Source organism: Notechis scutatus, chromosome 2 (assembly GCF_049901735.1).
Source record: "Notechis scutatus isolate UNSWTSFEM ecotype Mainland chromosome 2, rNotScu1.2, whole genome shotgun sequence".
NCBI lineage: Eukaryota > Metazoa > Chordata > Lepidosauria > Squamata > Elapidae > Notechis > Notechis scutatus.
The window spans coordinates 101,773,912-101,878,712 of NC_142010.1; the positions used below are offsets into that span (position 1 = coordinate 101,773,912).

A 104,801-nucleotide genomic window follows, 5' to 3' on the forward strand; every position below is an offset into this window, starting at 1 on the left:
TAAGCAAATGCTGCGGTTGTTCAGCAAACTCATTGTTTGGAAAGGGTGTTTTTTGTCGGGAACTGGAAGTAAATATTGTAAATTGTGGTCAAATGTGTGAAATGTGGCCATAAATTTGGGGTGTTTGGTGAGCACCCAAAATGCAATCATTTGACATTGCTGGAGGGGGGCAACCATCAGAACTTCGAATCTGGGTTGTAAGTACCTTTTTTGAAGTCTGTTGTAACTTCAAACAGTTGCTAAGAGATAGGTTGTAAGTCAAGGATTGCCTGTACCTGACTATATCATTGTTCTAAAGATGGAATTATATATAATTTCCAGGAAGAAGAACACAGATGTACAGTTTCCTAGGAGCTGTTATCATATATAGAGCCAACTCCATATACTTTGGAGGAAAATAAGGATTAGTACCCAATGTTGAATTTATCCTACCAGGCAGCAATTTAATTTGAACAAATCAATACACACGGCCATAGGAAATATTTTAAAATACAAATATCTAGACTCCCATATAAAGTTTCTAATATGTCATTATAAAAAGAAAATAATAGTCCATGAAAAAAAATGATCCCAATTGCTTTTCTTTGCTCCTCTTTCTTCAGTGTTTCCAAGAACAGATGCTGATCAAAAATAGACAAAAAATTCTTCTGCATGTCTTGCAGATCTCAAGAATAGATTAAAGCAGCTGATGGTATCTATTAAAGTAGTCCTAACCATGTAGTTGTCTTGCTTTCTTCCTGTCTCACAAAAAGTTGGAATGAGAAACTGTAAACCAGCTACACCAGCTCACTTTTCTCATGTTATAAATGAAGAGGCACCAAATATCAGGCAGACCCAGTTTCTGTATTAAAAGGCCTTCTTCGGGACAAGATTGGTATATTTTAACTGAACTCTTTTTTTAATCATTGGGTATAACCAGAAGAGAAATAAATGCAAATATTATTTATTTCTATAGTTCCATTATACAGTTCATCAGTCCTTTTAATCTTTATATTATATAACATCACTGAAAACTCAACAAGTCTTAAGCATAAATTTTGCTTGTAAAGTATAAGACAATGCTGATAGAGTATATACAATCTCTATTACTAGTCCTTACCAATAATCTGTTCCAAGTCACTGTCAAATTATGTTGCCTGACTAGTGAGAGTGACTATTACTATTGATGATACATTTTCACCTCGTTTTGAACATGTGCAAAACATGTTTATTTCCCCATTTTCTACAGGGAAATGGGAGTGATAGAAATAATGTAGCTATTGCTACATTAAGCTACAAGTGACCACAGGGTCTCTATATAAGAAAAAGCAAAATAGAATCACCCATTTTGAAGAAAATAGTACAACTTAATGCACTTAGACTGATATACTGCTTCTCAGTGCTTTACAGCCCTCTGATAAGCAATTTACAGAGTCAGCATCTTGCCTAACAATCTGGGTCCTCATTTTACCGACCTCGGATGGATGGAAGGCTGAGTCAACCTTGAGCCTAGTGAGTTATGGTTGTTGCAGAATCCCCATGGTCACATGATCAAAAATTATGTAGTAACTGACTCAGATTTATGACGGTTGCATTGTCCCGGGTCATGTGACCACGTTTTAGTGACCTTCTGACAAGCAAAGTCAATGGGCAAGCCAGATGCATTTAACAACTATGTTACTAACTTAACAACTGCATGATTGACCTAACAACTGTGGCAAGAAAGCTTGTAAAATGGGGCAAAATTCACTTAACAACAGTAACAGTAACAGTGACACTTAACTTTCTGTCTTGCTTAGCAACAGAAATTTTGGCTCAATTGGGGTCGTAAGTTAAGGGCTACCTGTAAATGCCAAGGACTTGACACAAAATAAGTTGAATGAAAATGCAGACTAAAAATTCAGCACTGATATAGAGGATTGCAAGTTCTAATTAGTTATATTCTTAGAAACAAGATCATTTCCAAATAGCAAGGCTTAAAATATACAAAATGCTCTTTCTCTGGAGATATGCTTATGATGTGATTCATAAACTGTATGACGCATACAGCAAAAGAAAAGGGAGGGCATCGATGAAGAATGTCTTGAGGAAGCTATCAAGCAGTTGACCTAGTATTTGATTTTTAAAAAGGATAAAATAGTCTATAAACTTTTCTAGGTGACTGCTGTTATTTTTATATTTCTCTGAAAAATATCTGTAGTTAATATTTCAATAATCTGATTAGAAAAAACATTAATGAATTGTAAGGTTTATGGACAAGGTTAAGAAATACTATGGCTCTTTCATAGAATTGAAATATTTACATTTATTTTTTGTGTAATTTATTAAAGCTTACAAGTATAAAGATAAAAACAATATAAACTAAAAAATTACACAAGAATGAAAAGAATGATGGAAAGTACAGAAAATAAAATACAAAAAAGGAATGAAAAATGAATAAAAAAGAAATATATAAAGAAGCAATTTCCTCCATCACAGAGGTATGCTACAATTTCAGTTACTTATTACTTTCTCTGAATCTATAATAAAGTATCTCTTCTCATATCTCATCTCTTACCTATAAACAAATTCTTAAAGCCTTATCATATATTTCAACTTTATATTTCCTTCCATTCCTTTTAATATAGTAACATCACTTTCTCTGAAAATGCAACAAAATTTTCTGTCTCATAACTGTCTTTATTTATAAACAAACTTTTCCAGAAAAGCCTTGTCATTCAACCCTGCTTCATAAAAGTCAATTAAGGGTTACCAGAAACCACACGTGCCTTAATCTTGATAAAAGAAACTAACTGTGTATTTCTTCCCTTTGATTTTAACAATGTTGTTGTCGCGACCACTCGACATTACATCTGTATCCGCCTTTTGTGACACACATTGAGATTTTTCAGAGCTACCCAATCCTTTTCTCGTACCACATGCCAGACCACTACTTTGTACATTACTACTAGTGGGGCCACGAACCCTAGCTACTTGCTTTCTATAATCAGTTTCTATAGATGGACACTCTTATCGCCCAATGTCCTAAACCTTGATACCGAAAACACCTCATCAACACTCTTCCTCTACCATTAACTTTACCCTCTTCTCCCGTCTTTCCTCTTGCTGTTAATGCTCCCATCTTTTGTTTTCTGGGGCCTTTGAATATAGGACGAAATTCCCGTAATCCAACATCCAATTCTACAACCATTTTATACCATTCCCCCAGTTTCTGGGGAACCCCCTTGTAAAGACAAGCTTGCCTCAATGCCTTAGCTAAACCAGACCTAAACTCCCTAATCAATAATCTTTCAGGCCAGGTGCGCAACCTAGTTGCCAACTTTCAAAAATCTTACATATTCTACAGCAGGTCTGCCCTCCTGCCTTAATGACTTTAATGCTTCTTCATACTGATGAATCCTAGACCTATCTTCAAACTGAACCCTAAGTGCATCCAAAAATAATCCAACTTCAATCAATTCCTTCACCTGCACACTGTGCAATTCTGCCACCCAATCAGCAGTGTCCCGTTAAGACCGCCGTTATAGCGACTATGATAGACCACTGCGAAGGGTAGCAATTTGAATATAACTCCTGGTGGTTCACAACTTGGCTTAAAAATAATGCCAGACTGTCAGGGTTCCCATCAAATGACGTGTTTATAGGAGGTAGACCCCAAACCATGCATTGGGGCCAATACCCAGATGCCCCAGATGGACCCCAGGATGAGACTGTTTGCCTACTCCCCATCTGCCCCTCTCTACAGTCTACTTTGGAGCCTACTGGTTTATAAGTTTTTCTGCAAGTTCCCGATATTCCTACCACTTTTGCTAATGATTCATCTACCTCCACAGAAAATTCTCCCTCCAACCTCCTACTCAAATCCCTACTTTCTCTTGTACTTGAACTGAAAAGGGATGTGTCCTCAGTTCTAATTCCCTGCCCCAGTTTCCCAACCACTCGGGGGGGGGCGGGTAGAGTCTCGGATGCTCAGTTCACCATACTTGACACGAAGCAATTCCAAAGTACTAGCATTTAAGCTGCTGGTGGAAGTGCTCCACTCGTCTTCGTCAGCAATCCGATGTTCCCACCATTTGTCAAACATTCCGGTAGCCATCAGCACAAAAGTGGGAGGCTTCCCTTGCAAAGCCGTCCCCACAGTATCTTCCTTCAACTCCAATCCTGATTTCCGTTCCTTTCGGATTTTCGGCCGTACCACGCGTTGAGAATCCTCCTCACGCCTTGCATTATCTGAATGCACACTTTCAAGGGGGAAAACAGTATCGTACAATTGGGTTGAGGGTTGCTCAGGAAACGCTTCAGCTCCACCAACTGCAGCATCCGCCCCCCCCTCCGAAACATCTGTCAAACCCCCGTCAACACCGGTACCTTCAGCCATGATATCGTAAAGAGATAATGGAGGGAGAGCTGACTTTCCTCTTAACCACTCAGTAGATCAAATGCGTGGATCATAGAAAATACAAAATCCTTGTTGTTTTGATAAACAAAAAGTTTTAATTCCTTCGTCTGCAAGGATACCACGAAAACAGTCAAGCAAATAAAATTAAAGTCAGCTCTAAAACTGAGTTCAACTGAACCCTGTATTTATAGTAATTTCCCCCTTATTACCCACCATTATCCATTATTACCCCTTATTACCTAATCACATTCATCGTAGTTAATTCCTGTAGCCACATTAACATTGCGGTAACAAAAAGGTTCTCTCAATACACCCTGCATGTTTATTGTTCAGGATTGTTGCTGGTGAATTTGAATCGCCATCCTTCTCGATCAAGCCATCACCGGAGGTCCGTTGGACTTTTGTGTTGTGTGGTCGCGACAATTGTCTTCAATTCCGTAAAGTGGCATCCCAAAACTTGATTTATTTCAATTTTCTCTTTATTTCTTTTCAGAAAATCCTTCAAAAGTTTAACAAGTCTGTTTTGTAAATCCAAAATAAGAAAGTTATCCAAGTCACTCTTTTGGTTTGCTATTTATATATCCTTTAATTATTAAGACTTTAGCTAGTTTTATTTTTGTATCAGTGTAACATATTTTCCATATCTTTTTTATAATCTGTCATTTTAAAATCTACATTCAAAACAGCCTCAATTTCAGTGTCATCTTTCCTCCAGTTGAAGGATTTAAGTGAAAAAATTTCCATATTTAAAGTTTTCTCTCTATACTTTCTAAAAATAAATTATGATTTTGTTAAATACATATATATTTGATTAGATAAAAGTTCTAAGTATTAACAGGAGCCAAAAATTAGTTCTTTCTGCTCACTGAGCATAATCCCCAGAAGACAGCTAAAAGAAGAGAAGTATTTCAATAAATGAATTACCAGTAATGTCTACTTTTGGTTCACATAACATCACAAGATATAAGATTAATTTTGCCAAATGTCCACATATTTTATAGCCTCTAAAGAGATAAAACTGGTATTACAATTTAAAGAAAATAGTCATGTCTAAATCAGCAATGATGAATATTGATAATTACAGGGTTTATCCTAGTATCCTAGTATCAAGTTTCTTTCTTTTTTTTGCAATACATTTTTTGTTTCTTCTACAAACATATCGTTGTGTGAACAGTATGGTTACAGGGTATTTTACATTTCAAGCAAACATGACAATGATTTCATATTAAAACTGTTGACTTAAATCAATATTAATACAAATTGTCTATCCTGATTATTCCAAATTCCCATATGTTATTTTTATGTCAATTTCTATATTCTTAACATCACTTCTTTTATTATAAGTATATATTACTGGTCATATTAGCAATTTATACATCTTTAACAATTATCCTATAATAAAATATTAATTTCATATTTATTACAACTACCATATTAATTTTCATGTTTATTGCTGTTAACAATTGTATATTGTTAATAGTAATCTTATAATAGACTATTTCATGTTTATGCAATTAACAATTAAATATCTTAATAATAATACACACACTCATGTGGAATCCTTATCCTTTCCTTTTTCAACCATCATCTCTTACTCTCAATAAAGACTTGATTGATTGCTTCCTGGCTTCTCTCCCAGTTTCTATCATATTTTGACCTTTAATCATTTCTCCCTTCTCTATTATATTCCATTGTCTCTTTTTCCAATTGTCTAGTTTCACCCCAATTCTGTTAAAACATTCTCCCTGTAATTCCCTCTCCTGTTGCTTTTCCCTAATAATATTCTCCCCTTGATTTATTACCTATCATTATCATTTTATATTTTCTTTTCTTTTTATCCTCTCTTTTTGTTTGTTGTTCCATCTGTTCTATTTTTCTGGTTATTATTCCAGTTAACTCCCCCTCTTCCTGGGTTTCTTGTTTCCTTTCCGTTGTTGGCATCTCTATGTTCAACTCTTCTGCCATTCTTTGTATTTTATTCAAAATGTCTTCAAAGCTTTTACTCACAGTGTCCATTGTAGCTTGCAGTTCCAGTACAATTTCTTTGCATGTTCTGCTCATCTTTATTTGTATTTGTTCTGTTTCTTATTCAATTGTCCCACAATCTTGTAATCCAACCAGCAATATTTTTCAAACTATAAATCCAACATCCAAGAATCTTTTTATCTCAAAGTTAGTCAGTCTGTTTTAAATAATCCAAGGATGATATCTTCATAAAACTCTCCACCAATTAGATTTTATCTTGTTACTTTCTGGAATCTTTTGATATTAGAGTTCAAGTTTTCCATCTTAAATCAGGACTTTGGTAATTTTAGGGATTTGCAATATTTTCTTTTGACAACAGGTTGCGTTCTTGTATCAGTTTCCACTTTTCACCTTTTCCCCCCAAATTTCTTTCATCTTTTCAAATCTTTACCAATGTTCCAAAAAAGTTAAATATAAAAATATATTTATAAAATATATATTTTATAAATCGATTACAGCATTTTAAATAATGCCGATTCAAAGCCAAATCCTGTCCAATCACAGCATCCAATTTTCAATTATTCAATTAATTTTAATCTTCCTTTCCTTTCCCTTCAGTCTTTCAGTTTTTAGAGTTAATTTTTTTTGTATTACAAATTCTTCTCCAATATTAATACGCTGCCAGTTCAAAGATCTTTATGAGTCCTCTTTTCTGATTTACTTTTTTATCAGGGGAACATGTAGTAATTCAGAAGCATTCTCACTCTGTTCACAGGGACCGTCTCTTCGCTCCTGCACAGTCTTGGGTATTCAGACTATTCAGGTCTTCATGGCAGCCATTTTGATTGCCGCTACAGCTTGTCTTTGGATGAGGGGGCTTTCCATGCCAGGGTGGAGAGATGCAGCTCTCCTCTACCTTCCAGATGGTTCCCCTTTTTTCACCACCCCTCCAAGGTGGTTCTGGCCCTGATTGGGGCCCTCTGATAAGGAGAACTCAGAACAGGGCCACAATGGTTGCGGACCTCGCTCTGAAGGCGACAGAAGTTCAGCCGGATGTCCCGTATGAGGTTTCTTTTGTTCTAAAGAATTGGCATTAAACAGCAATAAGGGAGAAAACTTTGGCATATCAACTCTTTCGAAAAAGCTCTTTACCTTCTTTGAAACCAATGTTTTTGGAATCTTAAGTTTCAATACTTAATATTGGATACAAATAGATAGTAGGCCTGGTTAAGTAACTGTGATGTTTGTAGATATTCTGTGGTGGTTGCAGAGCCAGCTAGCACCTTTCTGAAGAATGTTTCAATATTTATTGAAGGTGTTGCTGCTGCTTGTTTCAACAGAGCATAAAATTTAGATTGATTTATTCTACTCTTTTGTTTTCCTTGGTTTGGACTCCTTTGCTTCCAGAGATAGCGCACTCATTGGCAGTTAGAAGCAGGAATGACAATAAGACAAAGAAAATCAGAGCAGGGTCCTTTTAAAAGAAACAGAACTGGAACAAGAACAGTTGTGTTTCCTCTTTTCTCTTTGTCTGAGACTCACGTTCAAAATATAGATTGAGAACTGGCACAATCATGGTCATGAATCATGTGCAGAAGGAGGTCACAGGCTTGGACTGAAGAAACAACCTTATACCAAAACATCAGACTGAGGAAATGACCTTATAATAAAACTAATTATTCAAAGAATAACAAAGTGAAGGGTTTATACAGTATTTTTTTCTTTTATACTCAACATCTAGAGGTGAATTTTTGAGTTTTAAGCTGAGGAAGGACTTCTCACTTTCTGAATTAATGCCTAATCAACTAGATTCACTGCCAAGTATGCACTTTACTCTATAAGAATTGTTAATATCATATTGTATTTGAGTCCTAGAAGCAGACAATTTGAAAAAGTCATCATAATCTCTTAGCAATTGTGGTAAACATAACTGATTTATTCTGTCCATTAGCACTTTTGAAATTGGTAACAAATCTCTTGTCTATGGAGCTTGTGGCCTGAATCCATAATACTGTAGTCATATCTGACTTATCCATAAAACATTTTGCTAATCGATCACTTGAATTCGTTTTGACTTGGGTTGCTTCCAGACAGACAGCACTTACCATTAACATTTTAAAAGTGCAGCTATTCCATTTTCCCTCCTTAACAGATAAGTTATAAAAAAATTAAGGATAGAAAAAGGAATAGAAGAAGCATGGATTTACCAATAAGGCAATATGCACCTACAGTTACCCATAACATTCTATTGACAAAGAGGGAAATTGCATCCCAAAATAATATTTTGCAAGTATTTTTGAATTAAAAATGTTGTTTTAATACTTCTTTTTGAATTGCTTGCATCTCTTTCTGATCTTGCAGCCTCAGGATTTTTATAGAGAAGAAATTGAACTGGAGAAATTCAACTTTCACTGATTCTTATCTGTCAGGCCTTTATAATAGAGAGAACTGATCAACTGGATTCAAGAAGTTAGTATTTCTTTGAAAGATGAAGCATCATCCACTCTGTCTTTTAAAAAGAGGCAGTTTTCACATTTATAAAGAAACTCTAATTAGACTTGTCAGGCAAGACATGAAATCATAGTTTGATCTTAGCTAGTTCTTATTAGATCGTTTAAATAAAGATACCTAGTTTGGAAGATTTAGGACTACACTAGATTAATATAAGAGATGGAATCATAAGCTTCATCTACAACAAGGATGAGTAATTAATTTTTCCAAGGGGCCACATGAAAAACTGTAACTATTGTGTATTGTCAAATCAATAGGGCTGTGAAATGGCGTAGGGACGCATATATATTCATAAATTAAAAAAAATAGGCACCTTCAAAATCAAAGCAATGCTGTTGTATTAAGTGCATGGCATATACTTATTTACATTTGACTTCTAATTTCCAATTGATCACATGTGGGCCAAACAGGGACAGTGAAAAGGTTGGACCTGGCTTGGGGGCTATTGAATGTTCAGATCTGCCCTACAAAGCCAAAACAGAGGACTGGATTTATACAATAGTTTCTTTTTATTTTTATTGCATCCAACTTACTTGTTAGACAGAATTTTATTGAGACCTATTTTATTTATATAGCAGCAGCCCCAACGAAATAGTGGGTCAAACAGCACAAAAAATAAAATAAAATAAAACTGTGACTAAGCACTGGAACCAATTGTAAATAAACAGAAAATATGTTTTACTATTCATAGCTCTGTCTCGATTAAAATTATTAAAATTAAAATTATTAAAATTAAATTAATATATAACATAATCCTGATAGATAGGGTATTTTAAAGGTAGTTTCCAAAAATTGCATTGGTATTTTTATTTTCATGTGTTTATAAATCAAGCTATATTTGCATTCATATATTACATACGTTCATTCATACATATGGATCCATCACACTATTCCATTCCACTGGTTGCAAAATGCAAAAAAGATCTAAGAAACACAGAACCAACAAACTAAAGAACTGAGATATAGAGAAGAAATATTGCCAACACAAGTTTATACTGACAACATTCATGTAACGGTATCTCTTCATACATTTCTATCCTTGCAAACATTTTTTCCTAACATATCCCCATTTTTATTCTTTAAACTTTTCAGCTTTCTCTTTGTGGGATTTCAGCAGTTTCACCTAACTACAACTTTCTTGGTCTTCTTCTTGATCCATTCATAGTCATTTCTTGTATTTGTTTTCCAGATGGATCCTCAATCATTGTATCATTACATTCAAACCATATCAATGTACTTCTTTCACACTGATCCATATTTAACACCTATTTGAACTTATTGCATCTTGTTAAATACACACCTTTAAATGCCCCATTCCTGCTGCATCCAACTTACTTGTTATGTTTCTCTTACATTCAATTATTTTCTTATCTGACAAAGTTGGTAGAAGCAACTTCTGTTCTTATATAGCCATCATTACTTCTTTTGCATTATTATTATTAGTTTAATTTTCAGGTCCATGCTCCTTGTTGCATCATACAAACTAAAGTTTGATATAAATTATTTGGTATTATCTGCATACAAAGGCACATAAACATTCATACCCCCAACTAACAACCATAAGCATTCTTTATGTATTTATCCATAAGAACATTAAATAACTAAAAGTAATCTTTGTCCTACTTCCTATTGAATTTTGAAACATTGCAAACCTTCAATTTATTCTCAAAATTTATTTCCATTATATGCCACCTTTATTATTTAGGAATTTTATAATCATGTACAATATTTCATAATTCAAACCTATTCACTTTATGATATATTTTCTCTAAATTGACAAATGTTCAATAACATTTCTTCCTTAGATTAATATCCTGATGAAAAGCAAAACCTATTCTATACAGGTTTGATGCATCAAATTTTGCTTATTCTAACTTCCTGCATCCTTGCAACATTTTAGGAATTGCTCTCTTTGATTACATTCACTACAATCACTTTTTTTTTCTTTGTACACATTATCTCATATTCGTGGTGTCCATAGCAATGGTCACTGGCTTCAAAACAGAAAGCACAATCATGATTAAAGCCCCAACTCTTTAACATATTTTGTATATGCATTGCATGGAGTAAAAAAGAGCGGGGCTTTGATCACCTAGTTTACATTTGCAATTAAAAATAATCATTTATTTTTTTACTTTTAATATTTTGAAAGACAAGGAAGAAATAAGAAAACAACATGGTGGGACTCATCTCCAGGGGGGATGAGTCTGCCTACCAAGATAAGGTGGGCCGGTTGATTTTGTGGTGTGGAGACAATAACTTGGTCCTCAACACCAATAAGACCAAGGAGCTTATAGTGGACTATAGAAGGAACAGATCAGACATCCAGCCCTTGCTTATCAATGGAGACCAAATGGAGTAAGTGGCCAGTTTTAAGTTTCTGGGTGTTATCATAAAAGAGGACCTGACCTGGGATGCTCACATTGCAGCACTGGTCAAAAGGGCCCAGCAGAGATTATACTACCTGAGACTTTTCAGAAAACAACAACTGAATGAAAAACTGCTGGTGACTTTCTACCACTGCACCATAGAGAGTATCTTAACTTACTGCACCTCTGTATGGTTTGCAAATTGCACAGTGGCAGATAGGAAAGCACTCCAGAGGGTTAACGTCATTGCCCATAAGATCATTGGTTGCCCTCTCCCCTCTTTGGAAGAGCTTTATAGCTCCCACTGCCTTAAGAAAGTTCAAAACATTCTCAAAGATCCATCTCATCCTGGGCACCCTTTTTTTGAACTATTACCATTCTGGCAGATAGTACAGAATAATAAAAACAAGGACAAATAGGCTGAAAAACAGCTTCTATCCCAGGGCAGTAGCTCTTTTGAATTCTACTGTATAGTGCAGTGTTGGTGCGGTGTTGGGGTTTTTTGGTTCAAAGTGTGGAGTGTGAAGGATGTGTGTGTTTATTTTCATGGTCATGATGTGCACTGAAGATGGTGTTTGATTTCATTGTACGAGGTGCAATGACAATAAAGTAAACTAAAAAAAAAGAACATCTCACCATTCAGTTATAATTCTCATATACCACTGTCAGAGTTACAGCTATTATTAACAAAGCCCACATCTTTCAAGATGTAATAAAATGGGATTCATCTCTTTGAAATTTGTGACTTTTTCAAGAAAAGCAATACTTTAGTACAGCAGCTGTCTAATGATAAACGATTTAAGAATTTCTGAGTATTTAATAAGTAGCTGAGAATAAAAATAGAGTAAATTCTTTTTTACTTCATTGAAAATATGTGACAATCCCAAATCTAGAATAGATTGTGCTTGTTCAAGTGACTATTCTGACTTCCTCAAAAACTTTCTTCCAGAAAAATGCAATTTTTTTTACTAGTCCATCATACATGATAAAAAATAATGGTCTCTCCAACATTTTGATGTGTAATTTGCAGTAGTCTAATTGGAATTGTGCCAATGATGTACCATCTTCCATTGCATCTCTTGTAAATGAGCTGACTGAAGTAATCTGATTTTCATAGTACCCCATATCTATTAAATTTCCTAAATCTGTATGCACTACTTTTTAAAAACCTACTTGGGGCAGGGGTGTGTGTGGGTGTGTGTATAAATTCCAATTCCAAAAATAATTTACACATTTTTGAGATTGTTCCTTTGAGTTGGTAAAGGTATTTATTAATTTTTCAAAAGTAAACACTGATCTGTCACCTCTTAATCCTTCTTATTCAAAGAGGATTTAAACTGGAGCAATGTTAGCCAATAAAGGTAGCAAGCTATTTGTAACTTAATCTCTTTATTACATATTGTCTTACTGTATTATTGTAAAGGTGATTAAGATGTCTCCTAGGCTTCAACTGCATTGACCTATCTTAATTACAGGTATAGGTTGTCCTCGATTTACAACAGTTTATTTAGTGACCATTCAAAATTGCAAGAGCACTGAAAAAATTGATTTATGACAATTTTCACATTTATGACCACTGCAGTAACCTGATGGTCATGTGATCAAAATTTAGATGCATTGCAACTGATTCATATTTATGATAGTTGCAGTGTCCTGGGGTCATGTGATCACCTTTTGTGAACTTCTGACAAGCAAAGTCAATGGGGAAGCCACATTCACTTAACAACTGTGTTACTAACTTAACTACTGTGATTCGCTTAACAATTATGGGAAGAAAGGTGATAAAATACAGCAAAATTCATTTAACAACTGTCGCACTTATCAACCAAAAATTTGGGCTCAGTTGTGGTTGTAAGTCAAGGACTACCTGTATACTCTTTTTTGGAATCTATTTATATTGCCTATTTTCATAAAAACATTTGCAAGAAAAAATTGCCTTGTGGATCCAGCTACCTCTTGTATGCTTTCCAGCTTTATTTTGCTGGATCTTCCTATATATACCAAATTGCCCTATCTAGATAACACTAATTCATATTTTTGATACACATTTTAGTCCTTTCATTTATAATTAATCCAACTTTCATTTCCCTAAATGTATTCACTAATTTCACTCCACAAACCCATCTTCATCCTGATCTATTGCATTCTCATATATCTCATAGTTTCACAATCATATAAGATATGTAATAAACCACAAGCACAACAAAGCAGTTTTGTATGAATTATGCTCGTTTTAACACCCTGAAATATGGCCTCTAAGATATAGGGTATCTTGCAAGCCAACATACTCTTGCCTATACAGTACCACCAATTACAAAGTGTATGCAGTTTACTGACAAACGGATATGCATACATGCATACAATATCCTACATCTTTAATACCAATATTTAATACTTTAATATTGGTACCAGTTATTGTTGTTTCTGTGAAAAACCTAAAGAATTTGATAATGCATACTTTGACATGCCTTATCTTCTCATATTGCTACATTGTTTTAAATATAGGGTTGTCATATCTGCATTGCATAAATTGGAATAAGCACTGGAGAGCAGCAAACCTTTTTTGTTCTGAATCTTTTCAGAACTGTAATTTCTAAAAATCAAATACTGAACGTACAGGGTTGAATTTAATTAATTCAATTAAATTAATTAAGCAAATGTGGGGCTCACTCCTACTTCACACTGTGAATACAAAGAGTAATGAGCTCAGCTCTCTGAATCTCACTCCATTTGTATAAGTTCCCTTGTCTGTGCATCAGATTTTCTGCCTATGTGACTCATAGGTGAACCTGAGTTGAGAACATTATAGACACCTGAGTGGAATTATTAAAAGTGGAGAATTCTAGCCTTAGAAACGTATTAGTAGAACTGAGTCAGCAAGGTGTGGTGCTGGAAGTAACCGAGAAAACAGTCATTGGGCAACTCACTAGGTTAGTAGTTGAAAAAGATGGTATTGCATGTCCATGCTTGCAATGCTCAAACTTGCTAACGTTAATAATATTTTAGAATCCATTCATGTGGTATAACTTGTCCTAGCAGCAGTTCTTCTAAAGTATCAAGCACAGGATTAATCTGCTACTGCCCTGGATTAGTAGAATTTTGGATGAACAATGAGTAGACGGAACATTTAAACAGGACAAATTTATTTATTTATTTATTTATTTATTTATTTGATTTGATTTGATTTGATTTGCCAATTGTTTACAAGATAATAAGTATAAGTGTATACATAGTTGTGAATACATGAAATGGGTACATATAAGAAAAATAAAAGAATAAGAGAAACAATAGGACAGGGACGGTAGGCACGTTGGTGCGCTTATGCACACCCCCTACAGACCTCTTAGGAAAGGGGTGAGGTCAATAGTAGACAGTCTAAGGTTAAAGTTTTTGGGGTTTGGGGAAGAAACTACAGAGTCGGGTAGAGTATTCCAGACATTGACCACTCTATTGCTGAAGTCGTATTTCCTGCAATCAAGTTTTAATTCTTTGATTTTTGTATGCGACCAATAACTTGCCATCTGCTAACAAAACAAATGACTCAATTCACGTATTTGGACAAATACAAATCAGATTAACAAAAGTTAAATATGAGGAAATATGCCTCCTACTAAAGTGTCATAGGGAAGCTCAGAGCCATTTTCCATTAGAGAGCTCCATTGCCCTCTACTCACTCTAAAATCAGCAGAACATTGTATTTGCATGGTATTTATTTATTGATGTCTTTTAGCTTTTGTATAGTTTTTATCTTTTTAAGATTGTAAGCCACCTGGGGTGGGTGGTCAATAAATAAAATTTACAAATAAATAAATAAAGTTGTTATCTTCTTTGCTTAATCCCTGTCCTGGCTCAACTGCCTAGGTTTTAAATCACTGCAATTATCTGATTTCCTGCCAACTAATCTGTGATCAAACATATTGAAATTTTACATAATTTGAGATTACCCATAGAAGTATCAGAGTAAAGGAATAAATACTATTTTAACACAATATAGCAAAGGACGATAGAAATCTGACTCCTGGGGTACCTCCAGTGGGTGAGGTGAACTTTGACCTATCAATTCTTCAGCTAACAGAAAATTATACAAGTATAAAACATGCTGCCTATGCTGTTGGTCCCTATCCTGCCAAGAATGTTATCAAATAGTGGAGTCTTCAGAACAGCCGTCAAGAACTGAAATAGACAAATCAGCACCCATAAGAACAGGGGCTCTCTTATGCTATTCACTATACAAAACCAGCAAAAACAGTCCCCAAAGCAAGCGATTATATTCAGGAAATTACAACTATATTATAGTAGTATTATATAGTATATATGATATAGTATTTAATATTGTATATTAAAATAATATAATATCCAGGATATTATTTTACATGTAAAATAAAAATTTCCCAAAGAGAGGACTGTCTTCTATAGCAGGGGTCCCCAACCGCCATGACGTGGCTGACTACCAGGCCATGGCCCATTCAGAATTGGCCTCAGAACTGGCGGGCAAGTGCACACACGCAGCTCCACTTGTGCGAGTGGCAGGCGCTTGCATGTGAAGGTCCATTTATGGAGTGGCAGGCACTTGTGCAACTCACACACAACCATTCCCTCTTCCTCCACCAGGCCACCAAACCAAAAAGGTTGCGGACTGCTGTTCTATAGGATTATTTTCAGAAGCAAGGAGGATTTAATACCATTGTTACAACATAGGCCAGTGCCGATTCCTCAACACCACCAGTTTTGAAATAGATGAATGTTGGATTCACAATGAATTCAAAATTAGAGCATGCTCCTAAAGCATAGTGGGTGATGCTAAGACATAACAATTTTCAGTATAATTTACTAATATACAGTTTAAAAAAAATAACAAAGATACGACATGTATAACTAATGTAAAGTGAACAATTCACAGGGCTGCTAATAATTATAATGAAGTTCATGCTGCTTTATTGTGAAGTAGCTGTTTTGAGTGAAAGGACTAACTTCATTTACTGGGGGAATCTATAGTATATTAGATCTTGTTGAACTACAGCACACCTTTAAACAGTTCTAGCCTTTATGGCCAGGGAGGGGCCACCAATTATCATATTATCTCTGTGTTGTGGTAACGACGATTGTATTTTAGACACAGAGAAGTTACTATAGTACTTGGATAATGTTGTTCATTTTATCTGCAATATCTCCAGATATTCCAATTGTTCAGACAATCAGGCACCAGAATGTATTGCACAACAGAGATTTGAAATAAGCAAATGAGCAAATCTCACAAACCAAAATAAGGAATAGCAATTCTCCCACATGGAAGAAGTTATTGTGCTATTCCTGTGAATCGAAAGGTGAAGTAAGAAGAAAAGAACTTGCTGAGGTATTCATTTAAAATAAAAATTTGCTTATGATGCTTCAACAAACCAGATAAATGAGACTGAAATTTAGTAGATGTATGTATATTACTATGAAAAATCAGCAGCATTACACAAAAGTGAATGTAGAGGGATATCATAAAAAGTCAAGGGGATAGATGTGATTGTGCACTTGGACTCTCATGGCTTTTTAAAAAAATACCTGTGATGTGTATGGCACATATTGAAATGCATCAAGGCTTCGAAGTGCATGGTCACAGCCACAGCTCTATTTTTTTCACCCTTACCCAGACATTTTAGAATACAATCACATGCATATTGATTCAAAAGTACATATGATTAATATGCTTAACAGTTATTAGGTTTATTCAGTGTACTAAGTCGTGGGTTGTTTAACCATGGCTTACTGGATAAGCTGAAAGTTACTAAGATTTCAAAATATGCTGAGCCAGATCTATACTTTTAACAACAGGATTCACAAAATGTGCTAAGCCAAAACGATCCAAACCATGATGGTATGATATGACATATGAATCGCTGACTCAAATCACTGCTTCAACAGAATCAGAATGATCTCCCAGGAGCAATTTACTGGGGTTTTAGTGGTTTTTAGCATATTGTGTAGGGATCAGCAAACATTTTTTGTAATGACAGATTCTGCCCCTTCTCCAACTCTGCTGGTGTAGCTGCCAGGTCTGCAAGCCAAAAGGTGTTAAAATTGTTTCCAATGTTGCTTTCTGTTATGCTATTTATTTTTGCTGATGTCCCCTGTAAACGGCTTTAAAAAGATACATAACTTGAGAAGTAAAACTTAACTGTTAATAATATCTGAGCTATCTCAAAACCCAATACATTTTTTATTTTTAATGGAAATATTAAAAATTTGTTGTTACAGAAATGGCTATTGTATATTAAGTATCTAAAAGTAAAATGTTGAGGCTGAATGTTATTATTTTTATTCTACTGTGCTGAAAAAAACTTGGATTTTATCTTCTTTTTTTCCTTAACAGATTTATCTTTCCCCTTTTCCCTTTCCCATTTCTTTATTATTTTTGTTTTTATTTGTATTTTATATTATTAACACACACACACACACACACACACACACCCAAAACATAAACTATCAAAAAATCAAGAGTAGGAAAGAAAAAAAGTGAAAAAGTAGAAAAGAATGAAAAAAAATTAAATGTAAAGAAAAAGAACATTTATAAAGAAATGACTTCCCTATTTCAGCATCAGTATAAATAATTTAAGTAACTTATTGCCTTCTCTTAAAATACAACAAAGGATTTCTTTTTCCTACATCCCATTTCTTATCTACAAACAAATCCTTATAACCTCATCATTTTAGTTCTGCTTAGCAAAAATCCATAAAAGGTTATCAGAGGTAACAATATATATTTTAATCTTGATCAAACAAAACAATTTTATATTCCTTTCTTTTACTTAAATCTTTAGTTCATTCAAATAATGTCCTAGAACTTGATTTCTTTTCATTTTTTCTTTTTCACATGTCACAAAACTTTACAGTTTAACAAGCATCTTTAGTAAATCTAGTATGGGGAAATTGTCTAGGTTACTCTCTTGGTTTGTTATCTGCATATCCCTTTTCATTATTAAAATATCAGCTGGTTCTTTTATATGTTCAGTGTAGTCTCTTTTTCCATATCATTCTTGAAGCCCATCATTTTAAAATCCATTTTCACATCAGTCCGTTTTGTATTAGTATCTCATTTAATTGCAATCTTCAGCTCCTTCCAACCCCTTCAACGTTCAACCTTCAAAGTCCCATTCTATCAGTAAAAAAAGGAATTCAAACGAAAAGCATTTTATCATGGAATGGATTTTTATAATTAATTCAATAAACTTATTTCAAATCCATTTGGTCTCTTAGCCTGTTTGTAATTTTCCAAGTTCTAACCATCCTTTTGCTGTTTATTTCAGCCCTTTTTAAGTCATTGTACTTCTATTTAAAGTCTATTTCACTAAGGATTGAAGGAAATTTAGACTTGTTGATGAAAGGTTCCTAATAGTTGAAAAGCAGTTAATAAGCAATTTCCGAAATTGACTGAAAAAGGAAGGATGTGTTCAGTCAAGGAGCTGAGGAATTATGACAGAATGACATCTCTGAAGATATAGAGAGACACTAGAGCAGTGATGGTGAACCTTTTAGGCACCGAAGTGTGTGCACGCATGTGCACAACGTGCATACCCAAAATGCAAGGTGCACCCATACATGCGTGACAGAGACCCGAAGATCAGCTGGCTGGCGAGAGGTGTGTGCAATGCACAGGAGCTGAGTTGGGGCAACGGTGCGCATGCTCAGAGAGGGCTCTGCGTGCCACCACTGCACCAGAGAGAAGCTTGCCTGCAAAATCTCTCTGGATCAAAGAGAGATTGTCAACCCACTTGTACTCTGGATGGTCACTCCTCATGAAACAGATGTTTTTACAGTTGCCAAAATTCCTGGGATTCCACATACAAATCATAATTGTGGCATAACCTAGTCAAGCCCTGCCATCCTAATTTCTTAATCACACTGGAAATTTACACACTTCTAAAACTCTGGTACCTGTAACCTTTAATTGGGCAAAGCAACACAATAGAACAAAACTTTTAAAACCAAGTCCTCAAATGAGTTAACTTATAGAATGCATCCAAAATCTGGGACCCTGTTGGAACTGAAATTTGGCAAATTTTATAAAACATTTTATGACATTAACACAAACATTTGTGTTAATATTTGACTTTGTTATATAATTCAATATGGGCTATTTTCAAGGCAGATACATCTCTGGATATATCCCCAGTTTTTCATTAGAAGTTGTTTTCATTATTGAAGGCATTGAAGCATCTGGTAAGGAAATATCTCTAAAATGATGATGTAGTGGAGCCTGGGTTGTCTAGCAATTAATCTACAAGGTATAGAGAGATTTCCTGTGCAACAAAGGTAAGGTTTCTTTTGGTGAGTTGGGGTAATATAGGGAGACAATGGGTTCATACAGTACACAAAGCTAAAATTAAGCAACCATATTATAGGTTGTTGTGTTCTGTGATGCCAGCCAATTGGAGTTCATTCAAATTGGTTTGTTTATGAACAAACAGGTATGTGCAATACCATACATACATACATCCCTCCCTCCCTCCCTCCCTCTCCCCTCCCCTCACACACACAGAGGAAACCTATTCATTATAAACCTATTTATTACACTGATCTGAAGCAACTGTAGCTCTTTCATATGAAAGAGATTCTAATTCCTAATTTAAAATACAGTGTTTTCTTAGATTTTTGTTTGTTTTGCTTTTTGAAGTTTTGGGATGGGGAGAATTAAACAAGAATTATAGAAGACTCAGTTTTGGCATTTTATATTATTTTTCTGCATCAGTCCTTCACCTGTTTCTAGAATCTATGTGTGCTTGAAATAGCCTTCTGATCTCAGTATGCATGAAGGGCATTTTTTAAGGAAAGAGGATTAAAGGAGTTAACATTAATGAGAGGCAACTCCTCCTTCAGCAAGCCATCAAATGATTGCTCTTGCATTCATTTCCTGACCCTTTTCCTCATTTCCTATTCTGCTATATACTACATTGGGAGAGGGGCAAATTGGGGTCTGCAGCTGTTTTACAAAATAGAATTAAGTCTTGCTTCCTGTCATCTCATATTAGTTAAAGAGTACTATATTCAACAAACCAAATTCTTTCTGTCATTTCTATAATACAAAAGAGAAAATCCATACGTATGTATTTCTCTCTGAATTCCTATATTACAAAAACAATGATATTTAAAAGGAGTTTTGTACATTGTAGATTCATCCAACTGAAGTGAATAAAATCAATTGACTTGTATTCTCCCTAGTACCAAGTCATAATTAGTAGATTATCTTGACAATATTGTCAATACAATTCAGTATTGTATTCTTATCTGACAATGAAACCTTGTTTGCAAACTCCTACTAGTTGCTAATGGTGTCAGCTCCTCATCTGTGTATGACTTCCTTTGTCTCCCATTGAGCTATTCACTTAAGAAACTATCACAGGACTCAACTATTTTAAACAATCCAACTTTCCCTTTTCAGAGAAGGTTGTTGAGGGTAGTAAGAGCTGCAGTTGCAGGGGGCTCTGAAGGAAATGGATTCTCTGGACTTTTTTCAGTCATGGTTCAGGCTGAACACAGTCATAGAACTAAATCTACATTGATTGCTCTTGTGAATGAACTAGGGCAGTATTTGTAAGACTGCAAAGGCCTCTCCACATGCACCAGCAACTGAAAGAAAAGGATCTTTCCATGTCCAATTTGTACATGTCATTTTAGGCCTCTCAGTCATATATCTCTTGCAGGATCCAATCTGGGTTGTCACCAGGACCGAAGGTTTAGTCTTCCAAGCTTCAGACTCTTACTGGAGCCCATCCTCAGGGAACTTCTCTCTCACCAGAATCTGTCTCTTCTCTAGAACAGTGTTCTTCCTGATAGTCAGGCTCTGACTTCGTTAGTTTTTTGCAGTGCCATTAAGACTTGGCTATTTTGGCGGTCCTTTGGACCCCAGGGAACCATTTTACTCTCTGCAGATGACAGTGGTCTTATGGTTGCTTGTTGTCATGTGGTAGGGTATTTATCATATGGTTATTAGCTTTTAGGTTTACACTGTTACAATGTTTAGTTGTAATATTATTGTTTGGAAATTTATAAGCTATTCAGATTCAGACATCATTGGAGAGGCATGCAAGTAAATTAACAATTAATAAAATATAACAACATCTACTTTCAATAAGTGAAAAACCAGTGTTATTTTCTCTGACAATTATGTCAGTTTTCTGATACTAACTACCATGTTTCTCACATAATAAGGCCGGGCCTTATTTTTTTTTGAGCCCCGAAAAAACGGCTAGGCCATCTTTTCGGGGGTGACTTAATTTCCCCCCTTTGCATCCTCGCCACCAGCCGCTCCTAACGGGTGATCATGGCGAAGCGTAGAGAGCTCCTTACTCCCACCTTTGCTGCAGACACCTTTGGCACCCGCCGCTGTTGTTTTCCCTTCTGCCCATTGCGCAGCCACATTTGGAGCTGCCGCTTCCGTGTTTGGAGTGCCGCCGCCGTTTGGAGCTCCAAACAGCGCCAGTGCTCCAAACGCGGAAGTAGCAGCTCCAAACATGACGGCGGTGCTCCAAACACAGCGGCAGCTCCAAATGTGGAAGCGGTAGCTACAAACATGACGGCAGGCGAACTTTTATTTTGGTCCGCGCGAAGTTCAGAGTGAGCAAGAGAGGGAGACTGCGATGCCTACCGGCCCTTCTTCTTTGGGCTCCCTGATGTGGGGTACACCCACTTCCTCCTGCAAATTACGCCTCGCAACTCTTCTCTCCCTTTCCTCTCGCTCCAAAAAGATCGTCATCGTTTCCCGCCGATTCGGGCTTCCAGCCACGTTGTGATCCACTAGTGAGGTTGCCATCTCGGATGGAGACATCGCAGTCTCCCTCTCTTGCTCGCTCTGAACTTCACACGGACCAAAATAAAAAGATCACCCACCGTCATGTTTGGAGCTGCCGCGTCCGCATTTGGAGCTGCCGCAATGTTTGGAGCACCGCCGTCATGTTTGGAGCTGCCACTTCCGCGTTTGGAGCACTGCCGCTGTTTGGAGCTCCAAACGGTGGCGGTACTCCAAACATGGAAGCGGCAGCTCCAAACGTGGCGGCGGAATGGGTAGAAGGGAAAACAACAGCGGCGGGTGCCAAAGGTCTTGGCTCTGCAGCAAAGCTGTTTGGTGGGAGTAGGGAGTTCTCCTTGCTTCGCCATGATCGCCCGTTAGGAGCGGCTGGTGGCGAGGAATTGCTGCCCGCAGGGAACTCCTAACGGCAAGTCCCCCCACCCTTCCCCTTTATTTTGCATGTTTTAAAATAGGCCTAAATTTGGGGGGAGGGGCTTAATTTGATTTTATGCCAAAAAAACATGCTGGGCCTTCCTATTGGTGGAGGCCGTATTGTTGGAGAAACACGGTAAATATGAAAATAGATGGGAGTGGCACACAAAATATTATTGGCCTATTCCCAGCTCTGAGTGTGTATGAATCATCAGGTAGATTTTTGTACTAGTTCCTGCTTGCCCTCATTCGTAGTTCACAGGATTTTCCCAGGCATCATTTTAAACTATTTCATCACCATATGACTCCATCTAAATGTAAGACAATAGAATCATTGGGAAATCCATTAATTAACATTTAGGTATTTTCCCCTTTAACCTTTTAATAAGATATCAGAAGATATCACCTGGAAAACAGAATATAAAATAATCTTATGGAATGGAGTTATCAAACCATTGCACTAATTCTCTATGCAAGACAAAATTGGTTCAAGACCTTCCAAATAGAAATGTACATAGAGAAATATCAAACAAACTGACATTTTTTTCAGAAAAGGCAGAGAGGGACATGAAATAAAAGTTATAATAAAATGAATAATAAAGAGATCATGAGAATACAGCATTTACCTTTAACAATTTATAGCAAAACCTTTGTCTATGTAGAGCATCTGAGGCTCTGAATAGATTAAGGCTAATGATTGTCAGAGTACTGGATTTTCTTCTGAAAGTTTACAATATGGAAATGGAAGAGTAAGAATTGAACTAGAAAAATGCAGCAGTGCAGAACAAGAAAAAGACAAGATATGGATGCATATTTTTATTTGATTGCTATAGCCCTCTCAAAAGATGTCATTGGGTGGTGAACATTATAAAACATAAAATAAATTTAAAGCAATTATAAAGTAAATATATATGACACTAAGTAAATACTATGGATGGTAATACACCCAGGAAACAAGTCCTTTAACACACTTGGCGCCCTAGAAAGACCCTAAAATAACTCATCCCCAAGCCTGGAAGGGCTTTGAAGATGATAACCAGCTCCTTGAATTGTACCTGGGAACACCCTGGCAATCAATACAGTTCACAAAAAAATAGGATGTTATGTATCGGATATCTGATACCCTTTACTACCTGTGTGCAGCTGCATTCTGTACCAATGGAGTCTTCTGGATGTTCTTCAGGAGCAGCCCAATGTGGAATGCACTGCAGCAGTCTGTTGCATATTGGACTTACAAAATAAATGTAATTTAAGAATGGCAGAACTCAAAGAGATGACAGCTAGCATCAAACTTGGGTATCATTTTTTTTAAAAAATAATCTGACAACACAATTCAGAAGTTGGAAGTATTCAGCAGAGTTATGTAAATAAAAACGGGAAAGGAAGACTCTAAGTTAATGATAAACATCCAGAAGCCAAAACTAATGCCAACCCCCACTCTTTCTGATTTTAAACTTAAGGCAGAAATTAAGGTGGGAAATAATTTTGTTTACTTGGGCTAAAGAACAGATAAAGTGAAGAGGGAACAAATTCTAGGAAGGGAAGCAGTGACAAACACAAACTTAGGATAAGCCTATATTTACAACAAGGTAGATCAGAATGGTAAAATTAATACCGGCACTCCAGTGGCAACACAGGACTGTTAAAGTTGGACACTGAAAACAGCTTTCATGGAGAGAAAGAAAATTGGATCCCTTCGAATGATGGGTTTGGGTGGGATGGGATGGAAGAGCGACTTGTTACCAAGATGAGGCCAAGGTCTCAGAGATATTTGTACATGGAACCGCCAGTAATCGAGCCAGACCGACTGGCCTCGAACTAATCTGATCGTTACTGAGCTGGAACATAGACACCGTTCATTCTATTGAGACTTACTCCAGTGTAAAAGTGATGTAGAGCAACTCTTTCGACCGACAGGAACGGAACTAACCGTTCTCATCCCGGACATTTGACCTCGCTTGCGGCCGACTCTGAAGGAACTTCCAGCGAACTCTTAACAGCGCCTGCTCTCAAGTAAGCGAGCGCGCAACGGGACCTTAGCCCTCAGGATCTTTTTTCAGCTCCCACCGCATCACCTGCGGCAACCCTTCGAAGGTCATCTATATTTGCTTGCAGCTTTATGATTGGATCAAGTCGACGTTCTCGGATGTGATGATTGCTTCAACGGGTTGCCACTTCTACCCTTTGGCTACTGGATTGGGTCAGGCGTGGTCACGCGCTACAAGTTGCCATGGTGACGTTTGGAGGTGGGCACGTAGGCGGGAAGGGATAGTTGCTTGCGTCTAATTGGCCGATCTTCCGAGATAAGAGTTCCCCGTGATTCGCCTTTATAATTCTTCGCGCCGCGCCCCCCTTCAACGAAGTTAGAGCGTGTCACGTGAGGGGAAAGGGTGCTTTACGCCGCCGGAGCGAAAACGAGCGCGGAGCTATGAAGTACTACGAGGTGAGGGGGTGCAATTGGCGTCCGAGGGCATCGCGTGGGCCGACGGGGGAGGGGGTCGTGCGGCAGCGGCGGTCACCGGTCAACGGTCGGAGAGGAGGAGAACAAGGTCCTCGCCCTCTGACCTAAGGCAGGTGGTGGGTACCACGCACGCGTGGGGATTCCGCTTTGTACAAAGCGCGAGAGGGAAAGTACGCATGTGTAGTATCTGGAGCAAGCATGCGCTGGGAGTTGGAGGGAACAAGGATGGGCTTTTCATCGACTTTGAAGTGTGGGGTAGCCTGTTCGGTTCCGTTGGCCTGTCCTCTGTGCTTCTGCAGGGAAGTGGTCCATTTCAAGCCCCCCCAGGCTGCTGCTGCTTTGTGAAGGAACGCTCCAAAAACCCTACACACTTTTTGTGTCCTTTTGGAGTATTTTAGCTCCGTTATCTCCCTCCTGTTCTCTTTTCTCTTTAAGTGCCATAACTTCATTGTTCCTTGTACTGATTGCGTGCAGCTCTTGTCTATTTCTTGTCGGCTACCTAGAACAGATCTGGGTCTGATTTTTGCTCGCTTCCAAAGATATTCTGAATTTTCCTTGGAGAAGAGAAATGCTCCAAATCGAAGGTTTTCAGACTTCTTCAGATGGTGGCACCTGTTTAACTAACAGAAAAATAAAGACCCTTGACTAAGAGGCAAAGCTTCATTTCACTGAAAGTTGGCTATGTCCAAGTGAATGGTTTTTTTTGTTTTGCCTCAGGCTGTCCTGGAACCCCATCAAGTTCTTGCAGATCAGTTTGAAAAACCCAAGTCTGTATTACTCTCAGATGGACATGGAAGCAGTGCCTTTCTGCATATATTCTTCGATGCCTTTCCATTTTCTAAAAACATAAAAGTTATCAAGATATTTCAGGAGGGTAATGTTCAATGAGTGGTAGTAGTGAAGTGTCAAATTGAATAGCCATTGTTCAGTCATGTCCAACTCTTCACAACACCATAGCATGACAGGCCATTCTGCCCGGCAACTGTTTCCAGGAATTTTCTGAAATTCACATTAGTTGCATCAATTACATTATCCATCTCATCCTCTGCCATCGCCTTCTCCTTTTGTCTTCAATCTTTCCCAACATATCCATCTTTAGAAATCTTAATTTTAAAATAATTTACAATTATTTTGTGTGTGTATGTTTCTATTCATATACTTCCAGTATATCTGGTTTTTTTTAAATCTCCAAATCTCTCTGCTGTTTCTTTAACAGACTTCTTGTCTTTTCTGTTGCTTTTGCCATGATTCTAATTACTCAAGAGAACCTAAAAGTCATTAGGCAAGGCAGCTTTAATATGTTAATATTTTGGCTTGCTCAGTTAAACTGGTATTGCAAACCTTACTATTAGTTCATCTATGTACAAAGTTAATTATGTGTTACATTGCTTTATGTTGAACATTAAACATAATACTTTTTTGAGTATATCATTGAACTGGAACCATAACATTTCCTGAAGATTTCCAGAATTTCTCATAGTTTTGATTACTTTATGCAGGAAAGTCTTAATTTTAAGCTTTTATAACTTTTGATGTCTTCTTTCATATGACTAGTCACTGAGCGGAAATACAGATATTTAGGATAGTGGATGTCAATTGACTGGATTCCTTAAAGGTAAAAATAATATGGAAGAGAAGGGCATTTTATTTAGTAATAGAAATTAGTGTCACCTTCTATGTTCAGGCAAGATGTTTAGGCTGGTTTAATGAATTTATTTTCTGGGTTTGCACAATATAGTACTTTGAATCACAAGGCAAACAAATGGCCTGTGTTTACAAAACACCATAGTAAACCACCAAAAAACCCCCAAACTAACAAAATTTAAAACAAGCTTAGCATGGTGTACAATTGTTGTACAATTGTACATAATGTACATAATGTACAATTGTACATTAATAATGGATTTAAGCAATACCGTATAGAGTTTGAGAGGATAAAGGAGCGAGGGAGAGAAAGTAAGTACATAAATTATCCTGTCTTTAAGACAAGCAACTGTGTTATATTTGTTATAAGCCTATGTGACCTAATTCCTAATAATTATAGGTGAGGGAATAGAATGTTACAGCATAGCTATTGATTGCTACATTTTTAGTTCAGGATTGTTCTTTTATCTTGAAAATTGATGCACCATACGTACTTGAACATGTTACAGAACCCTCATATTTTTTTGCAGAAAGCTTTCAGGACCGAAAAAGAAACATATACATCTTAAAAACATATCCAGTACTTTTGTATTACCGGTAGTAAGATTATTATTTCCTGGGTGCCACAGGACCCTTATAGGAACTTTAAATTAACACAAATTACTTTCTTCAATCTAGATTAATTTTTCCTCAGAGCAGATACTATTTTTTCTGGTAGTTTTTGCTAAACAAACTCTCAATTCTCCATTTACTGAACACCTGCTAATTTATGGAAATAGAATAGGGAAGCCTTCCAAAAGGCTTTTGTATTTCATTGAGGGTTCTTCTCTTATTTGATATAATGGACTTAGGTTCTTGTGCTACTGATTACTAGGTATGTAATACTGTAACTGATGTCCTTGTTGGATCTTTATAATCCACTTTATATCCCAACTGAATATATCCCATTGTGTATCCCCTAGTGTCCTCTCTGTGTTGTATAGTACTACAAAAGACAGATATATGTAGAAATTAAATAATACTTACCGTATTTGCCGGCGTATAAGAGCGACTTTTTTACCCCGAAAAACATGCCTCCAAGTGGGGGTGGTCTTATGCGCGGTATATACTGTCGGCTTTCGGATGCTTGTTGGGCCGCAGCGCGCCTCACCGGCTTCGGATCCCCTGCGTCGCTTCCGCTTCATCCCGCTCGCCTCGCTCGCCCGAGGCTGCGCCTTCCCCTGCTCTTCCACGGCCCCTGGCCTCCGCCCTGCCGCTGCAGCCCAGGGGATTTCTGGAGCGTTTCTGGTGGTGGTGGGGTCGTCTTATACGCCGGGTCGTCTTATCGCCGGCAAATACGATTATCTAAGAAAATATTGGTATAAACTGCAAAGTAAGTCTGAATGATAACAATTACATTCAGTGGTTCCTTATATTGTTTTAATACTATGACCAATAGTCACAGTTCCTGTCTAGGAGGCTTCTGCCCTGGACACAGTTGCATGATTTAAAATTTGTTTAGGTATTTGGAATGTTTTTAAAGAACAAAAGATTCTTGTGTGGATTGCTTCAATAATTTTCTTTTTCCAAGAACACTTTATAACTTTTAAATGTTGTTTGCAATACAACTTTTGCACATTTGCCTTACAATCTGGAGATGATCTGAACAGCTCAGTATACTTTTCCAGCCTTGAGGTCAGATCAGCCTTTGCACCTGTCTTGTAAATGGATATATGCTTAGCAGTGCAATGGTACTAAGATTGGCTCTTTGCATTGCTTACTTAGCTCGGCAGTTTTTCAAATGGCCTTGTCTGAATACTGAGCAATTGAGTGTTTAAAATCTCTTCCACAATACCTTGAGCTGGTAGAAAATAATAACTTTTCCCAGAATCAATTGGCAATATTGCTTATTTGCTGACAGTTTGTAGTTTTTTCTTTCATTAATTTCCTGATTTTAACCTTCATTATTAATAGCAAAGATATGCCCAAATCAGGCTCTTACAGCCACATGCTCTCCAAACAGCCATGTGGGACCTTTAATGACATACAAATCTGGAGGGTATTTAGTTGGGGAAGACTGTCTTGGAGAATATAATTTCTCCAGTCATAGCCATTTGCTTAGAAGAAAAAGATCAATGAATAGGCCACCGTGATTTAAATCAGTAGTAAAAATGTATTATAATATATTATAATAGTAATATGTATTATTATGCATTCATAATCATGTTTATACTTACATCTGTTATCGAATACTTGTTTGACAAATTAAATAAATAAAAAGGCTTGATTTAAATCAACTTGATTTAAATCGTAATTTTTAAAGTCCTCTCTGTCCTGCAGTGGCTCCTCTGATCCACTGTTGACTCACAGACAGACCCATTCACTTTAGTGGGATGGCTGGTGATGCGGCAGTAACACAACAAGGTGAGGGACGTGGCGGGCAGCAGGTGAGTAATGCCTGCTAACAGGTGCTGCCATGATGGATCTGAAATGACAGGTGCTCTTTAATATTATATTTATAAGTTGCTTAGAAGGCTTCACTTTCATTTTTACTGCTTGCCCTTCCTCATTCTTAGAGTCAGAATATATAGTCTCGTGCTACATAACTAAGCTCCATTTCATGCTTAAAAAACTAAATTATTAATGTATCTTAAATAGAAAACTATCTTTAGATAGATTTTTACTCCAAAATAATTTTAAAATAAATTTAATTAAAAAAAATGAAAAAAGCCCAATTTAAATTAAAAAACAAGTTTAAATAAAAAATCTTTTAAAATAAATTTTTATACACCCTGTCATAATTTAAACATTTGGAGGCCACCAAATTGCCTATCCTTGTTTATATAGCATTTAATTGTTATGAAAATGCATACAAATCTTGCAAAAATCTTAACATTTTATTGTACTCATGTGATCATGACAATTTAGAGTGAAGCTATGCAAATGGTAAAAGGATTGCACAAAAATGAAAGATGTTTCTCAATACTTTATTTTACTCTGAAGTTAATGGATAAGGAGTTAATTTCAGCTGGAAGCTGAAGACAAAACATGTTGTAAGCAACTTTTTTGGGTCTTACACTCCTTTTAATAAGAATACTGTATGCATGGTCCAGCATAACTGTAGGCATATGCAGCCATTCTCTTAAGTTAGAGGCTGCACTGATAACGACAATGATAAGAAACTGATAAAAACTTTTAAAAAAGAAAAAAAGTGTTAAAAATAAATGAAAAAATAAGAATATATTTATAGATATAGAAATACATATATAGATATGACTTCCCCTTTACCAAAAGTATATTTTTTTAAAGTAATCACCTTATATTAAGCAAATTATCTCTTCTTCCCATATCCCATCTCTTACAAACAAATCCTTAAAAACCTCATCATTTCAATCAGAATCAGCAAAAGTCCACTTTGGTTATTAAAGATAATAACATATCTTTTTTAACCTTTATCATATAAACCATTTTTATATTTCTTTCTTTTACTTGTAACAATCTTTATCTTCAAAGCTTTAACTAGCCTATTTGTAAATTCAGTATAGAAAATATATCCACCCTCTTAATGTGTTATTTGTATATTCCTTTTGGTTGTTAAGACATCAGCTGTTTTTTTTTATGTCCAGTGTAGCATTTCCCTCCCATACATTTTGACTGTTATTCTAAAATCCACTTTTAGATCAGCCTCAGCCTTGTATATTTGCTCCATTCTGTAATTGAAAGTCAAATTTAAGTGTTCTTCTCCCTTAATTATAATCTTCAGTTATTTCTAGTTCCCACTAATGTCCAATCGTTAAAGTCTTATAATTTTTTAAAAATAATTCAAAACAAAAACAATTTCCCACAAGAAGGATTTTTATAATTAATTCCAAAATCTTATTTCAGATCCATCTAGACCCTGCGTATGTCCAAAATCAAAGTTCTAATCAGCCTTTTTAGGTTTATTTAAAAAAATCAAGTCCTTAAATTTGTATTTAAAACTTCTTTTGCTAATGATTGAAGGAAACTCATCCTGTATTTTTAAATTTGTTGATTCACAGTTCCCAATGGCTGAAAAGCAGTTGACAAGCAATTTCCAAAAGTGATTAGAAAGATATGGGAGTCCTATAGCAATTCTATTTCAGGATATATTGGCCCTAACTAGATACCTAACATCCCACTATTTCTATCTTTTCATTGCAAGTTCATTTAAACCTATGTTTTCTTCCCCTTACTATTGCCTAATGTGTTTCTTCTTATAACTACTACTAAGGGGTCTTAATTAAAGATAAATATGATAGCTTTGATTAAGGTTCAGTTTGGATAGTTTTAAAATTGTATGTTACATTCAAAGTACACTGGCTATGTATTGAAATCTTGTCCTTTTTATATTTTTATATATTGGTGATTATAAGAATCCCCCCCATTTCTATCTCAAGGTTAATTTTAACTACAATAATTACAATTTTAACTACAATAATTATAATTTTAATTACAATATTAGAAAATACGTTTTTTCAAATCACAAAATTACAAATTGACATTAAGAAACTTCATTTAGCCAGCAAATATCTGGGAATAAGACAACTAAATACTATGATTTACACTGGTCACTTAACTGTTTGCTAGTACTGAACAAAGTACAAAGTACAGTATATGCTGCCATTTTTGTACAACTTGCAGCATTGTTTCCATGGGCTTGACATAAGAAATTCTGTGTGAAATAAAAGTCAAACTCAAAATGCAAGAAACATTTGGTAAATTACATTTGTATGGCTAAGATTGCCTTTTATGAGCTAAATGGAGAAAGAACTTTTAATTTATTTTGATAAGGGTATATTTCTCAATTCTCTTCAAACCCTTCATCTACTGAGTGTTTAATATAGTTCTATTGAGTTTCCCTGGTTTGAATAATTTAAATAAAAGAGATAATTATCTACTACAGTGGTGTGTTTTTTGTCAGCAAACAGAACATCTCATGTATAAGCCAACTGAGAATGGGCGTTGGTAGAAGTTACGCTGAACGCCCTTTCTATCTATGCTGCGAGAGAGCCCAGGATAGGATAGGATGGGTTGACTCCTTCCTATGATGTAATTTAGCTGAGTCTGTACTAAGATATAAAAGCCAGACCCCAGAAGTTACCCCAGCTTTGGCAAAGATACTTGACAGACTGAAAGGTGTTTCTGAAAGCACAAATGAATACAGAAATATGACTTACCCTCTCTGGACGAATCAAAGGAGGGGCTGGGCTCTCTCGCAGCATAGATAGAAAGGGCGTTCAGGGTAACTTCTACCAATGCCCATTCTCCTCCATGCTGCATCGAGAGCCCAGGATGGGACATACCAAAGCTTGCATGTCCATGGGTGGGTCCTCGTCCGGCTCATCACACCGACTGTTGAACCACTCGTTGAAGCACCCGTCTGCCGAAGGCTGAAGTTGCCGAGGCAAAGGCATCCAGATGGTAGTATCTGATGAAAGAAGACGGAGATGTTCACGTGGCCGTATGACAGATCTCCTCCAAGGGTGCTTGGGTTGCCCAGGCAGCCGAAGTGGCCGCGTTTCTGGTAGAGTGCGCCGTCAGACCTTGAGGAACCCGAAGGGCTGCAGCTTTGTAGGCCTGCTCAATGCAAGATCTGACCCACCTGCTAATAGTAGGAGAAGAGGCCATGTGCCCCAAGTGAGAAGGGAAAAGGAAATAAACATGGCTTCTGATTTCCTGAAGGAGGAAGTGCGCTTAATGTATATTCTAAGAGCCCTTCCTACATCTAGCGTGTGCCACTGCTGCTCTAAGTCATGGTGCGGGAGGGGGCAGAAGCCAGGCAACATAATGTCCTGGGACCTGTGGAACAGGTGTTAACCTTTGGAAGAAATGAGGTGTCCAGACTGAGGACAACCCTATCATCGTGAAAGGAACAAAGGTCCCGTCTGATGGAAAGAGCAACGAGCTCGGATACCCGCCTGGCTGAAGTGATGGAAATGGGGAACACTACCTTCAGAGTCAGGAAATGGAGAGACAATGTTCTAAGGGGTTCAAAGGGGGGCTTCGTAAGGGCATTAAGGACCTCATGAAGATCCCAGGAAGGATACCTGTGAACCACCGGGGGTGCAGGTTGGAAGTCCCCTTTCAAAAAAACTTCCTGACTGAAGGGTGATGGGATAAGGAAGGAAGCGAACCCCATGAAAGAACCGAGGAGAGGGCCTCAACCTGCCTGCATAAGGAGTTGGGGGCCAAACCTTTCTACAGATCATGCTGAAGGAATCTAAGAAACTCTGCCAACTGGGCTGAAGCAGGAGAGAGACCCTCCCTAAGGAACCCTCGGGAAGGGCCTTCCAGGTGGCATCATAGATGCGCCTTGTAGAAGGTTTGCGAGATGCCAGGATAGTGATGATGACCCTTTCAGGAAGATCAGGCACCCCTAGCCACTGCCGCCCAAGTGCCATATGGTCAGCTTGAGCCACAGGGGCTCCGGGTGGAGCAGAATCCCCTGATGAAGGGAGGTTAGATGGGCTGGGATCCTCCAAGGAGAAGCCTCCCGATAGGTTGACCAGGGCGTCCTTGGCCAGTAGGGTGTCAGGAGGAGGAGCTCCGCTCGTTCCTCCAACATCTTCTGAATTACTGCCGGAATGATGGGAAGCGGGGGAAAGGCATAGAGGAGACTTTTGAGTCATCTGCACCAAAGAGCATTGGTCCCTTTAGCTCCCAGGCAAGGAAACCTGGTGAAGAATCTGGTGAGCTGGGCGATTTGAGGAGTGAAGAAGAGATCCACCTCTGGTGTTCCGAATCTGAGGGAAAGGTCCCTGAATAGAGATGGAGGAATGGACCATTCCGCCTGGTCGACTAAGCTCCTGCTGAGCCAGTCGACCTGGGAGTTGTTGATCCCGGAGATGTGGTCCGCCAAGATTGACAACAGGTGTTTCTCTGCCCATAACACCAACCGTAGCGCCTCTCCCATGAGGGCTCTGGACCTCGTCCCCCCTTGCCGGTTGACATGAGCTATGGAGGCCATGTTGTCCATAATGACTAGAACATGAGAGCCAGTCACTGAGTACCTGAAATGCTTGAGAGCTAGAAAAATGGCTCTGAGCTTTGGCCAATTTATGGGAAGGGCCAGCTCTGACCTGGACCAAGGTCCTGAGCTATCTGGCCCTGCATATGGGACCCCCAACCCAGGAGGCTGGCATCGGTGGTTATCACTAGCCTGTCTGGGACCCTGAAAGGGAGTCCCTTCTAGATTAACGGGAAATGCCACCAATTGAGAGATCTCTGGATTTGTGGCGGGAGCGGGACCTTGATGGATGAGAGGTTGGTTCCTGTTCGATGGTAGGGAAGCAGGAACCATTGGAGTGGACGGGAGTGGAAAAATCTGTGGCTCTGGAGATATGACAGGGTAATTTGCAGATCCCGATGGGCTGCATGGATGGAGGAGGACAGAATCAAAATGTCATCCCAGTAGCATTGGATCCTCACTGGAACAGAACGCAGAGATGCCATCAATGCCGCCAGAACCTTCGTGAAGACCCTTGAAGCCGATGAGAGGCCGAAGGGAAGTGCTCGATACTGGTAATGGGTATTCTGATAACAGAAACGGAGAAACTAGCGATGATGAGGCCAAAAGGGGATGTGGAGGAAGGCTCCATGAGATCAGTGGAAGAGAGATCGCCCTCCCGAACGCTCTCTAAAATAGAATGCAGAGTCTGCATTTTAATTTGTCTGTATTTTACAAATTGGTTGAGAATTTTTAGATCCAGGATGGTTCGCCACCCCCCCACCCCCCCGAGGCTTTGGGAACGATGAAAAGGCTAGAGTAAAGCCCACGTCCCCGTTGAGAGAGGGGAACAGGTTGAATAGCTCAGATTTCAAGAAGGTGTTGAATGGCCTGTTTCATGAAGTCTTGCCTTGAAATGTCCCAAGAGACAGGCCAGCTCAAAAAAAAAAAAAAATTTCCCCCCATTTTGGGGGTGGCATTAGGAAGTCCAATTGTAACCCTGACCTAATAGTGCAGAGCACACAGGCATCCGTCGTTGACTCCTCCCATTTGGAGGCAAAGAAGGTTAGGCGACCTCCGATGGGTGGGGAGAACGAGGTATTACTTAGAGCGACAGAAGAAACGATCCCCCCCCGAAAGGGCTGTTTACCAGTAGAAGGTTGTTGCCTGCCAGATGTTTCCACACATTGGTCTTGACGTTGGGAGTATGGACTCTGAGACTGGGGGAAGCGGGATGAGGTCTCCGCTCCAAAGGCAGGAGGGCGATAAGGAGCTGGGCGATAGTCGGCTCTCTTCCCAGAGGAAGAGAGAATCTTACGTTTATCTCTGGTTTCAGTGCGATAAGGTTCCAGAGCATTGCCAAAAAGCTTATCGCCCGTGAATGGAACTGAAGCCAGCTTCCATTTACGGCGTGACTCCGCCTGCCAATTTCTGAGCCATAACAGTCTTCTTGCTGCTACTGAAGATACCATGGCCCTAGATGCAAATTTGGCGGAATTGAGAGTGGCATCTGCAGTGAATTCCGCCACTGCGATAATCTTATTAAGGTCTTGGTGAGACCAAAGGTCAGATGTAGGCAATCTAATCTGGAGTTGGTGCAGCCACCAGATGGATGCCCTTGTGAAAAAAGGATGCTGCTGTTGAAGGTCGAATAGCCCATGCACTGCCGGAATGTCAACAGAAGCACTGCCAGGGCATTGTCCAGGGCTGTGCTGACGTTGTAGAAGCGCTTATCCAGAGAAGATGGGCGAGGACCTGCCGAAGGAGAAGCGTACTCTTCCTTGACCATGACCAGGAGCAAAGTGGGAGAAGGCAAAACCCCTGCATGCACTACAGGCTTGGAGAAGAGTGCGTCTCCCTGGCTAGAGGGATTTCCTTGTGGCTCAGGAGCCACTTCCTCTGGTGACAGCTTGGCAGTGACCAAGGCCTTGCTGAGTAATGGCCTGAAGAGAGAAGGATTGAAGACCAATGCAGAGGATGTCTGCTCTGGGCGAGAGTCCTCTTCCTCTGAAAGATTTTGGTCAAAGGTCTCACCCTAAATCAGGGTGATGAGGCAGGGAACTTATAGATTGAGAAGGGCCTGAGCCCTTTCCAGATGTCGAAGAATTTGCTTGAAGCCTTCAGCCAATCCCTGCCTAATGGCCAATGAGACAACATCTTGGATATTCCCTGGTCTATGCTCAAAGGAGAGGCAGAAGTCCGAAGTCCCGCTGCTGTGGGAGTGAAGGTGGCTTCAGGCCTAGATTGAGAAGAGGTTTGAGGCCTGGAGGGAGGGGGAGGAGCATAGGGCCCAGAAGCCTGTTGGAAATAAGGCCCAGATCTGCTTAGATCCTGAGGATCATGTTGTACTGCCAAAGCCTCAGGAGACCAGGATGGAGGATGGAAAGGCTCAAGATAACTTCTCCTCCCCTGGGAGGGCTTGGCTGGGGCCCACGGGTATCACCTGCTGTAATTGCACTCCCTTCTGTTGAATAGTTCTGTTGAACTGCCTCTCTAGGGCTGCATGTCTGCGCTTTTCTGCCCTCAACTCAGCCTGAGTTGCCTTAGGGGCTAGAGCCTTAGCTCTGATTTTAGCAGCCACCTCCTTCTGGACCGATTGGGTGCGTTGCCTATGTCTTTTTCTCTTATTGGCTTAAGAGACTGCTCCACTGGGGGGGAAATCTCTGCCTGACCCTTATCTTGCTTCATTGTAGAATAAAAGGCTCTTGCGATGGAAAGAAACTGTAATTTTTTCTATTAAGCTCCTTAGGGTATAAATGGCCCCTGGGCTTACAATATGGCTGCTCACCTCGTGGTGGAAGGCTTCAATCCAAGATGGCCACTGACTATGGGAAACAGGCTCCGAGATCGAAGAATCGCTCCTTAGGCTATAAAGAGCCCCGAACGAAGTCAGCAAAGGAAAGGGCAGCCTCTGGCCACACAATCAGCTGGCTGACGCAGTTATCGGTTTGCCGATCGCTTTTTAGACTGTTCAAACTGCAGGCGTGGGGGAGGTCTACAGACGCTGCCCAACTTGCCTGAACAGCGCTTTGGCAACGCTGCTCCCAACGTTGCAGGAGAGAGAGAGAGCCCTGCTCTCCTGGAAGAGCAGCTGCCCAGATCCTGGAAGCTGCTGAAGCGAGGAAAAAAGGTACTGAAGATCGCTGGAGAGTGCTAACTAACAGAAAGCTTTCAGAAACACAGCTACTGACTGAAAGGAGCTGAGTCAAAAGCTGTGGTAACTTCCGGGGTCTGGCTTTTATATCTTAGTACAGACTCAGCTAAATAATGTCATAGGAAGGAGTCAACCCATCCTATCCTATCCTGGGCTCTCGATGCAGCATGGAGGAGAATTTGCTTTGTAGAGTAGCTGTAAGCCTTTTAGTTGTTGAAGTTTTGTTGGTACACTAGAGGGTGCTGTTAGCTTAATTTTGGAGAACATGCATTTCAAATAAGATCTCCAGTTTTTTCCTGGTTTTTTTCCTCCCCTAAATATGAACTGATATTTAGCAGAAAAATCAATACCTCATTGCAGCCTGACATAGGATCTATTCCTGTTGCTGAATAATTAATCAATGGATTAGTAGAAAACTATTCTAGGATGATATCTTTTGCCTTCGTTGCCTATCTACTGTATTTTTTGCTCCATGAGACAGACTTCCTCCCCCCCCCCCAAAGTTGCTAGAAATGTCTATGTGTCTTATGGAGCTAATATTGCATCACAGACCATGAAATGTATTACCTCAGGGCCCCCAACGGTGGACCGGTGCTGGTTCTTTGGTGAATAGCAGCTGGGCCGAGGTGGCAGGGTCCTTTTACAGTGCTGAACCTCTTCTGCCCACCTCTGGCAGGAGTCAATAGGCAGAGCTGGCACATGAGAGGACACCTAACTGTGGTCCTCTCAGGCTCCGGTTCAGAATATTTCTTTTTCTTGTTTTCCTCCTCTAAACCTAGATGCATCTTTATGGTCAGGTGCATCTTATGGAGCGAAAAATACAGTATATTCTAAATCTATTTGATCTGTTTTGCTTCATTGATCAGTATTGGTATCCTGACTGTCATGCCCCTGGTGGAAACTGGCTCTGAGCAGTCAGAGGAGGACCCAGGCCCATCCACTATCCATCCTAGGGCACGTAAGAAGGAGAGGATCAGGGTAAAATGAGGTGTACTCGGAGGAGAGGGCCATGATCCTTTTCATGGGTTGCAGGTGTGAGATCTGCATAAGAGTTTGGACCTGCGTGCTAACAGACCCTGGAGACAAATTAGTGTTTTATTCCTAAAGAAGGTTTATCTTGGTTGGCGTTCTTCCAACGGACCGTACCTGGTTATCTGCCTGAAGTTGGCAATTATCTATCCTGGTCTGTCATTCAGTGCGGTTTGTTTTTGGTTTTTGCTTCATTATCGGCTCTTTGAATTTGAACTGTGTTTCTTTCCTTTGAAATGTTATTTTGAAAATAGTTTACTCCTCCACTGTGAACAATTAAACAGTGAAGCCAAGTTGAAGGCATTAAAGGACTTTTATTTACATTTTGGTTTTTGTTATATTTCTGATATACTCTGGGTCATCACATTGACTGTCCACCTGCAAGTGCGTTAATGAAAATGGTTAATTCTTCTATCTTAGTTTCCTTTCCCCCTCTAATGTCAATGGTGGTAGAAAACATCTCCAAATTATTAAAGTGATCCAGGAATTAGGTGGAAGTAGCAACTGTGCATTTCTGTATCCTTCCTCTTTCAAAGACTATGCACTGGGAAATGAAAAGGAGCTTACATCCACACACAGTGATCTGTGAATGAACACAAATACTGATTTCCCCTAGTTCTGAAAAACCGAAGAGGGAGTCTAGTGTTCTTGGGCAACAGTGCAAGCAAACATTATACAGCAGGGGTGTCAAATTGGAGGCCTGCGGGCCAGATGCGTCATGCGCAGGCCATGCCCACCCCAGCTCCGCGAATGGAAAAACATTGCGAAATGTCACATGATGGCAACATGACGTGGCGAGTTTGACACCCGTGTTATACAGCATCAGTCCTTTTGTAGGTAGCAAATTTCTTTTAAAAATGCTACTGTAGCATGCACTGGTGCTTGCTGCAACCTCCTCCAAAAAAGATCAGGGAAAAGCTCCCATCTCTATGCAAAAGTTGAAAAATATCTTCCATGCTTCTTGAACACTTATAATCTGAGAGAAAAACAAAGCAGCAGTAGAAGACATGAGCTAGGAATTGGAGGGAGAATTGTCCATACTGGCTTAAAATGAATAATAAGTACTTAATTTTTATCACTCACGATGGAATAAACAGTGAAATATGTCATTTTGATATGTCTGGCAACTTGTTATCTGTAGCTTAAGGGCAGAAACGCTAATATTGTTGCAAAACAGCTAAGGGTGACCTACGTTTATCTCACTTTGTGGACCCAATAAGCAAATGTTACCCATGTAAAATGACGTTTATATAAGAGGTAAAGGGCAAATGGAGAAAGGTTTGAAATCTGTATCACGGAACTTTAAATAGGAACTAGTGTTATGCTGTAGTCTGTCCTGTTTAAGGTTCTATAATGTGGATTTTCATATGTTAAAATACAGACTTCCCTTGTGTTATGCTGTATTTGTTGTTTACTAAGCTATAATGTGACTTGTTGGATTTAGACTTAGTCTGTTATGTGAATCTAGACATTATGGCTTATTCCAATAATTGTTATAGGGTTAAAACATTCAGAATGATGTAAGAATCCAACAGTTGGATTTTGGATTCAAAGACAAAAGGGCATTTCAGACTTGCTTGAATGATCATGCAGCATCTTCTGCAAGTCCTGATATCAAGCACATCTTTTCACTACTAGTGAAAGGCAGTACTAATGCAGTAATTTTAATGACTTGCAGATAGGTGTTACATGGATATCCCCATGTTCTCCAAAACATCCCCCCTCTGCTCCCTCACCCCCTTAATTACAATGTAAGGCTGTCAGCTTGCGATGTGTAGCTTAGCAGAATGGCAGCCCTGACATTTGTCATCACCCATGTCAACAAGAACCATGCTAGATATTTGAGTTTCTGGACATAGAGTGACAAATGAGTTGCAGGATTAAAGACTGTTAGCTGAGCAACCAGAACCCGCAGCTGCAGGACTATTGGAAGAAAGGTTGTTTATCTGTCACAGATATACAAAGACTGAAAACAAATCAAAAAAATGAATGAGTACAAATTAAATCCAATGAGAAGATGATGTTCATTACCTTAAGTTATTGTATAAAAGAGAGGGAGGGAGGGAGGAAAAGAGAAAAGAATGTACCAATTCTGGAAAGAACAGCATCTAGAATCAGAAATAACAAAGACTAACATATCAACATCCATTTATAATGTGAAATAAAAGTAGAAGCAGCATTGGAAGAATTGCAAAGGTCTACACAGGGCAAAGAAATGAAAGTCTTACCAGAAGTAGGTCAGACTGTAGAGGCAAACCAGGGGAAGTTGGTAGTAGAAAATGCTAGGATAGCTGTTGAATTGTTTTCATTCCCAAAGCAGGTACTCAGAAAGACCAAAGCCCTTTTAAACAAAAAAAAAAAAGCACAAGAGGAATTGAAACAAAGTACGCTTGAGCACCTAGAACAGCACAAAAACATCAGAATAAGGTTATTTGCATTGAATTTTGTTCCAAAGAAAGAACTAAAGTATTAAAGTTGACAATATTGTGATACCAAATATAAGCAAAAGCTCACTGTAAGAAACAAACTAATTAATGTCTAGCCATGGCTGTAGTTATAACTGAATACCCTAGATGCAAAATCAATAAACAAGAAAAAAGAGCTAGTGCACCACCTAAGTGGAAGATTTGTTGAAAAATAAGATCTACATGCTAAGATTAGATCTGACAAAGTTAAAGTAGATGACAGAAAAGAAGCTGAAGACAAGAAGACCAAAGAATACTGATGAAGAAATGTCATCTAGAAACAAGGAAGATCAAGCAACCACTAGAAATAATAAAGAAGCAACTAACAGCTAAAGTCAAAAAGCTCAACAGATAAGAAGCTCAAATTGCACACTATAGACCAGGAGTGTCAAACTTGCATCATCACGGCAGTGTCATGTGATGTATTTGACTTTTCCCCCCTTTCGCTAAACTGGGCAGGGCCAGGGCCAGTATGTGACATATCTGGCCTGCGGGCCACAAGTTTGACACCCCTGCTATAGATGGACAAATTAGAAACACGCAGCGGCTACTGCATAGAAGTCCCATATTCTCTTTCCCGCCAGATAACACTCTTTGGTTGACAGGATCTACAGCATGTCCAATCTTCTAGATCGGGGTATCAAACTGGCAGTCTGTGAGCCAGATGTGTCACATGCAGGCCACACCCACCTCAGCTCTGTGAATGGTCATGTGATGGCAACATGATGCTGCAAGTTTGATACCTGTGTGCTAGATTTAATTGGGTGAATAGAGACTCTCAGAAAAAGGCAGTCCCTCAAGTTACTTGGTCCAAGCCATATAGGGCTTTAAAGGTGATAACCTTGAATTGCACCTGGAAAGATATCAGTAACCAATGCAGCTCATGCAATAGCAGTGTCATGTGTGCTGCATATTTGGCACCTCTTACTAGCGCAGCAACATTCTGCAGCATGCTGAGGGCCCAGATTGTTGGGGGCAATATGCTGACTCTGTAAGCTGCTTAGAGAGGGCTGTAAAAGCCCTATGGCGGTATATAGGTCTAAGTGCTATTGCTAAGTGCTATTCTGCACCAGTTGAATTTCCGAATGATCTTCAGGGGCAGCTCCATCTAGAGCGGTAATTGTTGCAGTAATCTAAACAAGAGGTTACAAGGGCATGGTGATGGTGAGCAGACTCTCCTAGTCCAGGAATGGGTGCAGTTGGGCCAAAGATGGGCAAACAGTCACCTAGCCATGGTTGCCAATTGCTCTTTGAATAGGAGTCATGAGTCTAGGAGGACTCCTAAATTATGTATCAAGTCTGTCTGGGATAGTACAGCCTCATTCAGAAATGGAAGAACCTTGTCTTTGGAGTATCCAAATAGCCACTCAATCTTGCTAGGGTTGAGTTGGAGCCCGTTTTGCATCCATGACATTGATGATACCTGATCCCAAACCTCACCTCACCAAGTGGCTTCGTGTAAATGTTAAATAGAAGGGAAAAGAAAATCAAATCCTGAGGCATTCCACAAAGTGGGACCCATGGGCTGGATTTGTCTCCCTCTATCAACATTGACTGGAACTGACCTCAAAGCAAAGATAATAATAGCTATGCTGGGTACAATATGAAAGCGCCTAGAGCACTTGAACAGCATTGGCATTGACAAAATCATCACCTGTCAATTGCAAAAGGCAACTTTACCTGGAATAGCTTACATTCTGTGACAATATCTTTACATCATCAAAACAGCAACTTCTACCTAGCTAGGGCCTTGGGAAGGACTTGATTAGTGGATTAAAATGGCAAATCTAGCCTAAACATCTTGCTGGTTGTGCAACCAACCCTAATAACAATATGTTGAACCAATCTGTTACCACATTTCCGTATCCTCTTATAGATTATTTATCTTTGCTGTCACTGTAATGACTGAATGACAATTAACCATCTTGTTACATCTCAAAGATGCTTCATTGGGTCAATCAGAAAGGTGTCAAATGTTTTCCGAAGAGCCTCTTGGCACCAGGTCCACTGCTGTCCCTTTTATAAATTGGAAAGTCAAGTCTAACTTTTCACATCTTCACTCTTACTGAAGGGTGTTCAAATTGTGCAGACTTCTGCCAACTATCTTTTCCTAACTATTTCAAGGATGCTAGAGCTCATTGCTTTTTATTTTTTACATCGATGAATGTAACTTGAGGAATTTTTTTTAGCTACCTTGGTTTCCGAAGTAAAACTGTGCAGAGAATTTTTGTTAGGAGATCTAAGTTTGTGATTTAGGCTGTGTATCTTGAAGAACAGATCTTAATTATGGAAACAGTAATAAGTAATGAAATTTTCTTTTGGGACATACACTTCTTAATGGTTATATCTTTGTGAATGTGTTAGATGGATAGCAGGGAATCTGACACAAGTTTGAGTTGTTAATATTTTCAGTCAGTGGGGAATTAAGAGATACTGTTACCACATTCTTGCACTGTCTTCAGTTGCATCTGAGACCAAGTGGGGAGGGGAGCAAAACCATAATATCCTTTCTGATATTCTTCTTCTGATCTTATGCAACTGCACATGTACCTGTAGTAGTCATTGCCAGCCAAGCTTATGCTTTCCCGTCCCCCCAGTCCCCCACATCTCAATCTGCTGCTTCTGTGCTATATTCAAATAAAGACCTCAGAACAAATCAGAGTGGATGGATCATAACTATACTACTTACAGGCATAAACATTCTGGGTATGCCTGCTGCTTATGTTTGCTTGTCCAATTTCATCTTGAATTGTAGTCATAGAGCTATGGAATTGGATCCAGCTTTTGATTTTCCAGGAAACTTTATATGCAATTTTCTTTCTTCCAGTAGATTGAGTGTGCAATGGTCACTGGCCACTTCGCCATGCATAGGTTTAATCTGTCCTGCAGATAGCCATTGTCAATTATACACATTTAATAACTTTCTAGTTCTCTACCAGCACAAGCCTACACTAAGTACAACAGATTTATTTACTTCTGCAGTCTATTTGTCCTTTTGTAGATAAATCCCAATCTCAGATTTATATAGAAACAGAGTTAATTAGAGCAACAATTGAAATAGTCAGTAGAAATACCTCATAACTAACTTAAATGAAGCTTGACAAAGCCCTGGGAACTGAAAAAGATCTTTGCAGGAATTAAAAAGGTTAACGGACTAGACCCAAGGCAGCATTTTTAAATACTGTATACTATAAATGTTATACTATAAATACATAGCAAGATATTCTTTGGAAAATTTAAATGTATCCCACTGAACAACATTCTAGAGAACCTGAAAGAAAGGTTCTGATAATTTTAGTAATTAGATGGGCATATATAGGAAGAGACATGCCTTGAAATGTCATGCCTATGAACCTGTCTTATGAGTCAGGTCTCCCTAAAGAGATGTAGAGAATTATTAATGCTTATATGAAATTAGAATTAATATTTAAACTGTGCGCTTGAATTTTGTAAGCTGTTACAAATTTAGCTATTTAAATTTATTTTAATATTTGAGTATATAGATTGGATGTGCCCTTGTTATGACAATTAGGAACATTTTGACTACGAGAGAATTTCTGTATGCTGAGGTACACGTTTATTAAATCCTTATAATCTCCATTGGCAGATTGGACACCTACAAATTCAGTTCATCCGTGAAAGGTATGTTACATCGAAATGTGGCATTATGAATAGACTTCTAGAAAATAGACTTCTGGAAAGTTTTCAACGTTGAGTTGTAAGTGACAACAATTTTAGTTGAGGCCACATAGTGGGAAAATGGTCCTACCTATATGCTGTATGCCTCTTGGCATTTTTATATTTTATTTTCACTTCAATGCTTAGCCAAGCAACTTGTTAAGAATGATGTGTGGGAACACCACCCTTATTTGCAAAATTTCTTGTGTAAAATGTGTGTTTGAAATAGTCTGCAGTATATGCAAGTCTTATTAGGATAAGCAATTCAGATGTTGATCTCTAAATTCCACTATCTCCCCTCACCCCTCACACCAACAACACTTACCAGAGCTTCTTGTCTTTTTTTTTTTGTATCAGGTTGCTTCTGTCTGGATTAGTAGTTCTTCTTACTTTCGTGGTGATTTTTTAAAAATTTCCCCACAGATTTATTGAAAGGCTTCAATTGGAGGCTGCTTTATTTTCAATATATTCTAATGGTTCTTGCATTTCTTTAACATCAAGTTGTTTTTCTGGGGCTTTACTCTCTCCTTTCGTAGATCGTATTATCTTCAGTTCTTGCTGCGCAACTGATTGTAGTTTACAGTAGCTTAATTTGGTCAGTGTGATCTATGTGTCGCTTTCCACTGGAATAAATTCTTCGTTTTAGAAGCTCTGAAGTATGAGAGTGACCATTCCTGTCTGAGGCACAGTTCTATTAATACCCCTGTTTGGAGCTGGTCCTTGGTATCTGTTGGACATGCTGAACAGATTCCAAATTTTTGTCCCACTCAAGGCAGCTCTTAATTTCAAAGAGCTAAGCTCTTACATAAATAAGAGAAGAAGGAGATTATGTTTCTGTCTTTTGGAAAGAGTGATGATTACATTTATTTTATATAAGAAAAGCTTTGTAAAGTTGAGTATAATAGTATAATTAATCTGATGCAAGATCCTGTCATTATGAATAACCTTATTCTGAAAGCATACAATATCAAGGGACAAACATTAGCAACTTTTGAAGGCTAGTTACAGGTCATCCTTGACTTACCAAAACTGAGCCCAAAATTTTGGTGGGTGAGCAAGAATCACTGTACTGTAGTTATTACATTAATCTTGCCCATTTTACAATGTTTTTGCCACAGTTGTTAAGTGAGTCTGGCTTTCTCCTATGAGCTGCTCGGAGCATCCAGAGATGGGAGGTGCTTCAGTCTCTGCTTGCTTAGGCTGAGCTCGAATTGAGGAACGCTCCTCCTTCATCACGTGACTCTTCCAGGGCGTTCCCCAGTTTTTGCTCAGCCTCGTGCGAGACAGGCTGTGCTCTCTCTTTGCTCCTTGGCCGAAGCAGGAAATTTGGAATTCTCTTTAACTATTCAGATCTCAGGTTTGATTCTCTCTCCTTAGCCCCTGCGCATTTGTTTAAATTGGCATACTTGCCATTAAGGGAGAAGCGCAGTTTTTCGCCCCCCAAGGGAGGCGAAGGGAGGGTCAGTAGCGATTTTTCGCACTACCTCCCATAGCCAATCCCTCTCTTTCTCTCTTCTCCTCTCTGCCTCGAATTGTTGTCGCTTTGAATTTCGCTCCGTTTCAAAGCGTTTCATGGCGATCTGCTCCGTTAGAGCCGTACCACGTTTTTTCCCCCCACCCTCGAACACCATTTCTTTAATTGCTCAGGAGGAGCCTTGCTTTACTTTTTCTTTCTAACTGAGCCCTTGGCTTCATCTCCCAGGCGGGGAAAACGCTTCTGGGAGGCGCGTAGTTTTAGCGGCCGCCATTTTGGAGGCTGCCTCATGGCGTGCGCCGTTTTGTTTTCATATTTACTGAAGCTGTGAGTGGAAATTTTTTAAAGCAGCAGGCCTCGCCTGGCTTTTTCTTGCAGTTTTTATTCCAGATTACCAATTTTGGCTTGTATTAAATTGGAGTCTTGTTGGCCAACCTCACAGCTTCTCCAGCAGCACAGCAGCTGCACCCAGGCCTTGTGTCAGCCTGTGCAGAGAGGCTGCTGCAGGCCCTAACCTTAAATCAACTGGGCATAGGCGTTTCGAAATTCGGCTTATTGGCTTTTTTCGTTATCCCAGGAGCAGGGATAGAAATATAACAACCAAACTTGATTATAGCATTGATTAATATTTGACAGTATAATATTTTCAAACTTAAAAATATTATCACTGAGGTACGGCTCAATTCTCTCCTCTTTGGCTGCATATACATCTCTCTCTCTCTCTCTCTCTCTCTCTCTCTCTCTCTCTCTCTATATATATATATATATATATATATATATATATATATATATATATATATATATATATATATATATATATATATATATATAAAAAAGGAGAGAATAGAATAGAAAGACAAATTATTCTAAAAGGGGGAAGTAATATTGATCAGGGACACCATCTTGCCCTGGGCGTGCCAACCGCCTCATATCATTTCTTTAACTTACTCCAGCCACATTTAAGTCATTGCAATGGCAGATGGCAATACCTCGAGAGGACCTTCTTTGAAGGCAACAGCCAAAACATACCACTTGCGCAAGCAGGCTAAGGAGACCTCCAAAGCGGCCCAGAGGGACGCCCTAAGGCGCCACAGGGCCCTACAAAAAGAAATAGACCGGAGATCCAAAGAAGCGCTCAAGGTGCCTCAGGTTCTCCCTTCCTCCAGCCCCTCTGCCTCTACCCAACCCCCCCCAGATGTTTCTGTTTCATCCAGGCGCAGCTTGCCTCCTCTGGAACAACAGGCTCCAACTCCCGGAACATCGGCCAGAAGGGCTCCAGAAGCCACCCTCACCCTGACAGCAGCTGGTCTCCGCCAAGAGGAGTCTCTCATAGAAGAGATCCCTGAAAAGTTAAGATCCTGGATGGCGTTGGCTATTCACCAAGGCATCGCTGCTGGCATACAACAAGCCGCCAGGCCCAGTCAGTATCTGGCTGGCTCTGACCAGGAATCCCACTCCGTGAGGTCTTTGCCTAGATCTGACCAGCATCTGACTCAGGTACCCTTGCATAGGGAGTCCCCCCTTCAGGAGTGGGAGGAGGAGGCAATAGAGGGGGAGGAAGAAGGTGACCAGTTCCTGGATCCAGACGACTTTGAGCTGGGCTCTATGCACTACAGCGAGCCTTTTTCAGTAATAGACCCTCTAGAGCAGTGATCCCCAACCTTTTTTACGCCGCGGCCCGGTACCGGCATCAGCTGGGCGCCGCGGCCTGGTACCGGCATCAGCTGGGCGCCGCCATCTTTTTTTGATGAAAACGTGCTTCCGGTGAGCTTTCTACCCGGAAAAGCTCACCGGAAGCACTTTTTCATCAAAAAAAGATGGCGGCGCCCAGCAAGCCAGCGGCCCGGTAGGACTTGTTCCGCGGCCCGGTACCAGTCCGCGGCCCGGTGGTTGGGGACCCCTACTCTAGAGGACCAAATGTCCGAGGACGAAGGGATCACCCCTGACCAGCCCGTTTTCGCGGGCCTCTTTAAACCACAGCTATTCAAATCTTTATTGTTCAAGGCCAAGAACATTTCTGGTCTAAGCTCACAATCCTCCTCAGACCACCCCACCCCCTCTGCGGAGGAATCGGAGGATCTCATTTTTAACCAGCCAGTGGTGGAAGCTGAGGTTATTCCAGCTCCACCTGTTTTTGCAGACTTGGTGCAAAAACAACTGGCGTCTGTAGCGGTTCCCCCAGCCCCCTCCAGTCACGACAAGAAATACTTTAATTTGGACCCTGATTTCTCCAAATTGCTGAACACCCCCGAGGTCGATGAGCCCATAGTGGGCCTTGCTTCCTCCTCGACTCCGACTGATGCCTTAGAGGCCCTAAAACCGGAAGATAAGCGGGCCGAGCTGGCCCTGCGCAGGGCCCATCAGTCGGACGCATGGGCCATCAGATCGGCTACAGCCACATCTTTCTTTACAAGGTCATCAATTTGATGGCTGTGCCAGCTCAAGCAACATGTCCCCGCTACCAACACCAGAGCCCACCAGGACATTGCTAAGCTCACCGCCGCAACTGAGTTTTCGGCGGACGCCACCTATCATGCAGTTAAATTTTCTGCTAGGGCAATTACATCGCACGTCCAGGCCCGTCGGCTGCTTTGGCTCAAGCACTGGCAGGCGGACCTTAAGAACAAGGCCAAGCTGGCCTCCTCTCCCATAGTGGAGGACAAACTGTTCGGTCCGGCCCTGGACCCTTTACTTATGGAGACCCGGAACAAGAAAAAATTCCTCCCCTCCCTCACCCGAAGGTCAGACTCCAGGTCGCTGCAGCCCTTTCGGAGGAGCTCCTTTCGGTCCTCCTATCAGGCCCCTTTCTCTCCCAGATATCAGAGGCCTCCCTCGTTCAGACCGAGTCAATCCCAGGACAGACTCAATTCGGGAGATAGGAGTAAGAGGGGCGGCCAATATAAAAGGCCTTTCCGGGGCTCCGGAAGTAGGCCTTTCCGCCGTTCGAGATAGCCTAAGGGACTCTATTCCCGTTGGCGGGTGGCTGAAGGCGTTTGCCAGCCAATGGGATTCGTCTACCTCTGACTCTTGGGTCAGGGACACCGATTCGGCCTTGCCCTTGAGTTCCATTCCACTCCCCCAATTTTTTTTGTCATCCCCCCTCCCCAAAAACCCGGCCAAACGCAGCCTAATGGATTCCGCCATCCAGCATCTCCTTAGTATAGGTGCCATACAACCAGTTCAGCCCGACCAACGAGGACGAGGTTTTTATTCCCACTTTTTCGTTGTCCCAAAACACTCAGGGGGATGGAGGGCTATACTAGAACTAAAGCGACTTAACCGTTTTTTAACATATCGCAAGTTCAAAATGCACACCCTACAGTCTATCCTACTGGGTATCAGACGGGGACCTTCTCACCTCCATAGACTTAACAGAAGCTTACCTACATATTGCCATTCGGCCCTCCCATTCCAAATTCCTAAGGTTTTGTTACAATAACCAACACGTCGAATACGTGGCCCTTCCCTTCGGACTGGCTTCCACCCCCAGGACCTTTACCAAGGTCCTGACAGCCCTGGCGGCTCGTATCAGAAATACCCCCATCTGTCTCCAATGCTATCTAGACGATATTTTGATTCAATCACCATCTATCGAGCAGGCAGTGAGGGACACCCAGGCCACCTTAGATTCCCTTCAGGAACACGGGTTCCTCATAAATTGGAAGAAGAGCCAATTAGCTCCTTCTACCCGAATAACCCACCTGGGGGCTCTTATCAACACAGTGGAAGGTAAGGTCTACCTGTCTTCAGAAAGACTCCTTAGTATTCAGAAATTGGTTAAGGAAACTAGGCATCGCAAGAGGGTGCCCTTATCGGAATTGTCAAAATTATTGGAAAAAATGATTTCCTGCATTTCTGTTGTTCCCTGGGCCCGTCTTCATACCAGATCCCTACAGTGGTTCCTGCTCCCGTACCAGAGATCCGGCAGAAGTAATTCCAAGCTCCCGGTCAGGGTTCCTCCCAAGGTCCTCACATCCCTCCTCTGGTGGACAAGACCACTCATCAAACAAGGGCTGTTTCTTCAAGGAACCTCAAAGGCTGACTATCACCACCGATGCCAGCCTATTCGGATGGGGAGCCCACTTCCGGTCTCTCTCATCCCAGGGGAGATGGACAGCAATACAACAATCGTGCAGTATAAATTGGCTGGAGCTCCATGCCGTTCTCCTGGCCCTGCGCAGCTTCCTCCCCCAGGTACGCGGGCAACATGTCCTCATTTTGACAGACAACATCACAGCCAAAGCACACATCAACAAACAAGGGGGCACACATTCAATCCAGCTAATGAAGGAAGCTGAGCGCCTCTGTCGCTGGGCAGAGACCAACCTTCTGTCCATCAAGGCAGAGCACATATCAGGACTCTCAAATATCCAAGCAGACTGGTTAAGCAGGGCCACCATAGACCAATCGGAGTGGCGCCTCCACCCATCCCTGTTCAGAGAGGCAACAAGGATATTCGGGAAACCGGTGATAGACCTGTTTGCCTCCCCCCTCAATACCCAGCTCCCAAGATTCCTGTCAAGATACCCCTCCCAAGGAGCGGAGAATCACAATGCACTCCGCTGCCCATGGCCCCCGGGGCTCCTCTATGCATTCCCTCCTCTGCCTCTGGTACCCAGGGTTATCCAGAAGCTGCTCCACGAAAGGGCGGAGTTGCTCCTGGTGGCCCCTTACTGGCCCAGACGACCGTGTTTTGTGGATCTCCGCACCCTCTCAGTGGCATCTCCCTGGAGGATCCCACCAGACAGAATTTCCCTGTCCCAGGGGCCCCTCCTGCACCTGGACCCGCAATGGCTCCAACTGACCGTCTGGCGGTTGAGCGGAGCACTTTGATGGAAGGACAGCTCTCAAATAAGGTCATTGACACCATCCTAGCTGCCAGACGACCATCAACAATCCGAATTTATAACGCCACATGGGCCATCTTCTGTCGTTGGTGCAACAAACTTCAAATCAACCCAGTTTCTCCCTCCATAGCTCAAATTTTAGAGTTTCTCCAGGAGGGACTTGACAAGGGGCTGTCTCCTAACACGCTAAAGCGTCAGGTAGCTGCCCTGTCATCAGTCCTTTCTTACGAGGGTCTCAGTTCCCTCTCTCACCACGCCCTCATCCAAGCTTTTCTTAGAGGGGCTACCAATTTACGTTCCCCCCCCCAGTCCACCGTTATCCCACCTGGGACCTCAATAAAGTCCTCCTCTCCCTCACCAAAGAGCCTTTCGAGCCCTTGAGGGAGACGGGTCTCCAATTCCTAACATATAAAGTGGTTTTCCTGGTGGCCATTACATCAGCCCGACGTATCTCAGAAATAGCAGCTCTGTCTGTCAGGCAAGACCTCTGTGTCTTTCACACAGATAGGGTGATCCTCCGACCCGACCCCACCTTTCTGCCAAAGGTTAATTCGGCTTTTCACAGAGCCCAGGAGCTCATCCTCCCCAATTTTTGTCCCAATCCATCGCAGGAAAGGGAACAACAATGGCACAAACTCGATGTAAGACGCGCTCTGTGTATTTACATCAAACGTACAAAGCCCTTCAGGAAGTCGGAGGCCCTATTTCTGTCTTTCCAACCCAAAACACTGGGTCACAAGGTGTCATCTTCTACCATAGGACGATGGGTTAGGGCGGCCATAGCTAAATCGTATCAGTCCCAAGCCCTTCAAGTTCCTAAGGGCATAACAGCCCATTCAAGCGGGAGCGCAGCCACCTCTGCGGCCTGGGCTACCCAGGCACCAATAATCGAAATATGCCGGGCTGCGACTTGGGCCTCACCTTCCCCCTTCATTCGGCACTATAAAATTGATGTGTTTGCCTCTGCGGAGGCTTCATTTGGCAGGCGGGTCCTGCAGCGGGTTTTTAGGGACCCTAGGGAGATCCAGGACCAGACGGAGTCCCTCCCTTAGGACAGGCCAAGCTTTGGTATGTCCCATCTCTGGATGCTCCGAGCAGCTCATAGGAGAAGGGGCGTTGGTACTTACCTGATACGCCCTTTCTATTTGAGCTGCGAGGAGCATCCAGCCCCACCCTAATTTCCGTCTGGTGGGGGCCTCTCCTCTCGGCCAAGGACCAAAAAAATTTATTTAGGTGATAGGGATAGGAGCAACCCTTCTTTTTCTCTCGCATTCGCAAAAACTGGGGAACTCCCTGGAAGAGTCACGTGATGAAGGAGGAGCGTTCCTCAATTCGAGCTCAGCCTAAGCAAGCAGAGACTCTGGATGCTCCTCGCAGCTCAAATAGAAAGGGCGTATCAGGTAAGTACCAACGCCCCTTCCCATTGACTTCGCTTTTCAGAAGGTTGCAGAAGTTGATCACATGACCGCGGAATGCTGCAACTGTCATGAATACATGCCAAGCGTCCAAATGTTGATGACATGACATATGGGATGCTGCAATGGTCATGTGAAAAATAATCATAAATCACTTTTTTCAGTGCTGATGTAAGTTCGAACAGTCACTAAATGAATGGTTGTAAGTCGAGGACTATGTGTATTACACTTCCAGTTTGACGAACAGCAAGATAATTACAGCTGATTTGCAAAGGATTGGTCACTCATTGGGCTAAAACTGTGTCAAAATAATAGCTCCTACATGCGTTCACTTTTGCTTGTCCCCTTTTTAGATATTTTAACGTATCAGCATTAGAAGATTATTTATTTTAATCCTGTTGGTTTATCCTCAGGAATAAACTAGGGGCTGAAATAAAATAAGAAAACTAGGAGGAAATCTGTATGAGGTTTTGGAATGTAGTATTTTGTAATTGAACAGAATATCCATTTTTTTTGAATGGGGAATGATAGTAAGGCTCATGTTGGACTTATTTTAATATTAAAATAAGGCCCCCTTTTAAAAATGTTCAGTATTTCATTAGATCTTTTTCACTTTTAAAAGAAACATAATCTGATCTAATGAACTTGCTATAAAAAGTTTAAATCCCTCATGGCCATACCTCTCAATGACATCACGTTTCCAGAGATCATGTGACCAATCTTGGACATTTTCAACATATGATAATATATGCTTACAGACAGGGAGACAGCTTTTACAATCTTCAATTTATTTATTTATTTTTGGACTAGATTCCTTGTTTCTAAAAAGCCAGTTAAAGTGTAATATAATTGTTCTTCTTTTGGATTGATAATTTAATTTTAAGGACATGATAACTAACCTATGCCAGTTGTGGAAATGGCTGCTTAAAGTGACCAGGAAAAGGACTGAGTCACCCTAGTTATGGTAGACAACACTATTGATTCTCATAGGTGAGTTAGGACTTGAAGCATGAGCATTTTTGTCCCCCAAGATGTCTCAAGTGTTTTTTTTATATGGTTGACAACAGTATACTTTTGTAATATCTATGAATGTTGAAAAATTGAGCCCTTATATCAGAGTGGTTCTACTTCTTCTGAGACCCAGTATATAAGACCAGTAGAAGTAACAGAGTTCTGAACAAATGTTAAAAGATCAGCCCAGTTCATAACAGCAGTTTTCTGTACACTTCCCTAATATTGTGTCCTTTTCTTTGGACATTAAGAAGTATATATACTCTGAACATGGAGGTTTCACATAATTAAAGTGGCTTAGGATATAAATCATAACAAAATAGAAAAGAATTGGATTTTTAATTTAGTGGGTTAAACTGCAGATGGTCCTTGCTTACCAACTGCTACTTCATCAACCGCTTGAATTTATAGCGCTAAAAAAAAAGAAACACAATTGGTGCTTGAAATTGTGGTGGTTGCAGTGTCCTTGCAGTCTGTGATCATGATCACATGATGGGTACTTGGTGACTAGCCAGCATTTATGATGGTGGCAGTATCTCAAATGAGCTAATTTATGAAATGTGTCCAAAATCCTGGACCCATGACTCCTATACAATTGAAATTTGGCAATTTTTATAAAACATTTTATGACATAAAATCATAATAAAGCATTTTATAACATAATACAAAATCTCAAAAAATATTTCCTTAGGTCAATTGTTGACTTTTGATTGTGCTATATAATGCAACATGAGCTACTTTCAAGGCAGATGCATTTCTGAATACCTCCCTTAATTTTAAACAACTTTTCAATTACATTAATAGCCATTGTTGAAGGTGTTGAGGAATCTAATAAGGAAATATCTCTGAAACAATGATACAGTGGGGAACTAGCTGTCTTAGTTATTTTTTAAAAAGCAAGCAATCTATAGTTATTGTAAACAAGTTCCAGTCAGTATAGTTTTTTATGTACATTTTCTGAGCTAAAAAATAATCTAAGTTGGATGTTTGATGTTTGTGGATGTTTGATACATCAAATTGCAATAGAGAATTGTGAAGAATTTGACTGTTGTGCAGAAATAATCTGTCGTAAATTTCTTTTAAATGCCTTATATTATTAAGGGCATTTAAGACAGTGTCTATACATAAACAGAAACATATAATCACTAACATATAAAGCCACTGTGGACTTATATCTCACAATATTGTGACCACATCTTAGCAGCCATTTTTTGTACCTGTTGAAATTTCCAATTATATTCAGAGGCAACTCCATGTGCCACAGCAAGCATTAAATAATTTGTCCTAGAATGATACACTTCTCCCCACCCCAAAAAATACCTAGGAATTGTTGCTGTTTGGATTCTTGTGTTACTGTAACAGTCCTGGTCTCCTGGGCAGAGAAAAATTCTAAGTTCTAATATCAATAGAGACCTGGTTAAGATCCTAGAAACTTGTGAGTTTTGCCAAGCAGCCTCCTATATTAATGTGCAGTTGAAGGGAGAATTTTCGGAGTGCCTTTTCCTCCCCAAAAGATGGCTTGTGAAATCTAGACATTCATGGGTTGGCACAGTCTTTTTGATTGAAAGATTAACTTTGAAACGAGATGGGTGGCACATAAATTTCATAATAAATAAAATAAAAATAAAAGGCTTTAAAATTTCCTGATATGACTTAATTGGCCAAGAGGCTGCTTACAAGAAGTTTTTTGCTGGGCTCAGTTTTATATTTAGCTGAGAAGGGTAGTGGTTCAGCTACCATGCTATCGACTTACTCCTTGGAACACAACCTACAGAACAGACTAAAAGGGAAGCCCCTTCATTTGCTGAGCCGAATTGCTTGAAAGGCTGAACTTTGGGTCTTAATCTCAAGAGGAGCTTTTGTTCTTTGAGATTTTCACACAGATCAGAAATGATCTATACTTAAATGTTAATCATTTGGAAAGGAAGCTTATTGTGAACAAGTCTGTTGACTGAACATACTCTTTGAGATTTGCTGCTTTGTGAAGAGGCATGGATGGGAATTTGCTGTCCTCAGAGGGGTGTCCGCCTCTTCAGAGAAATTTCAGTGATTTAGGGCCACACCATCCTACTAAGAAATCTAAAAGGGGTGTTCTTTTTTTTGAGGTGGAGATTCTGGATGCCAAGACCCGGGAAAAGTTGTGCTTCCTGGATAAGGTAAGTGTCCTAATCTCGGAAGAGGGATTTGAAGCTGAAGTTGACTTTTTGTCATTGCAGAACATTTTTGTAATTGTTTTAGCCTTTAAAAAATAGCATTGTACTTTTAAACTGAAAAGGTGAGTTATTTACTAAAAACTGCCATAGATCAAAGCTTGAATGAAATATACATGAAGTCAGAACTTCAGTTAGCAAGTGAGATCTACATGTGCAGGACTTGTAGTTGGCAATGTGAGATATTCATGCGTAGGAAATTATACACTATTGCAAAATATGTCAATATTTGCTATCAAAAGGCAACTACACATGTTGCAAAACTACAAGAAATATTTTTGTTTAATTCCCAAGTTATTCTATAATCATGACCACCTATCTCTGAATGTGTTAATCATCTTTTAGGCTGTGTTTGATATCAAGACTTTTAGGACAGTTCTAGAATTATGAGTGATATGGCCACCACTCATAGAGTTGTTGTTGTTTTTTTAAATGCTGGTGTGATACCTCCCTATGCAGATCCTAAGTAAGGAACAAAGGCATGAACCCTAACTCCATGGAGATAGATTTGTATTATAAATGGAAGACAGAACTTTAAATAATTGAAAACAGTTTGTTATCTTCAATCCCACTTTCATTCTTACATAATAATTGCACTATCACTGACTTAATGGTTAATTTCCCAGAAAAAAATAATTCTTCTGGATCTGCACGTCTACCATTGTAACTAGACACACCTTCAGATTTTGGATATATCCAAACCCCCCAAATAGGGAAGTTATTTTGATTTAGTTTAGATAATGAAATGAAATGCTATAATTGTTTATGCATATATCTGGTTGGCTTGAGGAAACACAAATAAGTGGACTTCAGATTTTTTGTTTATTTCAAAAAGTACAATCCACAGAAAATTTCCTAGTGGCCAATTTTTCAATCTTTAAAAGGTTCAGGACTGTAAGGATTCTTGTATAAAATAGCTATTGGTGCATTTTGGCTCAAGAATTTACTCAAAGACACAGTACCAAAAGTATCTGTAAGACAGGTAAACTTTTCAGACACAAGTCTACTGGGTGGAATTTGTCATTGCAAAGAATGACAAATCCCATCCAAAAGTGCTAGCCAATCTGATTAAGGGGAGGATTTTGGACCCTTAATATGGTGCCACAGTTACAAATGGCTCTCTGTATATGCATTGTCAATCCTTTTTCTGCACAAAGTAGATCAGAGAGATATTCTTTTTGAGATGCATGTTCTTTTTAATGAGATAAACTGGGAAGGTACAAAACATGTTTATGGGAAAGGAAAGGAAAAACAGAGATTTGGAGGAGAGCACCAAAGAGGGAAATTCAGGAATTCTTTTTTTTTTTTTTGTCCCAAAGATTTACTAACCATGGCAGTTCAGTTTTGTGTCAGCACTGAGTGATAGTAGCATCTTGCCCTTTTTCATTTTGATTCCTATGGGTATTGTTAATCCTTTCAGACAAATGAGACTCCTGCATTGACCGTTGAGGAAGCAAAGAGACTAAAAATAGAGATGAGACTAAAGTAACATCCAAATAATGATAGTGGTCAGCAAAGCATAATCCTAGTTTCTTCCAAGTTATATGCCAGGCATGACATTTGGACCCTAGTCTTACGTCCCAGTAACTGATTTCTTATCTAAAGTGTTACTGTCTTCCATAGCCTTGCATTGATGTTATTTTACTATTTTGTAATATGGCAGCACAAATCAGTAAATAACCTTTTTTTTGTATGGCTGCTATGTAGGTAGACATAATGACTACAAATTCTAAAAATATAAAAATGCAGCTCGGAATTCCAGCACAACATTCCTACACCCATTTTATTATTATTTTATTGCAAGCATTATAAGTCACTTTAATCAAGCAAATAAAAGTAACTTACAAAAGTTACTTATATTTGCAATAAATATAAGCAATGAATCAGCCACAGAGAAAGCAGATGAACACATATTTTCAAAACTCTTTCAACTCAATAACAGCACAACAAGAATAAGCAGTATCCATACACATCTCAAGTCAGTATGTCATCAATTGCCAACTGCCAAGAACTCCTCTACAAGGGAGCCGGGTGGTTAGGAAATGCCATCAGTGCAATTTCCAAAACAGGATCCGCACAAAACAAACAAAGCGTGCACTCCATCCACTAATGTTAGATATATCTATCAAATATTAAATATAGTGTCTAAAAATCTAAAAACTAACACAGATGTTTCAATCATGTACAAATCTGTATGGCCATTTCCTCTAAACCCATAATTCTGCCTCTCCAGCTAAATACTGTCCTTTGCTAAACAACCTCTTTTGTTTGTTTTCTAATTTTGTTTGTTTTTATAACAATGTCAGTAAAATAAACTCCTTTTGACTACATTGTTTCCTTTGTCTTTCACCCCTGGTTGGGCTTCCATACAGGATTGGAATTGGGCAGAATAAATGATTAGAATGAAAGTATAAATGCTGTTCACAATTATAGGTGGTGCCTGTTGTATGAGAACTACACCAACTTTCTCATTTGCTTATTGATTATTACTTATATGGCACATTTTCACCACAGAAAACATATATTTAAAAGGAAAGTATTCATTTAAAAAATCTTTCCCAATACGCACCTAACAATGTTTCTAATGCCCACACTGCAATTAGGCAACCTTTTTCACAATCTTTGTACATGCAGATTATGGTATTAATTTTATTATTTCACTTTATGTGGGGATTTTTTGCACTGTATCCAAAGCATCCATAGTTCCGGTATTAAAAGTTTGAGTTGAATCAAAGAACTTTTGCTTCATTTGTTTTCATTGATTGATTATTTGATTGCTTGATGGAGTATTTTTGGTAGCTTGGGAATGAATATGAGAATAAATTAAAACCACCTAATATTCTTCTTCAAATGAATATAGGTGCCAACTGTTTCTTAGTTTTTCCTACCACTCTCCCCTTTCCCCCCCTCTCCCTTTTTCCATGTTCCAACTTTCAGTATACCCTGCCCCTTGTGCAACTTCTACCTGCTCCACATGGATGAAAAAGTAAGGTAGCCAAGAATTTAAAATTGTTTCCTTTTTCCATCTTTGTATATATTCACCTACATAGGATTTATATCATACACACACACACACACACACACACACACACACACACGCTGCATGCTTTTGTGCCATGCAAAATCTGTTTAACACTTTAAAATGTCTTCTATGCCATATAACATAGTCACTTCAACCTGCAAATCTGTTATTTCACTTTTGTCATTTTTTTTTCTTTTTAAACTTGGAAATAGATCTATAGGCTGCAGGGAATTCTATCTCTGTCATGTATAAGGATTAGGAGAGAGAATACCAGGTAAAGATGTCCCAATGAAAGTATTGGTGGAAGCAGTAATTGGATAGTTATGGATAATTTTGGGCTTAATTGTGGTTGTAAGCCAAGGACTACCTGTATGATTACAAAATTGCCTCCCTATATTTACAAAAATAACACTTCCCTTTTCTATTCTCTAATGGTTTCTAATAATCAAGATCATAGATCAGAAGTTCATACTTCAGAAACAGTACAAATTGAGAAGGTTAAATATTTGAATATTGCTATAACAAACATGTAAAATTATATCTGTATTTCTGTTGCAAGCAAGACAGTTGTTAAGCAGGCTTTGCTACATTTTATGACCTTTCTTGGCATAGTTATTAAGTGAATCACTGCAGCTAAGTTAGTAACAAAATTGTTAAGTGAATCTGTCTTCCCTGTTGACTTTGCTTGTCGGAAGATTTTCAGAAGGAGATCACGTGACCTCCGGGGACACTGCAACCATCATAAACACTTGTCCGTTACCAAGCGTTCCAAATTTGAGCACATGCCCATGGGGATGCTGCAATGGTCATAAGTATGAAAAATGATCATAAGTCACTTTTTTCAGTGTTGTTGTAACTTTGAATAGTCATTAAATGAATGCTTGTAAGTTGAGGACTACCTTCTGTGCAGTGCTTTGGATTTTCTTTGAAACTTGTGGGAACAATGTGCCAGATGTTTGTAACTCATTAAAGGATTTCCCCCCTAGGATTGCATGACTAGTAGAGAAACTTGTATAGCAGCCATGCAGCCATAGAAAAAGTTGCAAATGCACAGACAATTGTTGCATACATGCTTTTCAATATTCCAAAGACTTCATCTGGATTGAATTCAAACTTGCACCACCCTACTAGATGTAATAAGTTCTTGCCCACAAGCCACTAGGCTGATAAGAATATAGAAGTGTGTGACAGAAGCATATTTCTAACTTATTATCTCTAGCAATGTTTCTGGGGTGTTGGGAGGATATTTTTTCATCACAGCTTTTTTAATTTTCTAACTGACTCATCTAGGATTGCTTTGCTTAGCACACTGATATAAGCTGTATAAGTATATTTCCCAGTTTAGACGTAATTTGAATATGCACTTATTATGTCTGAGGCATTTTTATTGTTGCCCGTTTGTCAGGCTAGAAAGTAGTTAAATCAAAGCAGTCTTACTTGATTATACAGAACAGTGTTCTTTGGTTTTCTGATTCCTCTTGTTTGTTTCCTTTCAGGTAGAGCCCAATGCTACCATAACTGAAATCAAGAATCTCTTTACCAAGTCTCGTATGTATAGAAAAATACCACCTTTGTTGTTTATCATATCTTTGTGATGGGTTTCAATGTTGAAAGCGCAGAGCACTTTAATTTATTAATAAAATTAGCTATTGAAAGCTTTTATTACATCACTTAAATGGCATCTTTGAAAATATAATTATTTTTCTTTGATTAGAATCAAAGATCAGTGGCTTCAGCTTATGGATTTATCTTTTTTGTCCCCTTTGTCCCTTTACAGAGTTGAGAAAGAAAAATGTGTAGATTAAGAGCATTTTCCCTTTCATTCTGGTTTGTTTCTTGACCAGTTACTTTTATTTGCTATGGAAGGTAAAGGAATCTGAAGCAGACGAGAGGATCTAAGATTTGTTTGTGTTTTCATCAATTTTCTAGTGCTCGCCAGATCTTTTCGGCTTCAGCTGCCATATGGCCATGTAGGTTATCTGTCTAAACTTGTATAAAACATTTAAAGAAATAGTAACAGCTGTGAGTTTAGTCATATACCCAACTACTTTTAAATAAGTCCTGTTAGTCATGTGTATAGATTGTACTACCAGTATAAGATACTGTTTGGAAATTTTATATATTTACCCGGAAAGAGTTACTTTTCTCTAATTTTTAAATTCTCTTTCTAACTGTAGGGCAAATAATTTTTTGTCTACCTTCATATCTCTAGATTGCTCTTGAGTGCCGCCCGCTGATGGCACTAATGGTTCTGACTCATTATAAGAAAACTTTTATTTTTCTTTTCTCAGACCCTCAGTGGTATCCAGCCCGGCAGTCCCTGCGACTAGATCCCAGTAAGTTGCTATGCTAAAATATCTCCTAATATTAAAATATCTCCTAAGAGAGATTTCCTCTTTTCATGATAAAGTTTTTGGTAAAAGATATGGAAAAGAACAAAAGAAAGGCTGGTACTTGCTTGAATGAGATTGTATTAGAGAGAATAACATTGGTGTGAACATTATGTGGTTTGGGAATTCACACAAAGGACCTCTTTGAAAGAAATATTTACCTACCAATAGTTAATTGCTAATGGTTTGATTCATGAATGAAGTAAGATAATTAAGCACCTTTCATCTTGGGTTTCTGTGCATATGTTTGTTCTTTAGAACGTAAGGCTAACAATTTCTTCTCTGTTGTGTAGCCAAACAAGCAACTACTGTGTTTGATGTTCAAGACAAAATTCTGAGTCCCCCAGAGTTTCAGTGTGATTTCTCTTTCTTCTAGAGGGAAAGTCTTTGAAGGATGAAGATGTCCTTCAGAATTTGCCAGTTGGTACAACAGCAACATTCTATTTCCGGGACTTAGGTGCACAGATCAGCTGGGTGACTGTGAGTGGTATTTCAGTTCTCCTCAAGAAAACACTTCCCTGTGAATTCCTTTTGCCTTTCTACATTCTGTTTTTGTTCTGTCAGGTATTCCTCACAGAGTATGCTGGGCCCCTCCTCATTTACCTGATGTTTTACTTCCGGGTTCCTTTCATTTATGGCTCAAGATATGATTTCACCTCCAGCAAGTACTCTGTTGTTCAGTGAGTATTTACAGGGCACAGTAAACATTTTACCGCTTACATTTAATTTAAACTGAAATATTTTCCACTAAGTGAGCTGAGATCTTTTCCAACGAAGGGCAGCCCCAAACTTAATTCATTTTTCTTCCTTGCTAGGACTAGACGTTTCCCTTCATATATCTTGCTCTTGTAAAGGAAAACTTCCCTGTATTCCAACTGACATTTCTAGAGTTGGCAGGAAAGAATTGGTTTGAATATTGAATTCCTTTTTGCAATTAGAATTGAAGTATCACATAAGGACACAATGTCTTGCTCCATTAGACTAAAGGTACATTCTGTGTAATAAGCTGGATGCATTTGGAAGCTCACAAATTTAGGTAGGAGTAACTGCCACCTTCTACTTACATATTCCAGTAATCAGTATTTAAAGCATACTGCTATGATTCAGGAGGCAGTAAGATGCTATCTATATTGGTAATCATTGATACTCATGGCACAACATAGGAGAACAAACCCTTCATGCCAAGATTCAATAGTCCACCTGCATTTACCACTCTTTCAAAGATAATAAAGTCCACATTTTGGACAGAGAGGGCCGCTGGTTTGAAAGAGGGGTCAAAGAGGCCATCAAGGTCAGAATTGAACATCCCTCTCAACAGAGGAGGTGGGGCACAACACCATCTATCTCCAGTCTAAAACACAGCCCTTTCAACAGTTCCAAGAAGACTCCACACCATTTGCACTACTCAGGTCACCCTGAGGACATAGATAAGCCTGCAGGTAGCCTCAACAACTCTCTTAAAGAATGAAAATGACCAGCTGTCTTCAAGGAGTTCCCAACCATCCAGTCAGAGCTGGAGAACCTTCTTAGATAAGAAATTAAATGTCTTCAAAGAAAAGAAAGTCCAGTTGCCTCTTGAAAAAGCACTTTGGGACAACCATGACCTGAATGATTAAGAATTTCCATCGACATTTGCCTATTTGACACTCTGCATGGAACAGTTTTTCCAAGACAGTCATTTCAGCAGTCTTCAATTTCAGGTCCAGCAACATAAATTTGGTTTCCAGGCCTGCCTGCCTACCCTTCTTCACATTGTTAGTACTGATGTGCATCCAATCTACTGGTTCTAGTAGTCCAGCATTACCTATCAAGCTCATCTAGATCAGGGGTCGCCAACCTTTTGGACCTCAGGGACCACCAAACTCATAATTTTAGATCCCAGGGACCACTAACCGGTTCTGTGGGCGTGGCCTAATTTGTGGGTGAGGCTTGGTGGTCTTGTGACTGGCTGGGCATGACTTGTATGTAAATATTATAAATATTTATATAAATATTGAATTTTTATAAAAAAGAGCAACTTTTACCCAAAATCAGGCAAAGCAGGCAGATTGAGTTGCTCACAGAATCACAGATTCATTCAGAGATCTATCTGCCATTGGCTAGCTCAGTCTGTCACATAAAATTTGCTAGCAAGCAAACTCACCAAATTAACTCACAACACACCATGCATGTAAACATTGAATTTTTTATTAAAAAAGAGCAACTTTTACCCAAAATCAGGCAAAGCAGGCAGGCAGATTGAGTTGCTCACAGAATCATTCAGTGATCATTGGCTACCTCGGTCTCTCAAATTTGCTTGCCGTGAGTCTGCACTGAAATTGCTTGCAAGCAAACCTTCAGTCCAAAGGGAGGTTCGGCTATGCTGAGCCGAAGATCTAAAGACTAGCTAGAAAGCAAGAAATCCAACCTTTTCCTGCTTCCTAGCTAATCTAAATCTCTCAGCACAGCAGAACAGATGATGGTCGGAAAAAGAAAAAATAGCAATTTAGCAGGCAAGTTTACCGGGTAAGGAGTGAGTGGGCGGGGAGGGTTCCCGTGGGCCATGTGGGTGGTGCAGCCTTGTGTTTCTGCGCAGCCTGGATTAATTGCTTTGTGGGGGTGCTCTGGGGGTGAGATTCCTCTGCAGCCCACCAAAATTTTCTCACGGCCCACCGGTTGGCAACTGCTGATCTAGATAGCACATGATGTCTGCATCTTCAGAGTGGGAGGACAAGCCACCATATGGTTGGCAAGCTGTTGTACTTCTATTTGTCAAAGGATGATAGAAATATAATAATAGGATAGCTCAATAATAGGATAGGATAATTAATAATAGAATAGTAAGAATTCCTAGAAGCAAAAGTTCTTCAGTACTAGAAGCATCCTCCATGAGGTAATATATGTGTTCAGTCACAAAGAGTGGATTCATTCTTAAACTTCCTTTCTTCTTCCATGGGTTGAGCGCCTCCTACCCTAAAGAGTTTTATTTTTCTGTCATTAATGAGGAACCATGGTTGGGATGAGATGCACCATAACCCTTGAAGGCCTCTTCTGCCACCCTCACTGTCTCTCTTAGCTTCTCCAGTTCAGTTACTTGGAAAATGGCCTTTTCCAATTAGTTCCCATTGATCCCAAGACATGGCCAAAACAATAAAAGCCTTCATGGCATAGGGCAAATATTTGAGAGATCTCCTCTCTCCAATTGTAACTCTATCTATCTATCCCACCATATCCAGCAGGAGAAAGATGCTACAGATTCTGTCTCTTAGGGAATGTCATTTGGCAGGGCTCAGGAAGAAGACCTTTTCTGCCCCTTTAGACCATCATCTCCCAGAGATTAGATTTGCCCCAACCCAGCTAGCCTTGTGTAAGGTCTTAAAGCAGACTTGGGCATTTCACAGCCCACTGGCAGTCCCAGTCCAGCACGCAGCAGTGGCATCAAGTGGGACAGCAGCAATGGAAGCAAAGTGGTGGAAGCAGAGCAGTAGTGGGGGTGGGGGTAGGACAGCAACAGGTGGCAGGGTAGCAATGGCGGGGGTCAGAGGCGGTTCCCCACAACAGTCCCAGTTTGTCATATAACCCCCTAGGAAAATTAATTGTCCAGCCTGCCTTAAAGTCATGGTTGGATCACCATTGGGAAGCTGAATTTGTTTCAAAGTGTATGCAATGCTTGTGCTGGTTTGTTTATTATTTGGTTATTTAGGTTTTTTCTTTCAACTGATTTTTTTTTATATATAGTTATGTAGTGCTTGAACTGCTGTTAGCTACTTAAGAGTCAATAATTTTAGGTGGTTGGCCATATACATTTAAATAATAAATAAATTAACATTGGAAACATGGATATACCTTATCCTTTGGCTGATAATAAATCAAATACAGTAGAATTGCATTTGCATTTTTTTTGGTAAGGTAGTGATTCTATTGTCAGCCATCTCTGTTTTCCTTTCCTTTCTAGCCTGGCTTGCATTTGTCACTCTTTCCATTATGTCAAGCGCCTCCTCGAGACCCTTTTTGTCCACAGATTCTCCCACGGAACAATGCCTTTACGTAACATCTTCAAGGTAATGACATTTTCAAGCAACATAGCTATAGACTAAGCAACATAGCTATAGACTTTTCTGCTGGGACTCTTCATGGAGCAATGAAACAAAGGCAGTTGGCAAGTCCTTTTTTTATATACTGTTACTAATCTATTACATCTTTAATGTGATATTTTTAACTCTTTCTTCAGAATTGCACTTATTATTGGGGCTTTGCAGCCTGGATGGCATATTACATCAATCACCCGTTGTATACACCACCTGGTAAGCTAAAAAAAGAATAATACCGGTTGATTAAAGAAATCCATTTGATATCTAAGAAGCTGAATATTAAATGAAGTTAATGTTTCTTTCCTTGTAATTAACCAGAAGTGTGTCCTGGGATGTGGGGTGGGGGTGGGTGGGAATCTCAAAATGGGCTTGCATAAGAATGGGTTCTGCCTAATTAATATGCTACTTACTGAATGAGTGCTAATAAACTTACATAATGGTGAGCCAGTCATTGGAGCTGTACAGATTTCTTGCCTTAAGAAATGGAATAAATACATAATTGAGCAGAATTCCATCTTTTTTAAAATAAAAGTTTCTAGGCCCTTTAATTTAAAATAATAGCTTAAAAACATATAACTAAAAATCTGATAAAATTCTTCAGATCAGAAGCAAAAGTAAATATCTGTTAAAGTAAAGCAAGATTTCCAGGATATCAAAAAGCAAGTTCCTAGTGACTCAAATAATTTCTTGAATGGAAAAATATGTAAATGTATTCTTTAGTTAAGGGGCAGGTCTATAATTTTTTCCGCTAACTTTCCAAAACTGAGGATTCCTCAGATCAAGTAAAATTTCATGTAATCTAATTTCTCGAACCTTACTTTCTTTAAATTGACTTCTGTCACAAATTCTCTATTTTAGAATTACAGTTGACATACTTTCCCTTAGAGATGCTTTCTTTATGAGTTACTGTTTTGGACTTGGCTCCTTTTTAAACAGTTCAAGTTTTAGTCTAGGTCTAGGGAGATCTCATTCGAATATTCTCACAGATATTAAAGTCATTATTTGGGCCTGTTCATTATAGGTCAGCTATACAAATCTCACAAGGTATGAAAATTAAAAGCTGATGAAAAGGAAACATACTGTATATGTCATAAAGAACTCTGTGCAGAAAACATAGGATATAGTTTGGTGCAAATTATTTCAAATCTTAATTAAAACATAACTTCATATCAAAAGTTATTTCAGATTTGAAGTTATTTTTATACATATTCTTGTTTCATTTGTATAGTACATATTTTAGCTCCTATACTTTTAAATGTGCTATTTTTATATTTTAAATAAAATAATAAGCAATAAACATTCTTTTTAACAGTTGTGTATGAAAATTTGTTTTCTTCTTCTGGTCCTAAATCTCCTTACATTAAAGGATTCCAATGTAATGAGAAAGGAAGAAAAAAATCCATACATCTGTACATCTTATTATGAGCCTTCAGTGAGGAATTTTTGTCAAAGGCTTTATGAAAATCCATATATACATTTCTTGCGTTAACCTGGCAACATGCTTTTTGACATCTTCAAAAATGTCTGGGTGAATCAAATTCTTTGTGCCATTTATCATTTAATTACTTAGTAAATGGCGAAAGGAAAAGAAAATTCTGATGAGATTAACTAAAGGCCTCTAGTTTATCCTTATTTTTTTCCTTTCCTTATGAATATTAACATGCTATCACACATATAACTGTATAAATGCTGTCACGAGATTCTCTTTCTTGCAGTTGGAAAATCTTGAGTTCTGTCATTGGGGAATCTTTTTTCTTCTAGGAATGTTCTAGGTGTTCCAAATGTAGTTACTCTAAAAATGTTTTTGTTCTTTTTTTTTCAGCATATGGACATGAACAAGTGAAATTGGCGCTTATCATATTCCTGGTAATAATTTGTAGATTTTTGAAGCTGAGCCTTTTACCTGAAAAATGGTAGATATGTAATAGAAAATAGGCGATGTTTTAGACAGAGCCTAAGCCAACCGAAGGAGGGAAGTTTCCCCATGCAAAGTTAAAAATCAAGAAATTGTTTATCTAGAAATAAAAGGTATGACTATCTGTGGCACAGAATGCAGATTGATAAGATAATATTGGATTTTTTTTACAAACCTTAGTAATAACCTCAAATAAGAGAAAGATCGGTTACCTTTTGTAGCAATGGGAAAAAATCTGGGAGAATGGAACTAGAACTATGTATAGTAAAAATGTAGAAATGTACCTCTCTTGGTACATGGAAAGATCACAAAGCATTCTGGTTTGGGAATGGATCGTGCATCTGGTACTTATTGCCTGGAGAGAAACCTTACACATGTGCTCATGTCTTAAGGCCAATTTGTTAGTAGTACTCTACAGTGGTTCAAATTCAATTTGAGAAGGGTGCTTTAGACATGCAGAAATGTGAATACAGCATTTTACTGCAAGTTTTGAAGGCAGCCGTCATTTTTCTTGGACTGATCTGACTCCTACACTAGGCAGTTCTGTGATCTCAGGAAAAAAAATTGACTGCTTTCAAGAATTGCAGAAAAATGCTGTATTCATGCTGTGCAATCTTATTTGTTGATTGTATGTATATAATGCATCATAAAGAATAAGAAGGCAAATTCCGGCACCAAAGAAATTCAAGTAAAACAACAAAAGGAGAGGAAAAAGGCAGGAAAAAGAAAAAAGGCAATTTTTTAAAAAAAGTTTATTTAGTTATGGTACTGGAAAATACTGGGTCCTAAGTCGTCTTAGAGCCAGAACTTACTTTTGAACAATTGTAGAGCATCTTATTAGTGCCAGAGCTGTTCAGTTGTTTTGGGGGAATGAGAACAAGGGCCCAGAAGACATGAGTAATAAAAATCCCTTGTTCTTTGGCGCATTAAAAGTTTTGTCTTTTCCTCCAAGCAAATTTGTAACATTTCTACAAAAGTATTTGAATCACGATGGAGTGAACTCTGGGAGATTTCTGTGCCACTATCTGGCTTCTATTGGTGATAGTAAGCAGCAAAAAAAAATCAATTCTTGCCCCTTCCCTGCTAACACTGGTTTTGTTTCCTATTCCAGTTATGTCAGCTGGGAAACTTTTCTATTCATATTGCTCTGCGAAATCTTCGCCCAGCTGGTGAGTACAGAGAAAAGGCCAAATGGAAGTACAGATGTCTTTATAAAAAACACCCTCTGCTCTGTAATAGGAACAGCTGACCCTTTAAATAACAAGACAGCCTTAGATGCTCAGAGGTAATCACCTGACCTCTGAAAGCCAATCAAGGAAGAGAAGAAAGTGCTGTCAGGTTTGGATAGGAAGAAAGGAAGAGTTTTGCAGTTTTCTGGGGATGGGCTGAAGCTACATCAGGCAAAATGAGAAATTATTTTGTTATGGGCTAAAACCATGTTAGAATCTTTGGTATGTATCTCTTTTTTTAACTTTTTGTCACCTTTGATGAAGGGAGACTTTTACAAGTCTAATGCTTTACTGTAACTCTTGTGTGTGTTGTTAGATGATAATTTTTTATTGCTTTTAAATTGGTTCTTTGTCTCAATAAACATTCTTATGATTTCTTCCAGGTTCAAAGGCCAGGAAGATCCCATTCCCCACGAGGAACCCATTTACATGGCTTTTCTTGCTGGTCTCTTGTCCCAATTATACTTATGAGGTATGACTGTGTTTTAGCTTTGGAACAAATTATGGACGCTTAAATCTGTATTTTATTAATGAATTCTGCTTCATAGGAAACATATAGGTATAGTGACAATATCTAGGCAAATAATCTGAAAAGCATTACTTTTATCTGTCTTTTAATTGAATGATTAATTCTTGTTGCTCAGAAGCTTCCTCCACCTTTGACTTAAATTGAAACTTCATGACAGATGGAAATCTAGTTTCATCTTGAATCATCCAGCAAAGTGGACCTGATTCCTTCTCTCAGCAATTGGTTCCACTGCTGACTTACTCATTCAGAATAGCCTTTTTCAAAAAAAAAATCAGTGATAATATCTATTCATTCCTGTAATTTGAAATCATTATTTTGCATTCTAGAATGGTAGAAAGTAGGTTGTGATCTTGTATATGATAATCCTTCAGACATTTGAGGGGAGATATGATAGTTACTTGTCTTCTCTGAAAGTTAAAAATTCTCAATTACTTGAAATCCTTATTATATAACTTCGTTTTAGTCCCTTGATCATGCTTCTTACATTTCTTTGAATCTGTTATAGTTTCTCTGAATGCTTTGTGAGATATAGTACCCAGAATCAACTTAAGAAGATATTTGATATAGTAGACACAGACTACTTCTTGGTAAGATAGAACAATGTGGGATAGAGAGCACCGTCACCAGATGGATTTGCAGTTGGCTGACCAACCACACTAAGTGTGTAATCCTCAATGCAAATACATCAATGTGAAGGGAAGTATGCAGGGTTCTATCTTGGGCCCAGTACTGTTCACAGCTTCATAAATCATCTTCAGCTGCCTAGAGTTGTTGGATACAAGATGGGCAGCAAATAAATTTAATTAATAAATAAGGCACTCATCAAATTTGCAGATGACATCAAGTTGGGGGACGAATTGTTAACCCTTTGAGGTTCAAGATCTTGACAGACTTGATCATTGGGCCCCATCCAACAAGATGCAGCTCAGTGATGAGAAAAGCAAGGTCCTGCACTTAATAAAGAAGAACCAGATGCACTGGTACAGGATAGACAGTAACCTCAACAGTATTAACTATGAGGCTCAATAGTATTAACTATGAGAGGGATCTAGGTGTTCTGGTGGATCACTGCTTAAGTATGAATCAGCAGTGTGCTGCAGTTGTCCTTGGTTGCATCAACAGAGGGATTGTATCAAGATCGTGGAAGAGATAGTATCTTTCCCTACTGTACTACTGAAGCCATATTTGGAATACTATGTCTACTTCTGATTACCAGGACACACAAAAAATACAGAGAAGAGCAACAGAGATGATAAGGGGGAGGCTAAATCATATAAAGAACAACTAAGGGAGCTTGGTATGTTTAGCCAAACAAAGAGAAGGTTTAGGCATGACATGGTAACAGTCTTCCAATACTTGAAGAGCTGTCAGTGGAAAGAGGGTGTTAATTTATTCTCCATAGTACCTCAGGGCAGAACAAGAAGCAAAGGATGAAAGTTTATCAGAGGGAAATCCAACCTGAAAATAAGGAGGAATTTCCTGACAATGAGATTCAATGGAACAGTTTGCCTCCCAGAGTTGAACACTGGAGGTATTCAAGAAAAGATTGGACAACCATTTGTCCTTGGGAAGGGGTTTGAGCTAGAAGACCTCCAAGGATTCCCTTCCTTCCTTATGATTCTATATTTTATAAATTGGATATACTGGGGTCTAACTAAGTAAAGTAGAACAATTATCTCTCATCATCTCAAACTATATTTCTTTGATAGGCCATAACATTGATTTTGCCCATTTTGCACTCACCTCATACTCATTCATGAGCAGAAAATATTCATTTCTGCAACCTATCAAGATTGTTTGAAAATTATTAAGTTACCCCAAGTAATTTTTAAAAATGGAAGAATAAAGAGAGCCCATTTTGGATCCCATTAAATGTATCGTTCTGTTCTTTGAAGTTGTTTTTTGAGAAGCTGTGTATCCACTTGTCATGTCATCCCATTCACACTTAACTATCTTGTTAATCAGAATGTCATGGGATACTCTGTGAAAGACTTGGCTGAAGTCAAGATACATTAAATCTATAGCATTCCCAGATTGGCTAAGAAAATTACCCAATAAAAGAATGAGATAATGTTAGTGTGATGAAACTTGTTCTTACCAAATTCATGCTAGTGTCTTTTAATTATTTTAATTATTACCTTGTTTGCAATGTATTTTTTAATTTATCTCTTTAAGATCAGCTCTCAGATCTTCCCACCTATTAGACTAGTGTGTAATCCCCTGGATCCTTTCTCCTTTCCTGAAATAGGAACACATCTAAGCTCATTGAGTCATATGCCATCTGTTCTGTAGAATTTCTCAGAGTTCAGCCTGTCCATCAGCAACATTTTTCACATCCAAATGCATTGCATTTTAGGAAATATGAAAGGTGTACTCATTTGAAATGAATAGATACTGGCTGACAATATATTTGTCAGCCTCAAGCTTCAGTCCTCTGTTCATACTGTCTTTACATTTAATAGTGGAAGACACATAACCTTTTTTCTTGGAAAAATGGAGACAAAATAGGAGCTGAGTAATTGTTGATTTTTTTGCCATTTTCACTGAAAAGCTGATTTTGTTCTCCAGTGTCTCCTCCTACTTTGTTGTTTTTTATTTTGAACAGCCCTTCAGTTGCTAAGTCTTAATATATAACTGATGCCAGGGCGTCTGTGCTATATTTATTTAATCATATTTTTCTTCTAGTACTATGGCTCACATGGTTCATTTTCTACTCTTCTATGCATTAGTGCATAGGTAGTGAAAGCTATGAGGCATTGTTTCTGGTGTGAATCTGATTTATCATTCTAGTTTGATGTTGTAGTTAAAGCATCAAGCTAGAAACCAGGAGATTGTGACTTCTAGTCCTGCCTTGGCACAAAGCCAGTGGGTGGTCACTTTCACTCAGCCCTAGAAAAGAGGCAGTGGCCAAACATTTCTTAAAAACATTGCCAAGAAAACCAGAGGCACTTGTCCAGGCAGTCTCTGAGAGCAGGACAGATGGAAGAAAATAAATTACACCAATATTTTACTCTCTACAGTGTGTACGTTTTTATTTTAGGTTTTTATTTCTAACATCCATAGGATTCAGTTTAAATCCATACCAATAAATTTTGCTTTGTTTCAACCAAAAGTATTTTTACCAGCCCTTGTGATACCATCCATATCATATCAACAGTCAGTCACCCAGACAATTAAGCCCATGGTTCTTGAAAGCAAATTTCTCCTATCGGCATGAATGAGAACACTATAATGGCTCCAGGGTCTTGAGCATTTTTATTTGATTTTCATTAGGATTTGTTTCTAATAGTACCATTTGTGCTCACATATATTAGAAGGAAGAGATAACTGTCAATGGACTTGAGTTGATTGGTAGTTATTCTGTCACACATCTTTGTTCACTCAACATACTCTTACTGTACATGATGGCATTGATCACACTTCACAAGTCAGCATGTGTGGTTGGCATACAATCGTTTCAATTTCAATTTTTAATAGTCGGCCACCAACTACATAACTGTTCTTATCTCTGTCCCTTTCTTTGATCTTAAGGCAGGAATTCAGTAGCAATATGTTACAAACATTATAGATTACAACAGCAGTCAATTCATTTTTATTTTTTAAGATTCCATCAGTACAAGGCGTATATTTTATTTGTATTATTTGTGTGTGCATTGTTTTGTTTGCATATTGTTTACTTGGATACCAAATTTATTAGATATTTAATAACATATCCCACTTAATCAGCAGACTCAAGTTGCCTTACAATACTCTCAAAACAATAACTATAAAATACTAAAAATTAACTTCATATACTAAAAATGACCTTGGAACTTCTTGTTAAACCCCCCTGGCAAAGTCCCATTTCTTCTACATTTTTCTCACTCTGGTTTTGCAGAAAGAAATAACTTTGGTTTCATGGTGCTAAAAATAGTACTTATACTTAAGCTAAGAGAGTACAATTTGTACTACAAAATCTTCAGGCCTGTTTTGACACTGATGGTTGTACTCATGTGAACATTAGGTATTTCCTTCTACCTACACACTAATCTACCATATAGATGGGCTAGAAAATTTATGGGAAAGTTTTCAGTGCAAGTACAGAGACACAGTTGGGATTTGTGCATGGGTTGGGTCTTCATCCTTCAAAGTAGGACTGTGCTATATGTTTACTCTAGCTGAAGAATGCAATGCTCAAGCCTAGAAAGTCTTAATATTTTTCTTGACGTAGTCTTGATGCTTTCTTTTCCAGGTAGGGTCTTGGATTGGCTTTGCCATAATGACTCAGTGCCTTCCAGGTAAGTCCTGGTAATAGGTTAGATCTTTGTTGGAGTCACTTTTAATAAGAATTTTATTAAGCAATGATTATGAAATATGGTTATGTATTTTTATTCTTTCTGGCCCTTCCCAATTTTTCTATTAGAACTGTTCTTTATTGCCAAGTAGATTAGGGTCTATGCATTTAAAACAGGAGAAATATCTTGCCCCTTTCAGCAAAGATCCACATAAGATTACAAGAGCTCAGTAAATTACAGCTTCTGTGTTAAAGTAAACTTCATCCCTTTACTAAGAGGGATGCCAGCAGCTATGCACTCTTCTGCTTAATCTCTTTCTTCATTGCCTTTACTTTGTTTTACCAAGGCACACAGGAGTTGAAGATGTTCTCATTCATTATGTAGTGTAGGAAATAATGAAAGATGCTGCCACTTGCTAGAATAGTAAACCTGAAGGCTACCTCATATTTTACAAAATCTATTTTCCATTTGTTAGGGATGCTTTAGCTCTGGAGTATCTATATTAAACAATGGGCAAAATTAGATGGTATTCCCCAAGACAAGTATCCAATGTAATATAAGATCTTTGGTAGTATTTTCTATTTTCGTAGTCTCCTCTTTAAAAGATGTACAGCTAGTCCTTAACTTATGACAACAATTGAGCCCAAACTTTATGTTGCTAAGTGAGACAGTTAAGTGAATTTTGTCCTATTTCACGACTTTTCTTGCCCCGGTTGTTAAGTGAATCATTGCAGGTGTTAAGTTAGTACCACCGTAGTTAAGTGAATTTGGCTTCCTCCTTGACTTTGCTTATCAAAAAGTTGCAGAAAGTGATCACATGACCCCAGGACACTGCAATCATCATAAATTTGAACTAGTTGCCAAGTGTCTGAATTTTGATTATGTGACCATGAGGATACTGCAATGATTGTAAGTGTGAAAAATGATCATAAGTCACTTTTTTTCAGTGCTATTGTGACTCTAAACAATCACTAAAGAAACTGCTGTAAGTCGAGGACCACCTGTAATACATTTGGCAAAGGAATCAATGTTAAATGTTTTAATTTTTTTCTGTCTTTCTGCCCAGAGAGAGGCTGCTTTTCTGAATATCTAATAACATTACACACTTTTTTGTTTGTCAACAGTGGCTCTGTTTTCCTTGGTTGGATTTATTCAAATGACCATTTGGGCAAAGGGAAAACACCGAAGTTACCTGAAGGAGTTCCGAGATTACCCACCCCTACGTTCGCCTATCGTCCCTTTTCTGCTCTAAGCCTCTTTCTGCACTAACATATCAAACTAGGCTGGTAGCTTCATTTTTTTATCTTCTTGAGCAGCTGTTAATGGAGTCTAAAACAGGGGTTTTTTTCACTGTCCACAATGGTGTTTTTTTTTGGGGGGGGGGGTTGCAATTCCTTTCTTTTTAAAGTTAAATTGCCCCTTCCTCCATCATCTTTGTCCATTGTCCCTATTCCAAAACCACATTTGACTTAGAATAACACTTCCCTACAGTTACCATGAAGCCAAATACTGCAACAAGAACAGAGGGAACAATTCAGTTTTACAGGGTGAAAAGTTGAACAGCTGCTAGGCATAGGCATATTTGTAAGAGCAGGTACCCTAAATGGAGCCTTGGCAGCTGGACTTTGCCAAAAGTGAGGTCAAGGAATAGCAATCTTAACCCTAGTCCTTATTAATAATAATTTTAGAAAAGTTGTCCACTGCGTTTGTCCACTTTGGATATGAAAGCGTAAAAGTGCCTTGGAATGCATTGTGCCATTCCTAAACCAAATGTGTCTTTCCTGGGATGGAAAGACCCAGGAAAAGGCATGGTTGCATTAAGGAGTTGCAGACTGATGCAGTCATCATGGCCCTATGTGGTACAAAACACTGTTTTTCATTTACATTTGCATTCAAAGCACAGCACAGCCTATTAATTCAGTTGTGGTAAATATTATTGCTATTTTTTTTATTGTGGAGTGATGCTTGGTACTAAAAAATTGTAAAAAAAAATTTTCTGGAGGGAAATAAACTAAGATCAGTGGCAATGCTAACTTCTCTTTTATAGGATGGTCTTGTGTCCCTTTTTAACCCTTGTTCAACTAGCAGGCATTTGTGCTTGAAACCAAAATTGAAAATGGCTCAACTGAATGACATTACAAGTAATTTCATAAGGGCAGAACACATTATTTCATCATCTGTTATAAGCTAAATTATGACATGGCAAATTCCCTGCTGTGAAGAAAAGGAAACCAATTAGTTATGAAGTAGTAGCTTTGGTGTTACATAGGTTGTTTCAGTCCTGACCACCATACAAATTGGCCACTTGTCATCCACGTGTTTTTCCTTTTCCTAGTAGAATCTTATGAACAACATCTTCCAAGTAGAGATGTATACTTGAAGTGACTCAGTTTTGTGTGATGGTAGGCTTTTTTTAGTTAAGAGGTTCTTGAAATGCAGGACTAACAAATACAGTCTTGTACCTAACTAGCAAAAATTGTGTAACTTTCTGTAACACAGGCCCACTGAAGGGCAACTATGGAGATATACAAGTGAAACTTTGATTTAATGGATCAGATGATGAAAGGAAGTGTTTCTTCTAGTTGTCCATTAAATGGAAGAATGATCAATACCAATATAGTTAGATAAATGCTACAGATTGCATCATTTGAATCACTTACTCAATTTGTATATTTACAAGTGCACTGAGCAATTTGGGGGTGGGGGAGAAGTCTGCTTTGAAATTTGTAAATATTTCTAGCACTTAAGAGATAAGGAAACAAATATTTATTATTCCTTCTATAAAAATATTCAGTGTTACAGAACTGGTGTCAGCGTTCCAGAAAAACTCGACTCCAACAGAGTCTAACTTCTGGTACTAATATGGCTTCCAAAGCTGATAACTGAAGGCTCTTAGGTTTGGACTGTCTTTTTGAGAGGAGGTTGTTTATTTTTCTGTTTGTCATTATTACCAAGGTTGTGATAGTGCATGCAGGTAGTCTTTGGAGTATGATGGCAACTGGGAAGTGGGATTACCATTGCTAAGCAATGTAGTTGCAAAGTGTAACATCAGGTAGCCACACCGCTTAACAATGACAATTCTAGGAACCCCACTTGCTGTCATTGATACGCAGGTTAAGTGGGAAGTGGTAGGAATTTCACGTAAGGACCAGAATGGGAAGCTGGGAGGATTGGTGCAGGTTGTGATTTGGAGGAGGCTTAGGGGGGTGGAGAGTGGTTGGGGCAACAGACTGTGAGCGTAAGAAGGTTGTGGGATACACGATGTGGCAAGAAGGCTGGGGGACTTACTAAAATAGCATGCAACCTTCCTCGCTGGCTTCCCCATTGATTTTGCTTTTGGGAAGCTAGTAGGGAAAATTGTAAATGGCAATAATCTGAAAACAGGATGCTGCAATTGTGGTAATACAAGCAGTTGCCAAGTCCCTGAATCATGATCACATGACCATGGAGCACTGCGAAGGCTAGAACTTCAAGGATTGGTCATAAGTTCCACTTGTTGAACGCCATTCCAACTTCAAATGATTTTCTGAATGAGTGGCTAGTAAATGAGGACTACTTGTGTATTTAATTTGAAGGAAGCCCCATTTGAAGTAGAGTGGAACTCGATTCTAAACGTATATGTTCACAATCAAGATGAATGTTTGTCATAGTCTTAGGTTATGCTGCATGTGAGCAGTGATATCTGAAACCTGGGCTCCGAGGCTGCTATTAAATGAGCCACTGACTTTTTGCTATAATCCATTTTATGTGGAACTTTATTTAAACTAACCAATAAAAAATAATCCAGCCACTAGACAGTCTCAGATTGTTTTTTTAAAGCATGGAATTATACATTGAAGGACTTTTTTCACACATTGGGGAAGACTGCAGGTAAGAATGGACATCTCTATTATATCACTTCATTAGAAATTAATTGGACCAGAAACTGTATAATCTTATATGGACATTGGATTCCTAACAGATTATACAGTAGTTGCATAAGGAGAATGGGACTGCTTACTGGCTAGGAAAATTTAAAGTTAGGATTTGAGAGTCTTGTGTGACTTATCTTACAAATTGCAACTGGAGGTTGACCACAGAATTGGGCTCCCCAGTTCAGATTCGCTCACTTTGATATGTAGACCAGGTAATAGGATGAGCAGAGGAATCATAGGCCATAAAATATTACTCTTTCATGTGAAAAAATGATACATCAGGTAGGACTGACTATAAATATAAATACATTGAGTGAAAAACTTCTCGCCAATGAGCTGTATTTCCAAATAAATATTTTGAACACCTATATTTTGTATTATCTCATCCTCACCTGCCAATAGTACCCAGCAAAATACCTTTGGGTGCTCAAGTATTGTGGGATGATTGCACCTCATGTTGTACTCGGCTATAGATGAGCTTTTACCTTCAGAACTAACTAAACACGAGTAAAATTGGATAGAACAGTATCCCCCATTCCCAGAAGCCTACCCAGTTGAAGGATGGGATAGAAAAAAGAATCCTTGAAATATACTGTACATGAAAAGACTCATTTGAAAGAAAAGTCATCCCACATGACTTCTCCCTTTGAAAAATCACACAGAATTCATCAAACAGTAAATTGGCGGAAGCATAATTGTTAATGTTTACACAAGATGAGAAATGCAGCTTGGACATACTACACAAGAAACTTTCAAGGCCACATGCAATCTACTTATAAGCACAGCAGCTGCATGACTGGACTTACAGCAACTTTGCCATCACCATTAGTAATATCCCATGTTTTGGTTCTGCTGTCAACTATAGCCTGTATTACTGCTCAGCCTGAGTACTTGGGTGCTCCTTCCAATTAGTCCCAGAGGTCTTTGGAGGGGACTAGGTGGAATATTTGGTCTGATGCAGATACCTTTCTCAACTACTGGTTATATCCTTGCTCAGCTGGGTAAACATACTGGCTTTCTTAATGGCCTATCAGTGCTCTTACCAAATGCCAGATTGGGGAATAATAAAAATCTGACCATCCGTTACCATGGTGCAGAGCTTCTTCAGCCTCTACTATACATTTCCACTAGCTAGGCTATGCAACAGGTTGTGAGATAGCTAAAAAGCAGATGGAGGGAAACCTCTCAAATTTGATCAAATTCCAGACTACTGAATATTTTGGTGGAAGACATGAAGAGACTTTCCCTCCACTTTGCATCCTTTCAGTGTCATCTAATGGAGCTTTTCTCAATTTTTGGTTTGGCGTAACTAGAGGCATTTTATTTGTTTCCCACCTTTATTATTTCTATATAACTCAAAGTGGCAAACATACCCAACACACCTTCCTCCTCTTATTTTCTCCACAAGAGGTCTGTGAGGTGGGTTGAACTGAATGTGTGACTGGCCCAAAGCCACCCAGCCGGCTTTCATGGCTAAAGCGGACCTTGAACTCATGGTCTCCCACTTTCTAGCTTAGTCTTTGAACTGATAAACAAACTGGCTCTAGATACAGAAAGCCCTCAACTTATGACCGTAATTGACAGTATTCAGCTAAGTCCAGTTCATACCTGTCTTATTATAAGGAGTGATCCCTCATAGAAAGATGCCATTCATTTTTTTTTAAGTCTCAATATTAGCTAGGGACAAATTCTGATCAAAGTATTAAAAGTGTATGGTGACTGATTATAGAGTCAGACAAATGAAATAAATTTTCCAGGTCAATTCAGTATGGGCTTTGACTCTGTTTCAGCATTGAAACTATTTCAGTTGCTCTGTGGATGAGCTTTGCCAAGGGAGAGATAGTGAATAGTACCGTGTTGATTCTGCCACACTTCTCAATGGCTCCTAACTCCAGCAATCATGTTATACTTCTGGGAGAAGTTGTCTGAACTTGATATAGATGGAACAGCCTTAGAATGGATCCATTTATTCATGGGTGGTCATCTCCAGAAAGTATTGTTGGAGGATTTCCGCTTACTCCATGTTGCTAATATTATAAGGTTCCACAAGATACTACCCATGTTTCCCCGAAAATAAGACCGTGTCTTTTCTTTTGGGCCCCAAAATAAGCACTAGGGCTTATTTGGGTTGGGGGAGGGGTCTTATTTTTTTTCTACATATGGGAAGCCCACTTCTGCTTGCTCATGGAGAAGCCAGGGTGTGTAGAGCTGCCTCATGTGCTCCGCAATGGCTTACCTCAGAGCCCCCACAGCCAGGCCATCCATGCCTCGCCTCATGACCAAGGTACTCACACATTGCTCAGCCTCCTGCTCCGTTGTGGCTGTAAGCAAGCGGAAGTGCTGGGCCGGTGGCCATGTGGGCTCCTGCTACACATGGTTGGTGGTGCTGCCGTTGCGAGGCAGGTATCGGGGCATGGAGCCCTGAGGTAAGCCAGTGCGGGGCACGTGGGCAGCTCCCACCTTGCCTCATGGCTGTGAAACCATGAGCAACCAGATGTAATGGGTGTGTGGCCAGCTGTGCAGGCTCTTAAGTAGGACTTATTGTGTGGGTAGGACTTATATTAGGTGCACATGTAAATATGCTAGGTCTTATTTTTGGGATAGGTCTTATTTTCAGGGAAACTTTCTCAAGTCACTGAAGGTGTACAATATAGAGTATGTGGATAATATATAGTAGTGATGACACATACTTTATTTCCTTTGTCACTGAAGTAAAGCATTGGCATTGCTAGTCAGTGCCTGGGTATAGAAATTGATTAGCTGAAGCCAAAAAATAGATGTTCAGTCCAGACAAAAGACATAGCGTTCACCTGGAAGATCTAATTCATAAGAGATGCTTCTGTATCCATCTTTGACATTACAAGCATAATTATCCTCTGTAGCACAAATGGCATGTGGCACCTTCATCAGTTCAGGCTAGTATATCAGTTATGACTGAGATAGCCTCACTACAGTAATTTATGTCCTGATTCTACTAGGATGTTCAATGTTTCCTTCCTGGAAACAAATGTTTTAAATAAATAATAAAGTAATTCAGTCAGGATGTACAATCTCCAGACCTGCAGCCCAAAATGTTCCACTATTATTTCTTATTTCACATGAGGCAGAACAATTCTTGGGTATTTAGCATAATCGACTGCCCTTTGGACTCCAGCACTCATCATTTCCAAAAGTTCCAACTTTTGTAAAAGGAACTTTGCTTGTGTATGAAGAGATGTAAATGCATAGAATGTAAACAAATGTAACATTCAGAAGCCACTGCCTTCATCCAGAATGAAACTGCAAGCTTACGTTGATGAATACAGAGAAAATATAAAAGTAACTAGATTATACAGTTCCATCTGAACTTAACTAGACACATTTCATTGGCACAATTGCCAGAACTGGTAATGCAAGATTAGGACTCCCAACAAGAAGATACTTACAGATCCTTGGCATTTATGAACATTTATTAGCGTAGGTCCAAGATGTGCATTCATTCATTTCGTTGTAGGAATCACAGTGAACATCTGAGACCCAACTGTGACATAATGTTTTTTATTGTTTTCAATATAACAAGTCCAGAAGTTTCTTTTAAGAGGGAGGAGAAGCACCCCAAATTAATTAGGCTTCTATGGTAATTTTCGCCTGTTCTTCGATGCGCTTCTTCCTAGCCAGCAAACGCCGTTCTCGTTCAAATTCTTTCATGCGCATAACATAGCTAACACAAAGGATACAAGTAATAAGTCAGTCCAAATCTTTTGCCCTACTAAACCAGGCTTTTATTGCTGCATGTTAATTGGCTTGAATGCCATAATTTTATTTCATATTTAAAATATCAGACATTTTATCACTGAGGCAGATTGCTCCCCAGATTTATCTTCTACAATCAAGGTTTTAGTGTGGTATTTTTCTTAAAGTTCTTTACGCATGCTAAAGAAGAATAGAATTAATTAATTAATTTATAAATAATTATGCTCACGCACATAATTTTGCTTAGGTCAGTGATTACTGCCCTTTTCCATCCGGGCAAAGTGCTTTAAAATTAAATCAAAGCTTGTTAGCGTTAAGATAAAACTACTTGGTTGACTATCATGATCTCTTTCATACTCATATCATGGTAGCATTTATAATCTCCCATCCCACCCCAATATCTTATGCTACTTTTTTGAAGACTTGTTGAATTTTTGAATTGTTGAACAGAACACATTTCATAAAGGAATTACAGGGATATTTAGAGGCATTACTTCTAATCCAGGGTAGTTTCTAATCCCTGAAACACAGTTAATTTACAGAATGAAGAATAAAGGACAAAATATAGCAACCAAGCAGATAAAAGCCATAGCTTTGACTTACTCCAGATGCTCACAGTAATTCCACTCATGTGCCTCATGTTTGCACCCATTGATTGAAAAAGGATATTTGTCACGTTTGCACTTCATCCACATTATGTAGTGATGAGCACAATAATCCCGGAATTTGTAAGGAATCTGGGCATCGTTCATCTCTTGATGTGTTGCCATCATCACTGTAGGAGAAAATGGAAGGAGGAAAAGATGGAAAGGAAGATTAAAATCTAAATGGAAGTTCTTCAAGAACCACCATTTGGAATTCTCTGACAGATGCTGTAAAAGCTGCTTTTGAAAGCATGTTCAGTAAGTTACGTTCAAGAACCTGTTCAATTAAAATTTACAAACCACACTAATCTGATGAGGAATTATTGATGAGTGTTCTTTGAGTAACATTTTGAAATCAGACATGCAATCATTCAGTTATGCCATTCAGCCCATGCTTAATCAGCTTATTAATAAGAATGTCATAAGGTATTTATTAAGTGCTTTATTGTATCGTGTCTCTATCACTCCCACAATTTATTAAAGAAGTTACTCAATGGTAAAAAAGTTAAATTAGTCTGTCAAGAAGTACTTTTCAAAGTCTTTATTATTGACTCGGGTGAAAAAGCTTATACAAAATTGGTAGCTAATATCCTAGGAAACAAAAGCATTTTGAGCATTTTGCAAAACTTTCTATAACTGCGATCTACTAAACAGAAATTAAGAAGAAGCAAGGACCAAGCATGTAAAGAATACACTTACCCTATGACTTTAGGAGCATGGAAGTTGAATATTTTGGAGAAAATCAAACTACTGATTATAATTGTATTTAAATATGTCTTCCTGTCCTTTGCATTTTTAAAATCCTTTTAAAATTAGATTTTATACAAAAATGTTTACCACTTGAGTTATTTTTGTGCTCTATTCCGTAACAGCATTAGCATATTTTGCTGATAAAAATGCACTTGAGACCTACTCAGCATTATCAGATTTCTGAATTGTAATACTAACGTTATTATATTATCACTCATTTCCTTCAATAATTTTTTTGTCAGCCACTGATGCATCGTTATGAACTAGCTAACTGGTGATGAACAGGAATGAAGGTAGAAGCAACAAGTAAGCTCTGGACCAATGACTCGGGTTAATATGGGGTGGACTATCTAATGCAGGGGTCCCCAACCACCGGTCCGTGGGGATCACTGATCTAATGGACCCCACAGACCACTAAAAATGAGCAGTTTGAGAACCATTGGATTAGAGAAATGGCTAAATGTAATAGGATGAAATTTAACATAGACATATGCAAAATTTCACTTATGAGAAAGATGAACAGATATAGATGGAGAATAGTTCTAAGAGTATTTGTAAAAAGATTAAAATAGTAGCCAGTTGTAAACTGATCAATAGCCAGGAATTACAAAAAAAGGCAAATGAAATTTCAGATTGCACCACCAATGACAAAAGCATAATTTCCAAATCACAGGAAAGTTTTTCCAGCTTATTTTGCATAGATCAATTCCTACCTCACGATATAATGTTCAGTTTATGTATCACACTTAATCCAAAAATATTGGAAGAGGTTTAGAGAACAGCAACAGTAGTAATAATCGGGGGACTAGAAATTAAGTGCTATGAAGAGAAATGGAAGGAGCTGAATAATCTTGGAAAAGAGAGCCAAAGAAGAGATGTGATATATTCTCCAAATGTATCAACAGATGTCAAATCAAAGGCATCATATGTGTATTTCAGGCAGATATATATCATTGCCTTAACTCTGTATATAACTGGAGTGCACCCAGGATATTTTGTAGTATGATCCTATTACTGGCTGTATAGATGAATTACAGAAGTTTCTAACCAGTTTTATTGACAGGAGAACAATAATTTGTCAATACCAAGGCTAGTAATCAATTTCATTGTGCACAATGACTCATTATCTTTCAGCCCAAATTATTTCAAAGACTTGTGAGGATGTAAACATAACTGAGCAGGTGTGGCTGTGAGAAAGGATTCACATTGAATTGTGGCAGGAATTTCTTCCATTGTTTCTGTTTGCCAGATATGTTCTAGAATGGGTGCATTCCAGGTCCTTCTATTAAAGATTGCCATCTTGTATGATCTAGATTAGAAAGTGCACCTTTTCTGTAAAGCCTTCCACCTTCTGGAACAGTGTCTCCAGATATGGAGAGCACCCTCTCTCCTGGAGTTCTGAACAGCCCAGAAAACCTGCCTTTGCTCTCAGGCCTGAGGTTAATGTATTGGGAGGGGAGGGATCTTTGTAGTTTGTTTGGATGGTTGTTTTTAGTCCAAGCTGTCTTGTAAATTTTGTTTAAATTGTTTTGATGTAATATTATTTTGCAAGCTACCTAGAGTCCATTGGACTGGATTAAATGTATTTATAATAGAAGTACTAGAAGATAGTAAGCATCTAATGGATGCCCCAAATACCACCACTTAGTTCTCATTTTCGACAGAAATCTGCAGACGGAATTGGCTGTGGAGATTCTCAGACATCCAGGTCATGGTTGTCCCAAAGGTGCTTTCTGAAGAGGCAACTGGACTTTCTGGTTTCTCTTTGAAGACATTTCGCTTCTCATCCAGTGCTGAAGAAGCTTCTTGAATGAGAAGCGAAACGTCTTCGAAGGAGAACGAGAAAGTCCAGTCGAGTGGCCTCTTGAAAAAGCACCTTGGATGCAGATGGAATCCCTCGGGTCCCCGTCAATGCATTGATTAAGGGGCGATCCTCTCCTGAGAGCCAGAAAACCCATGCATCTAAGGAGGCGAGAAGAAATGGTCCTCTCCTGAGAGCCAGAAAAAAACCCATGCATCGCTCGCCTACTTTTGTCTCGTGCGAAAAGGTAGGCTGAGTGAAGAACTGGTCCCCGGTTACTCCACTTCGTGCTTCTCAACCACACCACACCGATTTAGCTCTCAGCGGCACATAAACTACGCCTCCCGTAGGCAAACCGGCTGAGAAAGAGGCAACCGGGGGAACAAACTCCACGCCGTGTCCCATGGGTGGCCGATGGAAAGGGGAAAACAGAATCATTCCGAGAGGGAAGCCGGTGGAGGACACGGCCGGAGTTACCAAAAGAAGAAGAAGGGGGGAAAGAGGGGGGGCAGGAGAGGCTGCGTGATCAACGTTTCGCAACAGCTCCGCAGAGCTGCCGGCCGCCCAGCCCGGGACTCTCGGAGCCACAAGGGCGGAGCTCAGCGCGGGGTGACCTTCCTTCTTCGCGACCCGCTCCGGCGCTGCTCACCGCGTTCCTTGCGCTCGGGGAGGCCGAAGTGGGGATCGAAGGTGGGCAAGGCGGAAGGGTCGGGCTCCACCTCCGAGTCCCCCAAATACCGGCGGCCTAAATGGGCCCCCATCTCCGCCAAGCACTCTGCGCCCTGCTTCGGCTGGCTTCCGTGGTTTGCTGCTGTTGGGTGTTTTTTTTTTTTCCCCTTCTCCCACCCGGAACCGGAACAGGGCGCGGAGTCCGCTTTAAAAGCGCTCGGCTCTTGGAAACGCTGAGGGCTCCATCGCGGCCTTGGCGCGTCACGGCCGGAGCTCCCGGCAGTTGGTTGCCGATGAAACCACGGCGTGGGTTTTTTATTTCCCAAGTGCTGCGCGACAGACAGACAGAAAACTGCAAGGCAGAGTTTACATTGCGGCTGCATGCAGATTCATCCGATTGGAGAGGAGTGGGGGGTGGAGAAATGAATCCCGAATCGCAGTGCATTTTTTAAAAAATTCCAGTGAATTATTTATTTCTTTTCATTTGTCCACATTTAAACTTTTGCCCAGACAAATCAAAGTGAACATGCTGTTTGTTATCCTTATTATCCGCGTGTTAGAGAACGGCGTGAAAAAAAAAATGTCATGCATTGCCGATCGAGAGTCCGATTTGTGTTGGAAGTGTCCTTTGCCTGTTGAAAGCCCGTGCAGGAAAAATACATTGCAAATAGCCCTGTAACATTATTTACAATTAAAATTCAATTTTGTATATTTGCTTGCTGCTGACTGGCACATTTTAAGTCCGAATTTGAAAAGAATACTGCAAAAAAAAGTCAGAAATTCCCGTCTTTCTGGCTGCCTTATTAATTAGTGATGGTCCTCCATTTCAGTTTTTCTGATGTTCAAGAGGTTGCCTCTTTGTTTGGAAGAATATAACAATAGCATTTAGACTTATACAGGTGGTCCTTGACGTCCGACCACAAGTGAGTTCAAAATTTGTGTTGCTAAATGAAGCATTTCTTAAGTGAATTTTACCCCACTTTACAACCTTTCTTGCCACAGTTGTTAAGTGAATAACTGCAGTTGTTAAGTTAGCAACACAGTTGTTAAGTGATCTGGCTTTCCCATTGACTTTGCTTGTCAGAAGGCTACAACAGATGATCACATGACCCCAGGACATGGATTGTCATAAATATGAGTCAGTTGTCCAGCATCTGAATTTTGATCATCTGACCATGGGGATGCAACAGTGGTCATACTTGCGAAAAACAGTCATAAGTCACTTTTTTCAGTACTGTTGTAACTTTGAATGGTCACTAAATGAGCTTTTGTAAGTCGAGGACTACCTGTACCTCTTTGTAGTGCTTTATAGCCCTCTAAGCGGGGGGGAGGGAGGCTTCAAAAATTTCAGAAACGGGTTCTCTGCCTGGTTGCTGGGTGGGCGTGGGTGTGGTCATGGTAGGCATGGCTTAGTTGGCCTCCTGTATCATGACGGGATGGCTGTTTTTGCCTTCCCCAGACTCCAGAGGTTTCCTCGAGCCTCTGGGAGGGTGAAAACTGTTTCTCCCAGGCTCTGGAGGCCCTCCGGAAGCCGCAAATGGGCCCGTTTCCAGGCTTTTCCCCCTCCCCGAGCCTCTGCGCAGGCCCTGCACTTACCTCGCATCCAAAATGCGCCACATGAAGACTCCTGGAAAGGGCAGGGTGAGCGGAGGCAGCCAGGGGTGGGATTTGGCGGTTCACCGAACCAGCCATAACGTTAGCAACGGGTCCGCCCGAACCGGGTGAACTCATAGGAGCCCATCCCTGCCTCTAAAGTGGTTTACAGAGTCAGCATATTGCCCCCAACAATTGGGGGTTCTCATTTTACCAACCTTGGAAGGCTGAATCAACCTTGAGCCAGTCAGAATTGAACTCCTGGCAGTTGGCAGAATTAGCCTGAAATACTGCATTCTAACCACTGTGCCACCATGGCTCTATTGTTAAGTATTAATCTTGGATCCAAAATGGAGAACTGTTCCAATTGTGTTGGCATTTTAAAAAAAGATTTTTTTTGTACAATTATCCCATCAAAATCTACAGGTGATGCTCCTTAGATCAGAACAATAAGATACCTGTAGTAGACACAGAATCCAAATGGCTTTGCCAAATGGCTGTCATCTGAAATAAAAAGAGCCTACGAAGGAATATGGCAAAATGAAAAATAATCTGGAATTTTTAAAAAGACTGTGAATTTAATATATTTTTAGGAAACAACAATTTCCATTTTACTTTAAATGTTCGTCTACCAAGCTGCTCTGCATTTCAGCAAAGTTATGGTGATACTGGAAACAGTCTTTGTGAACAGGTGACAAGACTTGAAATTCTAGAACTAGAAAACCTTGAATTACGCCGTCTTCGGTCTGACTTAAGCATGGTATATAAAATCATACATTGCAATGTCCTACCTGTCAATGAATACTTCAGCTTCAACCATAACAACACAAGAGCACACAATAGATACAAACTCAAAGTAAACCGCACCAAACTTGATTGCAGGAAATACGACTTCAGCAAATGTCTGGAATACTCTACCCGACTCTGTAGTCTCTTCCCCAAACCCCAAAAACTTTAACCTTAGACTGTCTACCATTGACCTCACCCCTTTCCTAAGAGGTCTGTAGGGGCGTGCATAAGCGCACCAACGTGCCTACCGTCCCTGTCCTATTGTTTCTCTATTCTTTTATTTTTCTTATATGTACCAATCTCATGTATTCACAACTATGTATACACTTATACTTATTATCTTGTAAACAATTGACAAATCAAATAAATAAATAAAATAAATAAATAAAGATTGTTTTAGGCAGAGGGCTGTTTTAGGGTGGTTTTATGAGAAGAAACTTTATTAAAGGTATGCTGTCACTATAAGTCCTACTTGTACAGAATTATCTAGGTAACCAAGGCAGTGTGCATTGATCTTAATTACCCTTACAAATAAACATTATATTGAGAATTCTCTACCAAATTTGGAAAAGAGAAACCCTCTTGGATTAGGAAATTCATTACACAGAGACCTCTTCCTTCTCACACACAAACTTAACTTGTTTATCACAGTGAATGTCATTCCACTTTCCCTCTTTATACAGGACAGCGCAATCTTCACCATTGTTCCCACCATTATTGGGTTCACCTTGTCTCCAGCTCCTGAAAATGGGGCAAAATTAATTATTCCTTAAATTCTGCTTATTGCAATCATATCTTTCTTTATTTAGAATCTTTATACTTCATGGTATTACACAAAAGCATAATGGGTAACTTGTATAGTATTGGCAAACTAAATACTTGAAGAAATATTTCCTTTTGTTTTTGCAAGTCTATCAATTTTTCCATAACATATATAATTGGATAAATATCTTCTATTTCATAAAACTCCCAGATTTGGATAAATAAAAATAATATTAAATAAATAGGAAAGATCTGAAAGATAAATCCTCCAAAAAGACCACAAGAGGGTGTTAGACTGCACCATAATGAGACAGGATAGATAGGAGAATTCCAAATTAGTGATGTCAATTATGAGAAGATTCCTACAATCGGGTGGGATTCTACAGGTTCTCACCTATTCGCTAGAACCGGTTGTTAATATTCTAAGCAGTTCGGAGAATTGGTTGTTAAAAGAAATTACTGGCCTAATCCTGTAAGGAAGTCAGGAAGGAAACATTCTGGTGTTGCTTACAGAAACTGCCTCTCCGTTAACCCTTATTACATTCTTGGCAGAACTAGACTTCCTGTCTCAGGAAATCTACGGAGTTTTTCCCCCTCCTTTGCTGGTACTTTGCTTGTATGGAGTGACCATTCAAAGTTACAATGGCACTGAAAAAAGTGACTTATGACTGTTTTTTACACTTACGACTGTTGCAGCATCCCCACAGTCATGAGAGGCCAGGTGAGGAGATGCGTGCCTCGATGTGAGTGATGCTAAGTTGGCCACACTCAGTCACATGACCACCAAGCCATGCCCACTAACTAAGCCACACCCACAGAACCGGTTGTTAAAAAATTTGAATCCCACCCCTGCCTACAATGTCTTCCTGAACATTGCTGAATTAACCATTGTTCATTTTTACACAAGTCAGAGATTTCATTGCCCCAGGTCTATATCTTTTCCATATACATCCATTTATCATATCCATTTGGGACAACATAAACTGGACATGAAATTCTGGATATATTGAGGTTGGGAGCTGCTGGTAATTAAGATAAGGAGCAATTTTCTTCCAGTCTTCAGCTTTTAGTTGATTCTTTTATGTGTATGCTTGTATAACAATTACAACGTTTTTATTATTTTAGCATTGATTGTTATTGTTAATCACGAAGGGTGGGAGAAAAGTAAATAATTGAATGAATACTCTTTGCTTCAGTGTCTGCAAAAGAGCTCAAGCTAGAGGAGGGGTCCCCAAACCCTGGGCTGTGGCCCACTACTAGGCTGTGTCCTGTTTGGAACTGGGTTGCGCAAGCAGCAGGCAAGTATATGTGCACACGCAAAGCTCCCCTCACATGAGCAGCTGCTGATTGCCCGCCCACGCAAAACTCCCCTCATGCGAGCAGTGGCTGTCTAGCACTTATCTGTGAAGCTCCCCTCACATGAGCGGTGGCCACTTGCGCACAGGCGTGAAGCTCCGTTTGTGTGAGCAGCAGGCACACATACCCACCATTCAGATAAATGGAGCTGTGCGCGCTCGTGTGCACCTGCCTGCCACTCACAAGGAACTATCCCCTCACCCCACCCCACCCGGGCTGCTAAGCCAGAATGATTGGGGACCGCTGAGCTAGAGTAAATATGGTTCCAGATAGCTCAGTTAGCAAGTTTCTAATCTGTGTGACTCCTAAAATGTCTGACTGTCTATCTAATACACACACACACACACACACACACACATACCGTTCTTTCAGTGGTGATCCATCAACCCAAAGCCAAGTTCCTTCTTTCTCTGTATCACTTAAGCCAAGCCAGATGGAATGTTTTAAAGTGTGAATCACAAAATCCTAGGAGGAAACATCTCTGTTCAAATGTCACGCAACTGAAATCGGCAATATGTCTATATGCCTGCTTGCCTGCCTCTCTATACATCTCTTGTACCATTCCATATTATAGCATTTTGGCATTTTACAGAGCATGCAATATACCAACAAATCATAGTACAATTTTAAAGCAAATAGTGTGGGAAAGCCTCAGTGGCGACAAGAAGCAAATGGGAATAAAAATAAATAAATGAAATAAAAGAGGTGCAATGCCTAAATTAAGAGAATGCTTCCAAAATAGTTCCATTTTCAATAGTTTTCTGAAAGCCTGTAGGGAGGGGATGACTGATTCCCATTGGGAAGCCATTCTAGAACTTTAGTACTGCCACAGAAAAGAAATGCCTTCTACTTTTGGTCCTACTCAGGTTGGGCTCTACCTGAAACATCTTAAATAGTTCCTCAGAGACTGGAAACCAGTGCAGGCCCACAAAATCAGTATTACATGCTTCCATCACTGGAACCTAGTAAGTATATGAGCTGCCACATTCTGGATCGGTGGCAGTTTCTATATAGATTAGGATCTAATATAAAATACATCGCAGTACTCCAATTAGGCGGTGGTGAAGGCATGAATTACTACAAACAGATCAACATTGGAGTTGGCAGCATGTGCAAACAACAGTTCTATGTTACATGGATACAATCTCTGCCTTTTCCATCCAAACTCTCACATTGATAGCCTTGACCCAGGATGGTGATGTAAAACTGAATGTCACCACCATGTTGATAATGGACCCTAAGCTCCTGAAGACTCATAAAGTGGCTTCATATAGATATTAAAAAGTATGGGAGGGAGGACTGACTGACCCCTGTGTCACTCACCTATTATGGCCAATGGGTTGAAAAATATATAAACAAGTTATGTTTACTAATTCTGCTGAATGTTTTTTAACAGTTGCTGTCTGCTGCTTACTCCCTTCCCACTTCCCTTTATACTGTAGTATATCCTTTTATTAACAGTATACCCTTTTATTTTGGGCCGATAGGCACACTAGAAGGCACTTTATGAGCAGCTCATACGACCACTGCTGTGGGATGCGAAAGCTTGCTATTCACTAAATGGCTGAGTATGGCCAGTTATAAAATGCCCACTTATCTGGGTCTTTTTCCATTTCTGTGGTGGAAAAAAGCTAAATGGCAGCAAAAAGAGACACCAAACTCCAATTCTTGGCTGCCATTTAACAGTGGTCCTGATTGGGCAGCCCTGTATTTGTCAGAAGGGATATTTATTTGTTAGATTTTTTTTTTATCCCACCTTTATTACTTTATGTTAGAAATTCTGTTTATACATAGCACCACAGATCAAAGAAAGAGTACAGTCACTGTGTGCTTTACTGCTTAACTGTTTAACTGTTACAGGAAACAGGAAACTCTAGTTAGAACAAAAAACCATAAAGTATATGGTTATAGATTCAAACTTGTTAGCACTTCCATCTACTAGCTAAATACTACTTTAGTTGTTGCATAAAAATACAAGAAAACTATTCCAACACCTTATAAGTAACTCAAGGCAAGCAAACATACATAATACTCCTTCCTCCTCTTAATTTCTCTACAACAACTTTGAGAGGTTGTTTCCTCTAACCACACTAATTTCCATATTGCTGTAGCTGACATTTGCTATCTTTCTAGGCAGATAAAACAGGTGTTTTAAAAAGCTGCTTGTAGCTGCCAACTGTATTTATTTCCAGAGAATGCCAATAAGGTCTTTGTATGGACCCAGAATATTTTTGGTCAAGAAAAATGCTATCAGGCAGTCCTCCACTTATGACTACAACTGGGAGTAGCATTTCTGTTGCTAAACAAGGCAGTTGTTGCAACTTTGCAACCTTTTTTCCAGATGGTTGTTAAGTGAACCACTGCAGTTAAGCGAATCACATAATGTTTAAGCAAATCCAGCTTCCTCCATTAACTTTGCTTGTCAGAAGACACCTGGGAAAGTCGCAAATGGTGATCATGTGACCCCAGGACAATGCAACTTCTGTAAACACATGCTGGTTGCCAAGTGTCCAGTTTGTGATCATGTGACTAGGGATGCTGCAATGGTTGTAACTGCAAGGACTGGTCATAAATCAATTTTTTGCAGTACTGTTGTAACTTTGATGTACCTAAATAAATGGCTGTAAGTGGAAGATTACCTGTGGAACAATATATGTGGTGTCCAGCAAAAGAAGCAGCAACTGGGAAAAGCAGCTTGAACAAGTGTAGAAAGAAGAGATAATGGTTGCCCTTAGCTATGATTAACTGAAGCACAGTTGATTCAGTTAATCCAATATATACAATATCCAAGATATAGATGAATAATCCAAATTGATTTTTCACAATGCACGAAGCTAGTATGTAGTTAGCTGGTGTATGGTTCATTGAGTCTCCATAACTACAAGTATCATAGGGCTAAAAGAGGCAAGGACAAAACAGTATTAGTCCTGATCTATGCTAAACGAAAATTGTATTAGTAATATTTTTACTGGTATTTATATATGAGCACTGCACAAAGCCAAGTTTTTAAATAATAGTTGCTATGTGAAGTGTTATATAAGTCTAAATGCTATTAACTAAGGTGCTGATACCTGGTTTCCTTTTTCAGATTCTGCACAAGAAGCAGGCAGTGGTGAAAGGTTAAGATGAGGAAGTTCAACTACAAAGAAGGTGTACAAGAAAAGAATAAAGCTATTCCTTGCAGGAATATGTAGAGTTTACCTGCTCTTGCTTGCTATTAATAATGATAAGGTGAGAATCACGATCAGCACATGTTTTCCTTGCCATCTCCCAATTTTCTTCTGTGTCAGAAAAGTAGTAAACATTTGTCTGAAACCTCCGCCACGAAGTATCTGAAATAGAAAAGTTGTACAGAAGAATTGTTTTAAAAATGGGGGAAGAGACTCCTGGAAGGAAAAAAAAAATGTTGGATTGAAGGCAGTTCAATAAAAAAAAACAGAGCTGGCAACAGGATAGATTAGAAGAATGAAGAGCTGGTGAGTAGACCAGCTCTTTGCATCTGTCTGAAAAAAGGAGAGAGGACCAGAAAGAACCCTCAAGCGCTCAAACGGTTGGTCCTTGCAAGGAAATTGCAAGGCAGCAGTTTGCAAACAATGTTAAGCACTAAGAGAAGAAGAAATAATCACATTGCTCAAACCTTGGTCATCACTCTCAAAAGAGCACAAAGTTTGTATCCTTCCTTTTCTAATGACACTTGGAAACAGCTTGTTAACTACTTTTCATCTATTAGAAATTTTTGGAGTGACAAATCTGAAAATATCGAATGAGTCTGCTTTCAATCCTTGATAAAAGAAAAATTTAACTACAAGAACTTTTTTTAATAAACAGCAAATGGTTGATTAAAACTTTGATTTTAAAAAGCTATAAATAAACTAAGGGTCCAGATAAATTTGAAATAAGATTTTGGAATTAATATAATAAAGAATCCTTCCTGTGAGAAAGTGCATTGGTTTTGAATTTTTTAAAAATAAGATTTTTTTTAAAAAAATGAACACTAGAAGAAATTAAATATTTCAATTAAAAGAGAGGAACATTAACTTAACTAACAGTTACAGAATGGCACAAAATATTCTAACACTAGAAAGTTTAAAATTATTAACAATGTCAACAGTGATATCTTCCTCTATGGATAGACTTTGTTTAAAATATATTTTGAAAGAGGAACAAGTTTTACCTGAGAAGAGTTGAAAGTGGATTTACAACTGGCTACAAGAATGGCAGGAAAAGGAAGTTACCCTGGACATACAAAAGAAACTGGCTGATATTTTAATAATTAAAAAGGATATACCAACAATAAACCAAGACAATGACCTGAATAATTTTTATATTGAATTTATAAAACAGATTTGCTAAAGTTTTGAATAATCTCATGAGAAGGGACAAAGAAGAAATGAAAAGAAATCAAATATGATATGGTGAATGGATTAAAGATTAAATTTGTTAGAAGTTAAAGTTGGTTAATTTGATCAAAGTTAAATAGGTGTTATTTCTAGTAACTTTTAATGGCTGATACTACGATTGAAATGATGATGCTTTAAGGATTTGTTTGTAGATAAGGGATGGGACATGGGAAGAAGAGATCATTTGTTAAATTTGAAGAGAAAGTAATAAATTACTAAAATCCCCTATACTTGCTATAATGAAGGTGGCAAGACAGTACTGGTTGTTTTCTTTACTTTATTCCCATTTTTCTTGGTAAAGCAGGTCTGACATTAAAAGGGATTAATTCCCAACTCACATGTATTCATGAGAAAGAGGAAAAAGGAAGTAATTAGTCAGCTTCTCTTCTCAAACACTATAGTGGGCTGCTGAGTCCAGAGGGTGGAATGTGGAAAATTTGTTCATATTCTGGTTGTGCCTCCTCTTTTGGAATAAAGTACTGGTGGTGTCACTATCATGACCTAAATCTCAGAAGGTACCTCACCTGACTCCACACCTGGGGTGGGATAGAGACAAGGGACTCCCATTATTTGTTATCTTTACGGCAATTAAAAGATACAAATTTAAGATGTGGAACAATTCCAATTATGCCACCCTCTACCTGAATGTTATATAGTAGATTCTTAGGATTATATGGGACTAATGATCCCTCCTTATGAGATAGTACAATCTCTGCAGAAGTATACCGAACTATATAAAAGAAAACAAAATGCGTAACTCATTTTAGGATATATTTTTGAGGGCAGAATTTCTTCAAGCTATCCAGGATGCTACAGTCACCTTGTTCCAGAATCCAGAGGCACAGCAAGGAGAAAATTAGAGGGGAGGCCAGTGGGCTTCCAAGTCAACATACATTCATTTCTCCCCTTTGAGTCTGCAGCCACCAGTCTGCAGTCTTCCTTCACAACACATGCATATTTTAACAAGATACCGTGTTTCTCACAAAATAAGGCCGGGCCTTATTTTTTTTTTACTCCTGAAAAAACGGCTAGGCTGTCTTTTCAGGGGTGACTTAATTCCCCCCCCCCTTGCATCCTCGGGCGGGCAGGCAGCGACGGCTTGGATGTTGACCTCGGCGTTGGTGGGGCACTTCGTATTGGGAGATCTTCCGCCACTGTTGCTTTCCCTTCTCCCCGTGCTGCCGCGGCATTTAGAGCAATGCTGTGGTATTTGGCGCAGCCATGCACGGCCAGCCAGGGCTCCTCCCTGCAACCGGAGCCCGGCAGAGACACTCGGCTTCAGGCACTCCTATTGCCGCCTTCCCTTCGCCTTCGAAGGCAAAGCCAATTCTTTTAAAAACAACGCTCTACTACCGGTACGACAAAGCCTCCTCTGCCTGAGAGGGCAGCCCAACCCCAAAAGCAAGTGCCTCCCCACCGGGCCCTCCGCTCATCCCGCCAGGGCCATGCCAGAGCTGTGCGGGCTAGGCAGAGTCGGGAAAGCGAGCCGCGGGTGCACGCTCATCTGCCAAGCGAAAGAGCCGGGCCGACCCGAGCTTGGCTTCCTTCCCAAGTCCCTCCAGCCCAAACCTGAAGGGGCCACTGGGAGAGGCCGCCTGAGGCAGTGATAGCGCCCACCCATCTGTGGACAGGGAGGCAAGGCAATGGCCTGCGCTGCATCCTCCTCTGAGCTGAGCCCTGCTGAGTGAGCGCCTCTGCCCGATGCCTATGCCGCTGCAGCTTTTGGAGCTGCCGGCGCATTTGGAGATGCGTGGGGATGGGGACGGGCTGGGCAAGGGGTGGAAAGGATGGGAGGCTTTGGGCTCTCTCCGCCAGACCCGCTGGTCAGGGAAGCAGCGCTGCCATCACCTCGCCTCCCTGTCCGCAGATGGGTAGGCGCTATCACTGGTAGTGGAAATGTCATAATGTCTTTGAAGAGTATATGAACTAAATCGCTAATACTTTTTTTTAAAAATGAGATAATGTATTTGTGAATGAAAAGTAGACTATTATGTCAATTTCCCTGCCCTGTGTAGAAGTAGAACAATGTAAGCTACCTGAAAACTTAAAACATATCACTATATATTGTCAGTGATGGTATTCAACCAGTTCGGAAGAACTGGTAGCAAGGATTTGGCGTGGGTTGCTGAACCGGTAGTAACTTCTGGCTGGCCACACCCCAAACCCGGTCACCCAGTCGCCGCTCGCTTATCCTGCCCGCCCGATGCCCACTCACCTGCCCAGTCACTCCTTAAGGTATTTCTTTTTTTTTAACCTCCCGACAATCAGCTGTTCCTACAAACAGCTGTGCCAGGATTCCCCTCGTTTCTTACTGCTTCACCCAGGAGGCTTCCCTGAGGCCCAGGAGGGCAAAAAATGGAGGGAGGGGGCACAGCCCCAGGGAAGCTTCCTGGGAGTAAAAAAGGCTCCCCTGAGGCCAGGAAGGTCCAAAGAATGGGGTGGGGGTGCAAAAAAGAGCCACACCCACCCAATCACATGGCCAGTCCTACATGGCCATGCCCACCTAGCCACACCCACCTAGCCATGCCCACATAACTGGTAGTAAAAAATGTTGAATCCCACCACTATATATTGCATCACACTGTAAAATGTAAAATGTATTTAATTCTCAGAGTTATAATGTGACCTGATTTTTGTTGAGTTCACAATATACTAAACCATGTTGTAATATATTTGGTTTGAGCTTAGCTGGTTATCTGAACCCCAGTTGAAGAGATTCTTCTGTGGAAACATATTAGATTTGCTGTAACTTAAGTCTGAAGCTTCCTTACTACTTTAATCTTCAAGCATATGTTGAGTATTTTTTTAATGAATTCTGGTCTCTTATTGCTTTTTCTGATTCATGTTGACTTGTTTTTTATATTTACCTCTGCAATTTTGTAGTCTACCTAATTCTCTTTCTATTCTGAGTAGTTGTTCTTCTATTTTCTGCAGGCTGATTTTTCTCTTCTCATCAAATTGTTGTTCTAAGCTTTTGAGTTTGGTTATAACACTGGTCTCCAATTCTGTGAAATTGAATGGTGCTAGGGAAGCATCATAGCCGTCTTTTGTGGAGCTCCAATTTTGCGACCTGAGTTCTGAAAGTACTGAAGTATCTGGGAAGGAAAAGAAAGAAATGCAATTTCATGAATTAAACTGTATTCTTACAGGCAGTTGGAAGATACTGCTGTGTCTGCAAGAGCCAGAGCAAGAGTCTAGTGATTTAATCTGGGTGCTTTTGCCTGATGGCTATTTTTGCCAACTCATGTCTCAGCACTCTAATTGCACTGTGTTTATGGAATTGGTTATGAAATATTTCCCATTTAATTTTGAAAGGCAGAAATTATGTTTGAAATGGGCTGTAGATCAAAACCAGTTGGCAAAAGAGCAATTTGAGAAAGCTGAGAAAGGTCCTGGTCCATACATTAATACTCCTCCCCAGCTTGCTAATACCATCCCTTAAACATTTAAGCACAACCAATGTTTCTTTTTCACTGAATGTCATTGCCCTCCCCCATTGCTTTCATCTCATGGAGGTGGGATGTCCATGGGGTTGGCTTCACTAGCTTTTGATAATCACTCACTTGAGAGGAGGAGGATGACACTAAGGAGGAGACAGATACCAGTGAGGATCAAGAGTACACAAATTCGGTTTCTTTTCCAGTACTTTTTCCATTGGACTGGAGAAAAGATGGATGGATCTGCAGGGAAAGAGAGCCACAACTGATACAGACTGGATTTAAACTCCAAAAGCAAGTGAGAATTAAACCCAGAGAAGGGTTTGATTGTGTAGTCACCCTGTTTCATTCACAATTGTTTACAAGAATGAACTTGCATCTATTCAGGGGTGGGATTCTGCCTGTTCTCCCCTATTCGCTAGAACCTGTTGTTAATTTTCTAAGCAGTTCGGAGAACCAGTTGTTGGAAGAAATCTCCTTTTATTTTCCCCTAGTTTACAGGGCTAATCCTGTAAGGAAGGCAGGAAGGAAACATTCTGGTGTTGTTTCTAGCCTAATCTTTATTACCCTGCTTACAGAAACTGCCTCTCAGTTAACCCTTATTACATTCTTGGCAGTATTACTAGACTTATTGTCTCTGGAGCTTCTCCGGATTTTTTTTTTTTTTGCTGGGGCTTGACTTTCTTAAAGGGGAAGGGTTGTTTTAAGCTTTTTACACTGCTGTTGGGAGGAAATACTCCCCTGTTGGAGTACTACCTGCAGGTAGAAGGCCTTCTACTGTAAACTTTGCTATTATGTTGACATAATGGCATAGGCCCATTCCAGCACATTGAAACAAACCTGATAACATGCTAAGTGTCAACTCATAAAATATTTCTATGATCTTTTTAGAGTTGCCAACAGAAAGGGAGGGGAGAAAGGAGTTTGAAAGAGCAGTGTGGCAGCTTGGAAATTGAAAGTGCATTCCATAAATAGTTTTTCAAAGATAGTAACTAGGTGACTGAAGTTTCTGCTGCACAAATATCTAACTGGAGAACATTATTGATGGCTCTTGGCTATGGATGTGCCGCATTGGATAATATGAATTATGATACACTGGGGGGGGGGGACCAGGGTCAAGGGTGACAATGAATTATATGTCTCAGAGTCAGCTACACTCAGGCAGTGCCAGATAAGTTAACTCCCAATAAATCCTTTTGAAGTTTTGGAAGTTTGGCTCGAGATTCATGATTTAATTGGGGTAACTGCCAGAATCCTGACACCAAGTTTGCATTAGAGAATCCTTTGTGGGCATGAAGGAAGATTAGGTTTGAAGAAGTATAAGCCCCAGGACATTGAAACCTCCATGGACCAGATGATGAGTCCCATGTATGACTAGAGCCTTGCTAAGAGTTCAGTGTAAATCAGATTGGCCTCATGGGCTGCAAAGCATGGCTGAGGTTTCCAATGTTATAATTTTGTGAACAAGTTTACAGATTTTGAAAGGGAAAAAAATGCCTTCATTTGGTAAAATGCAGAATAATACATGAGGCTAGTATTAGTAGTATGTAGTACAATACTCCTCTTTTGCAGACTGCCTGCTTTTTAGAGCATTCTGCAGTGAATTGAAAAAGAGTGTTTGAACTGAAAATATTGAGTGAATTGAAAAATGTTGCTCCTATAAGAGGTTTAGAAAATTTCTTGCAGAAACAACCTTCTCTGCAAATATGGTTTCTTCCTTCCATATGAATAGTAACCAGAAAGGGGACCAAATCTCAAGCAATAAAGTGTTTGCTTTCCATTTTAGACAAATGGAATATGACATTAGGTATTTGTCAGACACACTGTATATATAAATTGGAAATTTGTTTACCACAATTTACTTTTCAGAAGGTTGAAATGCAATTGTAGCTCAAAGTTGTGCACGAAATGTGAACGTTTAAAAAAAGCAAACAAAATGTTTTAAGGGAACATATGCACAATGTAATAGGAAGAAACAGCTTGAAATAGCAACTCTAGAAAATGTGCTTTGCAAGGACAAATGTGCATGAAAATTGATACACTTCCCCCCCCCCCTCTGAATTTGCAAAATAATAAGAAACTGAAACGTAATGAATGCAAAAAACAACTGTGAGCCTATCTTCATTAGTTGTTTACAATGACACTGCAAAGGCCTGGCAATTCCAATTTTACTCCCTGAGTTTATGATATTGGCATCCAAATTACAATTTAAGCATCCTTACACTACTATTTCTATTCTTCAAAATATGTGGCAACCTAAAACAAAACATCAAAGACAGTAAAGACAGCTCTTTCTATTGCCAAAGCTGAGGCTGGATTCTGCTGAAGACTCCTCGGAAGGAAAGACTGCAAGTGAAATTGAAACAGATTTACTAATATCATACCGGTAACAGCCTTTATATCAGGATCCAATGGTTTAGCTGGTGTCTTCCTTTCACAAGGTAGCGAGATACTGTCATAATTACTTTCTTCACTGCAGTTATCATAATCTGTTCCAAAGTGAATGGAATAAATTAACCTTGGGATTATGAAAATTTTTACACAAGGATTGGGCACAAAGTGCAAACATTCTTTAGATGCTACCCTTTAACTTCGTTGCTCAAGCAACCCACTACATTTCTGACTTAGTTCTTGCTCATCCTTACAATGTACATTTGGCTTCCTCTAGAAGCTGAGCACCTTCCTTTTGGGGGGAGGGGGGAAGTTTGATCAGACAAGAAAAATTCATGGCACTCCACTGCTTTACCATCATCTCATTCCTGGAAATAGCCAAGTCGGCTTCTGCATGACTGTGTGAGGGTTTGTGTGGTTTCATGTTTGACCTCATTCACTTCCCAGCAGTTAGTCAGTCTATCAAAAGAAAAGGCACAGGAACTCATATTTGCTGAATTTGAACCATTCCCATATCACTGTCATGATAAACATTTTGCTACCAGCTGAGATGTTAGAAGGGAAGCCAATTCAAAGGGATCAATTCTTTTTAAGTAATGCCTCCTGTTTTATGCTATAGGTGCATAATGAGGAAAGCACTGTCTGGCACTGAATCAAAATAGATGCAATACAGACAGAATAAGGGCAGCACATTTTTGTCAATATAGTTTTCCTGCCAACTCAAGGATGAATAGGGTAGATCACAACTCAGCACAGGGAATGGTCCCATTATAAAAACCATTAGTGAATCTTCAATGGAGATATTTGTAGAAAAGATACATAGAAGGATAAGGCTCTACATTCTTAACAGCAATAAATATGAAAAAAAAGCTTCAACAAGAATAGCTTGTGGTTCTAGAGCAAATTTTTCTTCTACGTAACTTTTACAAGTACAGAAATCTTTTCTCTGCTTGACCATTCTAAGTAGATTATGGTCTCATCCCAGATTTCCATTCAGCCTTTCATTTCCCTCCTGGAACTGATGATCAAACCAGATCCCATGTTCGTATCTTTTAATCCTGCTTTAGATACATTTTCCATATAGATGGCAGTCTACAAACCAACATTACCGCCAGTGAAGCCCATTATGTACATTATGAAGTGTGCCATATCACATTCCGCCTCCCCAGCCAGGTTTTAACTCAATTACCTTCAGTGCTGAGCCCACTCTGTTCTGCAGGCTCAGGAGGGAGGGAACGCCAAGGCTTGCATGGGAGATCTGCTTCCCTGCTTATTGTGTTGCCGTACATGGCTTCGGGTTATAGACTTGAGAAAGAGGGAGATTCTGAATGGATTAAAATAGAGCTCTCAAGTTCTTAACATGGTTTCTGGATTTCATTTCTCCAGGAAGTCATCAGATCTCCTTTTGTTTTGCTTCCTTTTTGTGGACAGGTGTCTAGCAATACTGGGACAACAGCTGTTGTTGAGGGTACAATGAGTTGTGGTTACAGCTCTTATATAAGGCTATCCTCAAAGGTGGAAAAGAGTCCACATTGCCAACTTTAAAAGCAAATACAAAAATTTATGCCACTAATTATCACATTAAACAAGAGGAAAACCTTCTCTGCACCAATTCCATCTGTGCTTTCTAAAGTTTAGTAAACAACAAACTAAAAGACTCAGGGTCCATCCCAACCCTGAAAGGACCTAATGGTAAAGACTGCAATGAAGACAACATTAAAGCCAACCTCTTTAACACATTCTTTGGCTCAGTATTTGAAATTCTAGACCTAGAAAACCTAGAACTATGCCGCCTTTGGTCTGATCTAAGTATAGTACATAAAATTATATATTGCAATGTCCTACCTGTCAATGAATATTTCAGCTTCAACCATAGCAATAGAAGAGCTCACAATAGATACAAACTCAAGGTAAACTGCACCAAACTTGATTGCAGGAAATACGACTTCAGCAACAGAGTGGTCAATGTCTGGAATACTCTACCTGACTCTGTGGTTTCTTCCCCAAACCCCAAAAACTCTAAAAACCTCACCCCTTTCCTAAGAGGTCTGTAGGGGGCGTGCATAAGCGCACCAATGTGCCTACCGTTCCTATCCTATTGTTTCTTTTTATTTTTCTTATATGTATCAATTTCATGTATTCATAACTATGTTTATATTTATACCTGTTATCTTATAATCGCTTGACAAAATAAAATAAATAAGAATAAAAAAATTTAAAAACCTATTGATCCCAAAGTAGTGGCCTAGTAAATCAGGTCCGCTGCTTCAAATCCAGGCCACTTTCTTTTAGCTTATGGGGAGTGACTGCTAGTGATGTAGAATTGAAGTGCTGGAAGACACAGAACAGGCAGATTTTGCAGAGAAAAGATTTATGCTAATAATTCACCTAATAATTTAGTGGTGCTATCCTCTAAAGGAGGAACTCTGGGAGTTGAAGTCCACAAGTCTTAAAGTTGCCAAGGTTGGACATCCCTGCTCTAAAGTACTTCTGAATTCTAAATAAAACAAATGTGCTTGGACTAGGCTGAGGTAGATGCATAAAAGCTCTAGTGTGTGTGTGTGTGTGTGTGTGTGTGTGTGTATCTCCATTTGAAGCTTCCAATCCATCAGTGGAAAGACTGAAATGCAGTTCTAGGTGCAGCTATGGGACAAATAAATTCAATAAGAATAGAGGTAGCTAAGAATAAACAGAAGCTGAAATGGTAGAGAAAAAGACAAGATCAAGAATTGGTCAGCACCAGATGAAGATGAACTGCTCAGTTTTTAGTTGAAACATCTCACTGGCCTACACCCATTGGTTGCCAAGCAGTTTAACAACATAGTGTAAAGAGGTGAAATGGAAGATTGGTTAACATTTGGCAAAACCTACCTGATAATGAAAAATCCATCAAAAGAGGAAGCACTAGGCAATTACAAGCCAAGCTGTTTCCACCTGAGCAGAAAGGAAACGGCCCAAATAACAAAACAAAGCATCAGCTCCTAACTACCGTGTTTCTCACAAAATAAGGCCGGGTGTTGTTGTTTTTTTGACCCCCGAAAAAACGGCTAGGCCGTCTTTTCGGGGGTGACTTAATTCCCCCCCTTGCATCCTCGGGCAGGTGGGAGGCGACGGCTTGGATGTTGACCTTGGCGTTGGTGGGGCACTTCATATTGGGAGACCTTCTGCCACCATTGCTTTCTCTTCTCCCCGTGCTGCCGCGGCGTTTAGAGCAACGCCGCAGCATTTGGCGCAGCCACGTGCGGCCAGCCCGGGCTCCTCCCTGCAACCGGAGCCCGGCAGAGACACTCAGCTTCAGACGCTCCTGTCACCGCCTTCCCTTTGCCTTCGAAGGCAAAGCCAATTCTTTTAAAAACGATGCCCTACTACCGGTACGACAAAGACTCCCCTGCCCAAGAGGGCAGCCCAACCCCATGTGGGGAGGCAAATCTCCCGGGGCCGCAGCGCAGGATCAGCCCACCCCGGGAGAAGCGCCCAGCCGCCATCCCTGCCTGGTGCCAGGCAGAGTGCGAAGAGCTTTGCCTGGGGCGCCCAGCGCAGCTGACAGGTGGGCCCTCCTGCCCGGTGGTGGAGCTCTCGCCAAGGCAGCGAGCACCTCCCCACCGGACCCTCCGCTCATCCCGCCAGAGCTGTGCAGGCTGGGCAGAGCCGGGAAAGCGAGCCGCAGGTGCGCGCCTGCCTGCCAAGCAAAAGAGCCGGGCTGACCCGAGCTTGATTTCCTTCCCAAGTCCCTCCAGCCTGAACCTGAAGGGGCCAGCGGGAGAGGCCGCCCGAGGCAGTTATAGCAGCCACCCATCTGTGGACAGGGAGGCAAAGCGACGGCCTGCGCCACGTCCTCCTCCGAGCTGAGCCCCACCGAGTGAGCACCTCTGCCCGATACCCATGCTGCTGCAGTGTTTGGAGCTGCCGGCGTGTTTGGAGATGCATGGGGACGGGCTGGGCAAGGGGTGGAAAGGACGGGCGGCTTCGGGCTCTCTCCGTTGGACGCGACAGCCAGGGAAGCAGTGATGCTGTCGCCTCGCCTCCCTGTCCACGGACGGGTGGGTGCTATCATTGCCTTGGGCAGCCTCTCCCAGTGGCCCCTTTGGGTTCGGGCTTTGAGGGACTTGGGAAGGAAGCCAAGCTCAGGTCGGCCCAGCTCTTTTGGTTGGCAGGTGGGTGCACACCCGTGGCTCGCATTCCCAGCTCTGCCCAGCCTGCCCAGCTCTGGCGGGATGAGCGGAGGGTCCGGTGGGGAGGTGCTCGCTGCCTTGGCGAGAGCTCCACCACCGGGCAGGAGGGCCCACCTGTCAGCTGCACTGGGTGCCCCAGGCGAAGCTCTTCGCGCTTTGCCCGGCACCAGGCAGGGATGGTGGCTGGGTGCTTCTCCCAGGGTGGGCCGATCCCGTGCTGCAGCCCTGGGAGATTCGCCTCCCCACGTAGTGTTGGGCTGCCCTCTCAGGCAGGGGTGTCTTTGTCGTACCAGTAGTAGGGTGTCGTTTTTAAAAGAATTGGCTTTGCCTTCGAAGGCAAAGGGAAGGCAGCGACAGGAGTGCCTGAAGCCAAGTGTCTCCGCTGGGCTCCGGTTGCAGGGAGGAGCCCTGGCTGGCCGTGCGTGGCTGCGCCAAACACCGCGGCATTGCTTTAAATGCCATGGCAGCATGGGGAGAAGGGAAAGCAACAGCGGAAGGTCTCCCAATACAAAGTGCCCCACCAACACCGAGGTCAACGCAGGCAGCACCATATCCGGGTATGCAACAAAAGTACTTCCTAACGGCCAGCCTCCCTCCGCCATTCCCCCCCATTTCTCATGTTTAATATAGTCCTTAATTTGGGAGGAGGGGCTTAATTTGATTTTATGCCTATAAAGCATGCTGGGACTTCCTATTGGGGGAGGCCGTATTGTTGGAGAAACACGGTAGCAAGTTGATTGTAAAAAAACTGCAAGGCAAGATCAACTTGAAGGTAACTTGCTTTGATTACAAGAAAAGATTCAAGTCCTTGCCACCTGACTGGATAACCAAGTGCCTAGAAATACCCATTGTTGTGAACAACATATAACATACCACCACTAACATGTTGGCAGTTTTGCAACTAGGCACTTTCACCAATAGCTCTAAGAATGGTTGTTTGTTGCTGTGTGGAGATAGGAGTGGAAGAAATGAAGTCAGATTAGTTTGTAAGAGTGAAGGTGAACTGTCAATATCAATGTTATTTTAAGCAAGACCAAAAAAAACAGGCTTAATAGTGAAACAAGTGGGCTTTAACAAAAGTATTATATGTAATGCCCAGAATTTCCTATCAGAAATTCCTAGATAGAAATCCACTTCTGCCTACCTTGTTAAGAGGACTTTCTGAGATTGCCCGACAGGATTCAGAGGCCTTCTCAGATGCACACATCTCACTTCAGAGGAGAAGGATCTCCAAAAAATAAGAGCATTAGAATGAGATAAGAAAGGGGGAAAAAAGCTACAATATGATGTTTCAACTTCCTAGCTCATCTATTCTATTCAGCTCATTTCTCCTTGTAAAGTCTACATACCGCATACATCAGAAAAGTTCTAGGATGGAAAAGTGTTGGAAAGAAGGATAATTTATGATAGATATCAAGAAGATGGGACACCCCCTTCTATAGAAAAGTTAGGTCAGAGCTGTATGAAGTTTATCAAACCATTTTCTTTGAATTATTATGACTCACGTAGTCCAGTCAAGAAGTAGAAAGCAAAGAGGGAGAAGCATTCTACTAGTTACATAATTATAAAGAATGCTGTTTCTCGAGAAATGTCAGAGGGATGAATTCAACCAAAAATGACCCTCTGGATCTCATTAGTTTCACAACCTCTTTCTTCTGAAATTCTCCCCCAACAGCCAAGACTCACATGTTGGAAGATCTGGATGACATGGGAGGAATGGCACTTTCTGTTGCCGATCTCCATTAGAATGTTTAATTGTCTTTGATTGTCAACCTATAAAAGAAATAGATTGGTCTATCTGTCCATCCATCTGCTCCTCTAGCCTGCAGCACAACATGGCTTTCTCCAATTATTGTCCAGCTTATTTCCTGGTGAAGCAAAAGAAGGCCAAGGGACTTCTTCAGTAGCATTAGCTACTTTGATAGGTTATCCTCTTGCATTCAAAGCACGTATTAGGTAAGCCTTGGGAAGAGGCTTTCCCACTGCTTTTCTCCACATACATGAAAAATTGAATTATGCCCCGTAAGCATAGAATATAGTATCTGCATAGACAGAAAACGTATGCTTATTTGAGTCTCTGTTGTTTATACAGTGAGTGAATCTTTCATATTCAACAAACAGTAAGCCGTGTGTAGCCAAATCACTCCAGGAGACAGTTGTGATGCTGCTTCCAATCTCTGCAATGTGATTTCTGAACCTCTC

At 39.8% G+C, this 104,801-nt stretch overlaps 3 protein-coding genes and 2 long non-coding RNA genes across 8 annotated transcripts; 1 reads left to right on the top strand and 4 right to left on the bottom strand.

The window, feature by feature from the left end:
* Positions 1–2,283: 2,283 nt before the first annotated feature.
* LOC148132147 (uncharacterized) lies at positions 2,284–24,666 on the bottom strand. The gene is made up of 2 exons (XR_015747635.1): positions 24,302–24,666; positions 2,284–4,877 (listed from the first exon to the last, which is right to left on the bottom strand). It is a non-coding gene; the product is annotated as an uncharacterized LOC148132147 (long non-coding RNA).
* Positions 24,667–24,785: 119 nt separating this feature from the next.
* On the top strand, positions 24,786–75,979 carry TECR (trans-2,3-enoyl-CoA reductase). 2 transcript variants are annotated; one of them, XM_026676937.2, is made up of 13 exons: positions 24,786–24,869; positions 54,656–54,706; positions 59,279–59,330; positions 60,074–60,118; positions 60,549–60,652; positions 60,737–60,852; positions 64,107–64,212; positions 64,383–64,455; positions 66,065–66,108; positions 67,269–67,326; positions 67,770–67,858; positions 72,147–72,192; positions 73,314–75,979. In XM_026676937.2, the coding sequence occupies exons 1-13, from the start codon at positions 24,855–24,857 to the stop codon at positions 73,439–73,441; spliced, it is 927 nt and encodes a 308-aa protein (XP_026532722.1). In that variant the 5' UTR covers positions 24,786–24,854; the 3' UTR covers positions 73,442–75,979. The 2 variants fall into 2 exon arrangements, with proteins under 2 accessions (XP_026532722.1, XP_026532721.1); XM_026676936.2 differs by lacking the exon at positions 24,786–24,869 and having other exon boundaries at positions 54,299–54,706.
* Positions 28,840–44,499, bottom strand: LOC113418190 (uncharacterized). The gene is made up of 4 exons (XR_015747636.1): positions 44,129–44,499; positions 39,889–40,001; positions 31,709–31,959; positions 28,840–28,995 (listed from the first exon to the last, which is right to left on the bottom strand). It is a non-coding gene; the product is annotated as an uncharacterized LOC113418190 (long non-coding RNA).
* Positions 75,980–79,534: 3,555 nt separating the features above from the next.
* NDUFB7 (NADH:ubiquinone oxidoreductase subunit B7) lies at positions 79,535–84,017 on the bottom strand. The gene is made up of 3 exons (XM_026676938.2): positions 83,680–84,017; positions 80,439–80,610; positions 79,535–79,803 (listed from the first exon to the last, which is right to left on the bottom strand). The coding sequence occupies exons 1-3, from the start codon at positions 83,789–83,791 to the stop codon at positions 79,707–79,709; spliced, it is 381 nt and encodes a 126-aa protein (XP_026532723.1). The 5' UTR covers positions 83,792–84,017; the 3' UTR covers positions 79,535–79,706.
* Positions 84,018–84,210: 193 nt separating this feature from the next.
* Positions 84,211–99,768, bottom strand: LOC113418230 (uncharacterized). 3 transcript variants are annotated; one of them, XM_087955610.1, is made up of 7 exons: positions 99,617–99,768; positions 98,421–98,525; positions 96,163–96,279; positions 95,467–95,694; positions 91,401–91,531; positions 88,561–88,664; positions 84,211–84,331 (listed from the first exon to the last, which is right to left on the bottom strand). In XM_087955610.1, exons 1-7 carry the CDS (start codon positions 99,714–99,716, stop codon positions 84,283–84,285), a joined length of 834 nt encoding a protein of 277 aa, XP_087811736.1. In that variant the 5' UTR covers positions 99,717–99,768; the 3' UTR covers positions 84,211–84,282. The 3 variants fall into 3 exon arrangements, with proteins under 3 accessions (XP_087811736.1, XP_026532797.2, XP_087811737.1); XM_026677012.2 differs by lacking the exon at positions 84,211–84,331 and adding an exon at positions 86,497–86,822; XM_087955611.1 differs by lacking the exons at positions 84,211–84,331; positions 88,561–88,664 and adding an exon at positions 86,736–86,822.
* Positions 99,769–104,801: the final 5,033 nt, after the last annotated feature.

Excerpts from the sequence above, each read along its gene's own strand:
- TECR (XM_026676936.2), top strand. The coding sequence starts at position 54,542 with ATGGATGGGAATTTGCTGTCCTCAGAGGGGTGTCCGCCTCTTCAGAGA. Across the intron at positions 60,653-60,736 it reads CACAGATCAGCTGGGTGACT|GTATTCCTCACAGAGTATGC; the intron begins GTGAGTGGTATT and ends TTGTTCTGTCAG. Across the intron at positions 67,859-72,146 it reads GTCCCAATTATACTTATGAG|GTAGGGTCTTGGATTGGCTT; the intron begins GTATGACTGTGT and ends TTTCTTTTCCAG.
- NDUFB7 (XM_026676938.2), bottom strand. The coding sequence starts at position 83,791 with ATGGGGGCCCATTTAGGCCGCCGGTATTTGGGGGACTCGGAGGTGGAG. Across the intron at positions 80,611-83,679 it reads CCCCGAGCGCAAGGAACGCG|TGATGATGGCAACACATCAA; the intron begins GTGAGCAGCGCC and ends TTTCTCCTACAG. Across the intron at positions 79,804-80,438 it reads AATTACTGTGAGCATCTGGA|CTATGTTATGCGCATGAAAG; the intron begins GTAAGTCAAAGC and ends CCTTTGTGTTAG.
- LOC113418230 (XM_026677012.2), bottom strand. The coding sequence starts at position 99,716 with ATGTACGGCAACACAATAAGCAGGGAAGCAGATCTCCCATGCAAGCCT. Across the intron at positions 98,526-99,616 it reads GAGTGGGCTCAGCACTGAAG|ATTATGATAACTGCAGTGAA; the intron begins GTAATTGAGTTA and ends ACTTTGGAACAG. Across the intron at positions 91,532-95,466 it reads TAGACTACAAAATTGCAGAG|ATACTTCGTGGCGGAGGTTT; the intron begins GTAAATATAAAA and ends TTTCTATTTCAG.